The following is a 144,179-nucleotide window of genomic DNA, read 5'->3' on the forward strand; positions in this document are numbered from 1 at the left end:
TATACATACATGTATATACATACATGTATATACATACATGTATATACATACATGTATATACATACATGTATATACATACATGTATATACATACATGTATATACATACATGTATATACATACATGTATATACATACATGTATATACATACATGTATATACATACATGTATATACATACATGTATATACATACATGTATATACATACATGTATATACATACATGTATATACATACATGTATATACATACATGTATATACATACATGTATATACATACATGTATATACATACATGTATATACATACATGTATATACATACATGTATATACATACATGTATATACATACATGTATATACATACATGTATATACATACATGTATATACATACATGTATATACATACATGTATATACATACATGTATATACATACATGTATATACATACATGTATATACATACATGTATATACATACATGTATATACATACATGTATATACATACATGTATATACATACATGTATATACATACATGTATATACATACATGTATATACATACATGTATATACATACATGTATATACATACATGTATATACATACATGTATATACATACATGTATATACATACATGTATATACATACATGTATATACATACATGTATATACATACATGTATATACATACATGTATATACATACATGTATATACATACATGTATATACATACATGTATATACATACATGTATATACATACATGTATATACATACATGTATATACATACATGTATATACATACATGTATATACATACATGTATATACATACATGTATATACATACATGTATATACATACATGTATATACATACATGTATATACATACATGTATATACATACATGTATATACATACATGTATATACATACATGTATATACATACATGTATATACATACATGTATATACATACATGTATATACATACATGTATATACATACATGTATATACATACATGTATATACATACATGTATATACATACATGTATATACATACATGTATATACATACATGTATATACATACATGTATATACATACATGTATATACATACATGTATATACATACATGTATATACATACATGTATATACATACATGTATATACATACATGTATATACATACATGTATATACATACATGTATATACATACATGTATATACATACATGTATATACATACATGTATATACATACATGTATATACATACATGTATATACATACATGTATATACATACATGTATATACATACATGTATATACATACATGTATATACATACATGTATATACATACATGTATATACATACATGTTTTTCTCTCAACAATCATGGTTTGATCTCACCTGCTCTGATGCCACTTGCATCTGGTTCAGAGGAAACTGGTTCATGAAACTCTTCCCTTTCCTGAATTTCCCTCCACTTTCATATCTGCTCAAAAGCACTGTAATGCTGTTGTCTGCAAAGTCAAGCAGACTTTCATGAAAAGAAAGTATGGTGAATTGACATTATCTATCTACAAACCTGGTTCTTAACTAAAAGCATCTCCAATATCTTCCATCAATCACTTCTTCCTTCTCTCTTCTGATCTGATCAATTTACAGCTAACTCTACAGATGATAAAGCTCTCTTTTCAGTACTTTATTCTCATTTAATTCTACTTTGGAAGATTCTGCAAGTAGTCCTCCTCCCCATCTTCCACTGAACCTATACTATCTCCAAAATCTTCTAACACAGTTATATCAGAGTATTTTCCCAGCTTGAAAAGGACAAGGAGTAAGGCAAAGATGGGATACCTACTCAATTCCTAAGTGGAGTGTGCCCATGAGCTAACTCCAATCCTTGCTTGACTATGTCATCTGTTTCCAAACCTAAATTATTCCTTCTTTTGAGCATACTCTCTAACTCTTACAGCTACTACCCCATTCCTTTCACTTCTAGTGTCTAAATTCTTTGAAATTTTCCTTTACTCTCACTCTCTCACACAATTAGAAGCCTATTCCCCTCTTTTGTTACAACTTGGTTTTCACAGTGCAAATTCTATCACTGATCTTTCCCACATGACTCACCTCTGGTTCTCTTTCAAGAATATTTGGTGAATCTTTCACTATGATCCTCAACACTTTCAATGTATTGGACAGGCTGTGATGTATTTCTTTTTTAGTCTTCCTTTCTTTGACTTTTCTGCTTTTCTCTTACCTTTAATACATAGGTTCCTCTCTAATCATTTCATTGCAGTAGTACTGGTGGAGTGACTTTCCCCTAATTCTATTAACAGAGTTGTCTTCCTTCATTCATATCATTTATTCCCCCTCTCCCCACTCCAAACATGATCTCACTTCAAAATCTATCCCAATTCACTCATAAGCGGATGATTCCACTCAGCACACTTAAACTCATCTTTACCTTCCTTCTGACACTGATACACATTCTCTCTCTCATACTGAACACATCTCCTATCTTGATTCATAGTGTGCAACATCTCAGAATGGGGAAGAAAAAACCTGGGCAAATTCAATGGTGCTGAAATGAAATGAAGTGGATGATATTGCAGTTGAATTTAATAAGACAGGGAGTTACTGTTCAGTTGAATGGTTGGTAAAGATTTTCAATGTTTGTATGGATCATGGTGGGGTGCCTGAGGATTGGCATAATGCTTGTATAGTGCCAATGTATAAAGGCAAGGGGATAAAGGTGAGTTTTCAAACTACATAAGTGTAAGTTTGCCGAGTGTACCTGATAAGTTGTATGGACAGTGGCATATACAGAGCATTAGATTGAGGAGGAGCACTGTGGCTTCAGAAATGGTTAAGGATGTATAGATCAAGTGTTTAATTCAAAGAATGTGTGTGAGAAATACTTAGAAAAACAGACATTTATATGAGGCATTTATGAATCTTGAGAAAGCATATGATAGGGATGACAGAGATGCTTTGTGGAAGGTCTTCAGAACATACAATGTGGGAGGAAAACTGACAGAAGCAGTGAGAAGTTTTTATCAAGGGTGTAAAGCATATGTATGAGCAGAAAGAGAGGAGAGTGAATGGTTCCAAGTGAAAGTTGGTCTGTGGCAGGGGTGTGTGGCATCACCATGGTTGCTCAATTTGTTTATGAATGGGGTGGTAAGGAAGATAAATGTGAACTCTTGGAGATAGGGGCAAATATGCAGTCTGTGAGGGATGAGAAAACTGGGAAGTGTCAGTTGTTTGCTTTTGATACAGTACTGGTGCCAGATATGAGTGAGAAACTGCAGAAGTTGATGACTGCATTTGGAACTGTGTATGAAAGGAGGAAGTTGAGAGCAATTGTGAATAAAAGTAAGGGTTGAGGGACAGGTTAGTTGGGTTGTGAGTTTAAATGGAGAAAAATTGGAGGGAGTGAAGCATTTTAGATACCTGGGAGTGGACATGGCAGTGAATGGTACCATGGGAGTGGAAGCAAGCCATAGGGTGGTAAGGGGACAAAAGTTCTGGGAGCACTGAAGAATGTGTGGAAAGACAGAATATTATCTTGGAGGGTAACAATGGGTATGTTTGATGGAAAAGTATTCCTGACAATACTACATGGATGCGAAGCTGTGTGGAAGAGGGTGAGGGTGTTGGAAATGTGTAGGGTGAGGTGGTGTGATCAAGTAAGTATTGAAAGGGAAAGAGAAAGAGTGTGGTTAAGGATGTATGGATCAAGCGTGCTGAAATGGTGTGGACATATGGAGAGAATGAGTGAGATGATATATATCAGAAGTGGAAGGAACAAGGAGAATGAGGACACTAAACAGGAAATGGAAGGATGGAGTTAAAAAGATTCTGAGTGATCAGGACCTGAAAATGCAGGAGGGTGAAAATTCTGGATGGTATGATTCCCAACTTACACATCAAAATAGCTCCCTATTCACATGATAGGCATGGTAGAATAAAATATTATTACTGAAAGGGTGCAATAAATGAAATAAAACATTATAAACATTCAGTTTCCAGGACTGCTTTAACACTACTTGCTATCTTTAGAAACACTATGGGCCGTACAGCAGGGTAATTTACAAAGGTTGTGGATAAGTGTCTACATAGTACACTAGATCTACCAGGATGTGGCAGTCACATAAGCTTGCAGCCAGTAGCTTCCAACAGCCTGACTGGTAAACAAAACAACAAAGCAGCTTGGATCTAATCCAAGTTCTGTGGCAGTAAACATCCTTCGAAATTAACAAGGTATTCATTAGGTAAAGTAAAGCCTCTGGAATTTCTCTCTGGTGTCTGGTAGAGACTGTGTTAACCAGAGAAAGTGTTGAATGTGAGCTGAAAGGGATTAGATAAAGAAATAATCAGATATATATACTTTTGGTGCACTTTAATATATTTCTAAAAATATAACAAATAAGTTTAATACACACCACACAATTCTAGAAATGACTACACAACACTCAGTGATTCATGAAAACTCTGAAAAAATAATTATGACAAACTCCAAACACCATTCTTTTTAAAATACTCATTAGACAACAGAAAGAAGATACACCTTTGCTCAAAGCAGTGTCTGAATATACTGTAATTTAGAGACTGATTTCATTAGAAAAACAAATACAGAAGCAGTTTATTAAATGAAATTGAGTACAAATATTTTTTAATACAATAAAAATTCTTAATAAGAAATCAACTTGATAAAAATAGAATATCAGCAGTGGTAAAAATCTCGTAATATGCAAATTGCCTAAATATTTCAAATATATTCAATTACAACAAAGAACACTAGATAAAATATACAATAAATAGCATGTATATGACTTAGTTGAATTCTTAAAAAAACAACAATACTGTAACTTTCATAAAAAAAAAAATCAACATAAATAACTGGTCCAATGATTTCAAAACCATCCAATTTTCTTACCATTCAATTTTCCTAACTTTTTCTTGTCTATCTTATCAAAGATGAGGAGACCTGATGCTCTTTCTATAACTTCAGCTGGAACCTGGAATCATTAATAATCCTTATTCATAAACATACGTATACTGGTGGTACATGAAACTTATATCTAAAGTACCTACAAACAAACATTTACTGAAAGGAAAATATGATCACTAATTATAGAATTATTCCATATCAATCTATCTAAAAAAAATCAATTTCCTACATTTCCAAACTAATGGATGGTGTAAGAAAAATAATCCAGAAAAAATCTTAACATTTCATCTTCATTTCTTCCATTTCCCGCATTAGCGAGGTAGCGTTAAAAACAGAGGATTAAGCCTAAAAGGGAAAAGCCTTCTTTTGGAAATGTAAAAATTGGAGGGGTGGATTTCCAGCCACCCCGCTCTCTCTCCTTTTACTCGCCTTTTATGACATACAGGGAACATGTGGGAAGCATTCTTTCTCCCTTTTCCCCTAAGTTTATTAATCTATCTATTGTACTTGATCGCTGCTTCCAGCATCAGTGAGATAGCACCAGGAAACAGATGAAGAAAGACCCATCCACTCATACACACAAAAATTCATACACGCTCATATATGTACATATGTATACATATTCCTATGAGTCCACGGGGAAAATGAAACACGAAAAGTTCCCAAGTGCACTTTCGTGTAATAATCACATCATCAGGGGAGACACAAGAGAGGAATATAACAGTCAGTTGATATACATCGAAGAGACGAAGCTAGGACGCCATTTGGTAAACATGTGATTGTCCAAAACATACAACGAGCGTTCATAAACTTATCATTTTACAAATCTTATCAACAATAAAGTTATCTAATTTGTACAGACCAACTTTATAGTTGATAAGATTTGTAAAATGATAAGTTTATGAACGCTCGTCGTATGTTTTGGACAATCACGTTTACCAAATGGCGTCCTAGCTTCGTCTCTTCGATGTATATCAACTGACTGTTATATTCCTCTCTTGTGTCTCCCCTGATGATGTGATTATTACACGAAAGTGCACTTGGGAACTTTTCGTGTTTCATTTTCCCCGTGGACTCATAGGAATATCTTGATTATGCGCAAAATTGTGATCCTTTCCAATATGTATACATATACATATCAACATATACATACATATATATATACACATAAATAGCCACACATACATATATAGAGTACATATTTATACTCGCTTGCCTTCATCCACTTCCAGTGCCATCCTGTCCCAAAGGAAACAGCACTGCCACCCCTCCATCAGCAAAGTAGCAACAAGAAAGCCGATAAAAAAAATTGCCACATTTGCTCACACTCTCTCTAGCAGTCATGTGTAATGCACCCGAAACCACAACTCCCTATCCACATCCAGGCCCCGCAGGCCTTAACATGCTTTACCCAAGATGTTTCACATACCCTGGTTCAGTCCATTGACACAACATCGACCCTTTTATACAAATAATTCTAATTCACTCTATTTCTTGCATGCCTCTCACCCTCCTGTATGTTCAGGCCTCAATCGCTCAAAATCTTTTTCATTCTATCCTTCCACCTCCAATTTGGTCTCCTGCTTCTCCTTGTTCCCTCCACCTCTGACACATATATCCTCTTTGTCAATCTCTCCTCACTCATTCTCTCCATATGTCCACACCATTTCAACACACCCTTCTCTGCTCTCTCAACCACACTATTTACTTCCACACATCTCTCTTACCCTTTCATTACTTACTTGATCAAACCACCTTACACCACACATTGTCCTCAAACATTTCATTACCAAAACATCCACCCTCCTCCATACAACCCTAACTATAGCCCATGCCTTGAAACCATATAACATTGTTACAACTATTATTCCTTCAAACATACCCATATTTTGCTCTCCGAGATATTGTTCACTCCTTCCAGACATTCTACATTGCTTCCAGAACCTTCACCTCCTCCCCGGCAATGGGGACAGGGGAGAAAGAATGCTTCCCATGTATTCCCTGCATGTCATAGAAAGCAAATTCTAATGGGTGGAAGTGGGGGAATGGAAAGCCTCTCCTCCAGTTTTTACTTTTCCAAAAGAAGAAACAGAGGCCAAATGAGGATTTTTTCCTCTTAATGCTCAGTTCTCTGTTCTTGACGCTACCTCCCTTACATGGGAAATGGCAAATATGTATGATATATATATATATATATATATATATATATATATATATATATATTATTTTTTTTTTTTGCTTTGTCGCTGTCTCCCACGTTTGTGAGGTAGCGCAAGGAAACAGACGAAAGAAATGGCCCAACCCACCTCCAAACACATGTATATACATACGTCCACACACGCAAATATACATACCTACACAGCTTTCCATGGTTTACCCCAGACACTTCACATGCCCTGATTCAATCCACTGACAGCACGTCAACCCCGGTATACCACATCGATTCAATTCACTCTATTCCTTGCCCTCCTTTCACCCTCCTGCATGTTCAGGCCCCGATCACACAAAATCTTTTTCACTCCATCTTTCCACCTCCAATTTGGTCTCCCACTTCTCCTTGTTCCCTCCACCTCCGACACATATATCCTCTTGGTCAATCTTTCCTCACTCATTCTCTCCATGTGCCCAAACCATTTCAAAACACCCTCTTCTGCTCTCTCAACCACGCTCTTTTTATTTCCACACATCTCTCTTACCCTTACATTACTTACTCGATCAAACCACCTCACACCACACATTGTCCTCAAACATCTCATTTCCAGCACATCCATCCTCCTGCGCACAACCATACAACATTGTTGGAACCACTATTCCTTCAAACATACCCATTTTTGCTTTCCGAGATAATGTTCTCGACTTCCACACATTCTTCAAGACTCCCAGGATTTTCGCCCCCTCCCCCACCCTATGATCCACTTCCGCTTCCATGGTTCCATCCGCTGCCAGATCCACTCCCAGATATCTAAAACACTTTACTTCCTCCAGTTTTTCTCCATTCAAACTTACCTCCCAATTGACTTGACCCTCAACCCTACTGTACCTAATAACCTTGCTCTTATTCACATTTACTCTTAACTTTCTTCTTTCACACACTTTACCAAACTCAGTCACCAGCTTCTGCAGTTTCTCACATGAATCAGCCACCAGGGCTGTATCATCAGCGAACAACAACTGACTCACTTCCCAAGCTCTCTCATCCCCAACAGACTTCATACTTGCCCCTCTTTCCAAAACTCTTGCATTTACCTCCCTAACAACCCCATCCATAAACAAATTAAACAACCATGGAGACATCACACACCCCTGCCGCAAACCTACATTCACTGAGAACCAATCACTTTCCTCTCTTCCTACACGTACACATGCCTTACATCCTCGATAAAAACTTTTCACTGCTTCTAACAACTTGCCTCCCACACCATATACTCTTAATATCTTAATATATATATATACATATATATATATATATATATATATTTTTTTTTTTCATATTATTTGCCATTTCCCGCATTAGCAAGGTAGCGTTAACACAGAACTGGGCCTTAGAGGGAATATCCTCACCTGACCCCCTTCTCTGTTCCTTCTTTTGGAAAATTAAAAAAAACAAGAAAGGGGAGGATTTCCAGCCACCCGCTCCCTCCCCTTTTAGTTGCCTTCTACGACACGCAGGGAATACGTGGGAAGTATTCTTTCTCCCCTATCCCCAGGGATATATATATATATATATATATATATATATATATATATATATATATATATATATATATATATATCCCTGGGGATAGGGGAGAAAGGATACTTCCCACGCATTCCCAGTGTGTCGTAGAAGGCGACTAAAGGGGACGTGGGGAGCGCTCATCCTCCTCAAAAGGTCCAGATTGGGATGTTTAAATGTGTGTGGATGTAACAGAGAAAAAAGGAGAGATAGGTAGTATGTTTAAGGAAAGGAACCCAGATATTTTGGCTCGAGTGATACGTAGCTTAAGGGTAAAGGGGAAGAGTGGTTTGTGAATGCTTTGGAAGTAAAGTCAAGGGTTGGCAAGAGGACAAGAGCAAAGGAAGGTGTAGCACTACTCCTGAAACAGGAGTGGTGGGAGTATAAGATAGAGTGTAAGATAGTAAACTCTAGATTGATATGGGTATAACTGAAAGTGGATGGAGAGAGATGGGTGATTATTGGTGCCTATGCACCTGGGCATGAGAAGAAAGATCATGAGAGGCAAGTGTTTTGGGAGCAGCTGAGTGAGTGTGTTAGCAGTTTCAATGCACGAGACCAGGTTATAGTGATGGGTGATTTGAATGCAAAGGTGAGTAATGTGGCAACTGAGGGAATAATTGGTGTACAAGGGGTGTTCAGTGTTGTAAAAGGAAATGGTGAAGAGCTTGTAGATTTGTGTGTTGAAAAAGGACTGGTGATTGGGAATACCTGGTTTAAAAAGAGAGATATACATAAGTGTACTTATGTAAGTGGGAGAGATGGCCAGAAAGCGTTATTGGATTACATGTAAATTGATAGGTGCGTGAAAGAGAGACTTTTGGATGTTAATGTGCTGAGAGGTGCAACTGGAGGGATGTTTAACCATCATATTATGGAGGCGAAGGTGAAGATTTGTAGAGGTTTTCAGAAAAGAAGAGAAAATGTTGGGGTGAAGAGAGTGGTAAGAGTAAGTGATCTTGTGAAAGAGACTTGTGTGGGGAAGTACCAGGAGAGATTGAGTGCAGAATGGAAAAAGGTGAGAGCAAAAGACGAAAGGGGAATGGGGGAGGAATGGGAAGTATTTAGGGAAGCAGTGATGGCTTGCGCAAAAGATGCGGCATGAGAAGCGTGGGAGGTGGGCAGATAAGAAAGGGTAGAGTGGTGGAATGAAGAAGTAAGATTATTGGTCAAAGAGAGGAGAGAGGCATTTGAACGATTTTTGCAAGGAAATAGTGCACATGACTGGGAGATGTATAAAAGAAAGAGGCAAGAGGTCAAGAGAAAGGTGCAAGAGGTGAAACAGAGGGCAAATGAGAGTTGGGGTGAGAGAGTATTATTACATTTTAGGGAGAATAAAAAGATGTTTTGGAAGGGGGTAAATAAAGTGTGTAAGACAGGAAAACAAATGGGAACAATGATGAGGGGGGTAATGGGGAGGTAATAACAAGTAGTGGTGATGTGAGAAGGAGATGGAGTATTTTGATGGTTCATTGAATGTGTTAGATGAAAGAGTGGCAGATATAGGGTTTTTTGGTTGAGGTGGTGTGCGAAGTGAGAGCCTCAGGGAGAATGTTTGGTAAACAGAGAAGAGGTAGTGAAAGCTTTGCAGAAGATGACAGCTGACAGGGTGATGGGTTTGGATGGTATTGCAGTGGAATTTATAAAAAAAGGGGGTGATCGTGTTGTTGTCTGGTTGGTGAGGATATTCAATGTACGTATGGCTCATGGTGAAGTGCCTGAGGATTGGCAGAATGCATGCATAGTGCCACTGTATATAGGCAAAGGGGATAAAGGTAAGTGTTCAAATTACAGACGTATAAGTTTGTTGAGCATTCCTGGGAAATTATATGGGAGGGTATTGACTGAGAGGGTGAAGGCATATACAGAGCATCAGATTGGGGAAAAGCAGTGTGGTTTCAGAAGTGGTAGAGGATGTGTGGATCAGGTGTTTGCTTTAAAGAATGTATGTGAGAATTACTTAGAAAAACAAATGGATTTGTATGTAGCATTTATGGATCTAGAGAGGGCATATGACAGAGTTGATAGAGATACTCTGTGGAAGGTATTAAGAGTATATGGTGTGGGAGGTAAGTTGTTAGAAGCAATGAAAAGTTTTTATTGAGGATGTAAGGCATGTGTATGAGTAGGAAGAGAGGAAAGCGATTGGTTCTCAGTGAATGTCGGTTTGCGGCAGGGGTGCATGATGTTTCCATGGTTGTTTAATTTGTTTATGGATGGGGTTGTTAGGGAGGTGAATGCAAGAGTTTTGGAGAGAGGGGCAAGTATGCAGTCTGTTTTGGATAAGAGGGCTTGGGAAGTGAGCCAGTTGTTGTTCACTGATGATACAGCGCTGGTGGCTGATTCGGGTGAGAAACTGCAGAAGCTGGTGACTGAGTTTGGTAAAGTGTGTGAAAGAAGAAAGCTGAGAGTAAATGTGAATAAGAGCAAGGTTGTTAGGTACAGTAAGGCTGAAGGACAAGTCAACTGGGAGATAAGTGTGAATGGAGAAAAACTGGAGGAAGTGAAGTGTTTTAGATATCTGGGAGTGGATTTGGCAGCGGATGGATCCGGAAGTGAGTCACAGGGTGGGGGAGGGGGCGAAGGGTCTGGGAGCAGTGAAGAATGTGTGGAAGATGAGAGCATTATCTCAGAGAGCATAAATGGGTATGTTTGAAGGAATAGGGGTTTCAACAATTTTATATGGTTACGAGGCGTGGGCTATAGATAGAGTTGCACGGAGGAGGGTGGATGTGTTGGAAATGAGATGTTTGAGGACAATATATGGTGTGAGGTGGTTTGATCAAGTAAGTAATGAAGAGGTAAGAGAGATGTGTGGTAATAAAAAGAGTGTGGATGAGAGAGCAGAAGAGGGTGTACTGAAATGGTTTGGTCACATGGAGGGAATGAGTGAGGGAAGATTGACAAAGAGGATATATATGTCAGAGGTGGAGGGAACGAGGAGAAGTGGGAGACCAAATTGGAGGTGGAAGGATGGAATGAAAAAGATTTTGAGCGATCGGGGCCTGAACATGCAGGAGGGTGAAAGGCGTGCGAGGAATAGAGTGAATTGGAACGATGTGGTATACTGGGGCTGACGTGCTGTCAATGGATTGAACCAGGGCATGTGAAGCGTCTGGGGTAAACCATGGAAAGTTAGTGGGGCCTGGATGTGGAAAGGGAGCTGAGGTTTTGGTGCATTATACATGACAGCTAGAGACTGAGTGTGAACGAAAGTGGCCTTTGTTGTCTTTTCCTAGCACTACCTCGTGTGCGTGCAGGGGGGAAGGGGGGTGTAATTTCATGTGTGGTGGGGTGGCAACAGGAATGAATAAAGGCAGCAAGTATGAATTATGTACATGTGTATATATGTATATGTCTGTGTATCTATATATGTGTATATGTCCAAATGTATAGGTATGTATGTGTGTGTGTGGACGTGTATGTATATGCATGTGTATGTGGGTGGGTTGGGCCATTCTTTCATCTGTTTCCTTGCGCTACCTCGCTAACACGGGAGACAGCGACAAAGTATAATAAAATAAATACATATATACATACACACTCATACATGTACATATACATACATATCAACATATACATACACATACATACATACATATTCATACCTGCTCAACTTTATCCATTCCCTGGTGCCACCCCACCCCACAGGAAACAGCATCATCAACCAGGAAATGGACAAAAAAAAGGTTGCATCCGTTCACACTCATTCTCTAGCTGTCAGGTGTAATACACTGAAACCACCCAAACAATGTCATCCCATTGGTTAAACCTATCCCTGATTGCTTAAGGACAACTTATCAACCCACAGATAACCTCCAAAGACAAGAAGTATTGAAACAACCCCAAATTCTAGCTGCTGAACTCAAAAGAAGCCATCCAAATTTCTAGAAAGCTTCCTTAAAGAACCATTCAACATTGCCTGCAAATGGACCTTCACCTCCTCTCCTGCAGGCAAACTGCCAAACCCCTCTTTACAAAGGAAATGAAATGCAAATGACTCACATTTGCAAAGAAATCAAAGGAATGGAGAGAGCAACAGTTCTTAAGGTAATGTTTTCCGATGAAAGTTCCTTCAAATGTAAGCAGTTGAGGCAGGGGAGGATGAGGAGGTCAAAAGATCCCAGCAGGTATGACTCTTTTCACAGTGAAGACAGTGAAGTATCCAGATAGCATGATGGTTTGATGTTTCCTTAGTAGTGCTATGGTTAGGGTAGGATTGTACCTCTTACCTAAACACACTACAATGAATGAAGAGCAGTACATCAAGGTGCTCTAGGACCATCTGCTTCTATCTTATGAATTCACGGGTGTGATCACTTTAAGCAAGATATTGCCCCCTGCCATATAGTTAGGAAGGTGATGAATTGGTTATCAGAGAAAAATATTCAACTGATGGAGAGGCCTAGAAACTCCCCAGACTTTACACTGAACAGATATGAAGCATTCTTTGAATGTATGGAAAACTTTCCTCAAACTGATACATTGCATTGAAATGATGAATACTAATGTTCCATTAAAGTTAAAGCAACTGATCTACTCCACGTACACAGGGATGGACTAATACATCAAAAGAAATAGACAGACTATCAGTTTAAAGCAATGATATGCTATGAAGGTTTCTTAACTTTAATGTTTTACAGTAGTGCTAATAACTAGCAGCAAAGTTATCAAAAGTCAGAAGATTTCACAGATGTTACCTATAATAAGAACTACCAAACATGACTCACTTGGAATGTGGAGAGGGGTGTACTATCATCAATCTCCATGTTGGGCAACAAATAAGACTCTAACTCCAACTCCCCATTCTTGTTTTCACATACCACTACCTGAAAAAAAAATCCAGTTAGTCATAATAAAAGCTCAAATACAAATTCAACATCTATCATGAATGTGACCTCATACATTAAGCTTCAAGTTTTTACATATCAATTTTATCTCATATATGCAGGCAAAGGACATTAACATGATGGACATTTGATTACACTGTCTGATGATACCAAAACTAGTGTACAGTCCTTAACAGCAGGAAAGGTCAGTGCAAAAAGGTGCACTGAAGAATTTCATTTAATACTAACTCAAACTGAAATACATAAAATCATATAAAAACTGTCCTTGGCTCAATGTCAGCATCAGAAAATACTCTTACTTGGTGATTAGTTACTTACTCCAATACTTATATCAATTTGCAAACCAGCTTACTTGCAAGTAATTTCAATTATCAAATTGCACTCTGTTGAGTTTTTCAGTTCATTCTTATTTCATACTTTAATATTATCTGTATAATAAAATGAATTCACTTGAATTTAACATTTTTACAAACATCTCAACTTTTACTTGAAACTAGAACTCTCGAGCTAACTTTATTTGAATTATCCAAGTATGCATGAACAATACCTCACTATTAATCACTTCCTTCACATTTTGATTTAAATCCCTCATCCAGTCTTTCAAGAAAGGTTATCACACTTAACTAACTTTCTCAATCTGGTTATGATTGCTTCCTATACATATTTTCATGGTGACAAACAAATACAATGCTCATACCTTGAAAAAATGAGTAGGAACTGCAACATGATTCTGTCCAATCACTTGATATTTGATATACAGTTTTCCATCATCTTCTCGTCTGAAATATATAATTTGTTAAATGTTGAAATTACATCCTCTCCCATCTCAAACACTACACCTGACAGAACATAACACACCTCTTTATTCTCTACTTTCATTTTTGCTCCCTTTCATTGGTAAAAGTATGGCACTACATATGTTACAGGCTTCATCAGTCCCAAATTAGAATGGCACCACCAGTTGAAGAGGGTTATATGGTCCTCAGGGCCCCTTAAATAACATCAAGTGACTAAGACCTACCTCAATCCTTAAGACATATCTCCTATGTCCGATCTTTATCAATTTTGGCAATATCTGTAATCTCAAATCTAACTTTCCCGTTGTGTTACACCATCTCTCTACTTATCCCTATAATCTTTAACTCTCTGAAACCCAACTAGCCAAGGCTGCTGCTCTCCACTCACAGTTTTCAAACTTTACTATTTACCATTGCTTCTTCTCCAAAGGTGGTGATTATGCTCACTGTAATACAGAAAATCCCACTGCATGCCTCATGATCCTTGAATTTCCCAACTTTGAGGGGATCTGGCTCAATATTTCATATATTTTTTTTATCTTGCTTATATGTTTCATTCATTTCCCTCCATTTCCTCCAGCTACAATCAACTCTGATTATTCAGCCTCCTGCCACAAGGCATTGCTCTTTGTACAGCCCCGTAATGAATTACTGTATTCAGACAAGTTCAATGTACACAAGTATTAGTTAGGTTTAACCCAGGATGATTCAGTGGATACATGGCCTCTTCTTCTTCCCTCCTCAACAATCACGAACAAATAATCAAACACACAACCAGTGGATACTTGGCCCCTTCTTCTTCCCTCCTTAACAATCAAGAACAAATAATTAAACATCCAACATGAGTTCTAAACTGCCACAACTACTCTCATAATAAAAACAGTATCTGCCCCCCCATAAGGGACCCCTTATCACAACCTTATTTCTAATCACTTCTAACTGGATATGCTCACCTGCAATCACCCCATCTGAGATGCTGCCTTCGGCAATGTGGGAGTGCTTAATTGTAATCCCAGCATGACCTTCCCCAAAACTGGTACGAAATTCCAAGCCAGGATGTCTCATGCTGTGTTGAGCATGTACCAACAGCAGAGGGAATCCAGGCAGGGATGGAGTTCTACATCCCTTTTTCTTCTAGATCTTTGTGTTCCCAATCATGATATGATCACACCTGCTCTAATACCTTTTTCGCAACAGGGACAGAATGTATCTGGCCCTGAAATTCTTCCCTTCCCTTGAATACCACCCTCCTTTCATTTTTGCTTAAAATCCTTGTAAAGGTGTTCTTTGTAAAGTCAAGCATATCCTCATAGAAGGAGTCCTAAAATGACTTCTACTAACAAACCTTTGTTTGTCCTTAACAAAATGCATCCCCAGTTACTTCTGTAATTCACCTTTTCTTCTTTCTTCTGACCTTATCAGTTTTTATAGCTAACCAACTAACAAAACCACTATTTTTGGAAATCTGTATCCCTCATTCAATTTTGGGTGATTTTGCATCTAATCATCTCAATTATCTCATGTCATCTCTCTTTTCCTCACAAAAGTTCTGAGTACTTTCCCACATTCAAGTGAACAACGTATATGGCCCCGATGGCAAACATCCTTGAATCCTAAAAAAGCGTGCATCAGAGACAGGCTACAACCCTGCACAGCTATTTAGTCTGTCAAAAAACCTAGACTTTTCCTTCTTGGATGCATGCCTTAGTATATCCCTTCCTCAAGAAAGACCACTCAAATCCTTCCAACTATTGCCCAACTGTTCCTACTTCTGCTGTCTCCAGTCTTTGAGACTCCTTTAATCTCACTTTCTTGAACACTTAGAATCATATTACCTTTCTGATTTGCAATATGCTTTTGTAGTGCAAGATCCACAAGTGATCTCTCCTGTGTGACTCACCTGTGGTCCACCTTCCTCAAGGATTTCAGTGACACTTATCACAGCCTTCAACATCTCCAAAGCCTTCAAGAGAGCATGGCAATAAATCTTTGCTTTCTAAACTTCCTTCCTTTGGTTCTTTTGCTTCTCTCTGATCCCTTAAGCACAGATTACTATTTCATCATCCCACTGTAGTAGTCAATGATGGAGTAACTTTACTCTTGTGTCCTGCCAACAATGGTCTCCCTCATGATTCTATCCTCAAGCCAACTTTCTTTCTTCTCTCCATAAATGATCTACTTCTAATCTTATTCTTCCTTATGCTGATGGTTGCTTATCCCTTCCTCCTCCTAATATTCATTCTTTTTCTCTTACTGAACATCTTTCCTCTCTCACTTCAGATCTATACAACTTCTTGTAATGGGGAAACAGAAGGTTGGTTAAACTCAACAGTGTCATAAAACAGTATCTTCCAATGTCTCTTTCTAAGTATCACTCATTTCCCTCCATTCAATTCCAAAACACCTCAATTCAAACAAAAACATGTTTGGTATAACCATTATCTTCTACTCTATCCTTGAAACCCCACACATCACAAAGTCTGTTTCCCCAACGTTAAGGGTTCTGTGAAAGTGCTGTAATCATTTTTCTTTTGAGGAGCTATCTCATATATATGGAGCTTTAATCACCTAATATGAAGTGCCGCTCACATATGAGACAAAAAACTCTCCTAATGTTCACTGCTCATTCACCAGCATCTAAAATGTTAAAACATTTAATTTCACTTAATGTGCAATACATTCTTGATTTCTTACTAATTAAAGCTCACTCTTGTCAATTGCTGAGCATTTTTGACTTATGACTGGAGATTTACAGCTGTAAACATAACTTTCAACATCACAACATTACAAAATTAGTGAATTAAAAGTGGAACTTTGTGAGAGTAATCTGCTCCCTTATCAATAGTGTTAAAATGAAACATTGTTAGCACTTGTGTAATAAATGCCTCAATCTGCATCCTCCAAAAAACTTGCAAAGGTGAACTCCAAATGTTATAGAATACACTATAAACCTATTCTTGGTTCTTTAGATGTATTTCACTAATTGAAACAGATGCCAATCTTATGTATTATTTGGCCATATGCATCTGTAAAAATACTTTTGTTAACAGAGGTATGCACCTCAACAAACTTACTGTAATGGCAATGATGGTGTAAAATCTCTTATTAGGCATATGCAATAAAGTAAAAGAATTAACTAAAAAATTCAGGTAATAAAAAAATGTATAACAAGAACAGCAACAAAAGTCTTTAACCATCACAAACAGCTACACACTACCATGTCACAACCTCCCTGTTATGATGATGGATTTGCTATTTAGTACCATTTTATAGAGAAATCTTTGAAGAGGATATTCATATTAAACAAGAGATAGAAAAGACCAAAAGGTTTCAAAAACTGATAATCATCACCAACATGTACACCTGGCACATGGCTTGTAAATGCCTTGTATACCTTAGGGGTACAAGCATGGCTCATCCCCTTGTACAGTTACAATCCACAGTTTCTTTAACCCCTGTCTGTAAAGAAGTCAAAGCCAAGGATTAAGAAAGGCCAGATGAATGGACAGATATGCATTGTAGCATCATCAAAAATCATGATTATAAAAATATCATTTCCACAATAATATAGTATATCATGACAATGCAATGTACAAATACAATGTACAGAGCAACAAGCTGTCATTGGGCTGAAAAAAGGCATATGGACTGGTCAAGGTAAACTATGGAATTGTCTGTGGGACTTAGTTGTAGATGGTGAGCCCAGTTTTCAGTAAAACATAATTGATAGCTAGACTGGAAGTGTATAAAAGAAGCTATTGTTCTTTCATTTCTCAGGACATATAGCTGAGGCAATAGAAGGAAACATATGAAATATAATATAATAAACTGTAGGATTCAAATGCATACAAAAAATGCGGAAACAGACAAGTATTATAACTTGGCCTCCAAGTCAATTTTCTAAGTTCAAAAGTAATCCATGATACACCCTGGCATGTCTGTCAAAAGATTTTTTCAGGTAATCAGCTAAGGATCACATTACAATCTCAGTGATCCATGGAAGAGTAGGAAATATATTAATTCATCTATCTATTATATTTGATCACCATTTCCCATGTGAGCGAGGTAGCGCCAGGAAACAGATGAAGAATGGCCCATCCACTCACATACACATATATATACATAAATGCCCATACATGCATATATAAATATCAATATATACATACATATACATACACAGACACAGACACATATAAACATGTACAGATTCATACTTGCTTACCTTCATCCATTCCTGGCACTACCCCATCCCACAGGAAACAGCATCGCTACCCCCTGCTTCAGCGAGGAAAACAGGAAAACAGACAGGAAAACAGACAAGAAAAAGCCACATTCGTTCACACTCAGTCTCTAGCTGTCATGTGTAATGAATCAAAACTACAGCTCCCTATCCACATCCAAGCCCCACAGATCTTTCCATGGTTTACCTCAGACATTTCACATGCCCTGGTGCAGTCCATTGACAGCATGTCAACCCCAGTATACCACATCAATCCAATTCACTCAATTCCTTGCTTACCTCTCACCTACCTGTATGTTCAGGCCCTGATCACTCAAAATCTTTTTCACTCTATCCTTCCACCTCCAATTTGGTCTCCCATTTCCCTCCACCTCTGATACATACATCCTCTTTGTTAATCTTTCCTCACTCATTCTCTCCATATGTCCAAACCATTTCAACACACCCTCTTCTGCTCTCTCAACCACACTCTTCATTTCCACACATCTCTCTTACCCTTTTATTACTTACTTGATCAAACCCCCTCACATCACATATTGTTGTCAAACATTTCATTTCAAACACATCCACTTTCCTCCGTACAATCCTATCTGGACCCATGCCTCGCAACCATACAATATTGTTGGAACTACTATTCCTTCAAACATACCCATTCTTGCTCTCTGAGATAACATTCTCTCCTTCCACACAATCTTCATCGCTCCCAGATCCTTTGCCCCCTCCCCCACCCTGTGACTCACTTCTGCTTCCATGGTTCCATTCACTGCTAAATCCACTCCCAGATATCTAAAACACTTCATGTCCCCCAGTTTTTCTCCATTAAAACTTACTTCTCAAATGACTTGTCCCTCAACCCTACTGAACCTAATAACCTTGCTCTTATTCAAATTTACTCTCAACATTCTCCTTTCAAACACTTTTTCAAACTCGGCAACCAACTTCTGTAGTTTCTCACTCGAATCAGCCGCTAGACCTGTATCATCAGCAAAGAACAACCCACTCACTTTCCAGACCCTCCTATCCCCAACAGATTGCATACTCACCCCTCTCTGGAACTCTTGCATTTACCTCCCTAACTACCCCATCTATAAACAAATTAAACAACCATGTGGACATCACACACCCCTTCTGCAGACAGACCTTCACTGGGAACCAATTACTCTCCTCTCTTCCTACTCGTACACATGCCTTACATATTTTGTAAAAACTTTTCACGGCTTCTAGCAGCTTACGTCCCACACCATATATTCTTAAGACCTTCTACAAAGTATCTTAATGAACCCTATCACATGCATTCTCCAGATCCATAAATGCTACATACAAATCCATCTCTCTTTCTAAGTATTTCTCACACACATTCTTCCAAGAAAACACCTGATCCACACATGCTTTTCCACTTCTGAAACCACACTGCTCCTCCCTAATCTGATGCTCTGTACATGCCTTCACCCTCTCAATCAATACCCTCCCATATAATTTCCCAGAAATACTCAACAAACTTATGCCTCTGTAGTTTGAACACTCATCTTTATCTCCTATGCCTTTGTACAATGGCACTATGCAGGCATTCCGCCAATCCTCAGGCACTTCACCATGATCCATACTTACAATGAATATCCATACAAACCAATCAACAACACAGTCACCCCCTTTCCTAATAAATTCTACTGCAATACCATCTAAACATGCCACCTTGCCGCATATCATCACCTGCAAAACTTTCACAACCTTTTCTCTCTTAATCATACCATTCTCCCTGACGCTCTCACTTTGCACACCACCCCAACAAAAACACCCTACATCTGCCACTCTATCATCAAACACATTCAACAAACCTTCAAAATACTCACAACATCTCACTTCATCACTACCTGTTATTACTTCCCCCCTTGCTCCCTTAACTGATGTTCCCATTTGTTATAATTAATTACTGAATGGAAGCCAACTGGTAACAGATATTACTGAGCATATCTGAGCTCTCCGTCATGGTTTTGCTGCACTGACTGGACCAACAAACATGCATTCTTAAAACACTGTTGAACAGAAAAATATTAACCCTAAATGCAAATTTCAAAATGATGCAAAGGTTTTTCATAAAAAATTACATATGCATGATGGATGAAAAATGCATATGCACTTGACAGAACTGTATCTGCTGTAACCATGAGATGTTTCAAAATTCTATATTTTGCATCCTTGTCACAAAATCCATTTGAATTACCAAGGTACTTACATCAAGATGACTACTGGTTTTTGGCCTACTTTGTGAGATATGACCAGAAGAATGAAAATTTCATATGTACATCCACTGCTTGGTGCCTATTTAATACAGTTTAAACTGCATTAAATAATTTCTTCAAGAATTCTCTAAATTTTTCGATAATTTCCTATGTTATTAAAGATTTTTGTCAAAGAAGTAAAATAACTTAGAGAAAATTCATACCTAGGTATGTACAATGGGCCTGTACAGACATAGACATTAGCATTTTCCCTTGCCAATTTCCTGCAGTACTGTTCAAGGTCATTCCACTTGTCCCGATTAAATCCTTTTCCTACCTGAAAGTGAAGAATTGGAGATAAATATTAAAGATATATGTATCTATTTTATATTCATTATACTTAATCCCTGTCTTCCATGTTAGCAAAGTAGCGCAAGGAAACAGACAAGGAATGGCCCAACCCACCCACATACACATGTATATACATAAACACCCACACATACACATATACATACACATACATTTCAATGTATACATACATATACAAACACAGATAGATACATATACACATACACATGTACATATTCATACTTGCTACCTTCATCCATTCCCGTCGCCACCCTGACACACATGAAACAGCATCCCTCCTCCCCTCCAGTGATGCAGTACCAGGAAAAGACAAAAAAAGGCCACATTCATTCACACTCAGTCTCTAGCTGTCATGTGTAATGCACCAAAACCACAGCTCCTGTTCCACATCCAGGCCCTACAGAACTTTCCATGGTTTACCCAAGATGCTTCACAAGCCCTGGTTCAGTCCACTGACAGCATGTCAACCCCGGTATATCACATCGTTCCAATTCACTCTATTCCTTGCACGCCTTTCACCTACCAGAATGTTCAGGCACCGATCGCTCAAAATCTTTTTCACTCCATCCTTCCACCTCCAAATTGGTCTCCAGCTTCCCCTTCTTCCCTCCCCCTCTGACACATATATCCTCTTTGTCAATCTTTCCTCACTCATTCTCTCCATGTGACCAAACCATTTCAACGCACCCTCTTCTGCTCTCTCAACCACACTCTTTTTATTACCACACATCTCTCTTACCTTTTCATTGCTTACTCGATCAAACTACTTCATATCACATATTGTCCTTAACTATTTCATTTCCAACACATCCACCCTTCTTTGCACAACCCTATCTATAGCCCATGCCTCGCAACCATATAACATCGTTGGAACCACTATTCTTTCAAACATACCCATTTTCACTCTCCGAGATAATGTTCTCGCCTTCCACACATTCTTCAACGCTCCCAGAACCTTTGTCCCCTCCTCCACCCTATGACTCGCTTCCACTTCTATGGTTCCATCTGCTGCTTAGTCCACTCCCAGGTATCTAAAACACTTCACTTCCTCCAGTTTTTCTCCGTTCAAACTTACCTCCCAATTAACTTGTCCCTCAACCATACTAAACTTAATAACCTTGCTCTTAATCACATCTACTCTCGGCTTTCTTCTTTCACACACTTTACCAACTCAGTCACCAACCTTGGCAGTTTCTCGCCCAAATCAGCCACCAGCGCTGTATCATCAGCAAACAACGACTGACTCACTTCCCAAGTGCTCTCATCCACAACGCACTGCATACTTGCCCATCTCTCCAAAAATCTTGCATTCACCTCCCTAACTACCCCATTCATAAACAAATTAAACAACCATGGAGACAAATGCACCCTTGCCACAAACCGACATTCAATGGGAACCAATCACTTTCCTCTCTTCCTACTTGTACACATGCCTTACATACTTGGTACAAACTTTTCACTGCTTCTAGCAACTTACCTCCCTCACCATATACTCTTAAAATGTTCCACAAAGCATCTCTATCAACCCTATCATATGCCCTCTCCAGGTCCATAAATGTTACATACATATCCATCTGTTTTTCTAAGTATTTCTCACATACATTCTTCAAAGCAAACATCTGATCCACACATCCTCTAACACTCCTGAAACCATGCTGCTCTATTCAAATCTGATGCTGTGTACAAGTCCTTACCGTCTCAATACACTCCCATATAATTTCCCAGGAATACTCAACAAACTTATACCTCTGTAATTTGAACATTCACCTTTATCTCCTTTGCCTTTGTACAATGGCACTATGCATACATTTTGCCAATCCTCAGGCACTTCAACATGATCCATACTCTGAATATCCATACCAACCAATCAAGAGCAGTTACCCCCTTTGTTAATAAATTCCACTGCAATACCATCTAATCCTGCCGCCTTGCCGGCTTTCATCTTCTGCAAAGCTTTCACTACCTCTTCTCTGTTTACCAAACCATTCTCCCTTACCCTCTCACTCTGCACACCACCCCGACCAAAACACTCTATATCTGCCACTCTATCATCAAAAACATTGAACAAACCTTCAAAATACTCACTCCATCTTCTCACTTCATCCGTTCTTGTCATTACCTCCCCATTTGTCCCCTTCGCTGATGTTCCCATTTGTTCTCTTGTCTTACACACTTTATTTACCTCCTTCCAAAACATCTTTTTATCCTCCCTAAAATTTAATGATACTCTCTCACCCCAACTCTCATTTGCCCTTTTTTTCACTACTTGCACCTTTCTCTTGACCTCCTGCCACTTTCTTTTATACATTTCCCAATCATCTGCACTGCTTCCCTGCGAAAATTGTCCAAATGCCTCTCTCTTTTCTTTCGCTAAATATATTTTTTCATTTCCTGTGTGGTGGGGAAGCATGAATATACACATGTGTATATATGTATGTGTGTGTGTATGTTTTTTTACATTTTCATTTATCATACTTTGTTGCTGTCTCCCATGTTAGTGAGGTAGTGCAAGGAAGCAGACGAAAGAATGGCCCAACCCATCCACATACACATGTATATACATACACATCCACACATGCACATATACATACCTATACATTTCAATGTTTACATATATATACATACACAGACATATACATATATACACATGTACACAATCCATACCCGCTGCCTCCATTCACTCCCGCCGCCACCCCACCACATATGAAATGACACCCCCCCTCCACCCATACGTGCGCAAGGTAGCGCTAGGAAAAGACAACAAAGGCCACATTCATTCACACTCAGTCTCTAGCTGAAATGTATAATGCACTGAAACCACAGCTCCCTTTCCACATCCAGGCCCCACAAAACTTTCCATGGTATACCCAACGCTTCACATGCCCTGGTTCAATCCACTGACAGCACGTAAATGTGTGTGTATATGTATGTATATGTGCGTGTATGGGCACTTTTAGGTACATATATGTGTATACGAGTGATTGGGCCATTCTTCCTCTGTTTCCTTGCGCTACCTTGCTGATGTGGGAAACAGGGTTTAAGTATAATAAATAAAAATATTTCTCATTATACTTGATTGCCATTTTCCTGCGTCAGCAAGGTAATGTCAGGAAACAGACGAAGAAAGAATGGCTCATCCACTCATATACACATACATGCACATATACATACACATATGCAGACATATACATCAATACACATCTACATATCAATACTTGCTTGCTTTCATCCAGGAAACAGCATCAGTGCCCTCCTGCTTCAGCAAGGTACGGCTAGGAAAACATAAAAAAAAAAGGCCACAATTGTTCGCACTCAGTCTCTAGCAGTCATGTGTAATGCACTGAAACCACAACTCCGTATCCACATCCAAGCCCCACAGACCTTTCCATGGTTTACCCCAGATGCTTCACATGCCCTAACTCAGTCCATTGATAGGACATCGACCCCAGTATACTACACCATTCCAATTCACTCTATTCCTCGTACACCTCTCACCCTCCTGTATGATCAGGTCCAGATCACTCAAAATCTTTTTCACTCCATCCTTCAACCTCCAATTGGGCCTCCTGCTTCTCCTCGTTCCCTCCACCTCTGACACATATATGCTCTTTGTCAGTCTTTCTTCACTTATCCTCTCCATATGTCCAAAACATTTCAACATACCCTCTTCTACTCTCTAAACCACACTTTTTTATTTCCACACATCTCTCTTGCCCTTTCATTACTTACTCGATCATACTACCTCACACAACATATTGTCCTCAAACATTTCATTTCCAACACATCCATATCTTTTTTTCATACATATTTGCCATTTCCTGCGAGAGTGAGGTAGCGTTAACAGCAGAGGACTGAGCCTAAGAGGGAAAATCCTCACTTGGCCCCCTTCTCTGTTCCTTTTTTTGGAAAAGTATAATTCATTTATCTATCATATTTGATCACCATCTCCTGCATTAGTGAGGTAGTGACGAGAAACAGACGAAGAAAGACATACATGGGAACATCGGTGAAGGGGACAAGGAGGAAAGTGATAAAAGATAGTGATGAAATGAAAAGATGGAGCGAGTATTTTGAAGGTTTGTTAAATGTGTTTGATGATAGAGTGGCAGATGTAGGATGTCTTAGTTGGGTGGTGTGCGAAGTGAGAGGGTCAGGAAGAATGGTTTGGTTAAGAGAGAAGAGGTAGTGAAAGCCTTGTGGAAGAAGAAATCTGGCACGGCGATAGGTTTGGATGGTATTCCACACACTTGCTCATGCCTCATACCTATATCATATTGCTACAACTGCCACCGCCCCATTTGCCCCTTCAACAACGTTCCCATTTGCTCTCTTGTATTTCACACACTATTAACCCCCTTAAATATCTCCCTTAAGTTTCCCAACACTCACTCAACCCAAATCTTATTTGGCTTCTTTTTCAACCACTCTGCACCTTCACCTTTACCTCCTGTCATGTTCCCTTGTTTATCCCAAAATCATTTGCACTCATTTTCTGCGAGTACCATCTATATATATATCTCTTTTCTCTTTCACAAGCAGCTGTACTTCTTCATGCCATCATTAACTACTATTTCAAATCTACCCACCTCCCACGCTTTGCATGCCACATGTATGTCTCACATCTAACAGCACTGATACCCTAAATACCTTCCATTCCTGTTGCTTCATTTACTATCACCTTTTGCCATTCTACACACAATCTCGACTGGTAATTCTTCACACGAGGCTCTTTCACAAGCTCACTTACTCTCACCACTACTGTCTCAATGATATTGTCTCTTCTTTTCCAAAACTTCCAGAAATCTTTACCCTCTTCTCCCAAGACCTGCTACAAGCAGTGAAAAATTTCATTATGGGGGTAAGGGATGAGTATGAACTGGAAGAGAGAAAAGTGAATGATTCCAAGTGAAGTGCTGGTCTGCGGCAGGGTTGTGTGATGTCACCATGGTTGTTTAATTTGTTTATCGATAAGGTGTTGAGAGAGGTAAATGTAAGAGTCTTGGAGGGGCAAGTGTAGGGGATGAGAGGGCCTGGGAAGTGCTTCAGAAGTTGTTTGTTGATGATATTAAGACTAGAGGCAGATTTGATTAAGTAACTGTAGCAGCTGGTGACTGAGTTTGGGAGGGTGTGTGAAAAGAGGAAGTCGAGAGTAAATAAGAATTAAGGAAAGAATATCAGGTTTAGAAGAGTTGAGGGACAGGTTAGTAGGGGTATGAGTCTGAATCAAAAGGCAACTGGAGTGGATGGGATTATGACTGATATGCTGAAGCATGAAGGAGAAAGTGATAGAGTGGATGCAACTTATATGTAATTTAGCATGGAAACAGAAGGTTGTGCCCGAGGATTGGTTGAAAGCTATTATTGTTCATTTATTCAATGGAAAAGTTCCTCAGGATGTATGTAACAATTATATGGGAATAAGTCTGTTAAGTATACCAGGAAAAGCATATATAGGAATATCAATTGACTGAATGATATGAGTGGCTGAATGCAGAACAAGTGAAGAGCAAGGGGATTTTTAGGAATGGTGTGTGATGTGTGGATCAGATTTTTGTATTAAAGATAACCATGGAAAAGTATCTGGCAAAAGCTAAGAAGTTCTATACAGCTTTTATGGATCTTGAGAAAACTTATAACAGAGTGGATTGGAATGCCTTGTGGGATGTTTTAAGGATATCTGGGATAGGGGAATAACTGTTGGATGGTGTAAAAGCCTTTTATAGAGCAGCAAATGCATGTGTAAGAGTGGATGGAGAGCTGAACAAAAGTTTCAGGATACATGTTGGAGTTAGACAAGGCTGTGTGATGTCACCATGGCTTTTTAATATATATATATATATATGGTGGTATACCGAGGTCGACGTGCTTTCAATGGATTGAACCAGGGCATGTGAAGCATCTGGGGTAAAGCATGGAAAGTTTTGTGGGGCCTGGATGTGGGAAGGGAACTGTGGCTTTGGTGCATTATACATGACAGCTAGAGACTGAGTGTGAAAGAATGTGGCCTTTGTTGTCTTTTCCCAGTCCTATCTCGCACACATGCGGGGTGAGCGGGTTGTCATTTCATGTGTGGCGGGGTGGCGACAGGAATGAATAAGGGCAGACAGTATGAATTATGTACATGTGTATATATGTATATGTCTGTGTGTGTATATATATGTATACGTTGAGATGTATAGGTATGTATATGTGCGTGTGTTGACGTGTATGTATATACATGTGTATGTGGGTGGGTTGGGCCATTCTTTCGCCTGTTTCCTTGCGCTACCTCGCTAATGCAGAAGACAGCGACAAAGTATAATAAATAAATAAATAAATAAATATATATATATAAATATATATATGGACAGAGTGATAACAGAGATAACAAAACTAGGAAAAAGGGGAGCAGATGCTAAGTGTGGCTGTGAGATATGGTGGCTAGTGGCAAGCCTGTTGGCAGAGAGTGAAGAGGAGTTGCAGAAGGTAGCAAGTGTGTTTTAGGATGTGTGTAAAAGTACGAGATTAAAGACAAGTGCAAGTAAAAGTAAAGTAATGGCGTTTGAAAGGAAGCATAAGAGTGAAAGTATAGATTTTGTAAAACCACAGAGTGAAAGATGAAAGTGTACTAAATTGTGCTATGGATATGGGGGGGGGGGGAGACTGGAAGTGAGGGAATCTAAGTATCTGGGAGCTGTCTTGGGTAAGTGTGGTGATATGGAAGGAGAGATAAAGGAGAGAGCAGGTACAAGGTAGAAGAGTAACTGGGTCCCTAAACAGCATAATAAAGGGTAGAGGTGTAGGTATGGAAGTGAAGAGAAAAGTATGGCACAGAGATCAAGAAATGTGGAAATGAGCTATGCGAGAAGAGCATGTGGTGTGACTAGAATGAAGAAAGCAATGAAAGGTTGTACAAGAGATGTGGTATGGCAATGAATGCAAAGCGAGTGAATTGTGGAGTGGTAGAAAGAGTGAAACATAATACTTTGAGGGGGTGTGGGCATAAGGAAAGAATGCAAGACTGGAAGTTTACAGAGAGAGTGCATGATAGTGAAATTTAAGGGGTTGGCATGGATGGAAGACCACCTGTGACATGGGCAAATTGGGTGGAAGAATACTGGGGGAACAGAAACAAAGAATGCGTGGAAATTGGTGTATGCAAGGGAGGCATGTAAGGACATTTGTAAGTAGAGATTCTTGCTATGGTCACTCCTTGATAGGAGTTCCCAGAAAGAACAGGCATCTGAGATAAAGATAGATAGGTAGAGGGGTTTTTGGGTAAAAAAAAAAAAAAATCATTGAACTATTACCTGCAATTTTTTGTATTTTTGAAAGGGGAGTAGAATTGCTTGAAAACCTCAGTTTAAGGACTACAGATGCTTCTCCACTTATGACTTATGCGACTTATGACCATCCGTACGTACAAAGCTGGTTAATGGAAAATGAGATAATCATGATAGAAACTGAGTAGGATAATAGAATGCTGTACAGAAGCATCTGTATTTATTATGCTGAATTCGAATATGAAGCTGAAATACATGCCGTGGAACATTAAGGCCTGTAAACAAGTAATCAACTGTTACTTTATAGAAGATTCTCTGATCATTTGGTTTGTATTCAATACTTATGTGTTGCCTTTAGGAAGCATTATAAAATATTTTCCATGATTATCTTAGTATAAAAGTGTTTGATTTTTCTCATATTTCAGTTTAAAAGGAAGGGTTTTGGGCTAAAAATTTCCTGAGGTATTACCTGAAAATTTTCACATTTTTTGTAAAGGACTGAATATCTTGAAAACCTCCATATAAGGACTATTTTTCATGCTGCACTCGAATCTGGGGGACATCAAAGCAGGTAAATGAGTGATCAGAGGTTACATAGTGCCATTGTACAAAGACAAAGGGGATAAGGGTGAGTGCTCAAATTACAGAGGTATAAGTTTGTTGAGTATTCCTGGGAAATTGTATGGGAGGGTATTGATTGAGAGGGTGAAGGCATGTACAGAGCATCAGATTGGGGAAGAGCAGTGTGGTTTCAGAAGTGGTAGAGGATGTGTGGATCAGGTGTTTGCTTTGAAGAATGTATGTGAGAAATACTTAGAAAAGCAAATGGATTTGTATGTAGCATTTATGGATCTGGAGAAGGCATATGATAGAGTTGATAGAGATGCTCTGTGGAAGGAATTAAGAATATGTGGTGTGGGAGGCAAGTTGTTAGAAGCAGTGAAAAGTTTTTATCGAAGATGTAAGGCATGTGTACGTGTAGGAAGAGAGGAGAGTGATTGGTTCCCAGTGAATGTAGGTCTGTGGCAGGGGTGTGTGATGTCTCCATGGTTGTTTAATTTGTTTATGGATGGGGTTGTTAGGGAGGTGAATGCAAGAGTTTTGGAAAGAGGGGTAAGTATGCAGTCTGTTGTGGATGAGAGAGCTTGGGAAGTGAGTCAGTTGTTGTTCGCTGATGATACAGCGCTGGTGTCTGATTCATGTGAGAAACTGCAGAAGCTGGTGACTGAGTTTGGTAAAGTGTGTGAAAGAAGAAAGTTAAGAGTAAATGTGAATAAGAGCAAGGTTATTAGGTACAGTAGGGTTGAGGGACAAGTTCATTGGGAGGTAAGTTTGAATGGAGAAAAACTGGAGGAAGTACAGTATTTTAGATATCTAGGAGTGGATCTGGCAGTGGATGGAACCATGGAAGCGGAAGTGAATCACAGGGTGGGGGAGGGGGCAAAAATTCTGGGAGCCTTGAAGAATGTTTGGAAGTCGAGAACATTATCTCGGAAAGCAAAAATGGGTATGTTTGAAGGAATAGTGGTTCCAAAAATGTTGTATGGTTGCGAGGCGTGGGCTATGGATAGAGTTGTGTGCAGGAGGGGGGATGTGCTGGAAATGAGATGTTTGAGGACAATATGTGGTGTGAGGTGGTTTGATTGAGTAAGTAATGTAAGGGTAAGAGAGATGTGTGGAAATAAAAAGAGTGTGGTTGAGAGAGCAGAAGAGGGTGTTTTGAAATGGTTTGGTCACATGGAGAGAATGAGAGAGGAAAGATTGACAAAGAGGATATATGTGTCAGAGGTGGAGGGAACGAGAAGTGGGAGACCAAATTGGAGGTGGAAAGATGGAGTGGGAGTGAAAAAGATTTTGAGCGATCGGGGCCTGAACATGCAGGAGGGTGAAAGGCGTGCAAGGAATAGAGTGAATTGGAATGAGGTGGCATACAGGGGTCGACGTGCTGTCAATGGATTGAACCAGAGCATGTGAAGCGTCTGGGGTAAACCATGGAAAGTTCTGTGGGGCCTAGATGTGGAAAGGGAGCTGTGGTTTCGGTGCATTATTACATGACAGCTAGAGACTAAGTGTGAACAAATGGGGCCTTTGTTGTCTTTTCCTAGCACTACCTTGCATGCATGAGGGGGGAGGGGGTTGTTATTCCATGTGTGGTGGGGTGGCGATGGGAATAAATAAAGGCAGACAGTATGAATTATGTACATGTATATATATGTATATGTCTGTGTGTGTATATATATGTGTACATTGAGATGTATAGGTATGTATATTTGCATGTATGGACGTGTATGTATATACATGTGTATGTGGGTGGGTTGGGCCATTCTTTCATCTGTTTCCTTGTGCTACCTCGCTAACACGGGAGCCAGCGACAAAGCAAAATAAATAAATGAAATAAAAATAAATCTATTATCTTTTACTTCAGGGAAGCATTATGAGATATTTTCTGTGATTATTTCAAGTACACAAGTGTTTCACTGTCATATTCAATTTCAAAACAGAAAAGGTTTCTGGGCTAAAAAATTCCCTAAAGTATATTATCTGCAATTTTTGATATTTTTGAGAGGGTAATACATTTGCTTGAAAATCACAGTTTAAGGTCTAATTTTCATGCTGAATTTGAATCTGAGATTGAAATACATGTTGAAGACATTACGGCATGTAAATAATTATTATCTCTTCTTAGAATATGCTATAATTAATAACTTTGTAATCACTGGGTATCTGTCGCCTTGTGCTAAAAAATTCCCTGAAATACTACTTGCAATTTTTGGTATTTCTTGTGCAATAGATTTCCTTGAAAACAAATGTATAGGGACTGTTTTTCAAGCTGAATTCAAATCTGGTTCTAAAATTTATATTGGGGGACACTGAGGCCTGTGAATACGTAATCGACTGATACTCTGTTAAAAGATTCTGTGATTATTCAATTCATATCTATTTGGTATCTGTTGGCTTGGGGAAGCATTACAAAATATTTTCCATGATTAATTCAAGCAGAAAAACAATTCATTATATAATATCTCAATCTTATTCAAGTAGAAAAACACTTCATTATGTAATATTTCAATCTTAAAATGAAAGGTTTTGAGCTTAAAAATTCCCTAAATTATAGCCTACAATTTTTCATGTTTCCGAGGGTAATAGATTTGCTTGAAAACCTTAAGGATTATTTTTCATGCTTACTTTGAATCTGGGGTTTCAATATATGTTGAAGACATTAATGCCTGTAAGTAATTATTGATTACATATCTATAAGATTCTGATATCATTTGGTTCATATTCATTTGGCATCCGTTGCCTTGGGGATGAATTATAAGATATTTTCTGTGAATATTTCAAGTACAGAACTGTTTCATGATGTGATATTTCAATTTTAAAACAAAAAGGTTTTTGAGCTAAGAAATTCCCTGGTATTTTTGGTATTTTTATGGATATGCTTGAAAATTTCAGTAAAAGGAAAATCTTTTATACTTGAATCTGGGGTTGAATTACTTTTTTTACATATTTCATTTTACTTTGTCGCTGTCTCCTGCGTTAGCGAGGTAGGGCAAGGAAAGAGTCGAAAGAATGGTTCAACCCACCCACATACACATGTATATACATACACGTCCACACACTTAAATATACATACCTATACATCTCAATGTACACATATATATACTCACACAGACATATACATATATACACATGTACATAATTCATACTGTCCGCCTTTATTCATTTCCATCGCCACCCCGCCACACATGGAATAACAACACCCTCCCCTGGCATGTGCGCAAGGTAGCGCTAGGGAAAGACAACAAAGGCCACATTCGTTCACACTCAGTCTCCAGCTGTCATGTATACTGCATCGAAACCACAGCTCCCTTTCCACATCCAGGCCCCACAGAACTTTCCATGGTTTACCCCAGATGCTTCACATGCCCTGGTTCAATCCATTGACAGCATGTTGACCCCGGTATACCACATCGTTCCAATTCACTCTATTCCTCGCACGCCTTTTACCCTCCTGCATGTTCAGGCCCCGATCACTCAAAATCTTTTTCACTCCATCTTTCCACCTCCAATTTGGTCTCCCACTTCTCCTCATTCCCTCCACTTCTGACATATATATCCTTCTGGTCAATCTTTCCTCACTCATTCTCTCCATGTGACTAAACCATTTGAAAACACACTCTTCTGCTCTCTCAACCACACTCTTTTTATTTCCACACATCTCTCTTATCCTATTATTACTTACTCGATCAAACTACCTCGCACCACATATTGTCCTCAAACATCTCATTTCCAGCACATCTACTCTCCTCCGCACATCTCTATCTATAGCCCCCGCCTTGCAACCATATAACATTGTTGGAACCACTATTCCTTCAAACATACCCATTTTTGCTTTCCGAGATAATGTTCTCAACTTCCACACATTCTTCAACGCTCCCAGAACTTTCACCCCCTCCCCCACCCTATGATTCACTTCCGCTTCTATGGTTCCATCCACTAACAATTCCACTTCCAGATATCTAAAACACTTCACTTCCTCCAGTTTTTCTCCATTCAAACTTACCTCCCAATGAACTTGTCCCTCAACCCTACTGTACCGAATAACCTTGCTCTTATTCACATTTACTCTCAGCTTTCTTCTTTCACACACACTTTACCAAACTCAGTCACCAGCTTCTGCAGTTTCTCACATGAATCAGCCACCAGCGCTGTACATCAGCAAACAACAACTGACTCACTTCCTAAGCTCTCTCATCCACAACAGACTGCATACTTACCCCTCTCTCCAAAACTCTTCCATTCACCTCCCTAACAACCCCATCCATAAACATATCAAACAACATGGAGACATCACACACCCCTGCTGCAAACCAATATTCACTGAGAACCAATCACTTTCCTCTCTTCCTACACGTACACATGCCTTACATCCTCGATAAAAACTTTTCACTGCTTCTAACAACTTGCCTCCCACACCACATATTCTTAATACCTTCCACAGAGCATCTCTATCAACTCTATCATATGCCTTCTCCAGATCCATAAATGCTACATACAAATCCATTTGCTTTTCTAAGTATTTCTCACATACATTCTTCAAGGCAAACATTTGATCCATACATCCTCTACCACTTCTGAAACCACAATGCTCTTCCCCAATCTGATGCTCTGTACATGCCTTCACCCTCTCAATCAATACCCTCCCATATAATTTACCAGGAATACTCAACAAACTTCAACCTCTGTAATTTGAGCACTCACTTTTATCCCCTTTACCTTTGTACAATGGCACTATGCAAGCATTCTCCCAATCCTCAGGCACCTCACCATGAGTCATACATACATTAAATAACCTTACCAACCAGTCAACAATACAGTCACCCCCTTTTTTTAGCAAATTCCACTGCAATACCATCCAAACCTGCTGCCTTGCCGGCTTTCATCTTCCGCAAAGCTTTTACTACCTCTTCTCTGTTTACCAAATCATTCTCCCTAACCCTCTCACTTTGCACACCACCTCGACCAAAACATCCTATATCTGCCACTCTATCATCAAACACATTCAGCAAATGTTCAAAATACTCACTCCATCTACTTCTCACATCACCACTTCTTGTTATCACCTCTGCATTAGCCCCCTTCACTGAAGTTTCCATTTGTTCCCTTGTCTTATGCACTTTATTTACCTCCTTCCAAAACATCTTTTTATTCTCCCTAAAATTTAATGATACTCTCTCACCCCAACTCTCATTTGCCCTCTTTTTCACCTCTTGCACCTTTCTCTTGACCTCCTGCCTCTTTCTTTTATACATCTTCTAGTCATTTGCAATATTTCCCTGCAAAAATTGTCGAAATGCCTCTCTCTTCTCTTCCACTAATAATCTTACTTCTCCATCCCACCACTCACTACCCTTTCTAATCTGCCCACCTCCCATGCTTCTCATGCCACAAGCATCTTTTGCACAAGCCATCACTGCTTCCCTAAATACATCCCATTCCTCCCCCACTCTCCTTCCATCCTTTGTTCTCACCTTTTTCATTCTGTACTCAGTCTCTCCTGGTACTTCCTCAACAAGTCTCCTTCCCAAGCTCACTTACTCTCACCACTCTCTTTACCCCATCATTCTCTCTTCTTTTCTGAAAACCTCTACAAATCTTCACCTTCGCCTCCACAAGATATTGATCAGACATCCCTCCAGTTGCACCTCTCAGCACATTAACCAAAGATAATGATCAGACATCCCTCCAGTTGCACCTCTCAGCACATTAACCAAAGATAATGATCAGACATCCCTCCAGTTGCACCACTCAGCACATTAGCATCCAAACGTCTCTCTTTCGTGCGCCTATCAATTAACACGCGATGCAATAATGCTCTCTGGCCATCTCTCCTACTTACATACGTATACTTATGTATATCTCTCTTTTTAAACCAGGTATTCCCAATTACGAGTCCTTTTTCAGCACATAAATCTACAAGCTCTTCACCATTTCCATGTACAACACTGAACACACCATGTACACCAATTATTCCCTCAACTGCCACATTACTCCCCTTTGCATTCAAATCACCCATCACTATAACCCGGTCTCGTGCATCAAAACTATTAACACACTCAATCAGCTGCTCCCAAAACACTTGCCTCTCATGATCTTTCTTCTCATGCCCAGGTGCATATGCACCAATAATCACCCATCTCTCTCCATCCACTTTCAGTTTACCCATATCAATCTAGAGTTTACTTTCTTACACTCTATCACATACTCCCACCACTCCTGTTTCGGGAGTAGTTCTACTCCTTCCCTTGCTCTTGTCCTCTCACTAACCCTGACTTTACATCCAAAACATTCCCAGACCACTCTTCCCCTTTACCTTTGAGCTCCGTTTCACTCAGAGCCAAAACATCCAGGTTCCTTTCCTCAAACATACTACCTATCTCTCCTTTTTTCTCACCTTGGTTACATCCACACACATTTAGACACCCTAAACTGAGCCTTCGAGGAGGATGAGCACTCCCTGCGTGACTCTTCTTTTGTTTCCACTTTTAGAAAGTTAAAATACAAGGAGGGGAGGGTTTCCAGCCCCCCACGCTCCCGTCCCCTTTAGATACCTTCTACGACATGTGAGGAATGCGTGGGAAGTATTCTTTCTCCCCTATTACCAGGGTTGAATCATATGTTTGCAAAAAAAATTATGGCCTAAAAATACATAATCAATTGTTACTCTTTTAAAAGATTCTGTTATCATTTGGTTCATATTCATTGGGTATCTGTCACTTTAGGGAGCATTATGAGATAATTTCCATGATTATTTCAAGCAAAGAAATGTTTCACTATGTAATATTTCAATTATGAAACAATGTTTTTGGGCTAAAAATATAATCCTTCAGCTACAGCCTGCAATTTTCATATTTTTCTGAAAGTTATAGATTTGCTTGAAAACTTCAGTATAAGGATCACCTTTAATGCTTAATTCGAATATGGGGTTGAAAAATATCTTAAAAGATATATATGACACCATGAACTTTTGCAACAAGACAAAAAAAAGGATAAAAACATTTAACAATTATATAAAATGAACACTGCTATGTTGTATGGTCACCAGTTAATCAGAGAAACCCTCTATGAGTAGAATCAGTGGACTGAAACCCAACATTTATCATGAACAGCTAAAAGACCTTGAAGTCTGTAGTCTAGAAAGATGTAGACAGATATATGATAAATATCTCGCACCAAATAGAAAGCATGCACATCAATCTTTGAACCTGAAAACAATTAGCAAGGAAGAAACAGGAATCATTAAATCATCTGTAACACCTAGCAATACACTAAAAAGCCAACAACCAGCAAGGATGCAGGAAGGTTTATTCAACACAATAGTTGGGATCTACGAAACCCACACGGAATCACTAGAGAAGCATTCTACAAAATACATTTGTGGATAATGACAATACTGGATGAACTATGCCAAAAGAACAGCTACTAAGAAGAACAACTTTATACATCCGACAGCATACAATAAGAAAAGGAGTGGTCACATACAACAATCTGTGCCGTGCCTCCTAGTGTCCAGCATCCCAGTCTCAGATGAAGTTGAGCATACTGGACTGAGGTCAGAAACTAACAGTTTATTCTGCTATCTCCCAAACTCAGTCCATTTAGTTCTCACCTTATCAGACAAAATTTGTAATATAAAAGATTTTCACAGAATTTACCATTAGATCCCAAACTTAGTCTGACAGAGTAAAAGAGGTCCACTGAAATCTAAACCTAAATTCTGATATGTTCAAATCCATTAGAATGAGGTTTCAGTGTAACACTATAAGGTATATCTGTGCTATTGAAATGTAACTGATAAGGCAAACAAGTTTGAGGGGGATTCTGCCTAACATCACCCTGCTTTGTAAATGCACAACAGCATTCCAAGAAAAGATACGATATCACTTATTACCTGTGGAGCCATGTTTGAAAGCAAAAATGTCTGACGACAGTCTTCTAGGGATAAACGGTGGTTACCTGCTGCTGCCATATGACCTCTATCAAAGCCACTTCCTTTATAGTCTCTATTCTCGGACCTGTAAGAGAAACGAAGTTTGTGCAGTAAAAACGATCATAAAACAAAGGACAGACATGTACAATTATACAGCCCAATTTTCAAACAACCTAATACGTAGGTACTTGAAAACAGGAAGTTCAAATATGAAAATATTTCTTAACTGACTTGCACACCACACTTACCTTAAAGGAAAGAATTTAAGTGCATTGAGAGGATGCAAAATACAAGGAAGAGAAAGACAGTTGATTTTATATTGTTCTAAGAACTCCACATACTTTTCATTCATGGCAATATCTTGCACCTTATCAAATTCACCAGCAAATATCTCAGGGGGTTTCCTTAACCAAAATTTCTTAATCATGTTATCAGAAATAAGTCCTTTGCATTTTCCATGTAGTCACAGCTATCAACAATCACAATCTTAACCCTTACATTTACTTTGAAAATAATGATACAGGTTGTACCTCTCTAATCTAATGCTCCGTGGTCCAGCGACTCATGACGTCTGGCACATTTTGAATCTACTGTCATCAGTTTGTGGATCTGCCACCAAGACAGCACTGTTAGCAGTGCTAAGGCACCAAAATCTGTTTAAACTGCAGCAATGCTAATTAACAGCCCTTCAGAGTGTCATCCAAGAGACCAAGAGGTGCAGAGCATAGTGTTAATGCTAATAAGCATAAGTATAATTCATTATCTATGCTTGAAAAGGTCGAGTTACTGAAAAAATTACATAAAGGGACCAATGTACGCAAAGACTTTGAGCGAGTACTATGAGATCAGATTGTCAATTATGTATGACAAAGAAACAAAAGGAGCAGATTTTTAATTTTTTTGCTGAAAATGAAAGCCAGAAAAGTTTAAAGTTTTGGAAAACTTTGAAAGGTGCCAGTAGTACAGAATTAGACAGTGCACTTATAAAGTGGTTTAAGCAAACACCTGATGCACACATCCTCTACCACTTCTGAAACCACACAGCTCCTTCCCAATCTGATGCTCTGTACATGTCTTCACCCTCTCAATCAATACCCTCCCACACAATTTTCCAGTAATACGCAACAAACTTATACCTCTGTAATCTGAACACTCATCTTTATCCCTTTTGCCCTTGTACAATGGCACTACGCATGCATTCTGCCAATCCTCAGGCATCTCACCATGATCCATACATACACTGAATATACTTACCAACCAATCAACAACACAGTCACCCCCTTTCTAAATAAAATCAACTGCAATAGCACCCAAAATGCCGCCTTGCCGGATTTCATCTTCCGCAAGGCTTTCACCACCTCTTCTCTCTTAACTAAACCATTATCCCTGACCCTCTCATTTCGCACACCATCCTTACCAAAACACCCTACATCTGCCACTCTATCATCAAAAACATTCAAAAATCTTCAAAATACTCACTCCATCTCCTCACTTCATCACTACCTGTTATTTCATTCCCCCTTTGCCCCCTTCATCGATGTTCCCATTTGTTCTCTTATACACGTTATTTACCTCCTTCCAAAACATCTTTTTATTCTCCCTAAAATTTAATGATACTCTCACCCCAACTGTCATTTGTCATCTATTTCAACCCTTGCACTCGACCTCCTGGTGCTTTCATTTATACGTCTCCCTGTCATTTGCATTCCTTCCATGTATGTATCGTCCAAACGCCTCTCTTTTCTCTTTCACTAACATCATTACTTATTCATCCCACCACTTACTACCCTTTCTAATCTGCCCACCTCCCACCTTTCTCATGACACATACATCTTTTGCACATGTCATCACTACTTCCCTAAACACATCTCATTCCTCACCCACTCCCCTCATGTCATGTATTTCACCTTCTGCCATTCTACACTCAGTCTCTCCTGGTACTTCCTCATACAAGTTTCCTTTCCAAGGTCACTTACCCTCACCACTCTCTTCTCCCCAACATTTTCTCTTCTTTTTTAAAAACCTCTACAAATCTTTATGTTTGCCTCCACAAGATAGCAATCAGACATCCTTCCAGCTGCCCCTCTCAGTCCATTAAAATCCAAAAGTCTCTCTTTTACATTCCTATCACTTAAGATGCAATCTAATAATGCCCTTTGACCACATCTCCTACTCACATATGTAGATCTCTCATTTCAAACCAGGTATTCCCAATCACCAATCTTTTTTCAGCACACAAATCCACAACTTCTTCACCATTTCCATTCACAGCACTGAATACCCCATGTACACCAATTATACCCTCAACTGCCACATTACTCACCTTCATATTTAAATCACCCATCAATAATACCCTGTCTCATGCACCATGGCTGCTGACACACACAACAGCTGCTCCAAAACACTTGCCTCTCATGATCTTTCTTCTCAGGATCAGGTGCATAAGCACCAATAATCACACATCTCTCTCTATTCACTTTCAGTTTTACCCATATCAATTTAGAATTTACTTTCTTACACTCTATCACACTCCTACAATTCTTGTTTCAGGAGTAGTGCTACTCCTTCCTTAGCTCTTGTCCTCTCACCAACTCCTGACTTTATACCAAACACTTCTCCAAACCATTCTCCCTATTTACCCTTGAGCTTCATTTCACTCAGAGCCAAAACATCTAGGTTTCTTTCCTAAAACATAATACCAATCTCTCCTTTCTTGGTTGCACCCAAACACATTCAGACACCCCAGTCACAGCCTTCGAGGAGGGTGAGCACTTCCCGCTTGACTCCTCCTTCTGTCTTCCTTTTTAGAAATTGAAATAACAAGAAGGGGAGGGTTTCCAACCATCTGCTTCCACCCCCTTTAGTCACGTTCTACAACATTTGGGGAATACAAGGGAAGTATTCGTTCTCCCCTATCCCCAGTGATATTATATATATATATATATATATATATATATATATATATATATATATATATATACATAATTTTGCTTTGTCGCTGTCTCACGCGTTAGTGAGGTAGCGCAAGGAAACAGACGAAAGAATGGCCCAACCCAACCACATACACATGTATATACATACACGTCCACACACGCAAATATACATACCTATACATCTCAATGTACACATATATATACACACACAGATGTATACATATATACACATGAACATAATTCATACTGTCTGCCTTTATTTATTCCCATCACCACCCCGCCACACATGGAATAACAACCCCCTCCACCCTCATGTGTGCGAGGTAGCGCTAGGAAAAGACAACAAAGGCCCCATTCTTTCACACTCAGACTCTAGTTGTCATGTAATAATGCACCGAAACCACAGCTCCCTTTCCACATCCAGGCCCCACAGAACTTTCCATGGTTTACCCCAGACGCTTCACACGCCCTGGTTCAATCCATTGACAGCACGTCGACCCCGGTATACCACATCGTTCCAATTCACTCTATTCCTTGCACGCCCTTCACCCTCCTGCATGTTCAGGCCCCGATCACTCAAAATCTTTTTCACTCCCACTCCATCTTTCCACCTCCAATTTGGTCTCCCACTTCTCCTCGCTCCCTCCACCTCTGACACATATATCCTCTTGGTCAATCTTTCCTCACTCATTCTCTCCATGTGCCCAAACCATTTCAAAACACCCTCTTCTGCTCTCTCAACCACACTCTTTTTATTTCCACATATCTCTCTTACCCTTATATTACTTACTTGATCAAACCACCTCACACCACATATTGTCCTCAAACATCTCATTTCCAGAACATCTACCCTCCTGCGCACAACTCTATCCATAGCCCAGCCTCGCAGCCATACAACATTGCTGGAACGACTATTCCTTCAAACATACCCATTTTTGCTTTCCGAGATAATGTTCTCAACTTCCAAACATTCTTCAAGGCTCCCAGAATTTTCGCCCCCTTCCCCACCCTATGATTCACTTCCGCTTCCATGGTTCCATCCGCTGCCAGATCCACTCCCAGATATCTAAAACACTTTACTTCCTCCAGTTTTTCTCCATTCAAACTTACCTCCCAATTGACTTGACCCTCAACCCTACTGTACCTAATAATCTTGCTCTTATTCACATTTACTCCTATCTTCTTTCACACACTTTACCAAACTCAGTCACAAGCTTCTGCAGTTTCTCACATGAATCAGCCACCAGCGCTGCATCATCAGCGAACAACAACTGACTCACTTCCCAAGCTCTCTCATCCACAACAGACTGCATACTTGCCCCTCTCTCCAGAACTCTTCCATTCACCTCCCTAACAACCCCATCCATAAACAAATTAAACAACCATGGAGACATCACACACCCCTGCCGCAAACCTACATTCACTGAGAACCAATCACTTTCCTCTCTTCCTACACGTACACATGCCTTACACCCTCGATAAAAACTTTTCACTACTTCTAACAACTTGCCTCCTACACCATATATTCTTAATACCTTCCACAGAGCATCTCTATCAACTCTATCATATGCCTTCTCCAGATCCATAAATGCTACATACAAATCCATTTGCTTTTCTAAGTATTTCTCACATACATTCTTCAAAGCAAACACTTGATCCACACATCCTCTACCACTTCTGAAACCACACTGCTCTTCCCCAATCTGATGCTCTGTACATGCCTTCACCCTCTCAATCAATACCCTCCTATATAATTTACCAGGAATACTCAACAAACTTCAACCTCTGTAATTTGAGCACTCACTCTTATCCCCTTTGCCTTTGTACAATGGCACTATGCACGCATTCCGCCAATCCTCAGGCACCTCACCATGAATCAGACATACATCAAATAACCTTACCAACCAGTCAACAATACAGTCACCCCTTTTTTTAATAAATTCCACTGCAATACCATCCAAACCTGCTGCCTTGCCGGCTTTCATCTTCCGCAAAGCTTTCACTATCTCTTCTCTGTTTACCAAATCATTTTCCCTAACCCTCTCTCTCACTTTGCACACCACCTCGACCAAAAAATCCTATATCTGCCACTCTATCATCAAACACATTCAACAAACCTTCAAAATACTCACTCCATCTCCTTCTCACATCACCACTACTTGTTATCACCTCCCCATTAGCCCCCTTCACCGAAGTTCCCATTTGCTCCCTTGTCTTACGCACTTTATTTACCTCCTTCCAAAACATCTTTTTATTCTCCCTAAAATTTAATGATACTCTCTCACCCCAACTCTCATTTGCCCTCTTTTTCACCTCTTGCACTCTTCTCTTGACCTCCTGCCTCTTTCTTTTATACATCTCCCACTCATCTGCATTTTTTCCCAGCAAAAATCGTCCAAATGCCTCTCTCTTCTCTTTCACTAATAATCTTACTTCTTCATCCCACCACTTACTACCCTTTCTAATCAACCCACCTCCCATGCTTCTCATGCCACAAGCATCTTTTGCGCAAGCCATCACTGCTTCCTTAAACACATCCCATTCCTCACCCACTCCCCTTACCTCCTTCGTTCTCACATTTTTCCATTCTGTACCCAGTCTCTCCTGGTGCTTCCTCACACAAGTCTCTTCCCAAGCTCACTTACTCTCACCACTCTCTTCACCCCAACATTCTCTCTTCTTTTCTGAAAACCCCTACAAATCTTCACCTTCGCCTCCACAAGATATTGATCAGATATCCCTCCAGTTGCACCTCTCAGCACATTAACATCCAAAAGTCTCTCTTTCGCGCGCCTATCAATTAACACGTAATCCAATAATGCTCTCTGGCCATCTCTCCTACTTACATACGTATACTTATGTATATCTCGCTTTTTTAAACTAGGTATTCCCAATCACCAGTCCTTTTTCAGCACATAAATCTACAAGCTCTTCACCATTTCCATTTACAACACTGAACACCCCATGTATATCAATTATTCCCTCAACCGACACATTATTCACCTTTGCATTCAAATCACCCATCACTATAACCCGGTCTTGAGCATCAAAACCACTAACACACTCATTCAGCTGCTCCCAAAACACTCGCCTCTCATGATCTTTCTTCTCATGCCCAGGTGCATATGCACCAATAATCACCCATCTCTTTCCATCAACTTTCGGTTTTACCCATATCAATCTAGAGTTTACTTTCTTACACTCTATCACATACTCCCACTACTCCTGTTTCAGGAGTAGTGCTACTCCTTCCCTTGCTCTTGTCTTCTCACTAACCCCTGACTTTACTCCCAAGACATTCCCTAACCACTCTTCCCCTTTACCCTTGAGCTTCGTTTCACTCAGAGCCAAAACATCCAGGTTCCTGTACTCAAACATACTACCTATCTCTCCTTTTTTCTCATCTTGGTTACATCCACACACATTTAGACACCCCAATCTGAGCCTTCGAGGAGGATGAGAACTCCTCGCGAGACTCCTTCATCTGTTTCCCCTTTTAGAAAGTTAAAATACAAGGAGCGGAGGGTTTCTGGCCCCCCGCTCCCGTCCCCTTTAGACACCTTCTACGACACGTGAGGAATGCGTGGGAAGTATTCTTTCTCCTCTATCCCCAGGGATATATACATATTATATATATATATATATATATATATATATATATATATATATATATATATATATATATTTCTTTCTTTTTTTTCTTTCAAACTATTCGCCATTACCCGCATTAGCGAGGTAGCGTTAAGCAAGGTAGCGCCAAGAAACAGATGAAGAATGGCTCATCCACTCATGTACACATATTTATACATAAATGCCCATGTACACATATACATTAACATATACATACATGTTTTGGAAGGAGGTAAATAAAGTGCGTAAGACAAGAGAACAAATGGGAACATTGGTGAAAGGGGCTAATGGGGAGGTGATAACAAGTAGTGGTGATGTGAGATGGAGATGGAGCGAGTATTTTGAAGGTTTGTTGAATATGTTAGATGATAGCGCAGCAGATATAGGGCGTTTCGGTCGAGGAGGTGTGCAAAGTGAGAGGGTTAGGGAGAATAATTTGGTAAACAGAGAAGAGGTAGTAAAAGCTATGTGGAAGATGAAAGCTGGCAAAGCAGCAGGTTTGGATGGTATTGCAGCGGAATCTATTAAAAAAGGGGGCGATTCTGTAGTTGACTGGTTGGTAAGGATATTCAATGTGTGTATGACTCATGGTGAGGTGCCTGAGGATTGGCAGAATGCATGCATAGTGCCATTGTACAAAGGCAAAGGGGATAAAGGTGAGTGCTCAAATTACAGAGGTATAAGTTTGATGAGTATACCTGGGAAATTACATGGAAGGGTATTGATTGAGAGGGTGAAGGCATATACAGAGCATCAGATTGGGGAAGAGCAGTGTGGTTTCAGAAGTGGTAGAGGAGGTGTGGATCAGGTGTTTGCTTTGAAGAATGTTTGTGAGAAATACTTGGAAAAGCAAATGGATTTGTATGTAGCATTTATGGATCTGGAGAAGGTATATGATAGAGTTGATAGAGATGCTCTGTGGAAGGCATTAAGAATATATGGTGTGGGAAGCAAGTTGTTAGAAGCAGTGAAAAGATATTGAGGATGCAAGGCATGTGTACAAGCAGGAAGAGAGGAAAGTGACTGGTTCTCAGTGAATATCAGTTTGCGGCAGGGATGCATGATGTCTCCATGGTTGTTTAATTTGTTTATGGATGGGGTTGTTAGGGATGTGAATGCAAGAGTTTTGGAGAGAGGGGCAAGTATGCAGTCTGTTGTGGATGAGAGGGCTTGAGAAGCAAGTCAGTTGTTGTTCACTAATGATACAGCACTGGTGGCTGATTTGGGTGAGAAACTGCAGAAGCCTGTGACTGAGTTTGGTAAAGTATGTGAAAGAGGAAAGCTGAGAGTAAATGTGAATAAAAGCAAGGTTATTAGGTACAGTAGGGTTGAGGGAAAAGTCAACTGGGAGGTAAGTTTGAATGGAGAAAAACTGGAGAAAAATTCATTACCGACTGCTGATTTCTGCATTAGAGGAAGTGCCAGGAACAGACGTAGAAAGGGAACATCTACTTATCCAATCTCTCGATGTCATGTCTAATGCACTGAAACCACAGCTCCCTATCCATAACCAGCCCAAAAAACCTTTCCATGGCTTATTCCTGATGCTTTATATCCTGTGGTTCAGTCCACTGACAGCATGTTGACCTCAGTATACCACATCATTCCAATTCACTCTATCCCATGCACACCTTTTAACCTCCAGCATGTTCATGGCCCCAGTTGCTCAAAACCTTTTTCACTCCATTGTTTTCTCCAATCTGGTCTCCTTGTTCCCTCCACTTTCAACACATATTTCAACACATATCATGAGGGAAGGCTGACAATGAGGATATTGTCAACCTTCCCTCATGATTCTATTCATATGTCCAAACCACTTCAGCACACCATCTTCTGCTCTCTCAACCATACTCTTTTTATTACCACACATCTCTCTTGACCTTTTATTACTTAATGAAACCACCTCACACCACATATATCTGTTCTCTAGAATTTAATTTCCAGCCTCCTCAGCACAGCCTTATCTATAGCCTATGCCTCGCATCTTTATAGCATTGTTGGGACTACTATCTCCACAAGCATACCCATTTTTGCCCTCAGATATAATGTTCCCTCTTTCCACATTCTACAGTGCTCCCAGAAGCTTTACCCCTTCCCTAACCTATGACTCACTTCTGCTTCAGTGGTTCCATTTGCTGCCATGTCCACTCCTAGATGCCTAAAATACTTAACTTCCTCAAATTTTTTCTGTATTCAAACTCACACATCAACTAACTTGTCCCTTAACTATGCAAGTCATGTGAAGTCACATGAAATTCAGTTGATACCAGTGCTACTGTCATTCTAGATCTGACCCTCAAACATTAGGTAAAATTGTATAAGCCACAAAATACAGTATATAAATTAAAGAAGTTTTACACTGATGAAATGTTACAGATCTGTAGTAAATATGGCACTTACAGATAATTCTCCAATATGCTACTTTAAATACACAAGGTGCTATTTTGTAACATATGTTACACTCACTGAGCTTTACTTCTAAAGAGATCTTAAGCAAATTACCTGAAGAATTCATGGATAGATAAGTCTTCATGAAAGTCACACTTAGATCGATCAACATCTGACTTCTTTGCCAAATTATCAGCAGTTAGATGTTCACACACCCAGTTTGGCACACGGTTTCTTGTGTCATACGACAAAACATAGTCATCTAACGCTCGAATATTACTCAGCCCAGGAAAACCAAACCTCATTATCTGGGAAGAAGGGTTAAAAGATAATTCACAACTAGAACATTCAATTCACCAAAGAAGAAAATGCATTATGACCCATGACTTTTCTATGCCTAAATACAGTAGGAAATGCTAATGATGTACCCTACAGTTAATGTTCTTGTCCAAAACTCAGACAATATAAAAGTTTTGCATGTAGTGACATACACTGGTGTAAAAGCACCAACAAACAATCACATTCCAGCAATCTGCTGCTTAAAGAAAATATAAACAAATTCAGCCACACTACTTTAGTCTCACTTTCAATGCTTAACTCATTAACTCAAAAGTGTCCCTTCCAACTCTAACGTAAGTCTTTTAAAGTCGTCTATAAAAGTATCTAATCTTACAATTTCAAAAAATTACTCCAGAGGCATATTTCATCCATTACTTTCACTCTAGTAATGTGCATAAGTTTTGAAATGCTTCTGCACAACCTTTTAAAAATTGCAAAAGTGAGGCATATATATTGAGTTGCCAATGAGCATATTCTAAAATTCATCTTACACCAAAAATCTGACTGCCTATCATAATTAAGTTCTTATCTACATTTTATTATACTTTGTCGCTGTCTCCCGCGTTAGCGAGGTAACGCAAGGAAACAGGCGAAAGAATGGCCCAACCCATCCACATACACACGTATATACATACATGTCCACACATGCACATATGCATACCTATACATCTCAACGTATACACAGACATACACACATAGACACATGTACATAATTCATACTGTCTGCCCTTATTCATTCCCATCACCACCCCACCACACATGAAATGAAAACCCCCTCCCCCCACATGTGCGCATGGTAGCACTAGGAAAAGACAACAAAGGCCACATTCTTTCACACTCAGTCTCTAGCTCTCATGTATAATGCATTGAAACCACAGCTCCCTTTCCACATCCAGGCCCCACAAAACATTCCATGGTTTCCCCAGACGCTTCACATGCCCTGGTTCAATCCACTGACAGCACGTCAAACCCAGTATACCACATCGTTCCAATTCACTCTATTCCTTGCACGCCTTTCACCCTCCTGCATGTTCAGGCCCCGATCGCTCAAAATCTTATTCACTCCATCTTTCCACCTCCAATTTGCCAAAGTCTTCCACTTCTCCTCATTCCCTCCACCTCTGACATATATATCCTCTTTGTCAATCTTTCCTCACTCATTCTCTCCATGTGACCAAACCATTTCAAAACACCCTCTTCTGCTCTCTCAACCACACTCTTTTTATTACCACACATCTCTCTTACCCTTTCATTATTCACTCGATCAAACCATCTCACACCACATATTGTCCTCATACTTCTCATTTCCTGCACATCCACTCTCCTCCGCACAACTCTCTATAGCCCACGCCTCACAACCATATAACATTGTTGGAGCAACTATTCCTTCAAACGTACCCACTTTTGCTTTCTGAGATAACGTTCTCGACTTCAACACATTTTTCAATGCTCCCAGAACTTTCGCCCCCTCCCCACCCTATGATTTACTTCCGCTTCCATGGTTCCATCCACTGCCAATCCACTCCCAGATATCTAAAACACTTCACTTCCTCCAGCCTTTCTCCATTAAAATTTACCTCCCAATTGATTTGTCCCTCAACCTTACTGTACCTAATAACCTTGCTCTTATTCACATTTACTCTCAGCTTTCTTCTTTCATACAATTCACCAAACTCAATCACCAGCTTCTGCAGTTTCTCACCCGAATCAGCCACCAGCGCTGTATCATCAGCAAACAACAACTGACTCACTTCCCAAGCTCTCTCATCCACAACAGACTGCATACTTGCCCCTCTTTTCAAAACTCTTGCATTCACCTCCCTAACAACCCCATCCATAAACAAATTAAACAACCATGGAGACATCACGCACCCCTGCCGCAAACCAACATTCACTGAGGACCAATCACTTTCCTCTCTTCCTACACGTACATATGCCTTACATCCTCAATATAAACTTCACTGCTTCTAACAACTTACCTTCCACACCATATATTCTTAATACCTCCCACAGAGCATCTCTATCAACTCTATTATATGCCTTCTCCATTAAGTTCTATTTCATAAAATTCTTTTTTTGTTACAATCAATGTGATTCACTGATAATTCTTTATAACAAATTCATAAAAATTGGCAAAATTACCAGCCACATCTGTCAGATCCAATACTGACAACGTCAGGAAGAAAAACCTTTTGCTTTATCTTGGTCAACTTTCAATGGTGGAAGAGCCAATGACCATAAAAAGACTCTCCATATGACCCAAGCAGAGATCAGTGTGTCAATTAATTCTGGGTAACCATCAGCTTGGCCTCCTAAACCTAGCTGAAACCACTCAATTTCCCTCCAAGAAAACTCACAAATATGTGCTGTACTTGGGACGGCTGTAGGATAGAAATGACTGTGGGTAGAAATTACTGTGACTGCTATTTCAGTCAACACCCAAGCTCAGCAAACAGCCTTTGAAGAATAGGAGCAAATTTGTCTTTTTTTTTCTATGTTGAAGATGCCAGTCATGGACAAAAGTCTACATCAAGGCTGGGCCTTAACTGAAATATAGAAAGAATTATGAAAGGGAAAAAGAAATGACATGGGAAAGTATCTATGAATTTTGGAGGAAGTGAAAAATCTGTCTTTTAAAATGTGCCCAGGCATGGTTACTGGGAAAGACATGAGAAGGTAGAGTTCCAAAGCTTCGAGGTATAGGGAAAGAAATAGTTATCAAAACGGTCCACTCTTGAGTTTTCAATAGCCATACAGTAATCAGGTGATGCAGCAGCTTGCTGAGTATTGTGTGGTTTAGCTGGAGGTGGAGGAGCATAAGCAGCCAGCTTTCGCAAGCAAAAACAAAAGTAATACCTATAGGTGAAGGAAAGTGAACGAACATTGTGGTGTAGATCAAGAGGGTCAAGTTTGGAAGTTACCCTGAGACAGTTTATAAGTCCAACCTCTTTTAACTCAACTCTGTTAAGTAAGGTTACAGATCTAGAACCACCTGAGATGTGAGAGGAGTACTCCACACAATGACAAATCAATCTTTTGTAGAAACAGAGCAACTGCTCAGAATAAAAGAAGTTTTGACATCTAAAAAGGACATCCAGTTTCTTTCAGGCAGACTTAGCTACTCCTGCAATGTGAGGTTTCCAAGAATGAGTGGATGTTACAGTTATAACAAGTATGTTTACTGAGGTGAGGTGGAATTGGTATTACAGAACTGTCAAAGGAGAGACAAGAGTTGTGAGGAGTTTCCAGTACATAGATCAGTAGAAACCGAGTCTTGGAGGCATTAAACTTGACTATATTTTGTCTGCCCCCACTAAGATATCCTGTTCAAGTTTGAGTTTACTGAGGAAGCTGTGTCAAGATGAGATGCAGATCAAGTGAGAGTAAGAGCAGATTTGAAGGATATGGATGAATACAGTGTTGAGGGAGGAAAGCCAAAAGAGGGGAGCTTAAAGATGAGACCTCAATGCCACATCCGGTCAAAAGCTTTCAATATGTCAAGGGTAACTGTACAAGACTCCCCAAAGTCTTTCAGGGATGATGAACGGACATTAGTACAATAGGAAGGAATATCACTGGTGGATCTTGCTTTATGGAAACCATACTGGTGATCAGAGAGAAGACTGTGAATTTTGGGGGTGTCTAAGGATATTGGAGTAGAGAAGGGATTCAACAACTCTGGAAATGGTAGAAGTCAAAGCAATACGACAATAGTTAAATGGGGTCATAACGGTCACCCTTCTTAGGGATGGGATATATCAATGCATGCTTCCAAGAAGGAAAAGTTTTGGTTTTTCAACATAAATGGAACAGATGAGCAAGTACAGGTGCAAGTTCAAAGGCACACTCTTTCAGCACATGGGGATGGATGCCATCAGGACCTTGCTCGTGTCCAGAGAGAGAGAGAGGCAGTTTTTCGGACAGTTCAAGAAGAGATTACATTGAGGGGCATGGGATTTGTACAAGAAGTATCAGGGAGTAAAGGAATGTTAGAGTCATCCAAGATGGATGTAGAGGAGAAACGGGAATCAAAGAAGGTTGCTTTGTCTACAGGAGAGACAACTATAATACCATCAGAATGGAAAAGTGAAGGAAAGGTAGAACATATTTAGAGATGCCCTTAGCTAAAGACAGAAAAACCTATCAGTGGATGACTAGGCGAGGTTATTGCAATTCCTTGAATAAAGTAACGCTTCGTCTCGTGGAACATTTGCTTGTAATGATTATGGGGACTGATAAAGGCTGAAAGGGAGTCAGAGGAAAGAAAAGTTTTTCTTAGCCTAATGTGCCTGATCTCTTGCCTGAATGGCCTCAGAACAGGAAGTGCTGATCCATGGATTGGATGAAGAGGTCATCTTGGAGGAAGAAGGGATAAATGATTCCATTACTGGGAGAATAACCTCTACTATGCATTTGGTGGAGACAAAAGCATCACCACACAGGAGACAGTAATTTACCTAAAGAAAGTCAGAAAAGAAGTTATGCAAGTTATTCCAGAAAGCTTTGTTAAGGTGTCATTATCTATGCTTAGATGGGGCTGCTGGATGGGGTGGTGCCATTAAATCATATACATTTATGAGTGTGTGATCAGATGAACCAACTGTGGGTGAGAATGTGTACTTAAAGAGGGATGATTTTGAGGTAAAAAAACAAATCCAGAATATTAGGAAAAAGGTCACAGAGATCTGGAATATGGGTAGGATGGGAGGTAACATGCTCCAAATCATTGAAAATGAAGAATATGAGAGCTTCAATCTCTCCACCATCCAGATGGGAGGAATTCAACCATTCCCTGTGGTGAACACTGAAATCTGCAAGGTTAAGGATCTCAGCTTGCAGGTGAGAGGATGCTACAGTCTCACGGCAGGTGTTAGATAGTCACAGGAAGATATAAAATTCATAGAATTAGAAGAACAGGAGAAACAGGGCAAAAGTGGGGTAGTTGGGAAAGACAGACTCTGAGCCACATAACAACAAAGTTTGGGAACTCAAGGTCCTTGAGGAATGTAACAGGCTTGCTGATGTTGGAATAAGCACAAACACCACCTCTGAATAGGAATCATGAGTGGAGATTATAGATGGATATGAAAATGGGACAAGTGAGAACATCATTACACAACTATGTCTCTGAGAGAAGTAAGATATTAGGAGAGATACTGGACAGATGGTGTTCAACAGAAGAGGGGGCTAAGGCTCTGGGAGCGTTGAAGAATGTGTGGAAGGCAAGAACGTTATATCAGAGAGGAAAAATGGTTATGTTTGAAGGAATAGTGGTTCCAACAATGTTACATGATTGCGAGGCATGGGCTATAGATAGAGTTGTGCGGAAGAGGGTGGATGTGTTGGAAATGAGATGTTTGAGGACAATATGTGGTGTGAGGTGGTTTAATTGAGTAAGTAATGAAAGGGTAAGAGAGATGTGTAGTAATAAAAAGAGTGTGGTTGAGAGAGCAGAAGAGGGTGTATTGAAATGTTTGGTTACATGGGAGAGAATGAGTAAGGAAAGATTGACAAAAAGGATATATATGCATCAGAGGTGGAGGGAACAAGTGGGAGACCAAATTGAAGGTGGAAGGATGGAGTCAAAAAGATTTTGAGCAATCAGGGCCTGAACATACAAGAGGGTGAAAGGCGTGCAAGGAATAGAGTGAATTGGAACGATGTGGTATTCCGGGGTTGACATGCTGTCAATGGATTGAACCAGGGCATGTGAAGCGTCTGGGGTAAAGCATGGAAAGTTTTGTGGAGCCTGGATGTGGAAAGGGAGCTGTGGTTTAGGTGCATTACGCATGACAGCTAAAGACTGAGTGTGAACCAATGTGGCCTTTGTTGTCTTTTCCTAGCGCTACCTCGCGCACACGCGGGGGGAGAGGGGTGCCATTTCATGTGTGGTGGGGTGGCAGCGGGAATGGATGAAGGCAGCAAGTATGAATATGTACATGTGTATATATGTACATGTCTGTGTATGTATATGTATGTATACATCGAAATGTATAGGCATGTATATGTGCGTGTGTGGGTGTTTATGTACATACATGTGTATGTGAGAGGGTTGGGCCATTCTTTTGTCTGTTTACTTGCGCTACATTGCTAACACAGAAGACAGCGACAAAGTATAACAAAATAATAATAACTAGCAAGGATATTGAGAACAAACACTAAATGGAAGAAGTGATCATATAATACTTCAGTTTGACTATGTGAAAAACAATGAAATGAAAAGAGCAGAGGTGACACAGGACATAATGAGATATATTCAATGAAACTAAAACCTCAGCTCTTTGAGGCTGGGAGTTCTGTGAAATTTACATTAAAGCAGACATGGAAACCTCAAGCCTCAAATACAAAGGAATGGTATGATGAGGAAAGAAAGATTTAATAAAACATGTCAAAAAACTGAGGATCTTAGAGATGTGCAGTGGTGAGGATGTAGGTGGCACTCCAATCAACCAGTACTTCCAAGTGCTAAAACAGCATGGAATGAATATAGAAGCATAAGAAAGAAGGAATAATAAACTTAAAAAAAAAGTGCCAATGGAATGGAAAAGGGCAAATGTCGCACCTGTATATATGGAGGGTGACCCATCTCATTATGGAGTGTGGTGTTTAAGACTCTGGAAAAGATCTTTTTAAAGCATGTGAATGACTTTCTATGAAGGAAAAATTACCTCAGTTAAAGACAACAAGGTATTACGGAAAACAGGTCATGTACCTAATTTCTTTGAGTCCCACAAGACAGTGAGATCAGTTCTGGACAAAAGGGAAGGTTGAGTGGACTGTTTGCATCTGGAGCTGCCAGAAAGCATTCGTCACTGCAATGCTTGGAAGGCTGATTAAGAGGCTGGATCATTAAGGAGGAATAAGGAAAAAACTCCTATGATGGATATATCACCTCAGTGGGAGATAACAGAGGATGCAAGTTAGAGGAACCTTTTCCAAATCAAATGAAGCGACCAGGGGAAAGTGCTACAGGGTTTAGTTCTGAGACCTTTACTCTTCTTGATCTGTGCAAATGATTTGCCTACAGGTAAGGACTCCAACCTGATGGATGCAAAGGTCATGAACAGAGTGAAAAGTGATGAGGATTGCACCAGGTTTTGTGGACTAAACAGGAAAAATATAAATCTACATTCAGTCATCAAGCACATCACTTTTCCATGCTGCCATAATGTTTCCAAATAGAATTGACTGCAGCTTCCCTTCCACTCTTCCTTAATCAACTATAACCATCCACCTCCTCTTTTGTAAAATTTTTCCATCCTCCACATCACATCTCCTGACCTCTCATTCTACCTCTTCATTACCAGATCACTTATATCATCACTCCGAATTAATTATTTCAAATATTCTCTTCGGATTATTCTCACTAAATCAATTCAACAGCTACATCTTACAATTCAACTGATCAGTTGATATAATAATCAGCTTAAACATAAGTGTCTAGAAGAGGTACATGCAGCAAAAACTGGAGGTTTCAAATGCCCCATTGAAACATACATTTGACAAAAACTAAATCCTATGGACATGATTCTGGTTAAAATAAATTCACTTACTTGTATCAGTCAAAAGGGAATATGGAATATACCTGAACCTCCAGATATTCGAATTCATTTTCAGAATTCGAAAAGCATGCCTTTAAATCTAATGACAATCTAAGGACCTCAAGACACTGATGCTCTAATACTGCCTAGGTTAGTGAGCATAACCAAGACTAATAAACAGCTAATGAAAAATGGTCCACTTCACATAACAATATCCTTTATTTCAATTTGGTAACAGTTAGAATCAATTGTCTACTATATTTGCTTTGACATTCTCATGAAAATGTTCATTACTAGAAAACTCCTAGGAGCCACTGGCAAGAGGGAAGGGCTGTCACTTCAAAAGGTATTAGTAATCTGACTTCCATGCAATATTGTCAATCTGCTATATGTAACAGTTGGGAAAGATACTTAATATATTTCCATAGTGAAATGTCTAATGCAGAAAAAGTCAATAAGAAGGGATAAACATAAAGAATTACAAGTGAAATGATGTATGAAAGTTAATACAGTATGATGATATGATAAAGACAGGATTATTCAAAGATGCATTGCAAGTTCACACATACAAAGTGCATAGCAAGTATTCTGATTTTTATTTCAAAAAATCTTTGCTTTCAACATTTACTTTCTAATCTGCGGATGAATTCTGGTAGGATTCTTAATGCAAACCTGTGATATCCGTGAAGCATTTGGTGAAGGTGGTGGGACAATATCTGTGGCTTCAGTGCTGATAATACTTCCCTGAGGAGCAGCAGCAGATAAAGTGTCGAAAAATGGGAGAGACTGCAATAAACTTGACTTGTGTGAATGATTACTACCCAAAAGCCAGCCCACTCCAGCAGCACCTCCAAGAGCAGTCAGCTGTGATACTCTTCTCAGTAGTTTTGTCATTTTTTGTAAATATACCTTGGTTATCTGGTAAAGAATACAAAAGCAAATGTCAGAATATTATACAGTAAAATCCTAACCTCTCACTCAAAATTTTTCTTGAATTCATAAGATTTCTGAAAATCTAGTGACAGCCCAATTTTTTTACATACCAACAAGTTTTGAACTAAATGTTATGTCACACTGGACTGGTTGGCACCAAGCTGTATAATGTAAGTTTGATGGTGAAGACTAATAATTTCTTAACCATTGTGTCTGTGTTGGATTGTCAAATTAGGACTGATTGAGTTTAGTTGGGCTACTTTGCAGTAAGTAAAGCTGAAATCTCAGGAATAGTATGATGAGTTGGTTTTGGATAAAGCTGCTAGGAGCTGATATAGGCCCTGGAAAATGGTTGGCACTTGGCTCCCTAGAGCCCCTCCTCCCATGTGATATTTCCATCAATCAGATGCCACAGTACCAATGTTTTAGAATTCTTTACATTGATTGGTGGCAGCATCGCTCTCCCATCATGAGACTGCTGATTACATACATATATAGCTTCTGCTTCAAACAGCTCACATCTAACTCACTATTATAATGCTACATTTCACTACCTTTTATAAAGCCAGTTACATAATGCTAAAGAGCTACAATGGCACCTCCAATCTACAGTACTATCTCACAGCTATGCCACATCTGTGAACTACACAGTACTTCTGCCGTACAATACCAGCCCACAGCGCTGAGCTTACTTCTATCACCCCAGCTATGCCAGCATTTATAATCTACAGCACTAGCATCACCATCATCGCCGCAGGGTATAATTTGCATATAAATCTGCATGGCACCCATCTGATGAGCTCCTGTTTTGACAAAGCTATAGTCAACATATGGATTCATTGGGGCCAACACATCTACAATCTACTGTAAGTAACAAGAAACTCATGAACTGAATTTCATGAGGCCCATTTGCACAAAGTTCCCTGATAACAGCTTATGTGTGGCAAGCATTCAATGTCACTGATAACTGTGCAACTGGTCACGATTCCTGTCCATTACTTACTAAGTAATCTTATCAGTATACGTAACTGATTCCTTCATTAAAATTTCAAGAGTTTATTTCTTTATTGGTAAGTTACTTACTAAAATGTTTCTCCAGATAGAGACTGTGTATTTAGCTTGACAGTCAAGACTCATAATCAATCACACCTAAGTGGTTATCAGCTAGTGACCTTACTAACAGCTGTGTTACTCCAATGATTTGTGACTTCACTATATACATTCTTGTGCATTCCAAGCACTGAACTACAGTGACTATTGTGAAGTAATCTTGAACATAAACACAATTCATGTAAGGCTTCTAGTCACAAAAATGCCTGAGAGTAAAACACAGCTGCTTATTTTACTGGTTACTAGTCATCCACAGGTGGGCTGATTTTTTCTTGTCCATCCTCATAACATGCTGTTTCACTGGCACATGGTGAGAATAGTGAATATGTGTTTTATCTAGTTACGGGTACAGTTACCTTCATTCACTAAAGGAATTTTTGTTGTAAGCCTCATAACATGCTGTTTGACTGGCACATGGTGAGAATAGTGAATATGTATGTGTGTTATATCTAGTTAGAGGAACAGTTACCTTCATTCACTAAAAGAATTTTTGTTTTAATCCTTTTCTTTATTTGTGTATCATATTTGTACATCTAATTAAAACAATGTTAAATAAGGCAATAAATAAAGGTCAAGTATACCTGGTTTAAAAAGCGAGATATACATAAGTATACTTATGTAAGTAGGAGACATGGCCAGAGAGCGTTATTGGATTACGTGTTAATTGACAGGCGTGCGAAAGAGAGACTTTTGGATGTTAATGTGCTGAGAGGTGCAACTGGAGGGATGTCTGATCATTATCTTGTGGAGGCTAAGGTGAAGATTTGTATGGGTTTTCAGAAAAGAAGAGTGAATGTTGGGGTGAAGAGGGTGGTGAGAGTAAGTGAGCTTGAGAAGGAGACCTGTGTGAGGAAGTACCAGGAGAGACTGAGTACAGAATGGAAAAAGGTGAGAACAATGGAAGTAAGGGGAGTGGGGGAGGAATGGGATGTTTTTAGGGAATCAGTGATGGATTGCGCAAAAGATGCTTGTGGCATGAGAAGAGTGGGAGGTGGGTTGATTAGAAAGGGTAGTGAGTGGTGGGATGAAGAAGTAAGAGTATTAGTGAAAGAGAAGAGAGAGGCATTTGGACGATTTTTGCAGGGAAAAAATGCAATTGAGTGGGAGATGTATAAAAGAAAGACAGGAGGTCAAGAGAAAGGTGCAAGAGGTGAAAAAAAGGGCAAATGAGAGTTGGGGTGAGAGAATATCATTAAATTTTAGGGAGAATAAAAAGATGTTCTGGAAGGAGGTAAATAAAGTGCGTAAGACAAGGGAGCAAATGGGAACTTCAGTGAAGGGCGCAAATGGGGAGGTGATAACAAGTAGTGGTGATGTGAGAAGGAGATGGAGTGAGTATTTCGAAGGTTTGTTGAATGTGTTTGATGATAGAGTGGCAGATATAGGGTGTTTTCGTCGAGGTGGTGTGCAAAGTGAGAGGGTTAGGGAAAATGATTTGGTAAACAGAGAAGAGGTAGTGAAAGCTTTGCGGAAGATGAAAGCCGGCAAGGCAGCAGGTTTGGATGGTATTGCAGTGGAATTTATTAAAAAAGGGGGTGACTGTATTGTTGACTGGTTGGTAAGGTTATTTAATGTATGTATGACTCATGGTGAGGTGCCTGAGGATTGGCGGAATGCGTGCAGAGTGCCATTGTACAAAGGCAAAGGGGATAAGAGTGAGTGCTCAAATTACAGAGGTATAAGTTTGTTGAGTATTCCTGGTAAATTATATGGGAGGGTATTGATTGAGAGGGTGAAGGCATGTACAGAGCATCAGATTGGGGAAGAGCAGTGTGGTTTCAGAAGTGGTAGAGGATGTGTGGATCAGGTGTTTGCTTTGAAGAATGTATGTGAGAAATACCTAGAAAAGCAAATGGATTTGTATGTAGCATTTATGGATCTGGAGAAGGCATATGATAGAGTTGATAGAGATGCTCTGTGGAAGGTATTAAGAATATATGGTGTGGGAGGAAAGTTGTTAGAAGCAGTGAAAAGTTTTTATCGAGGATGTAAGGCATGTGTACGTGTAGGAAGAGAGGAAAGTGATTGGTTCTCAGTGAATGTAGGTTTGCGGCAGGGGTGTGTGATGTCTCCATGGTTGTTTAATTTGTTTATGGATGGGGTTGTTAGGGAGGTAAATGCAAGAGTTTTGGAAAGAGGGGCAAGTATGAAGTCTGTTGGGGATGAGAGAGCTTGGGAAGTGAGTCAGTTGTTGTTCGCTGATGACACAGCGCTGGTGGCTGATTCATGTGTGAAACTGCAGAAGCTGGTGACTGAGTTTGGTAAAGTGTGTGGAAGAAGAAAGTTAAGAGTAAATGTGAATAAGAGCAAGGTTATTAGGTACAGTAGGGTTGAGGGTCAAGTCAATTGGGAGGTGAGTTTGAATGGAGAAAAACTGGAGGAAGTGAAGTGTTTTAGATATCTGGGAGTGGATCTGGCAGCGGATGGAACCATGGAAGCGGAAGTGGATCATAGGGTGGGGGAGGGGGCGAAAATTCTGGGGGCCTTGAAGAATGTGTGGAAGTCGAGAACATTATCTCGGAAAGCAAAAATGGGTATGTTTGAAGGAATAGTGGTTCCAACAATGTTGTATGGTTGCGAGGCGTGGGCTATGGATAGAGTTGTGCGCAGGAGGATGGATGTGCTGGAAATGAGATGTTTGAGGACAATGTGTGGTGCGAGGTGGTTTGATCGAGTGAGTAACGTAAGGGTAAGAGAGATGTGTGGAAATAAAAAGAGCGTGGTTGAGAGAGCAGAAGAGGGTGTTTTGAAGTGGTTTGGGCACATGGAGAGGATGAGTGAGGAAAGATTGACCAAGAGGATATATGTGTCGGAGGTGGAGGGAACAAGGAGAAGAGGGAGACCTAGTTGGAGGTGGAAGGATGGAGTGAAAAAGATTTTGTGTGATCGGGGCCTGAACATGCAGGAGGGTGAAAGGAGGGCAAGGAATAGAGTGAATTGGAGCGATGTGGTATACCGGGGCTGACGTGCTGTCAGTGGATTGAATCAAGGCATGTGAAGCGTCTGGGGTAAACCATGGAAAGCTGTGTAGGTATGTATATTTGCGTGTGTGGACGTATGTATATACATGTGTATGGGGGGGGTTGGGCCATTTCTTTCGTCTGTTTCCTTGCGCTACCTCGCAAACGCGGGAGACAGCGACAAGGTATAAAAAAAAAAGAAAGAAAAAAAAAAATATTTGGAAAAATAAGGAGATAAAGCCAAAAACAGTAAAAGTAAGGTATCAACCCTTTGCAGGATAGGCTCACCAGCATATGAGTTGGAACCAGATCCCCAGATGTGTACAACTTTGGACCAACTAAAGACAAGCTATTAGCTGTGGGTTGGATCAGCCAGTCAGATCTGCAGTACTCTTCCTCAACCAAAGTTCATACCAATTTATCTATCAACCAGAGGATGGATAAATAGCTAAGTGAGCTATGAGCTGTAGGGCTAATCAATGTAAAAATAGATATTAGTAAAATATCAGTTTATTAATGCAATATATATATATATATATATATATATATATATATATATATATATATATATATATATATATATATATATTCACAGGTAAGCAAGGTACCCTAGCCTGAGCCAATTGCCCATTTTTCCAACCAGCCCCTAGGGATGGATGAACAGCTGAGTTGACTGTGGATTGACAGCTGTATTCAAATTCGATCATAGGCGCTCTATCCTGGGCGGCCCGTGAATGTATCACAGTCAAGAACGCTAACCACTACAACACAATGCCCATATGGGATTGTAGAAATATACCAACAATAATCATTCTTGTTTTCTGCTGAAAATTAAATGGCCACTCAGTGCGTCATCTGTATTTTCATGAGCATGACCGAATCATATCACTAAAATAGAGAAATGATATCATTAGCCATTTCCCAAAGCTATTACCAGCGAAGAGATACTTCATCTTTTACCATTAGCATCAGTTACTCAAAGGATATTCAAGATAGTCGGCAAAACAACATCTGAACCAATCTGTAGAGTCGGCAAAATAACGTTTGAGCTACCGAGAAAGATTACTCACCGAAGTGAATGATACAGATCTTGCCTATTAAGCATAATAACTACTTAGAAATATATTCACCATGCTTAATGACTGATACATAAATATTCTACCATAACTCAAGACTCAAGGTGAGGTTTTCAAAGGTTCTCAATATTTTACAAGGGTTTTAAGTAATCTTAGGTTAATCAAAGGCACATTTTCCACAATATACATAACCCTCATTTACTTTTAACATACATAAAATATAACCCTCTAATTCATGCTCCGCAGGTACTTCTATATCCATTACGAAGTATATATAAAACACTGGGGGTAAATATTTCCCAAAGCTAGCATCGATGTAGGCCTTAAATATATTTCTTCTGAAAACACAACTCTTCAAATCATACCAAAATTATAAAAAAATGTATTTTCTAAAAATTTTTAAATCATGCTCCATAATATATATTCATTTTCGAACCATTATTCAATAACAGCATAAGAAAATCACACATTATTCAAGCCTAATGATGCAGAGCTAAAATCAGAATTTTAATACAGAGTGAAGACTAACCTTTATATTATAAGAAAACAAAATAATCCGTTTAAAAGTTTATCGCACAAGGGATACTTTTATCTGGTCACCACAATGTTTACACGACTGTTGCGTCAGTGTTGCCAGGTCTAGTTACCAGAAATTCCCTAGATTTTCTCTAAAAATTTCCCCTTTTGCTATGGAATTTCCCTATGATTATCTATCTATCTATCTATATCATATAATTGTGTGTGTGTGTGTGTGTGTCTGTGTTGATGTATGACATGATACATAATCACGAATTACTACTTGTAGTAATCAAAGGCAGAAAGTACTCACTTTTTTTGTAGATATTCTGCTAAAGGTCTTTAGCTTTGTAAATCTGATCCATCATCTTGCGAGAAGGTATTAATTACCTCTAACTTGTCAAAGGGTGAAATTTCGAAGGTTCTTTTGGCGTGAAGTATCCCGTTCAATATGTTTGTGTTTAATGAATTTGTCACTAATATTTTACCGAAATAGATTCGGGAAAACACCCTTTCAACGTTGACATTGAAGTATACTTAATAGGTTTTTCATGAACTTTTTTGGTAGTGGAAATAATGGTATAACAACGCCTTTCTTCAAATTGTTGACACGTGGCCAAAACTTTCACACATGTCACTATCTACATTTATTTCCGTACATGTACCACTCCCCATCAAGAACATTTTTGTCTTCAGGTACCATGCTTGGAAAATGGGATGTTAAAAGTGCCGCAGATGGAGGCAGGTTTCCAAAAAATACTTGCGGATCAATGAATCTTTGAAATTAAACCTTTGCAAATCTGAAGTGATGCAGCAGATCAAGATCTGGTAGGCTTGTCTGGAGTGACAAATCTTACCTTACCTTCAAGGTACAAGTCTTGGAAGGATATTGGCTTGATCTCTCAAAGTCACCCTTGATAGTGGTGTGGACCCTGGGGCGCTTGGTTGGTTTCACGAATATAAATCTGTGCATCCACAGCCTGAATCTTACTTAAGTCACTGAAGTGGGGTAAGGCTGAATCGAGAAACTGCAAGTACAGACTACAGACTACTGGTTGGATAATCAGATTTTTGTATGATATATTCAACAGCCAGTGGTCGATCCTCCATAGATGCTCGTTAGAAAAAAAAAAAAACCATGTAGTTTTTCGAGAAGCCGTTTTACAAGACAATACAATGACGGCCATCTAGTGTGGCATAAATGTAGCTTCTTATGGGACTGCATAGAAGTAAATTTTTGGAACAGGGTTCATGGGCGGCTTGGGAGACAAAAATAGTAATATATATCACGAGTTATATCTTCAGCCTATCTTAGTAATGACGTGCACGCTTATGACCCTCACAAATAAAACTAATGGCTTATGTATTTCATCACACACAGAATGGACAAGTCTTGTTTTATCAGTGTTGAACTTGAGTGATGAAATCCCATCACAACACTCGCACTTTCTTCAAATTGCTGACATGTGGCCAAAACTTTCACACATGTCACTATTTACAGGGTATATTTACATCACTAAATACAAACTTAACTAGTTCATAAAAGCGAAGCTGTAGCACTTCCTAATGGAACTAGTGTTGATAATTCACTTATTCCTTCAGAAGTATCTACCCTGACTACGAGAGACATGTTTGGTGCAGCCTTGGCTATCATCAAAGACAATTGTTGCTTAGAAGAGTATGTCATTCATCTCATTTTCTATGATTAACGATTATCTTTTTTTTTTTACATAGTTTATTTTTGTCCAACTGCAATCTTCCTCTTTTTCTATTTCAGAGTCAGGACATAATACCTTTAACAATGCTGGAACAATGCGATTAGGTACAACAAATGAGAGAGCAAGTAAAGATTAGATAACACTAGTTAACATTATCTTACCTTCATTTTTTTTTTATTCATCTTGCCTGCTGTACCTACTAATAGCTGGCATATCAAGTACACTCATTGTATTCTTAACACGATCCTCATTCTTCACAGTCATCGCTCCAGCTGCATGTTTCTCTTGTCTCTGATTTACCTGCTTTCCCGTCAGATTTGCAGAGCTTAGGAAGGAAGTATTGCGGTCCCTATATACCTGAGGTTAGGCACTTTAAAAATGCGATAACTTTCCTATTTTTCTCCTTATATCAAGTGTAGGTCTGACGTTTTCATTTAGGAGGAAGGGGAGTATATGAAGAGGTCATAGCTATTAGTTCTCTGCAACAGGTAAATGTTCAGACTCCGAGAACGGCCTAGAGGCCAAATGAAATCGTCAAGTGTTGTAAACCAGCTAGAGTCCAAGAGTAAAGGGTACCAAGGGACACATCCGCCTGAACGCATATCTCTCTCTCTCTCTCTCTCTCTCTCTCTCTCTCTCTCTCTCTCTCTCTCTCTCTCTGTTAGTTAAGAATTTAATTATTAAACTAAAATATATTGATCAAACTAATTTTTTCATAAATAGGTCATTTTTTCCTAAATTTCGGCGTTTTCAAACTTCTTCCCTGTAAACATTAGAAATTCCCTAAATCAAAAAATTTCTCTGTGCCTAGCACATGTGTTGAGCAGAGTTGCCAAGTCATACTTATGAATACAGCTAGATTTACTTTTAAGTAGCCAAGAGCGCTAAATACAGATAAGGCTAAAAAAGTTATCAAAGACAGAAAAGAATAATTAAACACAGGCTAAATGATACATTTACATAAGAAATATGAAAGATTGGCCTGAAATGCTTAATTCTGTTCGTGTCCTGTGGGGGCACCGCCAGGAGGAATTGTTGTGGTTGATGTTGAAGTTAATGGTGAGGATCATGAAAAAGGTTGTGTGTGAGGTTATGGGTGTATTTAAATGTAATTTGAAGATGAATCGTAGTCTGAACTTCCCTCTCTACGCCTTTTCCCTCTGTGGTAATTTAGTAGAATTTGAAATGAGGTTTAAGGAGAGATTCATGTAATATCATATGAGCGAGATTCAGAACGAGTTTCTTCATGAATTTGATGGCTGGTTTAGGAGATTAGCATGAATTGCTTTTTTTTTTTATCATTGTTCTGTGGAAAGTGGTTGTCCTGTCTCTGGGGTTCTGTTAGAAAGTGTTGTGGATAAGGATGAAATTAAAGATGAGGTTAATGGAAAGATTTTGGGCGAGTTTAGATATGTAATGGTGGGTAGTTTGAATTTTCCTATCTACACGCTCTGCTTGCCGGCCGGCCAGTCACCCTCCACACACCAACACTAACTCTCCCTCGTCTACTCCTGCATGTATTCCACCTCTCCCTCGAGAAGGGGGCCAGATCCAAGTCCAAGAGGATATCGCCAGGAGAAACAGAGGGTCGGTGTGGGAGCGAAGCAGCATGGAGGACGGCCATGAAAACAGAGAACAGGGCTAGAACCCGACCTCCTCCCAGGAAGAGGGCCAGGAGAACCTGAGAAGTGGTGTGGGAGTTGAAGGGCTGGGATCTGGCCGGCTCTCATGCGCTATGTTCGCTGTGTCCAGTCTTGCAGTTCTCGCTACCATTTATGACGTCATAATTCTATACGTTTTCTGTGATTATCGGCGTTTAGAGAGAATACTAAAATGTAGGGGTGACGTTTTACTGTTTACTGACACGTGTGTGTGTGTGTGTGTGTATGTGTGTGTGTGTGAGAAATTCTTTATAATTTTTGTGAAAATCCATTAAATATTCCAGGAAGAGTTTATGTACAAAAAAGACACAGTCGACCTACCCAGGTAAAGGGATACCACCTGCTTCGCAAGGTTCATTAGGTAATGTCATACTGTACAGCTGAAGTACAAAGCTTTTCTGAAAAATTTTTCGGTTCGGATGCTAGTTTTCCGTGTTTATGATCTCTGTTCGCTCGTATGGATTCACTATTATTACTGTGAAAGAGTGACGAGTTTAATTCTCAGATTTCACTTTTACAACCGATCTTTCGACATTAGATAAGTATTTAGGGGTAGGGTAATGAGTTTAAATGATTGACATGTAATGTAAAATCCTTTTAACAATAAAACTTGTTTATTTCAACACTTCATATACCTTGTAAGTTCTATTATAATTATGATTCTGCTTACCCGGGCAATGATTCGTTTGATATGAAAGGTTAACAGTGATTTCATATGTCTATTGAGCAATAAGAATCTGCTGATCCTGTGTGGGACAGATCCCATAGACAATAATTCGACCGCTAAATCTACAGACACCTCAACTCACTCAAAATATTTGCAAAACTAGGATTCAGCCCGATTCAAACGTTATGACGCATGGCAGCTTTCGTAGGCTTCATAAGTTTTAAAAGAACTTAGGTATTTCTACACCTTAAAGGCACCTTTTCTTGTTCTCTAATAGATTAAGTTTGTATAACGACCAACGAGCCTAATAAAACTATTGAATTCGAATAAGCGTCAGGTGAATGTCTTGTCAGCTGCTTGAAGGACGGTTAACTATCTAATTAGAAATTGACGTCGATTACGCGTCCCTTTTGTTCGTTTATTATTGGCTTGAAGTAGATGAAACTTTTATGAATTCATTATCTACACTCAACTGTTCGTTTTTTGTGTATTTACATCAGAATGTCCCTCGACCTCAAAGCCCTGCCCACTTTACGAGAACTTTAAAGTGATGGAGTTACAAGTGCTGCACCTGAAATCCAACATTCATTATGAAATCTACATATTGTAAAAAAAATCAATGGCACCAATTTCGAGAAATCGTCATATAGATCACTTTCTTTGGTACTATAAGACTTAAGATTTTCCCTGACAAACAGAAACCGGCATGGAAACACACGAAACAAATTCATAAGCTCAGAACTGACTTCTCCCAAGATGAAGAATGAGATGATAGTTTGAAGAATTATTGTTGCAGATCGCAGCAAAAATCAGTGGTCAACAACACTAATAAGAAGATAAATGAGCACATGAAAAGATACATTATTTAGTAAGAATCAGTTTGGCTTTATTAGCGGTCGTTCTACAGTGCTACAACTTCTACAAGTTCTAAACAAATGGACAGAATATTGGACAGCGGGGGTTTTGTGGCTGTAATATGCGTATGACAAAGTCCCGCAACTACGCCTACTTCATAAACTAGAAAAATACCAAATCACTGGTCAGGACAGTGCGTAGATAAGATCCTTTATACTTGGACGGAAACAGCATGTAACAGCAAATGGGGGAAAATCGGAATGGAAAGAAGTCTCGAGTGGAATACTTCAAGGATCTGTGCTAGGTCCCATTCGGTTTATACTAAGAATTAACGACATGCCAGAAGTCACCAATTTAGGTACTGATACTTGCCTTTTGCGGATGATACCAAAGCATTTAGAGGTATATTTCAGCAAACCGATAGCGGCAACTTACAGAGACATATATACCCTATATGAATGGTTAGAAAAATAGCTTCTATGCTTCCACCCGATGAAATGTAAAGTTATGAGACTTGGAAAATCGAAAGTACAACGGAAAGCGTACACTTTGTTGGAGAGTTTGCCACCCATGGAGTATGAAGAAACAGAAGATTATTGGAGCGACTATCGACACTAAATTGTCATTTGAACAACACATGTCAGATAAGGTCAACAAGGCTAACTCCGTTATGGGTATGCTAAGGAAAACAATGGAATACACGGATTGTAAAACCTTTAAATCACTATACACAGCACTGGCGAAACCTCATCTTGAGTATGCCAACCAAGTATGATGGTGTCCACATCTAAAGAAACAAATCGAAGCTATAGAAAATGTCCGGAGAAGAACGACCAAATAAGTACTGGGGCTATCACCACTTTCATCACACGAAGAATGACCAAACAAGAAACTGAACCTTCCAACACTAGCACATAGGCAAGCTAGAGGTGATATGATCAAGATGTACAAGATACTAACCGGAAAATATCAGGAAAGTGTGTGTCCATTTTATACAACCCTGTGATGACTTCATCACTCGCGAGCATCAGCATAAACAATATAAATCAAGATCAAGATTAGATATTAGGAAATACTCGTTTACACAATGAACAGTAGAAACATGGAACAGCCTACCACAGAAAGTAATAACAGCACCATCAATACAATCCTTTGAAGCAAGACTAGATCGTTTCTGGGAAAGCCAAGCACAGAAATATAACAACGAGAAAATACACAAGACCGAACATGACTTAAAAAATATAAGTTTAGACGAGGAAGCCTACAGTCAGAAGAGGATGCGTGAGTATCTAACAAACTGAAACCCGCTTGGAAAAACACGAAAGAAATTCATAAGCTCGGAACTAACCTCTCCCAAGATGGATAATAAGATGGTTTGTAGAACTGCTGGTCCAGATCGCCGCAAAAATCGGTGGTCAACAACACAGATACCCTTAGCATATTGCATCTGGATCCCGTGTGTTGGTTGAAGTTCCACATTCGAATGAAAATAGATTGTTCTACACTTAGATATACCCTATTAACAACCTGATATACAACTAATCAAGGTGCTTTGTTTTGTTGGTCAACGTATCCTTTACTATTTACTAAAAGATGTACCACATGATAGAGTAGGCTGGAGCGAAATTGAGTATGTGGGTCAAAATAGTCACTCAACACTATCAAGAAGTTTTATATATATAGTTATCTATGAAATCTTTTTTAAACACACATTGCATCATGAGTAACGATAGCAGTTGTTCATTAAGGCATAACATTATCATCCTAGTGTAAAATAAACAGAAATAACGCTTTCTACATTTGTAATTTTCCCGCACACTTACCTAGTGATCAAGGAATGAAGACCACGCAATCCATATCTCGGATTTTGATTACTTTTTTTCTCCACGTTAGCAGGCGAATTTCCTCAAGACGGCGACACCGGCTGTGGCTTGGAGGAAAACACTCCCGTCTACACGAAGACTGAACTGACCCTCCCCGGAGCAAAATACATGCCACGAAGACAGCTGTCTCTCCACGTAGTCGTACATTTCCGCCAAGAGACTTAATATTGATAAAATCTAAATTTCAGAGTATTATAGAAAATAAGGTTTTAAGAATATCAGAATATTTTCAAGAGCAATATCATACTATTTCATTAAAAAAAAAAGGTTATATTTGAAGTTTTATATTTTTACCATTGATTCAGACGTCTCGAAGCGATTGACACAGTATCATACGAATGCATTTTCTTTTTTATGTTGGCGGCTCCAGTCACGGAGAGAAGTCCACGTCACGGCCGGGCCTTAACTGAAATATGGAGAGGTTAATGAAAGACAAAGGAAAGTATTTACAAATACTGGAGGAAGCGAAAAGCCTGTCTTTGAAAAGTGTCAGGTCAAAAAATATGTTGACACGTTATGCTTCGCTAAGTGAAGACTTAGGTGTAAAAGTTGATGTTAGGACAGTGTATCCGGGCAACAGACCTACCAACCATACCTCTATGGGAACTATGAATGAACGTTCGTTAACATAAGTAATTTCATCAATGCCCGTTAACATAAGTGATTTCATTAACGCTCGTTAACATAATTTCCTTAATCTACAAAAGTTCTATCAATGAAAACCTCGTTGACTTAAAAAGCACCGCAACAGCTATCGTTAAATAGTACTTCCAGGGAAATTGTCTTGCTCAATATCAGATGCTTTACCTTGATATAGAGAGAATTTGACAGGTATAAACTGAACGTGGTCTGGGGTGGATAATGAAATGTTTTTCATATGCATATGAATCTTTAATTATATTCATAGATATGTTATCTGAATTCCAGGAAAATCAGATAAGGTAGTATGTATGAAAGACATATGGCACAAGAATTACCAGCACTTTATATTAAAAAATCTTTTTTAGAACATATATTATTGTTATATAGTTATTATGGAAAGGTAAGATAACCTTTACATATTACAATAAATATGATGCATTGAATTTAATGATACTACATAAAGATGTGTACGTAGAATTCCTCCGTAGAATTTATATGTAGTTCCTTAACTAATATATGACAGAACTAGTATTTGTGAATACATAGAATGATTACCTTTCAGGAAATACAGTTAGGAACATAATAGGATATGATAAACGAAAAACTCAAGTGCTCGACAAACACTTCAAAACACTTACGTTTCTTGAGCTATGGTAATGAAACTTCGCCTCTTGTAGATTAAAGAACAACGTATTTATAAAAGAGGTCTTTGGCTTAATCAAATTCAGAACGTAAGGAGGAATAGATGATTAATACCAGTGCTCTTGCATAACTACCGAATGAACACTGATTCTAATAATATGCTGAAGGTAAACAAACATATTGGCACTAATACTAGCCTAGCCCAACTGCAAATGACATAATACAGAGAGTAGTCTTCGACTTAACATGCATAATTGTGATGGTTTCCTGAGTTCTCAGATCGATAACTTAGCTATAACTGCGTGTGGACAAATATCCAACTCTTGGTTTCTCAAACGAACGACAGACACTAGATATATGAAGAATGAGACGTTTGGTGAGGAGCGGAGAGAAAGTTTCTTCAGCAAACGTGAAGAGAAAGAGATGGAGGGATATGTACGTGAAGGATGGACCTCGTCACTTAGAGGCTCGGCGTCTGGTATAAACCGTTGGGGGACGAGGGTTCGTCGTAGCTGTAACCGTTGCCATTACCGTTACCGTTAAGCCCATTACCATTGCCGTTGGTCAAGCCATTCCCATTTCCATTAACGCCATTACCATTGACCCCATTTCCGTTAGTAACGCCATTACCATTGGCACCATAGCCATTGCTGTATCCGTTGCCATTAACTGCACTGTTTCCATTTCCATTGGTGAGACCATTACCGTTTCCATTTCCACTGACTCCATTACCATTGGTGTAGCCATTTCCATTGACTCCATTACCATTTGTGAAGCCATTCCCATTGATTCCATTACCATTGGAGTAGCCATTCCCATTGACTCCATTACCATTGGTGTAGCCATTTCCATTGACTCCATTACCATTGGTGTAGCCATTTCCATTCACCCCATTACCATTGGTGTAGCCATTTCCATTGACTCCATTACCATTGGTGTAGCCATTTCCATTGACCCCATTACCATTACCATTGGTATACCCATTTCCATTGACTCCATTGCCATTGGTGTAGCCATTTCCATTGACTCCATTACCATTAGTGTTTCCATTTCCATTGACACCGTTACCATTGGTGTAGCCATTTCCATTGACTCCATTACCATTGCTGTAGCCATTTCCATTCACCCCATTACCATTGGCGTAGCCATTTCCATTGATTCCATTGCCATTGGTGTAACCATTTCCATTGACTCCATTCCCATTTGTGTAGCCATTTCCATTGACTCCATTACCGTTGGTGTAGCCATTTCCATTGACTCCATTACCATTGGTGTAGCCATTTCCATTTACTCCATTACCGTTGGTGTAGCCATTTCCATTTACTCTATTGCCGTTGGTGTAGCCATTTCCATTGATTCCGTTACCATTGGTGTAGCCATTGCCGTTGCCATTCAGGATGCCATTTCCATTGTATACACCATTTATGATACCATTAACAATGTCGTTTGAATACCCGTTACCATTTCCATTGACCAGTCCGATCTGAGCGTTGAGACCATAGAACTGTTGGGCGGTGGAACAGTCGAAGTTGTACCACCAGTCACACACGAAGTACTGCTGGTTGAAGACGGTGCCGTTGGGACAGAGGAAAGAGTCGCTCCTGCCATCTGCCTGACAGATGTGGAACACCTGCCGAAGACAAGAGACATTAGGGAACCACCTGTGCGAGATATGTAGGTTGGGACTGTCGTTGAAGACAAGGGACCAAGGCTGCAATTATTACGTTACTGAATATTATTGTTGTTGTAGAAAAGGAAGTAAAGGAAGGTAGTAATGTTATGATATTCAATGATGTCATGTGCTGTAAACGTGTTCTTATTAAGTTAACAAATGGAATATCAATAGTGATTTGTTCTTAGATATTGTGACAGAGGCTTAGAAGACTCATCTGGGAGGCAGTGATATAAGACTCGCCTGCCCTCCAGCCTTAGGGGCACTACTCCTCTTTGGCCTCGGGGCATTATAAGACTCACCTGGCAGCCAGCCTCGGGGGCACTATAAGACTCACCTGGCAGCCAGCCTCGGGGGCACTATAAGACTCACCTGGCAGCCAGCCTCGGGGGCACCACTATAAGACTCACCTGGCAGCCAGCCTCGGGGGCACCACTATAAGACTCACCTGGCAGCCAGCCAGCCTCGGGGGCACCACTATAAGACTCACCTGGCAGCCAGCCTCAGTATCAGCGTAGTATCCGGGGATTTGTCCGGCGCAGGAGAATCCGGTGACGGGGACAGAGGCCAGGATGGGGTAGTCCACGCCGGGCACACCTCCGCCTCCAATAGCTTGACCAAGGGCAAGGATGGGGTCCACGTACCCGTTGTAGCCCCCGTTCCCGTTAATGAAACCGTTACCGTTGTAGCCTCCGTTCCCGTTAATGGCACCGTTACCGTTGTAGCCTCCGTTCCCGTTAATGGCACCGTTACCGTTGCTGTAAACCCCGTTGCCGTTTGCTCCGTTACCGTTGCTTAAAACACCATTTCCATTAACTCCGTTGCCATTTATTCCGTTGCCGTTTCCATTTGTTATACCATTAGAATATGCACTATATCCGTTACCATTTGCTCCATTGCCGTTTGTGTTTCCATTGTTGTATCCATTATTTCCATTAATACCATTACCATTTCCATTTATGATACCATTTCCATTGACTCCATTACCGTTGGTGTAGCCATTTCCATTGATTCCATTGCCATTGGTGTAGCCATTTCCATTCACCCCATTACCATTGGTGTAGCCATTTCCATTGACCCCATTACCATTGGTGTAGCCATTTCCATTGACCCCATTACCATTGGTGTAGCCATTTCCATTGACTCCATTACCATTGGTGTAGCCATTTCCATTGACTCCATTACCGTTGGTGTAGCCATTTCCATTGATTCCATTGCCATTGGTGTAGCCATTTCCATTGACTCCATTGCCATTGGTGTAGCCATTTCCATTGACTCCATTACCGTTGGTGTAGCCATTTCCATTGACTCCATTACCATTGGTGTAGCCATTTCCATTGACTCCATTACCGTTGGTGTAGCCATTTCCATTGACTCCATTACATTGGTGTAGCCATTTCCATTGACTCCATTGCCATTGGTGTAGCCATTTCCATTGACTCCATTACCATTAGTGTTTCCATTTCCATTGACACCGTTACCATTGGTGTAGCCATTTCCATTGACTCCATTACCGTTGGTGTAGCCATTTCCATTGATTCCATTGCCATTGGTGTAGCCATTTCCATTGACTCCATTACCATTAGTGTTTCCATTTCCATTGACACCGTTACCATTGGTGTAGCCATTTCCATTGACTCCATTACCGTTGGTGTAGCCATTTCCATTGTATACACCATTTATGATACCATTAACAATGTCGTTTGAATACCCGTTACCATTTCCATTTATGATACCATTAACAATGTCGTTTGAATACCCGTTACCATTTCCATTGACTCCATTACCATTGTGTAGCCATTTCCATTGACTCCATTACCATTTGTGAAGCCATTCCCATTGACTCCATTACCATTGTGTAGCCATTTCCATTGACTCCATTACATTGGTGTAGCCATTTCCATTGACTCCATTACCATTGGTGTAGCCATTTCCATTGACTCCATTACCATTAGTGTTTCCATTTCCATTGACACCGTTACCATTGGTGTAGCCATTTCCATTGACTCCATTACATTGGTGTAGCCATTTCCATTGACTCCATTACCATTGGAGTAGCCATTCCCATTGACTCCATTACCATTGTGTAGCCATTTCCATTGACCCCATTACCATTACCATTTCCATTTATGATACCATTAACAATGTCGTTTGAATACCCGTTACCATTTCCATTGACTCCATTACCATTGGTGTAGCCATTTCCATTGACTCCATTACCATTGTGTAGCCATTTCCATTGACTCCATTACCATTGTGTAGCCATTTCCATTGACTCCATTACCATTGTGTAGCCATTTCCATTGACTCCATTACCATTAGTGTTTCCATTTCCATTGACACCGTTACCATTGGTGTAGCCATTTCCATTGATTCCATTGCCATTGGTGTAGCCATTTCCATTGACTCCATTACATTGGTGTAGCCATTTCCATTGACTCCATTACCATTGTGTAGCCATTTCCATTGACTCCATTACCATTGTGTAGCCATTTCCATTGACTCCATTACCATTGCTGTAGCCATTTCCATTGACTCCATTACCATTGGTGTAGCCATTTCCATTGACTCCATTGCCATTGGTGTAGCCATTTCATTGACTCCATTACCGTTGGTGTAGCCATTTCCATTGACTCCATTACCATTAGTGTTTCCATTTCCATTGACACCGTTACCATTGGTGTAGCCATTTCCATTGACTCCATTACCGTTGGTGTAGCCATTTCCATTGACTCCATTGCCATTGGTGTAGCCATTTCATTGACTCCATTACCGTTGGTGTAGCCATTTCCATTGACACCGTTACCATTGGTGTAGCCATTTCCATTGACTCCATTACCATTTGTGAAGCCATTCCCATTGACTCCATTACCGTTGGTGTAGCCATTTCCATTGACTCCATTACCGTTGGTGTAGCCATTTCCATTGACTCCATTACCATTGGTATACCCATTTCCATTGACTCCATTACCATTGGTATACCCATTTCCATTGACTCCATTGCCATTGGTGTAGCCATTTCCATTGACTCCATTACCGTTGGTGTAGCCATTTCCATTGACTCCATTACCGTTGGTGTAGCCATTTCCATTGACTCCATTACCATTGTGTAGCCATTTCCATTGATTCCATTGCCATTGGTGTAGCCATTTCCATTGACTCCATTACCATTGGTGTACCATTTCTTTTAAAGTTTTCTATCCTCCTTTTCCTTTTCCCCTACATTACTGATACATACGAGTATATCTTCTTTGTTAGTATGCCTTCATTCATTTTCTCCATATGTGCAAACCATTTCAGTACACACTCTTCAGCTTTTCTCAGCTCTTGTTGTTGCTGTACGCCTCTCTAAATCATTATCATTTCTTGTTCAATCACACCATCTCGCACCACATTTCTTATTCGAACATTTGATTTCCAAAACATCCTCCACACACTGCATATCCTCGTGTATAGCTGATGCCTGGGATCCATTTGAGATTCTATTATGCCTTCAAACATACCCATTTTCACCCTCCTAGATAACTCCGTCCCTAAACAATCCTCAAATCTACCAGAACGTTCGTCACCTCACCTATCCTATGACACCTCCGCTTCCATGGTTCCATTTGCTGCTTTGTCCACTCTCAGATATCTAAATCGACTTAATTCCTGCAATTTTCCTGTATTTAGACATACACCCCAAGACTCATGTCATTTTGTTTTAGCTGAACCTTTCAATCTTATTCTTTTGCACATTTCCTCTCAACTTCCTCCCAGACTCAGTCACGAACTACTTCTGTTTCTCAGCTGAATCTGCCACCAGTGCTGTGTCATCTGCATAGAAGAACTGACTCATCTCCCAGGTCTACTCATCCCGTGCAGACTGCATACTCGCCCCTCTCTAAGACCTTTGCATTTTCCTCATTCCCACCCTTTCCAAAAATAAATCAAACAGTCATGGTGGCATTATACTCTCGTGCCGCAGGCCAACCCTTACCTGGAGTAACTCACTCTGCTTTCTCCCTACATATTATACACATGCCTTACAGTCTTGATTGAAACTCCTCGCTGGTCCTAGAAGGTTTTATCCCTCACAATAAACTGATGAGACAATCCCCAAGGTAAGTATGTGAACTTAATCCTATACTTTCTCCAATCCATAAATGCTACATACAAATCTTTCTTTTTCTCTAAGTATTGTCACAAAACATTTTCCAAAGTAAACACGAGTGATCAACATCCTCTATCATTTCTCTATCGATCCTCTATCTATTCTCCCTAGTTTGATGGTCAGTACATGCTTTCACTTTCTCTATCACCACTCTTCTATATAAAATATCAGGTACGCTCAACAAACTTACATATATCTCTGAAGTTCAAAGACTCACCTTTGTTCCAACTGCCTTTATGCAAGGGCAATAGACGCACATTCGCCAATCCTCAGGCACCTCACCATTATTCATAAATACACTGAAAATCTTAAGTAACCTATCAATAAAAGCAACCCATTTCTATTACGTTCAAGTGCAATACCATCCAATCCAGCTAATCGCCACATGTAATCTAATGCAAGGCTTTCATCGCTTGTTCTTTGTTCAAACCTATTTTCCACGAATCTTTCACTTCGCATACTTCCCTGTTCAAAAAACCTTATATCATCATGATCATGATCATGACGATCATCATCATCATCAAGCACACTGAACAATCCCTCAAAATACTCAACACTCTCCTCACCTCAAGATTACGTGCTACCTCTCCACCATTTGCTCCTTTCACTAATGTTCCCATGTGTTTTCTTGTTTTTTTTTTTTTTTACGATATCAACCTCGCTTGCAAAGTTTTTTTTTTTTTTTATTTTCCTTGAAGTCTACTATAAATGGTTTATCCTAACACTTATTTTTGGCTGTTTTTTTTTTTCTAATCTCTGCACCTTCCTTTTGGCTCCCTGTTGGTGTCTCTTGTCCATCTCCCAATCATTTACACTCCTTCCCTGTAAGTGCTACCCATACACCTATCTTTTTTCTTTCAATAGCAAGTTTACTTCGTCATCTCTCCACCCATCACTCTTTCTCACCTGTCAACTTTACAACTTCAGCATTCCTTACACTTATCATGTACATGCTAGCCCTGCTTTCCTAAATACTCCCATTCTTTGCCCACTTCTAATGATTCTTTTACTCTCAGCTGTCGGCATTGAATAGCTAATATTTCCTTGTTTATAGTCACACACTTCTTTTTTCAAAGCTCGCTTAGCTTCATCACCTTTTTGTTTCCTCTTTTCTAAAAATTTAGACTAATCTTTATCCTTGCCTTCACTAGACATCCCACTAGCTGTCCGCAACTCATTCATATTCAAGAGTTTGTTTTTTAGTGTGTGTGTGTGTGTGTGTGTGTGTGTGTGTGTGTGTGTGTGTGTGTGTGTGTGTGTGTGTGTGTGTGTGTTGTGTGTGTGTGTTTTGAGGAAACGGAAAACATTATTGTAATATTGTTTTGTGTTTCCTGAAATGTATGATTTCTATATTTGTTTCCATATATTTTGCATTTAGATTGTAACTGATTGTACCCTTCTTGAAATTCATAATTTGTATCGCTTTTAGTGTTTTCCCCTCATTTCTATGTCCTATGTATTATGCTTTTACCACTGTTTTCCACACACACACACACACATACACACACACACACATATATATATATATATATATATATATATATATATATATATATATATATATATATATTTAGTGCAGTTAGGCAGAATATTTTCTTTCAGACTTTTTCGTTGAAGACTAAGCCCCAATTATCATTGAGTTTTTTTGCTTTGTGTAATTTGCGAAATTATATTCGTTGTTCTTAAGAAAGCTTGGAAAGTTGATTACAAATTAGTATTTTCATTGTATTTTCAGATTTAGCTCTATTGAGGTTTTGCTTTTCGTAGGACACGATCAGACTAACACCGTTACATTTAGGTAAATTGAACACAGTTTTTATGGTGTACGTACACAGACAGGATGAGAGGGTCTGGGAAGTGAGTCAGTTGTTCGCCGATGATACAGCACTGGTGGCTGATTCGTGTGAGAAACTGCAGAAGTTAGCGACTAAGTGTAAAAGAGTGTGTGAATGGAGAAAGTTGAGAGTAAATAAGAACAAATGGCAATGTTATTTGCTTCAGCAGGGTTGAGGGACAAGACAGATGGGATGTAAGTTTGATTGGAGATAATCTGGAGTAAGTGAAGGGTTTGAGATATCTGGGATTGGACTTGACAGCGGATGAAACTATGGAAGCAGATGTGAGTCACAGAGTGGGAGAAGGGGCGAAGATCTGAGAGTGCTGAAGAATGTGTGAAAAGAACGTTATGAGCAAAAATGGGTATGTTTGAAGGGATGATATCTTTTTACATGTTGTTAGCTAAGATGGCAAGGGCAGCTGAGATATATACCCTTGAATGCATAACCACGGGAGTCCACGAGTAGTTGCAACAATATCATATCATTGCGAGGAATGGGTTAATAGATGCGGTTGTGCGGAGGAGGGTGGATGTGATGGAAAATACAAGTTTGAGGACAATATGTGGTGTAAGGTTTTCTGATGGAGTAAGTAATGAAAGGGTTAGAGAGATGTATGGTAATAAAGAGCGTGGTTAAGAGAGCAGAAGAGGATATGTTGAAATGGTTTGGTCACATGAAGAGAATGAGTGAGGAAAGGTTGACAAAGAGGATATATGTGACAAAGGTGGAGGGAACAAGTAGAAAAGGGAGACCAAAGTGCAGGTGGAAGGATGGAAAGAAAAAGATTTTGTGCGATCGGGGCCTGAACATGCAGTAGGGTGAAAGGCTTGCATGGAGTAGAGTGAATTGGAACGATGTGGTATACTGAGATCGACGTACCGTCAGTGGACTGAACCAGGGCATGTGGTACATCTAGGGTAAACCATGTAAAGGTCTGTAATGCCTGTATGTGGATTAGGAGCTTTGGTTTCAGTGCATTATACATGAAAGCTAGGGCATTGATGTGAGGGGATGTGGCCTTTGTCTTTTTCATCTATATATAGGTGAGAAAAAATATATACACTTATTTTTTGTGAAGTAACTAGGATGACTTCGAAAATCACTTGGTAACTTTAGACATAACGTCATCTGGGTGTATGGTTGCGACAGCGTCTGTTGAGACTCGCTCATTTTCCGTGGATAATGAAAGTATTCTTTATATGCATATATTAATATTTATTTATATCTTTATATGTATATTATTTGAACTTCAGGAAAATCAGAGAAGGTAGTGTGTATGAAAGACATATGGCACAAAATCATCAGTATTTGAAATTTAAAAAATCTGTTAAAGAACATATATGATTGTTATAAGAATTTTGCATTATTTAAAGAAAAGATTTGAAATTCAGTTAAGCATATTCTGAACACCTATGCACGTATCATGATAGATATAAAGTAGTAAGTATAACATAATTATCTTTGCATACCAAATATGGATATAAAAACTTCCTACGTAAAATTCATATGTATTCCCTTAATTTTGTGTATGATAGAAATGTTGGTGAATACATAAGAATGATTACCTTTCAGAAACATAAGGAACGTAGAAGGATATGATAAACGAGAAACTTAATTGATCGAAAACTTGTTGAAACACTAACGCTTCTTGACCTATTTGTATTAAATCTTCGTCTCTTCTGCAGATTAAAGAAACCGCATATCTATAAATGGAAAGACAATAACGCTAATTGAGGTCTTTGGTTATAATCAAATTCGAATGTAGGAACGAATTGATGATTAACACCGTTACTCTTACATAGCTACCGAATAAAAAAAATGGCTTTTGATAATTGCTTAGGGTAAACATAGTGATACCAATTCTAGCCTAGCCCAACTGCAAATGACATAATACAGAGAGTAGTCTTCGACTTAACATGTATAATTGTGAAGGTTTCCTGAGTTCTCAGCTCGATAACTTAGCTATAACTGCGAGTGGACAAAGATCCAACTCTTGGTTTCTCAAACGAACGACAGATACTAGATATATGAAGAATGAGACGTATGGTGAGGAGCGGAGAGAAAGTTTCTACAGCAAACGTGAAGAGAAAGAGATGGAGGGATATGTACGTGAAGGATGGACCTCGTCACTTAGAGGCTCGGCGTCTGGTATAAACCGTTGGGGGACGAGGGTTCGTCGTAGCTGTAACCGTTGCCATTACCGTTACCGTTAAGCCCATTACCATTGCCGTTGGTCAAGCCATTCCCATTTCCATTAACGCCATTACCATTGACCCCATTTCCGTTAGTAACGCCATTACCATTGGCACCATAGCCATTGCTGTATCCGTTGCCATTAACTGCACTGTTTCCATTTCCATTGGTGAGACCATTACCGTTTCCATTTCCATTGACTCCATTACCATTGGTGTAGCCATTTCCATTGACTCCATTACCATTGGTGTAGCCATTTCCATTCACCCCATTACCATTGGTGTAGCCATTTCCATTGACTCCATTACCATTGGTGTAGCCATTTCCATTGACCCCATTACCATTGGTGTTTCCATTTCCATTGACTCCGTTACCATTGGCGTAGCCATTTCCATTGACTCCATTACCATTGTTGTAGCCATTTCCATTCACCCCATTACCATTGGTGTAGCCATTTCCATTGATTCCATTGCCATTGGTGTAACCATTTCCATTGACTCCATTCCCATTGGTGTAGCCATTTCCATTGACTCCATTACCGTTGGTGTAACCATTTCCATTGACTCCATTACCATTGGTGTAGCCATTTCCATTTACTCCATTACCGTTGGTGTAGCCATTTCCATTTACTCCATTACCGTTGGTGTAGCCATTTCCGTTGATTCCATTGCCATTGGTGTGGCCATTTCCGTTGCCGTTACCGCTAACGCCATTACCATTGGCACCATAACCATTGCTGTACCCGTTGCCATTAACTGCACCGTTTCCATTTCCATTTGTAAGACCGTTACCGTTTCCATTTCCATTGATTCCGTTACCATTGGTGTAGCCATTACCGTTGCCATTCAGGATGCCATTTCCATTGTATACACCATTTATGATACCATTAACAATGTCGTTTGAATATCCGTTGCCATTTCCATTGACCAGTCCGATCTGAGCGTTGAGATCATAGAACTGTTGGGCGGTGGAACAGTCGAAGTTGTACCACCAGTCACACACGAAGTACTGCTGGTTGAAGACGGTGCCGTTGGGACAGAGGAAAGAGTCGCTCCTGCCATCTGCCTGACAGATGTGGAACACCTGCCGAAGACAAGAGACATTAGGGAACCACCTGTGCGAGATATGTAGGTTGGGACTGTCGTTGAAGACAAGGGACCAAGGCTGCAATTATTACTGACCAAAATGGCTGGGTTGGAGGGAAAAAGTAAAATCAGCCACCAATATTAGATGTGACTATTAGAAATAGCATGTGCTATAAAAGTTACCAAGGATAATATCAAAGAAAAAGTTTTTTATATGCGAGAGAAAGTTCTTAGAATCCCATAAAATGCAGCCAAATGGGCACAGTAAGACTCACTTGCCAGCAAACCTCCGAACTATAAGACTCACCTTGTAACGAGCTTTGAGGGCACAATTAATACACCTGGCAGACAGACTCGGCATCATTATAGAACTTACCTGACCACCAACCTTGATGACACTATAAGACTCACCTGGTACCCAACATTGAAGGCACTATAAGACTCTCCTGGCAGCCAGCCTCGGGGGCACCACTATAAGACTCACCTGGCAGCCAGCCTCGGGGGCACCACTATAAGACTCACCTGGCAGCCAGCCAGCCTCGGGGGCACCACTATAAGACTCACCTGGCAGCCAGCCAGCCTCGGGGGCACCACTATAAGACTCACCTGGCAGCCAGCCTCGGGGGCACCACTATAAGGCTCACCTGGCAGCCAGCCTCGGGGGCACCACTATAAGACTCACCTGGCAGGCAGCCAGCCTCGGGGGCACCACTATAAGACTCACCTGGCAGGCAGCCAGCCTCGGGGGCACCACTATAAGACTCACCTGGCAGCCAGCCAGCCTCGGGGGCACCACTATAAGACTCACCTGGCAGCCAGCCTCGGGGGCACCACTATAAGACTCACCTGGCAGCCAGCCTCGGGGGCACCACTATAAGACTCACCTGGCAGCCAGCCTCGGGAGCACTATAAGACTCACCTGGCAGCCAGCCAGCCTCGGGGGCACCACTATAAGACTCACCTGGCAGGTAGCCAGCCTCGGGGGCACCACTATAAGACTCACCTGGCAGCCAGCCAGCCTCGGGGGCACCACTATAAGACTCACCTGGCAGCCAGCCTCAGTATCAGCGTAGTATCCGGGGATTTGTCCGGCGCAGGAGAATCCGGTGACGGGGACAGAGGCCAGGATGGGGTAGTCCACGCCGGGCACACCTCCGCCTCCAATAGCTTGACCAAGGGCAAGGATGGGGTCCACGTACCCGTTGTAGACACCGTTCCCGTTAATGGAACCGTTACCGTTGTTGCCTCCGTTCCCGTTAATGGCACCGTTACCGTTGTAGCCTCCGTTCCCGTTAATGGCACCGTTACCGTTGTAGCCTCCGTTCCCGTTAATGACACCGTTACCGTTGCTGTAAACCCTGTTGCCGTTTGCTCCGTTACCGTTGCTTAAAACACCATTTCCATTAACTCCGTTGCCATTGTTATAACCACCGTTGCCATTTATTCCGTTGCCGTTTCCATTTGTTATACCATTAGAATATGCACTATATCCGTTACCATTTACTCCATTGCCATTTGTGTTTCCATTGTTGTATCCATTATTTCCATTAATACCATTACCATTTCCATTTATGATACCATTTCCATTACCGTTTCCGTTGACTCCATTAGAATATCCATTTGCAAGTGCGTTACCATTTCCCCCATTGCCATTGGTGTAAACTCCGTTGCCATTGCCACCATTACCGTTGACCCCATTACCGTTACCATTGCCATTACTTATTCCATTGGTATAAGCACCATTTCCATTTTCTCCGTTACCATTGCCTCCATTTCCGTTGAAGCCATTGGTAGGTGGAAGATAACTTTGCTGGGCCAAACATAAACCAGTTAAACCTGTTGATAAGATAATTTGTTGACATAAATTATATATGCATTAATTAAATCAGACATTAATGTTAGTGGAAAATGTAAAGTAACCATCTAATGTGGCTTTGTTTTACCGTTGGAAATGCAGAATATAATGCATGGGAACTCAAAGCTTTCTCTCCAGTAAATCACGTTAGTAAAAAAATGTTATCTAGAGAAGTGTATCACTTGCTAAAGATGGTACATTGTGATTTGGCTAAGGCAGAAAGAGAGGGGTTGTTTGTTTATTTGCAAAGATGAATATGGAGATAGATGAACACAAGTATTATGTAATGGCAGATGAGAATGAAATATGGAAACTGGATAACGTCAGTGGTAAAATTAACGAGCAAGAACAGTGTTGAATTTGAATATGAAATAAATAAAACAATATGTGTAACACTATGACGGTATCATCAGAGTAAGTGACTGCTAGAAGCTGTTAGGAAATCCTTACATGTTAGATTGATGTAGATTGATGTTACGATGGATTATATATTGTTTACTTCAAATGAATATCGTATATATGAATGTAAGGGAAGTTGCATAGCCTATAACATTGAAAATTCATTCTCGATACAACAAGGAAGTAAATTCATCTCATGATAAAGATCACAATGAACGTTTGTAAATGCTAGACTTAATTAAAAAGTGCGAATAATAGTTTAGTTCCTGTTGCATCAATACTTGCGACAGACACAGGTGCAAAACAATCCGTAGAATATATCAATGTATGCATGTAAATAAGTTCATGTAGATGTATTTATAGAAAATGTATGCACATCGATGACAAGTAATAGAAATATACTTGAAAATTGGCTTACCAAGGTATATAAGGAATCTTATAGACATCCTTAAATTTTCGGATAATGCACAGTGTATGAAGGAAATTCAGGTATTCCGATTTCTTTTGTAAGAGGAGAAACCTAAGCTGAAGACCCAGCAAGAAGCAGGGGTGAAGAAGCGAGCTGCTGTGGTGGTGTGTGTGTCGCGCGGCGCCTTATATACCCAGCTAGTGGCCAGGCAAGCAAGCGTCACGGGTCAAGGTCGCCAGAAAGAGAACGGAAGAGCAAGGCTGAGTTGCCTGCATGATTGGCTGGCTGCCTCCGTCCGGCCGATATGTTACTTAACTTACCCATGATGAATACCTATATATATATGAAGGACCTAGTAATTCTTAGTGTGGAGAGGGGTATTATCACTGGACTGAAATACAACATGAATGATCGTAGTTCACAGTGATGAAACATTCGGTCTTTTTGGATGAAATGTATTAAAGAGATGTATTGGGCGAATCATGTAAAGTGTCACATACAATATGTAGTTTTTGCTTCGTGAAATAGTCCAAAAATAGCCGAAGTAACTGGATCTGAATAGTTTACTTTGTACATTTGTCTCTTGAATAATTTTAGTAGGTAGAATATATTCGAAGGTGTAACATAAACGTGAACCTAAAAGAAGTCTATCAAGGTGTGTATATATATATATATATATATATATATATATATATATATATATATATATATATATATATATATATATATATATATATATATATATATATATGAAGGTGATGTCGCATTTCAGTAGGAGTTCATAAACTTTTATTGAACATGTAATTTTTCTATTCATGTGGCACGACGTGTTTTCTGGTGAAAATTCACCTCATCAGGTTCCCATGCTTAATAAAGCTGTTTAAGTCCCAACATGACACTTGAGTCTCGCCGTCTAATACCAATCAGAGTAGACCAAGCAATATTGGTCAGCTTTGTGTGGCAGTCACCGTGTGAGGGAGGGTGATTAAGGGGGGTCACGCGGCGGGGGTTCACTTGGGTAGCTGGATGTTATCCCTAACAACTTTTCATTTTCATGACAATGTTCAGCGATCGCATTTTTGTGGTCATCCCTGCGTACTGAATGACGGTGCCAATAACACTTCTCTGTTACAGTTTTTTTTCTGTCTGGTCTACATATATTTCTTTACATGCCTTACATTTGACGGCGTAAACATTTTCAGCTGTTGCATAATTTGGCATACTAATTATTAAGGTCTTACTGATGGTGTTATTACACTGGAAGGCAACATTACAAGCACTGGGCAACAGTAAACATTTAGTCTTATCTATATTTGTCACATTTTTGGTTAGAAGCATAAAATGTCTTCCTAGCTTTCCAGTAAGCTTTGGTCACAAACCAATTGGGATAATATAACTGCCTAAAGATACGTCTTATATGACTGCGTTCGTCAACCAGGCCTGTGGAATCACATATCCGTAGTGCTCTTAAAAACATAGACATAACCACAGACTTGATTTTGTTTACAGAAGTATCATGTACTGGGAATTAGTGAATGAAACTCAGAGTTGGTAAGCTTCCTGTAGATTTTAAAGGACAAACAGTCAGATTCTCTATCTATCAACACATTAAGAACGGGCAGTTTGCTTTCTTTTTCCAATTCCATCTTGAATTTCATTGTGGGGTGGATGTTACTTAATCATTAAAGGGGGCGAAGGTTCTGGGAGCACTGAAGAATATGTGGCTAGAACGTGATCTCTGTGAGCAAAAATGGTTATGTTTGAAGGAACAGTAATTCCAACAATACTATATGGTTGCGAAGGATGGGCTTGTAGATAGGGTCTTGCGGAGGTGGGTGGATGTGTTGGAAATGAAATGTTTAAGGACGATGTGTGGTGTAAGGTGATGTGATCGCGTAAGTAATGAAAGGGTAAGAGAGATGTGTGTTGACAAGAGTGTGGTTCAGAGAGCAGAAGAGGGTGTACTGAAGTGGTTTGGACACATAGAGAAAATGAGTAAGGAAAGAAAGGTTGACAAAGAAAATATATGTGGCGTAGCAGTTAGCATTTCTGACCATGACGTATTCACGGGCCGCGCAGGGTCGAGGGCATAGGTTCGAATCCTACTTGCGGCATTCGGTGCACCGTCAACCCAGCTGTTCATTCACCCAAAGGGGTTGATCGATAAAATGGGTACCTGGTGCAGGAGAGGGTGTATATATATATATCGCAAGGAACCAGACGAAAGAATGGCCCAACCCACCCACATACACATGTATATACACAAACGCCCACACGCACATATACATACCTATACATTTCAACGTATATATAGAGAGCTTGGGAAGTGAGTCAGTTGTTGTTCGCTGATGATACAGTGCTGGTGGCTGATTCATGTGAGAAACTGCAGAAGCTGGTGACTGAGTTTGGTAAAGTGTGTGAAAGAAGAAAGTTAAGAGTAAATGTGAATAAGAGCAAGGTTATTAGGTACAGTAGGGTTGAGGGTCAAGTCAATTGGGAGGTGAGTTTGAATGGAGAAAAACTGGAGGAAGTGAAGTGTTTTAGATATCTGGGAGTGGATCTGGCAGCGGATGGAAACATGGAAGCGGAAGTGGATCATAGGGTGGAGGAGGGGGCGAAAATTCTGGGAGCCTTGAAGAATGTGTGGAAGTCGAGAACATTATCTCGGAAAGCAAAAATGGGTATGTTTGAAGGAATAGTGGTTCCAACAATGTTGTATGGTTGCGAGGCGTGGACTATGGATAGAGTTGTGCGCAGGAGGATGGATGCGCTGGAAATGAGATGTTTGAGGACAATGTGTGGTGTGAGGTGGTTTGATCGAGTAAGTAACGTAAGGGTAAGAGAGATATGTGGAAATAAAAAGAGCGTGGTTGAGAGAGCAGAAGAGGGTGTTTTGAAATGGTTTGGTCACATGGAGAGAATGAGTGAGGAAAGATTGACCAAGAGGATATATGTGTCGGAGGTGGAGGGAACGAGGAGAAGAGGGAGACCAAATTGGAGGTGGAAAGATGGAGTGAAAAAGATTTTGTGTGATCGGGGCATGAACATGCAGGAGGGTGAAAGGAGGGCAAGGAATAGAGTGAATTGGAGCGATGTGGTATACCGGGGTTGACGTGCTGTCAGTGGATTGAATCAAGGCATGTGAAGCGTCTGGGGTTAAGCCATGGAAAGCTGTGTAGGTATGTATATTTGCGTGTGTGGACGTATGTATATACATGTGTATGGGGGGGGTTGGGCCATTTCTTTCGTCTGTTTCCTTGCGCTACCTCGCAAACGCGGGAGACAGCGACAAAGTATAATAAATAATAATAAATAAATATATATATATATATATATATATATATATATATATATATATATATATATATATATATATATACATATATACAGACATATACATGTATACACATGTACATATTCATACATGCTGCCTTCATCTATTTCCGCCGCCGCCCCGCTACACATGAAATGGCACCCCCTCCCCCCGCGTGCGCGCAAGGTAGCGCTAGAAAAAGACAAGGCCACATTCGTTCACACTCAATCTCTAGTTGTCATGTGTAATGCACCGAAACCACAGCTCCCTTTCCACATCTAGGCCCAAAAAAACTTTCCATGGTTTACCCTAGACGCTTCACATGCCCTGGTTCATCCATTGATAGCATGTCGACCCCGGTATACCACATCGTTCCAATTCACTCTAAACCTTGCACGCCTTTCACCCTCCTGTATGTTCAGGCTCCTGTATATTCAGATAGAGATTAAGAGTGAGCGAATGTAGCCTTTTTTTTTTTTGCCATCCTGGCGCTACCTTGCTGTGAGAAGAGAGAGAGAGAGAGAGAGAGAGAGAGAGAGAGAGAGAGAGAGAGAGAGAGAGAGAGAGAGAGAGAGAGAGAGAGAGAGTGGGGGCTATTTCCTGTGTGGGTGGCTAGCGACGGGAATGGGTGAGGGCAGCAATTATGAATATATACATGTGTATGTATGTATGTGTGTATGTGTATGTATACGTATATATGCGATGATACATATAAGTATGTATATGTGCGTGTATGTTCGCTTATCAGTCTATCTATATATCTATCTATCTATCTATCTATCTATCTATCTATCTATCTATCTATATATATATATATATATATATATATATATATATATATATATATATATATATACATGAATGACATCCAGATGAAAAATAATATTCTGTAATTCTGAACAAATTTAAGATTATGGAGGGACCATTGCTTCATCACTGACTACAAACACAGCAGTAGAGTAGTGATAAAGAATACTAATCAACAAATGTAATGAGGTGCTAAAACTGTTTTCACCATGAGAACAGACAAGATGAGTGCAGAGTGAGTAGGAGGAAGAGAAATGATAACAAAAAGGTAAGCTTTCTTTTCAGCTTTATATTCTTAATGATGAGAGACTCATAATAAATTATTGTTTTTTGTGATATCAACACTAATGTAAGCAGTTAGTGCAAAATAGGAGTGTTGCCTAAAGTGTGAATGGTTTGTATGGTATGCATTAGGTTCATGTGAATACAGTAGTTAATGGACAGCTAGCTGCTCAGTTGTGCTATATGTTATTATTTGTGTTCATTTTTTCTTTTCATTTCAAGCTAGAAGTTTCAGTTTTCTAAATTGTTTCTTACATTTTTCATATGTATATATATGTATGTGTGTGTGTGTGTATATATGTGCGTGTGTGTGTGTATGTGTGTGTATGTGTATATATATATATGTATATCATCCCTGGGGATAGGGGTGAAAGAATACCTCCCACGCATTCCTCGCGTGTCGTAGAAAGCGACTAGAGGGGACGGGAGCGGGGGGCCAGAAATCCTCCCCTCCTTGTATTTATATATATATATATATATATATATATATATATATATATATATATATATATATATATATATATATATATATACATATACATATATATATATATATATATATATATATATATATATATATATATATATATATATATATATATATTCCTATGAGCCCACGGGGAAAATGAAACACGAAAAGTTCCCAAGTGCACTTCCGTGTAATAATCACATCATCAGGGGAGACACAAGAGAGAAATATAACAATCAGTTGATAAACATCGAAGAGACGAAGCCAGGACGCCATTTAGTAAACATGTGACTGTCCACACACGAACACACACACACACACACACACACACACACACACACACATATATATATATATATATATATATATATATATATATATATATATATATATATATATAAATATAGTTGATGGGATTGCCTTGATTAGGGCCTCAGCCGTGCCGTCTCAGCTAACATGAAAAAGTGTGTCAGAAGTGGAGAGAGCAAGAAGTGGGTGACCATATTGGAAGTGGAAGAATGGAGCGGAAAATGATTTGGAGTGATCGAGGCCTGTACATGCAGGAGGGTGAAAGGCGTGCACGGAATAGAGTGAATTGGAACGATGTGGTATACAAGGGTCGACGTGCTGTCATTGGACTGAATCAGGGCATGTGAAGCGTCCGGGGTAAACTATGGAAAGGTTTGCGGGGCCTGGATATGGATAGGTAATTGTGGTTTTAATGCATTAAACATGGCAGCTAGAGAATAGATGTGAGCGGCTGTGGCCTTCGTCTTTTTTCCTGACGGTACCTTGCTGACGCAGAGGTTGGAGATATATGGAGACAATATATTTAACAATTATTCTCACTGAAGTAACTCTGGGAGAAATTCCTCTATTTTTCGCTCAGAACATGATTTTCTTTCTAGAGATGTGATCTATTGTAGACTTTAAAAAAAACTGTATAGTTACAGCGGGATGACTTAAATCTATAACAGCTTTCCAGTTAAGCATAACCTCGTCTGGGTTCATATGGTTGCAGCAGCGTCTCGTGAGACTCGTTCATTTTCCCGTTTTCTTGGGTCTTGCAGTTGATGGTATGGAGACTCTCAGAGGTGGAATTTCAGTGTTTTATTCAGGCTCTGAATGGAAGTCTGGCCGAACACAAGGAAAACTGGTGGAACGTTGGGAATCGTGTGGTTGGTTGGAGGGTGTTGGGTAACTCTTGTAAAATACTGGTCCTCTGCTGTCTTTCTGCCCCTCATATCGTCGGCAGATGTGCGTAGCTCTCTATCTACAGGACCTGGCTGTGGTTAAGGTTTGCATCATTGTGCCACCTGTATGGTTTATCGGATGTCACAGGCGATATCCTGCAGAGCTTATATGATGTAATTGATGATCTACATAACGCTTTTTACGGTAATGTCCGCTAGCTTGCTCTGGTATAATTCTTTCTAGCACCACATGCTTTGTTAGCACGTTTTTGCTTCAAGTGGAGAAGACTTGAGTCTACAGCGATAGCACAGGGTAATGTAGTTAAGCAAGAACAATATCTACAAGAGCTACCTCAGTTGAGTGTAAACAGTGACACTAGGACAGTGTATAAGCTGCCAGCAGACCTGCCATCGATGGGTGTGAGGGAAATTTGAATGAACGCTTGCTGTTGCAAACGTTCTAGCTAATTCACAAATTTGATATACACAAAAACTTCGTTAACTTACATAGTATGAAACCGATGACTGTTACGTTATGGGATATGGTATGTGATAGTATTTCCAAGGAAGTTGTCTTGGTATAAAATCAGATGTCTTCTCTCGATACACTTAGGTTTTGACATGCATGAACTTCATGCAATATGAGGTGGATAATGAGAGTGTTTTTCACATGCATATATATCTTTTATTACGAATATATATGTTATTTGAAACTCAGGAAAATCAGATATGGTAATATGTATGAAAGACATATGGCACAAGTATTACCAGTATTTGACATTAATAAATTTGTGTACGAACATATGTGATTGTTATAATATATTATATCATCATTGGGGAATAAGATAACATGAAATTCAGTTTAGCAAACTCTGAGCATATGTATATATGTACATACCACATTTAGTGTACTACATACATATCAATATTGCACATAGATACGGATGGATATAAAGACTTTGTAGAATTTACAAGCAGTTCCTTAATGTGGTATGTAATGTCAGAGTTTGCGTGGCTGGGCACAGAGAAAGATTGTCTTTGACGAAACATAACACAGAACATATCAGGACATGATGAACGAGAGAAACTGGCATGATCGACCAACATTGAAACACTGACGTTCCTGAGCTATTGCAATAAAAACATCGTCACTTTAATGGATCAAATAACTACGTATTTATAAATGGAAAGAGAATGACAACACTAAATGAGGTCTTTGGTCAAAAGAAAAAAGAACCTGAACATAAAGAGGATTAGGTAATTAACTCAGTTATTCTTATGTAATTACCAAACATGAAATACCTGCTATGAGTATGTTGAAGGAGAGTAAACCTGGTAGTACATAATCTAGCCTAGCCCAACTATATATATGACAAAATACAGAGAGTAGTCGACTTAATACCTATGGTTATGGTTGATTTCCTGAGTTCTCAGGTCGATAACTTAGCTATAACTGCGTGTGGACAAAGATCCAACTCTTGGTTTCTCATACGAACGACAGATACTAGATATATGAAGAATGAGACGTTTGGTGAGGAGCGGAGAGAAAGTTTCTTCAGCAAACGTGAAGAGAAAGAGATGGAGGGATATGTACGTGAAGGATGGACCTCGTCACTTAGAGGCTCGGCGTCTGGTATAAACCGTTGGGGGACGAGGGTTCGTCGTAGCTGTAACCGTTGCCATTACCGTTACCGTTAAGCCCATTACCATTGCCGTTGGTCAAGCCATTTCCGTTACCGTTGCTTCCATTACCATTAACGCCATTGCCGTTGGTGTAACCGTTACCATTAACCCCGTTCCCATTGGTGTAACCATTTCCGTTAACTCCGTTACCATTGGTGCTACCATTACCATTGACAAGGCCATTCCCAATACCATTACCGTTGCCTCCATTACCATTACCTCCATTGCCATTTGTGTAACCATTTCCATTAATGACACCATTGCCATTACCGTTGACTCCATTGCCATTACCGTTAACTCCATTGCCATTACCGTTAATTCCGTTGCCATTGGTATAGCCATTTCCATTAGTGACGCCATTTCCATTACCGTTAACTCCGTTGCCATTGGTATAGCCATTTCCATTAGTGACGCCATTTCCATTACCATTGCCGCCATATCCATTAGGGTAGCCATTTCCATTAGCTGCACCGTTTCCATTAACTCCATTACCATTGGTGTAGCCATTTCCAATGCCGTTACCATTAACGCCATTACCATTACCGTAGCCGTTGCCATTAATTACACCATTTCCATTTCCATTAATAAGACCGTTGCCATTTCCGTTTGAATATCCATTTCCATTTCCATTGACACCATTACCATTTGCGTACCCATTTCCATTGACACCATTACCATTGGTGTACCCATTTCCATTGCCGTTTCCATTAACACCATTACCATTGCTGTATCCATTGCCATTAACTCCACCGTTTCCATTTCCATTGATGATACCGTTTCCGTTTGAATAACCGTTTCCATTCCCATTCACGATGCCATTTCCATTGACACCTCCATTCCCGTTACCATTACCTGTACCATATGTGTAGCCATTCCCATTACCGTTGGTGTAACCATTACCGTTTCCATTTCCGTTACCGTTGCCATTTCCATTGCTATAACCATTACCGTTTCCATTTCCATTTCCGTATCCATTTCCATTACCGTTGCCATTTCCATTACCGTTACCGTTGCCATTTCCATTACCGTTGCCATTTCCATTGCCATTGCTATAACCATTACCGTTTCCGTTTCCATTTCCGTATCCATTCCCATTACCGTTGCCGTTACCATTTCCATTGACCAGTCCGATCTGAGCGTTGAGATCATAGAACTGTTGGGCGGTGGAACAGTCGAAGTTGTACCACCAGTCACACACGAAGTACTGCTGGTTGAAGACGGTGCCGTTGGGACAGAGGAAAGAGTCGCTCCTGCCATCTGCCTGACAGATGTGGAACACCTGCCGAAGACAAGAGACATTAGGGAACCACCTGTGCGAGATATCCAGGTTGGGACTGTCGTTGAAGACAAGGGACCAAGGCTGCAATTATTACGTTACTGAATATTATTATTGTTGTAGAAAAGGAAGTAAAGGAAGGTAGTAATGTTATGATATTCAATGATGTCATGTGCTGTAAACGTATTCTTATTAAGTTGACAAATGGAATATCAATAGTGATTTGTTCTTACATATTGTGACAGAGGCTTAGAAGACTCATCTGGGAGGCAGTGATATCTGCATTATGATAATCACTTGGCAAAGAGTCTGGACGTTACTGTAAGACTCACCTCATAACCATCCTCGGGGATAGTGGCTAGGGCTATCCGAGACTCACATGGCAGCCAACCTCATGGCATTATAAGGCTTACCTGGTATCCAGACCCGGGGCAATCTAGGACTCGCCTTGTAGCCAGCCTCTGTGGCACTATAAGACTCACCTGGCAGCCAGCCTCTGTGGCACTATAAGACTCACCTGGCAGCCAGCCTCAGGGGCACTATAAGATTCACCTCGCAACCAGCCTCAGGGGCACTATAAGACTCACCTGGCAGCCAGCTTCAGTGGCACTATAAGACTCACCTGGCAGCCAGCCTCGGGGGCACTATAAGATTCACCTGGCAGCCAGCCTCGGGGGCACCACTATAAGACTCACCTGGCAGCCAGCCTCGGGGGCACTATAAGACTCACCTGGCAGCCAGCCTCGGGGGCACTATAAGACTCACCTGGCAGCCAGCCTCGGGGGCACCACTATAAGACTCACCTGGCAGCCAGCCTCGGGGGCACCACTATAAGACTCACCTGGCAGCCAGCCTCGGGGGCACCACTATAAGACTCACCTGGCAGCCAGCCTCGGGGGCACCACTATAAGACTCACCTGGCAGCAGCCAGCCTCGGGGGCACCACTATAAGACTCACCTGGCAGCCAGCCTCGGGGGCACCACTATAAGACTCACCTGGCAGCCAGCCTCGGGGGCACCACTATAAGACTCACCTGGCAGCCAGCCTCGGGGGCACCACTATAAGACTCACCTGGCAGCCAGCCTCGGGGGCACCACTATAAGACTCACCTGGCAGCCAGCCTCGGGGGCACCACTATAAGACTCACCTGGCAGCCAGCCTCGGGGGCACCACTATAAGACTCACCTGGCAGCCAGCCAGCCTCGGGGGCACCACTATAAGACTCACCTGGCAGCCAGCCTCGGGGGCACCACTATAAGACTCACCTGGCAGCCAGCCAGCCTCGGGGGCACCACTATAAGACTCACCTGGCAGCCAGCCTCGGGGGCACCACTATAAGACTCACCTGGCAGCCAGCCTCGGGGGCACCACTATAAGACTCACCTGGCAGGCAGCCAGCCTCGGGGGCACCACTATAAGACTCACCTGGCAGGTAGCCAGCCTCGGGGGCACCACTATAAGACTCACCTGGCAGCCAGCCAGCCTCGGGGGCACCACTATAAGACTCACCTGGCAGCCAGCCTCGGGGGCACCACTATAAGACTCACCTGGCAGCCAGCCAGCCTCGGGGGCACCACTATAAGACTCACCTGGCAGCCAGCCAGCCTCGGGGGCACCACTATAAGACTCACCTGGCAGCCAGCCAGCCTCGGGGGCACCACTATAAGACTCACCTGGCAGCCAGCCTCAGTATCAGCGTAGTATCCGGGGATTTGTCCGGCGCAGGAGAATCCGGTGACGGGGACAGAGGCCAGGATGGGGTAGTCCACGCCGGGCACACCTCCGCCTCCAATAGCTTGACCAAGGGCAAGGATGGGGTCTAAGATACCATTACCATTGATGAAACCGCCGTTACCATTTCCATTAACTGGGTAGGGATATCCACCATTGCCGTTTCCATTTCCATTGCCATTACCATTTACTGCACCATTCCCATTGCCGTTTGAATATCCGCCATTTCCGTTGCCGTTTATTCCATTTCCATTTGCATAACCACCGTTACCGTTCCCATTAACGCCATTACCATTTCCGTTGCCATTTATTCCATTTCCATTTGTGTAACCACCGTTACCGTTCCCATTAACGCCATTTCCATTTCCGCTGCCGTTTATTCCATTTCCATTTACGTAACCACCGTTACCGTTACCATTAACGCCATTACCATTTCCGTTGCCGTTTATTCCATTTCCATTTGTGTAACCACCGTTACCGTTCCCATTAACGCCATTACCATTTCCGTTTACTCCATATGAATATCCTCCGTTTCCGTTAGTCGCAACTCCATTTCCGTTTCCGTTGCCATTACCGTTTCCATTACCACCATTACTGTAGCCGTTGCCTCCATTACCATTTCCATTGCTGTAGGCGCCATTACCATTTCCCCCATTGCCATTAGCTCCGTTACCGTTGAGGCCATTTGTCGGAGCCTGGTAACTCTGTTGCTGGGCCAGGCAAACGCCTATCAGAGCTGTTGAGAAAACGTTTAGGTGTGAATTGTGGGCAAAATATTAAGATTATGATAACAAGAGAATGTAATCGTGTCAGAATGTCCATCAAGTTATATAATTCAGGTTCTCCTGAGTATCATCTCTGCTCTGTCCAAAAGGCAGTCAAAAAATAATATAACGTCTTTTTTGAAAGGCTTTATCTTTTTTTCTGATGAGGAGTTAAGTTGATCCGGATCCAGGTGGCTGGATATAAAGCGAAGAATATCTTTCATGACTGTTAGTTGGAGAGACGTGGAGTTGTGAGCTGGAGACATTGTAAGGGATTCTATGGTGGGTTGCTTGAGGGCATAATGATCAAGAGAAGTTTTAGAAAAAACATAAGAAACGTAGTCAAGTTTATAGATCCTTGGGTTCAAGCGACGATCCTCGTGTTCAATCAGCTCCCTGGTACAGTTGTATTCAATCCCAGGTTACTTAAGATATATTCAAGAGTCTCTCTTGATTTACTAGATGAACAGACTCTGGAAGTTGAAGATTTTAAGAGTGATTCTTGGGAGCGAGGACATGAAAATAGGGAAGTGAATGCCCTTGACAGACTCTTAGCTTCAACTGCTACGTATATGTTGTTTGATCTAATGATAGTAGACTGTTTAATGAGTCATTAAGCCATAATCATTACATACAAGTTAAACTGACATATTTCGGATTATCCATTCATTCCGGGTTGGTTACAAGGTTATTTTTGCCAAGTCAGCGTCAAGATATAACCACTAGTCAAATAACCTTTACAATTCCTTCAATGTTCTACACAGCTCTAAGATCATTCAGGCTCTCGCTGTATATATGGCCCGCGGCTATCTATCATAAAGTACTGTAATTATCTAAAGTTCCAATTAACTTTAGAACTAATATTTAGTGAATATAACGATTGCTGAAATGGTCCTACTCTATGCTTATCCATCCTCGTATCGGAAGGAAATCTAAGTGGATGTACGTAAGTGGTGTTATTGTTTGATCTTGTGTCTTATAAAGCTATCATGTATTGTCTTAGGTCGCTATCTCGTTTTTCTCTAGTACCTCTCTATCATGAGCTGAGGGTGAGCTTTATGTCCAGGTTTCACACAAGTCAGTCAGAGAAGAAACGGGTGATGAAAAGGTAATCTTGTCACAGGCCAAGAAGAGGACTTTATATCACAATCTTGTTGCCGTGTGTCTGTATGTAACGGGAATGAACCTTGGAGTGACGTAAGATGATTGTCATGACTTCGAATAAAAAAAACGTCGCTCTGTGTGAAGATGTTTTAAACATTTTTTTTTCAGGTCACTAAGGTCAGTATGAATGAATAAAAGATCGGGAAACTAATTTCCAAGAAAAACGCATTCTCTCATCATCATCAGCGAAACAAAATGTTTTTCTCTAAAAGAATTGTGTAAAGTCGTTAATTTGTGATTTTCACAAGAAATGTCATATAATCTAAACAAACATTATTTTGTTTATGCGAGAAAGATGATAAATACGAAAGAAATAATCTTCGAAGAAAAGGTTTATATTTAGAACTGACTGTATCAAGTCTGTCATTATAAAGGCACATAGTTTTGATTTCCTTCAGAGTAGTGAGAAACATTCAGTGGTTATTTTTAAAGCCAGATATGGTACTTAAATAATAATAATAATAATAATAATAATAATAATTATATCACTACGACTACTGCTACTACTTCTAGCATTACTACTAATGACAACAACAACAATAATGATAATAATAATAATAATAATAATAATAATAATAATAATAATAATAATAATAATGATAATACTAGTGATAATGATAATAATAATAATAACCTGCATCAATGAATTAACTGTATATCGCAGCCACTGATTTATGTGCATCGCGGGAGAAAATGCTTTGCAGAAGGAAAGCCTACCGGGAAGAGATGGTAAGATCGAGCACAATAGAACGCGGGGAAACACAAGCCTAAAAAGGAGTTCAATCTTGCAGAGCAGAAGTATATTTTGAGGGTAACAACTAACGATAAACTGAAGTGATGCGACGAGTAAACGAAGGGAACGTTATGTAGTTGGAGGGGAGTGTAAAGATGAGAGATTATGGGTACTCTTCACAGATAGACCAACATAGAGAGAGAGAGAGAGAGAGAGAGAGAGAGAGAGAGAGAGAGAGAGAGAGAGAGAGAGAGAGAGAGAGAGAGAGAGAGAGGAGAGGAGAGGAGAGAGAGAGAGAGAGAGAGAATGTGACAATACTGATGTCATGAAGGTTTATGAAAAGCTGAAATAGCGATGTGGTTGAGAGATGAGTCAGTCAGTGTTGGTGTCCTTCTGTTGATGGCGTAATTGTATGGTGAAAAATCTAAGACGAAAAAAGTAAATAATCAAACCCAATGAATATGTATATGAGGCTATATCCTTCTTTGAGATCTAATGTGCACAGAAAACTATCTTATAAGTTATCAAGATATAACTGATAAAGATAATAGGAAGTTAGAAACGCCAACGGAATCTGTACGTTCTCTCACCATCATGCTCACGACGGAGAGACACACACCAATAAACTCATTGAATTCACTATACCTTCGACATTACCGTCCTTTGACCTGACTCTCATAGGTCATGTCAAAGGCTCTGGGTTGAGTAACGTTCTAGCTTTGGCAAGAAAGCTAAAAAAAATGACATAAACAAAGAATAACCAAAAAAAGTTTCCCTCATACGCAGGCAGTCATAATTAGGAGAAAGTTCTGGTTTGAATATCATGTTTATTCCTGAAGGAAAGTGTGTTTGTCAGCGATTTCGTAACGTGGACTGTGGTCAGCTATAATATACCGGAAATGAAGTCAGTTATAGCGGCTTGAAAATGAGATCACTTATAACCGAGCGGACTGGAGGTTAGTGGCTTAGAATTGTGGTCATTTATAGTGGTATGTGATGTGTTCGGCTATAGTGGTCTGTGTGCGTGTGTGTGGTCAGCTATATTGGCCTGGGTGTGTGGTCAGTTATAGTGGTCTACAAGTGTGGTCAGCCGCAGAGGCCTTGGGTGTATGGTCAGCTATAGTAAATTGTCAACGCTGAAGGTAGAGAGTGATGAAGGTCCAATACTACATACCCGACTCTTTAACCTTTAAAGCTGTTTGAACTGAAAGAGGAACAAGACAAGCGGGGGAGATTATGTAGGAAACTATTTGTTCTATTTGGTAGAAAGGAACTGAGAAAGCTCCTTTGGAAACTTGCCTCTAATGGAAGGTTAGCAAACTGGTTGATAAAAGTCGTAACTTATTTTCTACATGGAAAGGAGTGACATGAATGTATTCAGGATCATATATGAGATCTTGCAATGATGGTCACTGAAAAAAAAAGATGTATCGCATGTTTTAGAGATTTCTTTAAGTGATATGTTTGTGACGTCCAAGTCTTCAAGACGAATTGTTCTCGAGACAATGACCGTGTGCATGAAGCCGTGCATTACATAACTACAATTGCTCAAAATCGGAAATTGGATAACTTTTTATCTCACGAGCTTTCGTGTGAAAACTGAAACAATTGCATAAACATAAGAAACAAAGAGAAAAACACGATTGATCTATAGGATTTGTATATTAGCTGACTTGTTTCATAAAATAGCAGAGACTATTGAGAAAAGACATGTTTTGTATACCACTGACAATCATCAATTAATGTAGGACAGATGATGGAAATTACATATTTTCTGTGATTATTGCTCTTGATCTTTGTATTGCAAAGGTCAAGACTTATGTCTAAAACCTGCTTACTTCGTAACGGTCATGACTTTAAACACGTTTAATATATATCCTCTTTTTACACACCACTAAACTCACAACCTCAGCCTGGCGGCCATGACCGGCATACTTGAGAAATATTCGGCTGTTGTGCGAGAGCCGCAGAACACAACCCATCCAACCCAAGCTTGACCAGCTCACTGGCGTCTCCTGGCCTACTGCTGCACTCTCACTCTCGTACCTCTATGGTAGCCTAGTTGCCAGGGCCGCATTTATGGGATCTGATAACACAGTAACAACCAGCCGGGTTTCTATGTAGCTTGCTCTACTGTACTGAGTTCTATTTAAGATCACTGCAATGATGATACTCGAATGAAAGAACCACAAGAACGTGTTATTTGATATTTCTTGAGTGTGGGGGACTCGGGTGTATAAGGCGCTTGTTAGATAAGATGTTAGAAATTGCTTGAAACTCGAAGAACTGTATAGGTATAACTAGCTAGTACGAAACTAGTGCTGAAGAATAACTTACCCGCGAATAAGAGCTTGCTCGTGATCCTTGCCATTGTGAGTGGACAGATCCTTATGATCCAAGAAAGAAGTGATTTCCAGCCGAGGGTTCTTCCTTCACGCTGGAGCAATCGACGTAGTGGAAACGCAAGTCCTGAGAAGAAGGAGGGAAGGCGACGACAAGCTGAAAGCGAGAGTAGTGGCTGCTGGTGGAACCCTCTCGCCCTTATATACGTCGTCGTTAGTTTTGCAATCGTTTCGCGGCTACAGCGGAAGAAGAGAGGTAGAGAGACGGAGGCAGAAGCGCTCGGTCAGGGTCACAGCGAAGACCTTTGCTCCACATCCTGACGCTGCTAGGCTCGCGGGCCGGCCGGCGGTGCTACCTCGGCCAGGAATCCTGTGTGTGGGTTACCACTCGTCCTCCTCAGGACCCTTCATCCGCCAGCCCATCATCCTGGCTCATCGGCTCTTCCTTCAACTTCGAGTTCCTCAGTTCTTAGATTCTAGCTTCTTTTTTCCCCTTTTCGCTCTGTTTGGCACTAACTGCTGTTATCAGTATTGGCAATGAAAGTAGAAATAGCTGAAATGATCATAGCAGAAAGAGATATATAAGCAGCAGGAACAACAGCGACAGCAGTAATAGCAATAGTAAAGTAAGAAGTAGTTACAATCATGGTTGTTGTCTTGAGTAGCAGGTGTAATTGTTGTGGTATTTGTAATATATCTCACACTGACAGTAATCACGAAGTTGTTATGTAATCTTTATTCTAACAATTGTAAAAGTGGTAGGTAAAGTACTAGGAAGTAGATAGTAGTAGCAGTAGTAGTAACAGCAGCAGCGGATACAGCACTTGTACTACAACTACTAATATTACTACTACCATGTTTCCATGACGCACGCTTGGGTTATGGTCAGTGTCGAGCGGCCGATGTATAATAGTAGAACACTCACATACACACAGGCGTACACCCTCACCCACAATCTCCACACTACAAAATGTAAGTCCCGTACGTATATCAACATGAACAGAAAAAGAATGGGTAAACACGAACGCACGGATACACACACACACTCCCGTATGCCCCACGCAAATACAAGCGTTCACTCATACACACACGAACACAAACCCATTATGCCAACTGAAAATAGATGATAGAGTTTTCCTGATCTCATCATCTCAGCGATTTAAGGTTAAAGAATAACTTAAAAGTAATAGATGCAAACGTAACTGAAGCAGTAACGTATGTTACTGCTTCGTCCGTTCAATCACAGATTTCCCACCATAACGAAGAGATTTGAGGGAATAGGGTTTACGCTACATTTGCGCCCTGTCTCGATACACGAGGCTATACACCTTTCTTCCGTCAGACCAAATGCCCGACGAAAGTTTAGCGTTTAGCGTGACCTCCCCAAGATCATCAGGTATGCTTATGGTGCCACCTCATCTGCATTCAAGATCGTAAGACTTCCTACCTTCATGAGTGGTTTATGAGCGATAGTGAGGCTGATGATGGCTGAGTACTCGAACCCGAGCGTGATGGCTGGGTCATCACACTCCTCATTACCTGCGTGAGGATTCATGTGCTGGTAGTCGTCATAAGGTGTAGTTTGGCAGGTTACCACGTAGAGGCAAGATCTGCCAGTGATACCTGTTGTGCTGCGAGCGTATGAGGTGAGTGAATGTCAGTATGTGTGTTCACGATTTTTTTTTTTTCTATCCGAGAATTCGTAAGTGCGCGCATGTGTGTGAGTAATTACCTATTTGTACTGTACGGGGAGGGAGTAATACACTCGTGGAGCTCCATCTCTTGAACATTCTCTGCTATCGTATGACTTTATGTATGCCGTCCACCACCATCTTACACTATATTTGTTTACATCTTTTGTAACAGGTGCCTTAATTTCGTGTTATGTCCTCTGGTTGCTCAGTTCCTACATCTCTCGAAGAACTGTTCACTGTCCACGTCATCCATCAGCTTTAGAAAATCAAAGGTTTTTATCAGGTTACCCCTTACTCCTCTCTCTTCCAAGGTGGGCAAATTTATAACGTTTATGCTTTCCCTGTAACTTAGTTCTCGCAATCCTGATACCATCTTTGTTGCCCTCCTCTGGACCTTCTCGATTAGCTCTTTGTGCTTCTCTGGGTATGATAATCAAACTTCAGAAGCACATTCTAGTTTTGTCCTTATCTGGAATATGAAAATCATGCATAATATTTCCTTATCTGTATTTTGGAAAACCATTCTGATATTTGCCAGAAGGCAGTTTGTCTTCTTAATTACTCTCCTGAAGTGAGGCTTTGGTGACACGCCAGGGCTGGTCTCGACTCCTGCTCACACACGGAACCCTTAAGCTTATTACCAGCCAGATGATAATGATATTGAGGCCTTCTTATGATTTTACATTTTCCCAGGTTGAATTTCATCAGCCATTATCAGACTAACTTTGAAGTCCATTTAGGTCCCCTTGCTTTTCACTTCTCTTATTATCTCTGCATCATCTGCAAACATATCAAGGTAAGAGTCCATACCTTCAAGCAAGCCATTTGCATGGATCAAGAAAAGCAATGGTCCTAAAATAGAATGAACCCTGTGGCACTCCTTTGATTACCTCAACCCATTTAGAGGAGACTCGTTTGACACGCGCCCCTAGTTCCCCGCCACTAAAGCAATCTCTTCATCGCAAGACTTTCTCCCTTATTCCTGCATGGTAATTCAGCTAATTGATCAGCCTCTCCTGCGGGATGGGGTCAAATGCTTTCTGGCAGTCCACATACAAACAATAAACCCAGGTTTCCATTTTGTTCGAAACAGAGCTCGCTCTCTCATAGAATTCTAAGAGGCTTGTTACGCCTGCTTCCATATAAAAAAAAAAAAAAAAAAAAAAAAAAAAAAAAAAAAATATATATATATATATATATATATATATATATATATATATATATATATATATATATATATATATATATATATATATATATACATGACGTTTGCCCTTTTCCATTCTCTAGGCACTCTGCCTCTTTCAAAAGGTTTATAACTTTCTGACATTTTTCATTGAACCATTTTCCTCTATCTTACAGTCTTTCTGTATTCAGGGTTAGAGGTAACCATTTTCCTACTCTTCTGTAAATTTCACAGAGCCAGTCACCACAAAGCCCTGGTTCTTGGCTACTGATCTCCATTTCCCAACCTGTGCTACCATAGTAATTGTTGAGGTTTGTGTAGTTTCCACGACTGTATTTCTTCTTTCGGTCTTGTCCCACCATTGTGTGTGTGTGTGTGTGTGTGTGTGTGTGTGTGTGTGTGTGTGTGTGTGTTGTGCGTGTTTCATTTATTGACTTACGGTTTGTCTCTGTTCTTAAGTGTCTAACAAGCTTGTAGGAGATGTGGCACAAGCACATTGCCGTCCAATAGAACTCGAGAATGAACTACTCATTCCAGTCATAAGATTACCGAACAGCAGCATCGGTTTGATTTGTAGAACGGAAACTTAGCAGGTAACAACCTGGGTTTAGTCAATGACGAGGTGTTAGGGAAAGTTAACTCTCTCCACGTCAAATAGAGCAGAGGAACTTCCATGCAATCCTAGTCAGGTACCAGGCGAAGTATGAAGGCAAGAAAGGTAACGTCTGGGGTTCAGCTACTTTATATTCAATGTTATTCTAACCTTGGACTCCTTTTATGGGGATCTCGTAGCTTCCAGGCTTCGCTCCAGGTGGGAGGAGGATCATGTGTGCTCCTTGGGGCGAGAAGATCCTCGACCAGGCTTTAATGTGTGACATCGGCTGACGGGGGACATCATCGTTGTGTTGACCTTTCGTTCGTGGCGTTACCACTTGCAGGCGAAGTCCGGTAGCACCTCTGTCTGTCTGACTCTCTGTTTGTCTGTCTGTCTGTCTGACTCTCTGTTTGTCTGTCTGTCTGTCTGTCTCTGTCTGTCTGTCTGTCTGTCTGTCTCTCTCTCTCTCTCTCTCTCGCTCTCTCTCCCCCCCCTCTCTCTCTCTCTCTCTCTCTCTCTCTCTCTCTCTCTCTCTCTCTCTATATATATATATATATATATATATATATATATATTTTTTTTTTTTTTTTAATTTTCCAAAAGAAGAAACAGAGAATTGGGCCAGGTGAGGGTATTCCCTCAAAGGCCCAGTCCTCTGTTCTTAATGCTACCTCGCTAACGCGGGAAATGGCGAATAGTTTAAAAGAAAGAAATATATATATATATATATATATATATATATCCCTGGGGATAGGGGAGAAAGAATACTTCCCACGTATTCCCTGCGTGTCGTAGAAGGCGACTAAAAGGGGAGGGAGCGGGTGGCTGGAAATCCTCCCCTCTCATTTTTTTTTGATTTTCCAAAACAAGGAACAGAGAAGGGGGCCAGGTGAGGATTTTCCCTCTAAGGTCCAGTCCTCTGTTCTTAACGCTACCTCGCAAACGCGGGAAATGGCGAATAGTATGAAAAAAAAAAAAAAAAAATATATATATATATATATATATATATATATATATATATATAAACACAAGAACAAAGAATGTTTGCGAGATCTTTCGTACTTTTAATTTTCAGATCAGTGTAACACGAGCCAGGTGTACACAAACGACAGTAGGTATACAAGGGAACACATACAGACAGACAGGTCATGGTGAGGTGATCTGAGGTAACCCGAGGGTAGGGTAGAGTCCTTCCTGACCTGATCTGTCAACTTGAGGTCGACAGAAAACTTTCACAGATCAGATCCGTTATCAAATTATCACAAGTATTTCACCCCAAGTTTAAATAATTTTTTTTTTTCAGGGAACTTACTGTTAAACAGGATCCCACGGTATATCTTATCCGGAGCACAGTTTGTACCTTTAATGTTGGTAGCTCTACAAGGTAACCAATGGAGGCTTTATGTTGGATTATGGCGTTGTTATATTGGCCGCTTCTGAAGCCATATTCATATTGGTTTATGCTTGTTCTATACTCTTTCCACGTATGACCAAAATAAAGCCTATCACAACCTTCATAAAGGATTTATATACACATTACCAGTAGCAATCCTAGGGTTATGTTGGATAAGGTTGTTTATGACTATTGTTGTATATGAAAGCCACCATGATGGGCATCAGACTCCAAAGGTTAAGACAATATCGGGGAAATTTTCATCGAATCATAGGACAAATGACGTGTCTATTGTTTCCCCTGGGCTGTGTATCATTAGATAATACCTTTCTGGCTATGTCATGACGATGACTGTCATCGTTAATTGACTTTTAGAGCTCATTGCCTGTCTCGTATATGATATCGAATTCATATAGTCCCCTCTCCCCACCCTCTCCCACTGAGCATATACTGTCTCCTATATTGATCTCACTCACGTCAGATCTTTCGAGTAATGTCCCAGATACAAGTGAGTGTCTGGTGTATAGTCCGGATATCATACTTACTTGTGTCGAAAGCGAGTGTGCCTTTGAGGTAACTAGATATCCAACCTTTTCTTTCTTCTTACATGCATACCTTGGTGCAGGCTATTTCTTGAAAAGGAAACTGTTCTAAACGAGCCTCTCCAAGCGATTGCCCCATAGCTCTCATTCCTGCTGTCTCGAAAGTCTTTGAAACTCTCCTTAACTCTCACTTTCTCTTACACCGAAAATCTCATTGACTTCTTTAGATCACCGATACAGCTCGCGCCTCTGGTCCTCCTCATCTCCAAAGCATTGGTCAGGCCGCATGTGGCATAAGTCTTTGCTCTCTACATCTTGTTCCTCTGGCTTTCCGTTTCTCTCTCTCCTTTGACACGCAGCTTCCTTTCTCTTCGTTCTGTCGCAGTTGCCGTTGATGTAAAGACTTCTCCTTCTTACTCTGTCATCACTAGTGCTCCTCAGGACTCTGCCTTATCGCCCGTCATTTTTCTTCTTTCTATAAGTGATCGTTTCTCTTCGACCATTAGCTCAGTTCATTCTTATGCAGAAGACTACACTTTACAGATAGTACTTTGGTTCGCTTACCACTTCCCATCTCACCCCAATACTCGTTTCTTTTTTTTTTTTTTTTGGTACTGAAAAAGTCCCATCAATATGGACTTGTCCCAGCAACACGGAAAAGGTAAACAACAACCTAAGTATCATTAGATATGCAAAAATGCAATATCTGCCTCTATCTTTTTCTAAATCTCGCTAGTTTCCTACTATCACATATCAAGGCCCAAAAAATTCAACACCGCAGCGCCATAAACATGGGCATAACCCTACTCTCCAGGCTACCCTGGGAACCCCACCTGGTGAACGTGGCAAAACAACGATTATCAGAAGCTGGGCTGCTGTATAAGTGCCCCAATTGTTTTTTTCTTGTGGGCAACTATTCCACATGGTCTCATTTGCATATCCGGATGGTTCTTCTTCCACGTCTCTCTTAGCCAGAGTAGAATGCAAAGCCATTTGCCTCGTCAAATCTCCTGCTATCACCTCTCTACACTCATCCATTCGTTTCTGTACTACTTGACGTTGCTGCCATCTCTCTGTTCTACAGGTATTACTTCGGCCGCTGCATCTGTAGGCTGTTTGCGTGGGTCCAAGCCACTAAGGCGTGGACTCTTGGTTCCAGTGGATACCGCTTCTCATAGTTATTGTGTGGAGATCAGCCACACTAAAATTGACCATTATGATGCCACCACCATTCCTAGAACAGCGAAGCAGAGGAATTCTTTACCTCCTTTTGTCTTCCCCTTCCTGTAACATATCCATCTTCAAGACGCATCTCTAGGTACACCTAGAGAGCTCATATCAATTTCTTCAGTATTTTTTTTTTTTCATGCTGGTAACTTTTCACCTCAACCCATTTTTATCTCATATATCATATCTGCATTTACTGAAACATCTTAGTGATTTTGATACATATTTCGCATACATAAAGTTTCTGTAAATGCAGATATAATCTGCTAGAAAAAAGTAGCGATAACGAAAGAAAAAGGAGAAATTCTGCTTGCAACAGTGGAAGCAGCTAGACAAGCACAGTACATACACGTACAAGCAAGGCTTCAGGACAAATTACAAGTGGAATAAATGGAACAGCAAGAAAGCGAAAGCGTGAGAAGTCACACTGATGAATGACAGCAATTTGCTATCAATAAGTGAGGATGATAGAGAAGCACTAACAGGCCATCATCAGCTGTCGTGGAGCTGCGAGGTTGCACCATACACTTATGAAATGATAGAAAACATGGGAGAGAGAGAGAGAGAGAACGGAAGTATAGTCATCTGTAATACCACTAGAGTCGGTTGCTTACAGCGGTGTACGAGGCGACAGATGCTGCAGAAAAATAACTGAAAGGATATCATCCAAACCGTAGAGGAAACAGGAAATGACTGGGGGCTAAAAAAAACCATTTGGTAATCCTGGAACATTTTCAGCGCACGAGTAACAAGTTCCTGGCGTTCTCCGTCCCCCTAGAGGTGGCCAGGGTTGCCCAAGAGCCAAGGAGGAGGAGTGCCGCTCTCACCTTGGGCCATCACCGCAGAATCACAAGCAAGCCACCAGGAACAATCATATGGGTGATTACGCCTTACATCACGGCTTCCCCGCACAACAAGGCGGCGGCGGGCAGAACCAAAGGGTGGCTGAGGGAGAAAGGGGAGGTTATCGTTGGTGTCTGTCTGCCTCGGCTGTGTGAGACGCTCTCCTGCTTTACATACCCCACGAGCAGGGTCGAAATCAGAGGCACGTAGATAACCAAGAGCTCTTCTGTCTGCATCTATTTTCTTACTCTAGCTTATGCAGACGCTTGCGTCGGTAATGAGTACACCATACGCATTTTCTACGATGACACATGACAGTTTTCCCACATTTTGGTGAGGTAGCGTAAGATATTTACCAACTTTCTACCTGGGCGTCGGGAGAGAGACGTGTTGCCTGTCTCATAAGCGTAATGGTCGGCTTAATCAACTTCCAGCAAGTGAGAGGAATTCATCTGTTCATCACTACATAAACCTTGTACAGGATTAGTTCTGGGTTTGTTGAAGATGTATTGTTTTTCATTTTTCTTACACGCTCTTTTGAAATCGTTTGCTGTATACTGCAGTTCTTACGTCCGTTACCCCATTACAAGTGTTTAACAACAGCATCCCCTGGCTTTGTACTCTCTTCAGGATCATTTGGTCTCCCTCCTCCTCCTCCTCCTCCTCCGTGTCTCGCCAAACTCTCCCTCGCTACACCGTCCAGGAGTAAATGGTGAGGAGACACGGGGAGATAACGTAACTTTGCACCGCTCACGCTCAACCGTGAGCCACTCACTTGGTCCATTGTCTCTTTTGACACATCGTCCTGTCTTTCTTGAATATTACTGCAGCCATCAACAGCGTCCTCCTCCTCTCTCTGTACATCCGTGACTCATTTCACGGTCCTTATCTGTACAAAGACCAAGATCTACCCAGATCTATGAGAGATACAGACGTACATATATATATTTGCATTCCCAAAGTATGTCAGAAGTGGCCATGGTTTGACTCCACATAACCAAACTCATCTATAAATCCTTCTTACTCTTCTTCACAATCGTCTGAAAGTTGTAATTCCTCTTCGCCACCAAGTCCACTTCCTTTGTTTTTTAAAAAATGATATTTTTTCTCGTGAGTTAGAGGCAGTGGACGAGGTACTTTAATGTTTCTTGCAGACGACGTTTACTGGTGCGGTTGGTCGTGTGGTGTAACTAAGGGGAATAAGTGATGGCTGCGGACGTTTCAGCGACGAAAATAGTGTAGATTGTGACAACGTTTTTATTGCAAAATGAGGAATTGGGGGGGAATCTTTACGAGCCTCCAGCTAGGAACTGGGGTTGATGATTTAGATACTGCGTAAAACTTGTTGCATTAGTGATGGTACGGTGTCGTTCTCAGACCTTTGGTAAAACCATACTTGCCATCATGGCTGAGGTCGCCTCTAGCGCTCGTACACTTACGAAGACCAAATCTTCAGGAAATCATCACGAATGGAGTGATTCGTTGGTAGATCAGACGCTCTTGTACCCAGAGGGAGAGAGGGCAAGTCCTCATCTAGTCTGGCAGGTACAATCCGTCTAGAAATGAGGTAATGTTGCCCCTTCTCATCTATCTTTTGTAGAACTCATTCAGCGAGGACGTGAGGCTGTAATTTGATCGTCACACTATCTTTGCGACCCAGAGAACGCAGACTTGGTCATCCTGTAGAAAACGGGCGTAGTAATTCCATAGAAAACGGATGCAATGATTTTGTTTAAGACATCGTGAGTCTCCCTCGAGGTCGGCGGTGGCAGCAGCGTCCAGTACACAGCACCTGGATGAGAGGCCAGTCCTTGCCGCCCCTCGGGGCCACCGTGCTTGGAGTGTTGCTTCCAGTGCTCGCTCATGGTCACGGGTGAGTGCGTTAACGCTGCTCTCCGTGTTGCGTTAACATACACGAAACATGTGTGGACATCTACTCACGTACAGCCATAAACAAACGCAATCTTTTTAACTTGACGAAGATTTGCCTCAACCTACATCACGCGCACGCACACACACACACACACACACACACACACACACATACACACACACACACACACACACACACACACACATACACGCACGCACACACACACGTAAAAGCTTATGACACGGATGTGGCAGAAGAATCTATTTAAGAGGGAGGGAGAACCTAGCTATTTACGACGAGGATTTGACGAAAGGGAGGACTAACACAAATGGCTGCTGACCCACTGTACAGAACTAGAGTTAGGAATAACTTGTGTGAGTTATGTGCCGTCAAGCGTTATGTATGAGATCGTGTGTTCGTGGCCTTAAAGCCCGCCCTCTGCCCAGCGTGTGGGTGAAGCAGGGAGGAAAGACGGTCATCACCTGGGCTGAAGGAATGCAGGCCTCACAGCCAACTGAAGTGCTGGCTCACTGGCGCGGAAGACCATTAACTCTCCTGACACCCGGGCCAGGATAGAGAGAGAGAGAGAGAGAGAGAGAGAGAGAGAGAGAGAGAGAGAGAGAGAGAGAGAGAGAGAGAGAGAGAGAGAGAGAGAGAGAGGAGAGAGAGAGAGAGAGGGAAAGAGAGAGAGAGAGAGAGAGAGAGAGAGAGAGAGAGAGAGAGAGAGAGAGAGAGAGAGAGAGAGAGAGAGAGAGAGAGAGAGAGAGAGAGAGAGAGAGAGAGAATATTAATCAGGTGCTGCTCATCACTGCATATGGCTGTCGCTGTGACGTCAAACTATGCATTTCTTCTGACCAGACCTGACCTGACCTTATACACACAGACGTATCACCTTTCGACATCTAACGCAGATCATTGAGATGCGGTACATCCCTCTCTCTCTCTCTCTCTCTCTCTCTCTCTCTCTCTCTCTCTCTCTCTCTCTCTCTCTCTCTCTCTCTCACGTCTCCCTTTATCAGGTGGACGAAAACAGCTTTTAGTGGACAGACAGATGGATGAAGGAATAGACACGTAGCCTCACATTCCCTCGACCAGAACCAGGTGATAAACGCTTCGTTATAGAACAAAACTGCGCTTTGTTTCATCCAATTATATCAAATTTCCACTTCCTCCATCACAGCTGAGTTGGCATCAGTGGATAATCATGGTGTTTGTTCTTCTTCAGCACGGCATGATAGCATGGCATGATAGCATAGCATGATAGCACGGCATGATAGCACGGCATAATAGCATGGCATGATGGGACTCAGACAACGTAGGTAATGACAGGAAGTGAGGAGGTTACGAGACGTGAATCGTGATATATCTCATCCGAATCCGTCGTTGTGTGTACTTTGTTAAGAGAATAATGTCGTCTAATGTGACGTGGTCTATAATCTAGTGATGCCTGTACTGTATGACTATACGTACTGTGTGTGTGGATGGTGAGAGGTAGAGCAAGCAAGCAAGAGAGCAAAGTTTCAGTAGGTTTCGGAGGGCTAGTTGTGTTCATGTTCTCACGAACTGTGACATTGATTCTGTTTGGCTCTGGCTCAGTGATGAAGATGACTGACACACATGCAGAAGGTCTGATCTCTCTATCATCATCAGCGCTCACTTCGTAATTCGATGGGGAGGGTGGGTGGGTTAGGTACATGCCTGCAGCCTGTACGGAATAATACGAAGAGGAAAATGTACTGAGGGTCAGACATTAGCGTCGGGAGAGGCGAGGTGATAAAGATGACGTTATTACAGAGGAGACTGGCTGAGACCCGTCATTCTCTCAAGTTGGTCAGGCATAATCTCTGATTCTGTAGCTAGGACGACTTGAAGGATAATCCTACTGATTGACTTCTTCTCCTAATGACAACCCTGAGTTATGACTGCCTAGTAGCACACTTGCGACTCTCTTCTCTTAACCCTTTCTTAACTGCCTTTCAACTCTGGGAAATTTTCTTTTTTTTAGATAGGGTCAAGCAAGCTGTACCACGAAGATAGAACGTGTGAAACCTACTGTGAATAATATTGTTACTCTCGTGCAAAAGAAAAAAAAATGAATAAAAGTTTATAAAGACTTAAGAAAGATTTCCATCAAAGAATTCAGATTACGCGGTCCGTGGGAGAGAGAGAGAGAGAGAGAGAGAGAGAGAGAGAGAGAGAGAGAGAGAGAGAGAGAGAGAGAGAGAGAGAGAGAAGGGGGGGGGGTTCATGTATTATGATGCATTCGTCGAAGACGATCAGGTGAGGTGACGTATGGATACATGTGTATGTCTATTGACATGCGTGTCTGTTGATGTGGTTCTGCTTGTCTCTCTGTCCGTCTGTGTATCCTTTTCTACTGCAACTCGTGTACCTTAAGCCTTCTGCAACTACAACAGAATAGCTAAAATCCAATGCTCTAAAAATGCATGGTTCCCAGGAGAGATGTAGGAGCAGAGTGGATCTGTCTTCCCCTCCTGGGGCCGGTCGGGCTCCTGGCCATCCTCAAACAGTTCAGTCTTGTTGATATTCTTGTTCATTCTTTCTTCTCTTTCATTGCAATGTTTTTCTTTCATGCCTCTCCATTCCCATGTCTCCCTTTCTGTTTCATCGATTGTCTGTCTCTGTTTTTCTCTGTCTATCTGCTTTATTTCTTTTCGTCTCTTATATGTGTGTTTCTTCCCTTCACTCACTCTTAGAAAACCCCTATGAAGAAAATGATCCTCATTTTGTGGTACATGGACAGAACTTAGAGTATGACTGGAAAGTAATAGATTAACATTTTTTTACAGGTAAATGACGTGACCTGTCATGAGGAAAACTCCCATCTGTAAATGCTGCTGGACGAGTCACCCTCAGACTTGCCCTCTGCATTCAGTAAGTGACATTATCATTTTCATAATTAAGAAGGCGAGGTAACTAGGATGGAAGATTGTGATTTTGGTAATTATTTTCAAAATCAATCGGCTCGTAACCACCCTGAAGTGATGTGGTTTGGTCGTCTGTGATTCAATGCTGAATATATGAACCCAGTGGACGACGTATCTACTTACCATTTTCTGAACATATCCAACAGCTTTTTTTTCTCCATAACACGCGCGCACGCACGCACATTATACCTATTCGCCATTTCCCGCGTTAGCGAGGTAGAGTTTAGAACAGAGGACTGAGCTTTAGAGGGAATATCCTCACTTGGTCCCCTTCTCTGTTCCTTCTTTTGGAAAATCAAAAACCGGAGGGGGAGGATTTCCAGCCCTCCGCTCCCTCCCCTTTTAGTCACCTCCCATGAAACGAATGGAATACGTGGGAAGTTTCTTTCTCCCCTATCCCCAGGGATTATATATATATATATATATATATATATATATATATATATATATATATATATATATATATATATATATATATATATATATATATAAAGGCAGCAGGTTTGGATGGTATTGCAGTGGAATTTATTAAAAAAGGGGGTGACTGTATTGTTGACTGGTTGGTAAGGTTATTTAATGTATGTATGACTCATGGTGAGGTGCCTGAGGATTGGCGGAATGCGAGCATAGTGCCATTGTACAAAGGCAAAGGGGATAAGAGTGAGTGCTCAAATTACAGAGGTATAAGTTTGTTGAGTATTCCTGGTAAATTATATGGGAGGGTATTGATTGAGAGGGTGAAGGCATGTACAGAGCATCAGATTGGGGAAGAGCAGTGTAGTTTCAGAAGTGGTAGAGGATGTGTGGATCAGGTGTTTGCTTTGAAGAATGTATGTGAGAAATACTTAGAAAAGCAAATGGATTTGTATGTAGCATTTATGGATCTGGAGAGGGCATATGATAGAGTTGATAGAGATGCTCTGTGGAAGGTATTAAGAATATATGGTGTGGGAGGAAAGTTGTTAGAAGCAGTGAAAAGTTTTTATCGAGGATGTAAGGCATGTGTACGTGTAGGAAGAGAGGAAAGTGATTGGTTCTCAGTGAATGTAGGTTTGCGGCAGGGGTGTGTGATGTCTCCATGGTTGTTTAATTTGTTTATGGATGGGGTTGTTAGGGAGGTAAATGCAAGAGTTTTGGAAAGAGGGGCAAGTATGAAGTCTGTTGGGGATGAGAGAGCTTGGGAAGTGAGTCAGTTGTTGTTCGCTGATGATACAGCGCTGGTGGCTGATTCATGTGAGAAACTGCAGAAGCTGGTGACTGAGTTTGGTAAAGTGTGTGGAAGAAGAAATTAAGAGTAAATGTGAATAAGAGCAAGGTTATTAGGTACAGTAGGGTTGAGGGTCAAGTCAATTGGGAGGTGAGTTTGAATGGAGAAAAACTGGAGGAAGTGAAGTGTTTTAGATATCTGGGAGTGGATCTGGCAGCGGATGGAACCATGGAAGCGGAAGTGGATCATAGGGTGGGGGAGGGGGCGAAAATTCTGGGGGCCTTGAAGAATGTGTGGAAGTCGAGAACATTATCTCGGAAAGCAAAAATGGGTATGTTTGAAGGAATAGTGGTTCCAACAATGTTGTATGGTTGCGAGGCGTGGGCTATGGATAGAGTTGTGCGCAGGAGGATGGATGTGCTGGAAATGAGATGTTTGAGGACAATGTGTGGTGTGAGGTGGTTTGATCGAGTGAGTAACGTAAGGGTAAGAGAGATGTGTGGAAATAAAAAGAGCGTGGTTGAGAGAGCAGAAGAGGGTGTTTTGAAGTGGTTTGGGCACATGGAGAGAATGAGTGAGGAAAGATTGACCAAGAGGATATATGTGTCGGAGGTGGAGGGAACGAGGAGAAGAGGGAGACCAAATTGGAGGTGGAAAGATGGAGTGAAAAAGATTTTGTGTGATCGGGGCCTGAACATGCAGGAGGGCGAAAGGAGGGCAAGGAATAGAGTGAATTGGAGCGATGTGGTATACCGGGGTTGACGTGCTGTCAGTGGATTGAATCAAGGCATGTGAAGCGTCTGGGGTAAACCATGGAAAGCTGTGTAGGTATGTATATTTGCGTGTGTGGACGTATGTATATACATGTGTATGGGGGGGGGGTTGGGCCATTTTCTTTCGTCTGTTTCCTTGCGCTACCTCGCAAACGCGGGAGACAGCGACAAAGTATAATAATAAAATATATATATATATATATATATATATATATATATATATATATATATATATATGCCAAGAGACGGAAGGTGAACTGTACATATACCCTTCTTTACATCTTGTATAAATCGTTGGTTACGGTTAAGTTCGGTCTTTGAGCAAGTAAATGGGATGCCTTATGTGTTGTGGTCATGGTAAGTTGCTCGAACCAGCAGTCAGTTGACTCTTGCTTCAGTGAACGTTCCTACAACATTCATGTGTGTGTGTGTGTGTGTGTGTGTGTGTGTGTGTGTGTGTTTGTGCTCTTACAGGCTTCCAGGTCACATGTGCACTGAATCCTCTCCAATAACAAAAGAGGAATGGCGGACTGATCTTAATGCTCAAGGTGTTCTTTATATTGTTATGAGCTTAAGTGGTTGCTTGGCCTGGCAATGACTCACTGGATGGAATGTAATATGATGTCTCCCTCTTACCTGACTCTGGCCAGGCCATCACTCAGGTGTAAGAGTTTCGTCTTGAGGGGATGCGAGTTCCCGCTCTGGTGTGACTGGATGTCCGTCTTACACTTGAGGTTCAACGGTGTTGGTGCAACCTTCAGTTTCTCTTCAGAGATTTGACGATTTTCTGTAATCATCTGCTGATTTTCATGTATTCAAAGACTCAAATATAAACTGTGTCACGAAAACGTCAACTGTTTTATATATATATATATATATATATATATATATATATATATATATATATATATATATATATATATATATATATATATATATATATCCCTGGGGATAGGGGAGAAAGAATACTTCCCACGTATTCCCTGCGTGTCGTAGAAGGCGACTAAAAGGGGAGGGAGCGGGGGGCTGGAAATCCTCCCCTCTCGTTTTTTTTTTTTTTTTAATTTTCCAAAAGAGGGAACAGAGAATTGGGCCAGGTGAGGGTATTCCCTCAAGGCCCAGTCCTCTGTTCTTAACGCTACCTCGCTAATGCGGGAAATGGCGAATAGTTTGAAAGAAAAAAAAAGATATATATATATATATATATATATATATATATATATATATATATATTGCAATAGTTCACAGTGGTGCGAGTGATCTAGTATTTACTATGAACCATTAGAAAAATGAAGCACGATCAAATCCCAAGTAGACATAGCTAAGACATCAATGGTAAACATATATATTCAGTTTGAGCAGCGAACCCAGGGATGTGTTGCTGTATCACACTAGTAAGTCTCCGGTGGAGGATACTTTTTCATAACGAATATATCCTTACAAAACACTGATGGAGTGAGGAAGACCAGAGAGCAAAAGAAAGTACTTTATCTGGAAGGTATTTAGCTTACCGTCTGTTGTCTTCGGCACAATATTTACGCCCCTCGTAAACTTGTGAAAATAAAAATACAAGTTTAATTCAGAGTTGATTTTTGTCTCCTTGTTGCTCGCCTGATCCCTGCTGTGTCATGGTGATGGGCGAGGGGGGGTGTTTGGGTGGGAAAGGGAGGGAGGGTGAGGGATTGTGGTGGGAGAGGCTGCCGTGTGAAGGGAAGAGGCAGGCTCGTGTGTTAAGAGAAGGGGAGAGATGTGGTGTAGCAAGGAGGGGGAGGCTGGGGGTGTAAAGGGAATGGGAAGGGGGGAAGCTGGGATGGAAAGGGAGAGAGAGAGAGGCTGGGGTCTAAAAGTGGAGGGAGTTTGGGGTGTAAAGGGAAAGGGGATGACTAGGATGTAGATTCATAAGTTTGTATATTATATCATAAACTGTCCTTAACATTCCATTTTCATCTCCGTTCTGATAAGAAAAAAGGTGTTTACCCATTTTCCCAGCCAAGGAATATCTCTCCCCTGTTCTCTCTCTGGCGACTACCTCAGCTTCCAATCAGTGCGGTTACATCACCACCTCTCACTTCCCTAAAGGGGAAAAAAAAACCAGATATACCTTGTGTACTTGTGTGAGTTTAACTGTGCATGCATGAGCGTATATCCGTGCATGGTCGTATGAGCGGGCATGCGCACGTGTTTCTCTTGTATCGCACTGCATGTGACAACGTATATATATATATATATATATATATATATATATATATATATATATTCTTTTTTTTGTGTGGTGGTTTAACGAATGTCTTTCAACAACGTCAACCTGAATGCGTGCGTCCATGTGAGGAAACTCGAGCGAGAGAATTGATGGGGGATGTGCTTGCGATGAGAGAGAGAGAGAGAGAGAGAGAGAGAGAGAGAGAGAGAGAGTTACCTCCCCGGCTTATCTTGACTGTTCGATGGTGAAGTGTTCCTGTGTGGCCTCGCGTCGCGAGTTCCGGGAGGCACAGCTGAGGGCGACCACCGTGCCGGCACGCCCTGCTCGTGCTCCAGGTGTCTTCAACATTCCCTGAGCACGACGAAGCCATCCCTGAGCACAAGGCATAACCCTTGAAATGCCAGGGTATAACCCTTGAGCACGACGGTACAACCCTTGAGCACGACGGTAGAACCCTTTAGCACGACGGTACAACCCTTGGTTACGACGGTACACAACACTTGAGCACGATGGTAGAACCCTTTAGCAGATGGTATAACCCTTCAGCACGACGGTACAACCCTTGAGCACGACGGTAGAACCCTTCAGCACGACGGTACAACCCTTGAGCACGACGGTAGAACCCTTGAGCACGACGGTAGAACCCTTGAGCACGACGGTACAACCCTTGGTTACGACGGGACACAACCCTTGAGCACGATGGTAGAACCCTTTAGCAGATGGTACAACCCTTGAACACGACGGTAGAACCCTGTAGCACGACGGTACAACCTTTGGGCACGACGGTACACAACCCTTGAGCACGATGGAACAACCCTTGAACACGACGGTACAACCTTCAAGGACGAAGTTATGATCCTTAGGCACTATTGCCTGGCCTTTGACCTTATCCCTCACGGTCAGGCAAACGGCCAGCCTAGTTATCCCGCCGTGCTCAAGGGTCGTAAAGCTGCGCTCTAGGACCGTACCGTCGTGCTATTAGGGTCACTGTCGGTTCTTTGCTTGTTGTCCATCGTCATACAGCGCAGACATCTGTCATCTGACATATGACGCTTGACACTGACACAGATAGCGTGACACTGTCATATTGGCACTCGACAACAGAATTATAGTTTCTCATTTTCTTTTACTTGAAAATTCGTTTGCCTTTTTTTTTTTTCGTTTTTAGTTCTGCTTCATCATTATACACTATCGTTATAATAATGTCGACAGAAAGAATCGCCAAAAGAAATCGGGATGATTTACCACACTCGCGTGGTGTTGACTGGCAATGATGAACGTGTGTTCATTTCTTCGTAATATGTTCGTACTTCAGGAGGTGCCTCGCTCGTCTACAGGTTGAGGAGTTAGGATTTTCTACTCAAGTGATGAATTAGTCTTTTTCTTTTTTACTGATTCTCTTGTGTAGGAACTTTATAGGCTGTAGCTGTCTACTTAACTCTGTGTATATATATATATATATATATATATATATATATATATATATATATATATATATATATATATATATATATATATATATATATATATAATCTTGCATATACAAACAGACATAAAGGAGAAAGCACACTCAGACAGACAGACAAGTGACAGCCAAACGATCACACATTGGCAATGAGTCTCCAGGAAACTGAATTATCACTTTCTTTGACCCGAACAGAATTATTTTCCCTGTACTGCGTTTCTCCCTGTAATCATTTCCAATACTGCGAAGACGACCTGGTCAACCACACACACACACACACACACACCACTGCTGACACCGCTGGGCCAGACAATAACTCTGTCTCACCAAGACCTTAAAAGAGTTTTACACTTATGTCAGAAGTAAGAGAGACATTATCCAATTAATTGCGCCATTTATTACAGAAGGTTACTTGATTCAAGACAACGAAGTCATGGCTAAGATTCTAAACGAAATTTTTTTTTTGCATCTGTGTTTATGAATGAGGATACAGTTCAAGTCCTGGACCCAAGGAGTAAACATTTGGCAAAAAACTGATATAAAAGGTAAGGTATGCTATCAGCGCTGAATGGAATGAGAGTAAATGAACCAGCAGATCCAGATGAATTCTAATGGTGATCCTCCACCTGATACCCTCCCTACACTGATGATCTGGAACCTTATGGTGATCACAGATCAGCATACATGAACCTCACCCTCCTCAGTCATTGCCATTAATAGACTGTAAAGATGGTCACTAATATCGCAAATTAGCGGTAAATGGGGACCTGATGTTTGACTGAAAATGAGAGGAAAATAAGACACTATGGAACACATCGGGCGATATAACCTCTTAATTCCCCTTCTGGGTCGACGAAAACTTAATATTCATTCAGTCATTAAAGCCAAGGTGATTAGAAAAAATGACACAGGTTGTCAGTATCACTAACCAGAATGGAATCTAAGGCAAAGAGGGTAATTATCACTAAGAATTCCACAATATTTCCTTTAGGGGGAAATTTGCAGTTATGATATTCCTTCATCAGGGGGTTGGTCAGGTAAAGGGGTGTTTAACCTCCTCATTTTTGCTGTCGTCTTTTGATCTCTGTAGAGCTGATCTTGAACCTGGTGTTGTCCCAGTTCTGATACCAGATCTTCTCTTGAGCTTTTACCGTCTTCTGACCTTCTGGGAGTTGAGTCTCATCTCTGGTACTGTAGCAGCGTCAATGACTGGTGGCTTAGCTCTTCTCTTCAAAGCACTGTTCCTGTTCACTGTCACTACCACACAGACACCATACCTTACTCACATATGGAGCCATACCTCCTACTACCGCCACCATCACCACATCTACCACACTTACCTCTTCTACTTTTCATTCATCTTAAAGGCAGCTCAAAGACAAACCTTGCCACACTAATCAATTATGAGGCAAATAAATTCCTTCATCTTAAGCCCTAGCCCTAGCCCTAGATACAAGCCCTACACGTATCATCCATCGTTAAAACGGCGTAGATACGCATCCTGCAGATGATACCCAGGCTCTTGCTGCCACCACGCAGCCGACCCACATCCCTGGGAGAGCTGACCACGAGAACCCCACACATACTTGGGTCTCGAGCCTGACACACACACACACACACACACACACCACACGTACACTGGAGAGTACCCGTATCCTGCTGGACCCCCTTACCACCATCACCGCCTCCTACGGCGTGCTGTTGCTGGCCTGGTTGGTGGTTCGTGAAGTAGCTTCGTCCACAGTAATGACCGGCCGCTGTTAACAGGACCTGAATTCTATCCCGGCCCTTGTGTCTGGGTCGTTCCCTCAGGCGTGGGTAGAACGTAACATCGTTGGAAACAAAACGATATACACACACACCAGTTAAGTGAAAACATCGACCAAAACTTCACTACAGAAATCGTCCCACATGACGGAAACTGTGTTGTAATATTCCTGTGACCGCAGGGAATATACTCTTTTGCCTTCAAAGATATCGGTAATACAAGAAGTGAAAAAAAAAAAAAATTTTTTTCCTTGGTACATTTTATTTGTGAATATGTCCTAGACTTGGCTCGGGTGCCTGACCTGGCTGTTCTCTACACCATCGAACGGGGGATAACAGGGTCCACAATAACACTAGCGCGTCTAGTGGACTTCCTTAATGTTTTCAGTTCAAGCATGAGCCCTGTGTAAGCCAATGCCACCGAGGTCATATGCGAATGTTACATGCATTTCAATAGATCGTGTGACGTGTTTTTGAAATTATATATAAAAAAATAGCACCATTGTTGAGGTATGTTATATAATTTTTGATGATGTATAAGTACTCATTTACAAACAGATAAATGAAATATTCATATGTATGGAACAAGTATTTACCGTAAACAAGCTGTATACGAACTATCTATTTGAAATTTACGGCTCATTACTACGTACAACGTAAACCTTCTCAAAATATTCAAAGATAAATAATTAGATTCTGTCATCATCTTGTATCAGTATTTCCGTGGGTTTGATATGATGGTCACCCAGCGGCGCCTGAGACATCATCAAACGGGACCCAGGCCTCACAGTTCTCCCAGCACCACCTGGGACGTCACTACGTGCACTCAGGCCTAACGGTTCCCTAGCACCAGCTGTGACATCACTACGTAACCCAGGCCTCACAGTTCTCCCAGCACCAGCTGGGTCATTACTAGGTTACCTAAGGCCTCACAGACACAGACCGTGAACGCAAAAGGGAGATGGCTTTCTAAATCTGTGAAGAGACAAGAAATGTCAAATATATTTGGCTTACAAATGTTAAGTTCTCTTCCGCTTTCCTTTCAGTTCACCATCACTCACGAGCCATGAAGGCACATCACGACTTCATTTCAATAACTTCGGGTAAAGCAGGTTGAAAGTCGTCTAGACTCATTTGGTGTATTCGATCATATTCATTAAACTTAAATCTTGACCTTCCAATGTTTTTTTTTCTCTTTTTTTTTTTTTTTGGTCGTGTTTATCCCTGCTTGTCTCCAGTTCTTCCATCGGTCAACAGATACCCCCCCAGGCGAACATGAGTAAGTCTTGTGATAAACGAAAATGAGCGCTAATAGATTTCCTGGTGTTGTTGTTATGCAAGTAGTTCTCCTCTGTGTTTCACGATATGTCGTCCGTCCCATTTAGCAACATCTGTCATAACGTCCATCGCACTTTGAATAATATGTTCATCACTTCACAATATATATTTGGGGGGGGGGGGGGGGGGGATATGGACATGGGGAAGGACACGGCTTTCGGGGAGGCCAGCATTACCACTCATGATCTAGATTCTCGTTCACAGATCACTCGAAAGACTTTTGGCAACTTCCTTCTTGAAGTTTTAAGTGGGATATAGAGTGGGATATATAGTACCTTTCGTTTGTGTGTTCTTCATCAACAAGAAGACAAAAAAAATTGTATTAGGAGGGAAGGTCACTGGAGAGCAAATATATCAAGAGATTCATGACCGCACCTCGTAAAGACAAGTCAAACGAGTGACTAACTTGGATAATCGCCCTTACGTACACCAAAAAGATAGTAATACTAATGATATACCATTGAAAAATATAAAATGACAAAATATTTATCTCCCCATTTATCAAGGGAAGGGAGACGGGAACCACTGCTACCTGGGCCTCAAGTGATGTGCTCAGCGGGTAAGACGCGCCAAAGCAGACACGAGGACGATGAACATCAGGCAGGGGGGAGGAGATGTGTGGCGGCAGTGATGCCAGGGAAGGGGATGGCGGCAATGGTGGAGAGGATGGTGGCAACAGTGACAGGGACGGAAGTAGTTGCAGTGTTGCCTGGAGGGGGGAAGTGGCAGAAATGGCAATTCCCTGGTATCTGCTGCCCGAACGCTCACTTCAGGTGTATCCTGTGGAGTGTCTTCGACAATTTCAGAAGCATCATCTGAAGTGTCTTCGACAACTTCAGAAGCATCATCTTCTGGAGTGTCTTCGACAATTCCAGGGTCTGCTGCCGCGATCGCGTTGGAGGTACCGTGTGTTGTGCCAGGGGCCTCTGGGCATAGTTCAATCATTAAAAAGATGACCATCAAATAGAATTCGTCACTCCTGATGACAGTCATCGTATTGTGCGGCATGACCAGGAAAAGCAGGAACTGCAAGGTACACCGTGCGAGTATGTATCTTATGATCTCGGACGGTCTCGAAAGGCCCCTCAGGAGTCCCTGAGGTCTGAGGCCCGTCAGGAAATTCGTGCAACGGTACAGGATGCACAGTCCCCAGATTAAGAGCACCACTACAGGCAACACCAAGAGTGAACGATTGCAGTGGTACAGGAAGACCTTCAAGTGGTCGACGTAAGTGAGGGGCTCGGGTGGGTACACCATCTTCCGAAGGGCGAGCACGTCCCTCAATGTATGAGGGAGGAGGAACAGACCGTTCACGTCTGGGTCTGGCACCCTCGGAAGCTCCAAGGGCTTGGGTGTGAATGTGCCCAAAAGAGGTATTGTTATTTTATAGGAATTCTGGTGTCGCGCCTGCAGGAGGGACGAGAGCCTCTTCTGCTCCGCCAGCAGCAACATGTTCGCAGTAAAGATCACGGCGAGGACAGCAATCCCCAGGAGAAGTGTGATGATAGTGATACGTACTAATTTATTCATTTTCAATTCAATTAAAAAAACTGGAGTATCTTATGGGAAGAGAGAGGCACATAATATCAAAGTAAAAGTACGTTCTTTGTATGAGAGTGTGTCCGGAAGTGCTATAGTGAGGATGTAGGACAGTGAGGCTGTGGAAAAGTGAGGATGTGCTATAGCGAGGATGTAGGACAGTGAGGATGTGGTAAAGTGACGTTGTGACGATTTGGTATAGTGAGGGTGCGGTATAGTGAGGATGTGCTACAGTGAGGATGACTTGCTACAAGCGAGCTTAACTAAAGGACATATAAAGTAAACTGTACAAATAGGGATGAGTATGGACATTATAAGGCGACGGGGTGATGTATAGATGCAGCTGGGCATTTTACATGTCGAGGCAAAGTGCCATCATTAGTGTCGATAAGCAAATATATACATATGAAATTAAGATTTAGTTTACGATTATTTACATTCTAGGTGCTTATATGTAGTGCAGTATGAAGAGAAAAAGACTGACCGTGCTCTGTGAGCCAAAACCTAAGTATATAATGGGGAGAGGAAGGCAAATTACATCAAAGTAAAAGCACGCCCTTTGTGGGAGAGTGTGTCCGGAAGTGGTATAGTGACGATATGGTATAGTGACGATGTGGTATAGTGACGATGTGGTGTAGTGATGATGTGGTATAGTAAGGATGTGGTATATTGACGATATGGTATAGTGACGATGTGGTATAGTGACGATGTGGTGTAGTGATGATGTGGTATAGTGACGATATGGTATAGTGACGATGTGGTATAGTGACGATGTGGTGTAGTGATGATGTGGTATAGTAAGGATGTGGTATATTGACGATATGGTATAGTGACGATATTGTATAGTGAAGATTTGGTATAGTGACGATCTTATATAGTAAGGATATGGTATAGTGAGGGCATGGTGTAGTGAGGATGTGTTATAGTGAGGATGACTTCTACAAGCGAGCTGAACTAGAGGGCTTATATAAAGCGAACTGTACAAACAGGGATGAGTATGGACTTAATAAGGCGATGGGGTGGCGTATAGATGTAGCCGGGGTTACTACATGTCGAGGCAAGGTGCCATCATTAGCGTCGACAAGCAAATGTATATATATATGAAATAGAGATTTAGTTTACGATCATTTACATTCCAGATGCTTATATGTACTACTTCATGAAGGGGAAAAGATGGACCGTGCTGTGAGGCAACACGGTGGTCAGGGCTCCTGTGGAGGCATCCTGATACTGCCCTTTGATATTAGAGTCACGATCATTGCGGAGTTTCTAGATATGGCATGGGTTTATCTAGTCCTCAGTGAGGAGTGGGAAGCTTCTCGATTAACTTCAGACGTCCGTGGCGTAATGTTAGATGAGGCCCTCCACTCCGTCTTGGCTGAGGGATTTAAAAAGTAATGGTAAGACTGGAGTAAAATCTGTCTCTTGGATTTAATTTTCGGTTTTACGTCTTCACAGAGACGGAACGTTGGATGATCTCACGTCTGAGTACAAGGGCTACCACTTGTGTCTCCATTGTGTCACCTCACGGATGCGTAACATGAGGCGTCGTATATGTAGATCAACATATGAGCGTTATTACTGTAAGGGAATCGATGCAATATCAAGGATATGAAATACAAAATCCATGGCTGTGGAAACTCAACACTTTCATAGAGAGACAATGATGTTATAGGTGGTGTGTGCCTGTATAGGTATGTATGAGTAGTATGTTTTTCTAAATTTTTCTCATACACATTCAATAAAGCAAACACCTGATCCACACATCCTCTACCAGCGAGGTAACGCTGACGGGGGAAACGGCTCACACGACATTGCTCTATGTGTGTGTGTGTGTGTGTATGTGTGTGTGTAAATAGGTGTACGGATAAGGAGTTTTGCAGTTATGGGGCCTTATCTCTTGAACATTCTCTACTATCATACAACTTCTGAAATCTGTATTCTCTCTACATTAACCATACCTTAAATCATTCATTTCATTCATCCATCATTCACACTATGAAAAGTACCTCATTTTACATCTTTTTGAACAAGTTTTTTAATTACTTCCATTCGAACTGTTTCCTTTTCATATCATCGACTGGTTTTATAAAATTAAAAGGTTGTGTCTGGTCACTTTCCACGCTTCTCTCTTCCAGGGATGTGTGTGTGTTTGTTTACAGATGTAATTCAAGCTGGTAACATTTATGCTGAACAAATACATTTCTATCCATTAGAAATATAGAAGTTTGAATTAGTATGTAAAAGTTTTAATTTTTTTCCTATGAAATCATGTGGATGGCCTTTGCCAGATGATCATCTTGATCGTGTATGGCCATGTGCCAGATGATCATCTTGGTAGTGTATGGCCATGTGCCAGATGATCATCTTGGTAGTGTATGGCCATGTGCCAGATGATCATCTTGGTAGTGTATGGCCATGTGCCAGATAATCATCTTAACTAGTGTATGGCCATGTGCCAGATGATCATCTTGGTTTGGTTGTGTATGGCCGTGTGCCAGATGATCATCTTGGTAGTGTATGGCCGTGTGCCAGATGATCATCTTGGTAGTGTATGGCCGTGTGCCAGATGATCATCTTGGTAGTGTATGGCCTTTGCTCTTAATGGTGGCCATAGTGGTATTACTAGGGTCTGGGTGACGGGGTTGATGATAAAGGCAGCGCTTTTGTTGGTACTGGTGGTGAGCCTCTCTCTCTCTCTCTCTCTCTCTCTCCCTCGCTAATAGTGGTGTTGTGCCTTATGTTTTAACAGGCAGTATCGTCGTGGCTCTGTCACGGCCGTGGTGATCCTAACGGTGTTGGTGGTGGTTGGGGTTGAGTTCGCTGGCGACGGACCAGCCACGGCGTCTCTCCTCTCTCTCTCTCTCTCTCGCTGTCCCAATCAGTGCAGTTGGTTAAGATCTCGTCATGAAGGGATGGGAACCAATGAGATTACGGGCTTGAAGAGGGGCTTTGCCTCTCTCCCTTGCCCCTCCATCCACATGCCAGTGCGACTAAAAGGGGAGGGAGCGGGGAGCTGGAAATCCTCCCCTCTCCTTTTCTTTTTTTTTTTAATTTTCCAAAAGAAGGAACAGAGAGGGGGGTCAGGTGAGGATATCCTGTCAAAGGCCCAGTCCTCTGTTCTTAACGCTACCTGGCTAACGCGGGAAATGGCGAATAGTTTGAAAAAAAAAATAAAATCATGTTTTCTCAAGATGGGAACGTAAGTAGCGTTTGGTATTTTTTCTTACGACAGTAAATGATTAAAGAATTCATCAGACAAAAATGCTTAGTGATCTGGGGGATGTGGGATATATAGTACCTTTCGTTTGTGTGTTCTTCTTCAACAAGAAGACAAAAAAAATTGTATTAGGAGGGAAGGTCACTGGAGGGCAAATATATCAAGAGATTCATGACCGCACCTCGTAAAGACAAGTCAAACGAGTGACTAACTTGGATAATCGCCCTTACGTACACCAAAAAGATAGTAATACTAATGATATACCATTGAAAAATATAAAATGACAAAATATTTATCTCCCCATTTATCAAGGGAAGGGAGACGGGAACCACTGCTACCTGGGCCTCAAGTGATGTGCTCAGCGGGTAAGACGCGCCAAAGCAGACACGAGGACGATGAACATCAGGCAGGGGGGAGGAGATGTGTGGCGGCAGTGATGCCAGGGAAGGGGATGGCGGCAATGGTGGAGGGGATGGTGGCAACAGTGACAGGGACGGAAGTAGTTGCAGTGTTGCCTGGAGGGGGGAAGTGGCAGAAATGGCAATTCCCTGGTATCTGCTGCCCGAACGCTCACTTCAGGTGTATCCTGTGGAGTGTCTTCGACAATTTCAGAAGCATCATCTGAAGTGTCTTCGACAACTTCAGAAGCATCATCTTCTGGAGTGTCTTCGACAATTCCAGGGTCTGCTGCCGCGATCGCGTTGGAGGTACCGTGTGTTGTGCCAGGGGCCTCTGGGCATAGTTCAATCATTAAAAAGATGACCATCAAATAGAATTCGTCACTCCTGATGACAGTCATCGTATTGTGCGGCATGACCAGGAAAAGCAGGAACTGCAAGGTACACCGTGCGAGTATGTATCTTATGATCTCGGACGGTCTGGAAAGGCCCCTCAGGAGTCCCTGAGGTCTGAGGCCCGTCAGGAAATTCGTGCGACGGTACAGGATGCACAGTCCCCAGATTAAGAGCCCCACCACTACCAGCACCACTACAGGCAACACCAAGAGTGAACGATTGCAGTGGTACAGGAAGACCTTCAAGTGGTCGACGTAAGTGAGGGGCTCGGGTGGGTACACCATCTTCCGAAGGGCGAGCACGTCCCTCAATGTATGAGGGAGGAGGAACAGACCGTTCACGTCTGGGTCTGGCACCCTCGGAAGCTCCAAGGGCTTGGGTGTGAATGTGCCCAAAAGAGGTATTGTTATTTTATAGGAATTCTGGTGTCGCGCCTGCAGGAGGGACGAGAGCCTCTTCTGCTCCGCCAGCAGCAACATGTTCGCAGTAAAGATCACGGCGAGGACAGCAATCCCCAGGAGAAGTGTGATGATAGTGATACGTACTAATTTATTCATTTTCAATTCAATTAAAAAAACTGGAGTATCTTATGGGAAGAGAGAGGCACATAATATCAAAGTAAAAGTACGTTCTTTGTATGAGAGTGTGTCCGGAAGTGCTATAGTGAGGATGTGCTATAGGGAGAATGTAGGACAGTGAGGCTGTGGAAAAGTGAGGATGTGCTATAGTGAGGATGTAGGACAGTGAGGCTGTGGAAAAGTGAGGATGTGCTATAGTGAGGATGTAGGACAGTGAGGATGTGGAAAAGTGAGGATGTGCTAAAGTGAGGATGTAGGGCAGTGAGGATGTGGAAAAGTGAGGATGTAGGGCAGTGAGGATGTGGAAAAGTGAGGATGTGCTATAGTGAGGATGTACGACAGTGAGGATGTGGAAAAGTGAGGATGTGGTAAAGTGACGTTGTGACGATTTGGTATAGTGAGGGTGCGGTATAGTGAGGATGTGCTACAGTGAGGATGACTTGCTACAAGCGAGCTTAACTAAAGGACATATAAAGTAAACTGTACAAATAGGGATGAGTATGGACATTATAAGGCGACGGGGTGATGTATAGATGCAGCTGGGGTTACTACATGTCGAGGCAAAGTGCCATCATTAGTGTCGATAAGCAAATATATACATATGAAATAAAGATTTAGTTTACGATTATTTACATTTTAGGTGCTTATATGTAGTGCTGTATGAAGAGAAAAAGACTGACCGTGCTCTGTGAGCCAAAACCTAAGTATATAATGGGGAGAGGAAGGCAAATTACATCAAAGTAAAAGCACGTCATTTGTGGGAGAGTGTGTCCGGAAGTGGTATAGTGACGATATGGTATAGTGACGATGTGGTGTAGTGACGATGTGGTGTAGTGATGATGTGGTATAGTAAGGATGTAGTGTAGTGACGATATGGTATAGTGACGATGTGGTATAGTGACGATGTGGTGTAGTGATGATGTGGTATAGTAAGGATGTGGTATATTGACGATATGGTATAGTGACGATATTGTATAGTGAAGATTTGGTATAGTGACGATCTTATATAGTAAGGATATGGTATAGTGAGGGCATGGTGTAGTGAGGATGTGTTATAGTGAGGATGACTTCTACAAGCGAGCTGAACTAGAGGGCTTATATAAAGCGAACTGTACAAACAGGGATGAGTATGGACTTAATAAGGCGATGGGGTGGCGTATAGATGTAGCCGGGGTTACTACATGTCGAGGCAAGGTGCCATCATTAGCGTCGACAAGCAAATGTATATATATATGAAATAGAGATTTAGTTTACGATCATTTACATTCCAGATGCTTATATGTACTACTTCATGAAGGGGAAAAGATTGACCGTGCTGTGAGGCAACACGGTGGTCAGGGCTCCTGTGGAGGCATCCTGATACTGCCCTTTGATATTAGAGTCACGATCATTGCGGAGTTTCTAGATATGGCATGGGTTTATCTAGTCCTCAGTGAGGAGTGGGAAGCTTCTCGATTAACTTCAGACGTCCGTGGCGTAATGTTAGATGAGGCCCTCCACTCCGTCTTGGCTGAGGGATTTAAAAAGTAATGGTAAGACTGGAGTAAAATCTGTCTCTTGGATTTAATTTTCGGTTTTACGTCTTCACAGAGACGGAACGTTGGATGATCTCACGTCTGAGTACAAGGGCTACCACTTGTGTCTCCATTGTGTCACCTCACGGATGCGTAACATGAGGCGTCGTATATGCAGATCTATATATGAGCGTTATTACTATAAGGGAATCAATGCAATATCAAGGATATGAAATACAAAATCCATGGCTGTGGAAACTCAACACTTTCATAGAGAGACAATGATGTTATAGGTGGCGTGTGCCTGTATAGGTATGTATGAGTAGTATGTTTTTCTAAATTTTTCCCATACACATTCAATAAAGCAAACACCTGATCCACACATCCTCTACCAGCGAGGTAGCGCTGACGGGGGAAACGGCTCACACGACATTGCTCTATGTGTGTGTGTGTGTGTGTGTGTGTGTAAATAGGTGTACGGATAAGGAGTTTTGCAGTCATGGGGCCCTATCTCTTGAACATTCTCTACTATCATACAACTTCTGAAATCTGTATTCTCTCTACATCAACCATACCTTCAATCATTCATTTCATTCATCCATCATTCACACTATGAAAAGTACCTCATTTTACATCTTTTTGAACAAGTTTTTTAATTACTTCCATTCGAACTGTTTCCTTTTCATATCATCGACTGGATTTAGAAAATTAAAAGGTTGTGTCTGGTCACTTTCCACTCCTCTCTCTTTCAGGGCTGTGTGTGTGTTTACAGATGTAATTCAAGCTGGTAACATTTATGTTGAACAAATACATTTCTATCCAACAGAAATATAGAAGTTTGAAATAGTATGTAAAAGTTTTAATTTTTTTTCCTATAAAATCATGTGGATGGCCTTTGCCAGATTATCATCATGATGGTGTATGGCCATGTGCCAGATGATCATCTTGATGGTGTATGGCCATGTGCCAGATGATCATCTTGGTAGTGTATGGCCATGTCCCAGATGATCATCTTGGTAGTGTATGGCCATGTGCCAGATGATCATCTTGGTAGTGTATGGCCATGTGCCAGATGATCATCTTGGTAGTGTATGGCCATGTGCCAGATGATCATCTTGGTAGTGTATGGCCATGTGCCAGATGATCATCTTGGTAGTGTATGGCCTTTGCTCTTAATGGTGGCCATAGTGGTATTACTAGGGTCTGGGTGACGGGGTTGATGATAAGGGCAGCGCTTTTGTTGGTACTGGTGGTGAGCCTCTCTCTCTCTCTCTCTCTCTCTCTCTCTCTCTCTCTCTCTCTCTCTCTCTCTCTCTCTCTCTCCCTCGCTAATAGTGGTGTTGTGCCTTATGTTTTCACAGGCAGTGTCGTCGTGGCTCTGTCACGGCCGTGGTGATCCTAATGGTGTTGGTGGTGGTTGGGGTTGAGTTCGCAGGCGACGGACCAGCCACGGCGTCTCTCCTCTCTCTCTCTCTCTCTCTCTCTCTCTCTCTCTCTCTCTCTCTCTCTCTATCTCTCTCTCTCTCTCTCTCTCTCGCTGTCCCAATCAGTGCAGTTGGTTAAGATCTCGTCATGAAGGGATGGGAACCAATGAGATTACGGGCTTGAAGAGGGGCTTTGCCTTCTCCCTTGCCCCTCCATCCACATGCCAGTGCGACTAAAAGGGGAGGGAGCGGGGAGCTGGAAATCCTCCCCTCTCCTTTTCTTTTTTTTTTAATTTTCCAAAAGAAGGAACAGAGAGGGGGGTCAGGTGAGGATATCCTGTCAAAGGCCCAGTCCTCTGTTCTTAACGCTACCTGGCTAACGCGGGAAATGGCGAATAGTTTGAAAAAAAAAATAAAATCATGTTTTCTCAAGATGGGAACGTAAGTAGCGTTTGGTATTTTTTCTTACGACAGTAAATGATTAAAGAATTCATCAGACAAAAATGCTTAGTGATCTGGGGGATGTGGGATATATAGTACCTTTCGTTTGTGTGTTCTTCTTCAACAAGAAGACAAAAAAAATTGTATTAGGAGGGAAGGTCATTGGAGGGCAAATATATCAAGAGATTCATGAGCGCACCTCGTAAAGACAAGTCAAACGAGTGACTACCTCGGATAATCCCCCTTACGTAAATATATATATATATATATATATATATATATATATATATATATATATATATATATATATATATATATTTACTCAGACAGACAGACAACTGACAGCCAAACGATCACACATTGCCAATGAATCTCCAGGAAACTGAATTATCACTTTGTTCGACCCGAATAGAATTATTTTCCCTGTACTGCGTTTCTCCCTGTAATCATTTCCATCTGACGCTTCTCTTTATCCTCTCGCGACGACGTAAACAAACTGCTATTTTTTCCCCTGCAAGTCAGCAGTAGTGGAGGCATGTGGCCTCTCTGACGCTCTCGATCGATCACAGTCTACCAATGTCGCCTTCGCGTTGATTCCAAGCGTCTCATTCTGTCACAAGCAGGTCAAGAGTGCTTCTAGGCAAAGTGTATTGCTGCCTGGAAGCAGTGTTTTCGACACCTTGAGAACCAACAGGGTCGAGGTGGGGCTTATTGCACCAGCCTTTTAAAAGGGAACGATTACACATTCGCTGGTAATCCCATGTGTCAACCTTTGAGGTCTGCAGACACTGTGAGTCTGTTGACCTATAAGGAGACTTTAGGTTCTATAATGCTCAAGGAAAAGGTTCAGCCTGACCAGCTATGGTCACACACACACACACACACACACACACACACACACACACACAACAATACTGCGAAGACGACCTGGTCAACCACACATACATACACACACACACACACACCACTGCTGACACCGCTGCGCAGACTATAACTCTGTCTCACCAAGACCTTAAAAGAGTTTTACACTTATGTCAGAAGTAAGAGAGACATTATCCAACTAACTGCGCCATTTATTACAGAAGGTTACTTGATTCAAGACAACGAAGTCATGGCTAAGATTCTAAACGATTTTCTTTTTTTTTTTTTTTTTTTTGCATCTGTATTTATAACTGAGGATACAGTTCAAAAACTGAAATAAAAGGTAAGGTATGCTATCAGCGCTGAATGGAATGAGAATAAATAAACCAACAGATCCAGATAAATTCTATCAGAGAACACTGAAAGAGGCATAAAATGAGATAGTTAGGCCCTTGGCTGCTCTTTTCAGGAAGTCGCTCGTTACGGGCAATGTTACGTAGGAATGAAAATTTGCCAGTGTAACACCATTAAAAAGTATCAAATCATTGCCCTGCCTTTATCGTCCAATTGGCATAACATCTGTAATTAGTAAACTAATGGAAACCATTATTCGAGGTAAGAGTGTAAACCATTTAGAGGACCACTACTTAATAAACGATTCTCAACATGGTTTTCGACGAAATCGCTCATGTTTGACAAATCTGCTTAATCTGTTTTATGATTCAATTAACATGTAACGAATGAGCACAAACAGCAATCACCATGTAACGAATGAGCACAGACAGCAATCACCATGTAACGAATGAGCACAGACAGCAATAACCATGTAACGAATGAGCACAAACAGCAATCACCATGTAACGAATGAGCACAGACAGCAATCACCATGTAACGAATGAGCACAGACAGCAATAACCATGTAACGAATGAGCACAGACAGCAATCAACATATAACGAATGAGCACAGACAGCAATCACCATGTAACGAATGAGCACAGACAGCAATCACCATGTAACGAATGAGCACAGACAGCAATCACCATGTAACGAATGAGCACAGACAGCAATAACCATGTAACGAATGAGCACAGACAGCAATCAACATATAACGAATGAGCACAGACAGCAATCACCATGTAACGAATGAGCACAGACAGCAATAACCATGTAACGAATGAGCACAGACAGCAATCACCATGTAACGAATGAGCACAGACAGCAATAACCATGTAACGAATGAGCACAGACAGCAATCAACATATAACGAATGAGCACAAACAGCAATCAACATATAACGAATGAGCACAGACAGCAATCACCATGTAACGAATGAGCACAGACAGCAATAACCATGTAACGAATGAGCACAGACAGCAATCAACATATAACGAATGAGCACAGACAGCAATCACCATGTAACGAATGAGCACAGACAGCAATAACCATGTAACGAATGAGCACAGACAGCAATCACCATGTAACGAATGAGCACAGACAGCAATAACCATGTAACGAATGAGCACAGACAGCAATCAACATATAACGAATGAGCACAGACAGCAATCACCATGTAACGAATGAGCACAGACAGCAATAACCATGTAACGAATGAGCACAGACAGCAATAACCATGTAACGAATGAGCACAGACAGCAATCAACATATAACGAATGAGCACAGACAGCAATCACCATGTAACGAATGAGCACAGACAGCAATAACCATGTAACGAATGAGCACAGACAGCAATAACCATGTAACGAATGAGCACAGACAGCAATCAACATATAACGAATGAGCACAGACAGCAATCACCATGTAACGAATGAGCACAGACAGCAATAACCATGTAACGAATGAGCACAGACAGCAATAACCATGTAACGAATGAGCACAGACAGCAATAACCATGTAACGAATGAGCACAGACAGCAATCACCATGTAACGAATGAGCACAGACAGCAATCAACATGTAACGAATGAGCACAGACAGCAATCAACATGTAACGAATGAGCACAGACAGCAATCAACATATAACGAATGAGCACAGACAGCAATCAACATGTAACGAATGAGCACAGACAGATGGGGGAGAATTTCAGCAGGTGAAGGACGCCCCGACTAGTGTCATGGTACTTGATGTTCTGGACTCCAGCTTTCTTTACATCATCTACACAGTTGTGGGGAGAGTGAAGTTACAAAAGCAGGATGGCCAGGTGTAGATCGCCATCAACGTCAGCCGGAGTGTGAGCTGGCGAGAGCGGTACCGGTGTGTAGCTATAGGAGGCTGCTGGCCTTCGTTGCAGAGGATGCCTCAACACTGCATTCCTCCACGTCCTTTAATTCTGCTCCTTCCTCTCTCACTCGATCTGAATCTCGTCTTGGCACAACTTCCTCAATAAACTCAGGCTTGGACAGGATATCATAGTGGGATAGACGAAATTTGGTTAAGTTTAATGTCTCCAAGACCCATTTTCTGTGGTGGTTCTATCTCTTCATCCTTGCTTTACAGAGTTGAATCAAAAGGAGTCCAAGCTTTTAAACTCACTCTTGCCTTCTTCAAAACTTGATCCGCTTTCCCTATGCTGCAATGTTGGTTCACTTTCCCTCTTCTACAGGCATTACTTTGGTTTTTGACCCCGAGAACGGGTTTCTTTTGTGTCCCCACCACTAGTTATACCACGCAATACTCGGCAAGCTGCTGCGTCATATGAATTACTGGGCAACAGTTGGCAACGCAAGTGTGGGCCGTTTTGATAACTGTTTCTTTGCCTACACCTCGAGGCTTTGGAACTCTCTACCTTCTCACGTCTTTCCCAGTAACTATGACCTGGCGCTTTTTAAAATATAGTTTTTCTCTTCCTCCAAAATTCGTAAATACTTTCCCTTTTACCATCCTTTTCCCTCTCATTAACCTCTCTATATTTCAATTAAGTCTGGCCTTGATGTGGACTTTCGTCCGTGACTTGGGCCTCCAACAAAAAAATAAGCATGATGAAAGTAAAGCGGTTGATGTCATTTATCTAAATTTTTAGAATGCATTTGATAAAGTTCCACATCAAAGGTTACTAACTAAAGCTAAGTGACCTTATATGATGGGGTTGTATTTCGACGGCTAGGAATTGGCTGAATGGCTGTAAACAAAGAGTTGCGATTAATGGCCAAGCCTCTGAATTGGTTAGAGGTAACAAGTGGTGTGCCACAGGGATCAGTCTTGGGACCAATTCACTGTCTCATGTACATTAACGATACTGACCATGGGCTGCATCGTCAAGTATCTAAATTTTCGGGTGATACTAAGCTGAAAAATTAGTCTACAACAAAATTTGAAAGTCGACAACTTCAAACTGGCGTAGAGAAACTACTGTACTGGGCTAATGGGAGGCTAATGAATTCTAATATTCATAAGTACAATGTTTTACAAATCGGTAGTAGGAGTGAGAAGGCAAGTTTTGATATGAATTCTCTTGAGCTACAAACGGAAAGTACGGAAAAGGACTTACGTTTGATAATTTCTGGTGATCTAAAGCCAGTAAACAGTGCACAGAACCAGTTAAAAAGGATTTATGGGTATAGCTTTCGAATCTAAGTCTCAGGAAATTACTTTCACTCTATACAACTCAGTGGTGCGTTCTCATCTGGAATATTGTGTTCAGTTTTGGTCATCCAGCCAGAGGAAAGACACAGACAGAGGCGAGCTACCAGGATGATTCCAGCTTTGAAACAAATCCTAAGAAGGTCGAAAAAAAATAACTGAAATTACTTAGCTTAAAAAAAGAGATGGTTAAAAGGTGATCTGCTACCAGTATTCAAAATCATCAAAGATTTCAATATAATCTCGACCTTACCTGTTACTTAAGGATAGATTCGTCTGATATCATCCGTTGCGAAACGTTTTACCTCATTCTCTTCAACAGCATTGTTAACATATGGGATCATTTACCAATTAGAGTAGTTCAAAGCATTATCATAAATACACTTAAGCAGAGATGAATAATATTTCGCTTCAAATCCACGACTAACATTATTTAACACCTCCTTCGCTGTACGATAAGTTTACAGGTCACCCGCTTTGAAAAACCTGTTAAGTCTTTCTACTCCTACCCCGTTAATGAATGCCATTCTGAGCTCCTCCGTTATCACAAACGGCCTCGTTAGGACCCATTGGTCTGTTGATGTTTGAATTCAGTTGTATAACACTCTAGCGCTCCGTTCCCCTCGCCTGCTCGCCTCTTGGTACGTTCGCTAGCACCCTCTACCTCAGCATCTCTGCCACGTACATTCACTGCCCTCAGCTGCAGCCTCGCTACGTAAGCCATGGCACCTCGTCACACTCAGTCGGCCAACCATGTCACTCTCAATTCATCATTTGCTTTAATGTTATTTTTTTTCTTTTTCTTTTTCTTTTTTTTTTTACTCTGGCAACTCACTTGTCATCTCACGAACGAGCGGTCCTTTTTATGAAACCCTCTTCACAGACTGCAGCCTTATTGGCTCACTGCATCTTTTTATGTCACACACACACACACACACACACACACACACACACACACACACACACACACACACACATGCAGCAGATTGTTCACAGGGTATGTCAGGCCAAAATTAGAATATGCTAATAAGGTTTGGTCAGCACACGTAAAGAAGAACGAGGAATGAATAGAGAAGGTCCAGAGGAATAGAAAAAGAATAGTACAAGAATTAAGAGCTGAGTTACAATTAGAGCTTAGAGGCCATGGATTTCTCCACCTTGGAAGAGAGAAGAATAAGGGATGACTTGCTCACAACCTCGAAATTTCTAAAACAGTTTGATGATATCAAGAGAAAATGATGTTTAAAAGGATCGAAAGATAGAACAACCAGAGACCATAACGTGAAACTAAGAGGGGAAAACTTGATACAGTATTAGAGGACGAATGGAATAAGATAAGTGATGCTAACGTGAATACCGACAGCAAACAAATGTTTAAAACGCTATATGATAATAGAAAGACTTCAAGAAATGAGATTCCTTGAGCGTAGAACCTCCCCTTTTTCCCTTACCGTGCAATTACGTAATTACATGGAGGTAATCACACACGACATGTGCCGTAGGCAGTGGTATAACAGAGTTCAAAAGGACATGAAAAGGGTCCGTGCCAACTTGGACCTAGCGAGTCTCTACACACACACACACACACACACACGCTTCCTCTTCAGGTTCACACGTCATTCCTACAAACAAGATAAAAGATCCATATCTCGAACCTTAACCAAGACGTACATATAACCTCGGGATTTTCACCTCGACACACTTGAAGCTCTCAGGCTCTTCTTCACATCTTGGCATTTTGCAGATTTCAGTTTACCGCTAAACACAGCGTGTTTACCGTGCCCTCCGTGCTCACCATGCGAGGACTAGTAAAGCAAATGGATTACCGAGGTCACAAAATGTCTTTGTCAAACCCCATTTGGCTTATGATTGTAGCATCAAATACTGTATAAGAGATTCAGTGCATTTATACAAATTCATTAATATTTTTCACTTATACATACTTTTTTCCCCTTGTCTTACTACCTATACTTTACAGACACTGATAATCCTATGTCATGTCAGTCTTCTGCCCTCATTTGTTTTCAAAGTTGGGTTCCTTCATCTTCAGCTCAGCGATCTAACCATTACTATTTTGCTTCACTAGTGAATCTTTTTACTTCACTGTCCACCATTCAGAACTTTCAGAAAGGTTTGAGGTTGGCTTTCAACCATTTGGAACTTTCTAAAAAAGTTTGAGGTTAGCTTTCATGTCTGTCAAACACCTTTGATCGTCTGTGGAGGCTGGTCATTCCAGTACCTGGTGTCCAATAGCTCTGTGCGTTAATCCTCTTCACTTCAGAGCATTTGACACGTATTCCATTCGTCGTGGTGACTGTTTTTGGGGAGATGTCGGTATTCTGTGTTCTCGGATGTCGTAAGGGCACTTCTTGTCATCTTCCGGTCGTAGAGGCGTCTTAACAGTACACTCTCATCCTCAGGTCGTAACAGTGTCTTAACTTGGGCTCGCGCAGCACTCACTCATCCATAGACCGTAGTAACATCTTAACATCGGTGCGTAGTACAGTCTCATCGCAGTAGCGTCTTTAACCTCGGTTCACCATAGAGCCATCTTAACTCCGGCTCATACACGAGCCATAGTCTTCATGAAGCTTTTACCTGGTGAGCCAGTAATGTTGAACACCAGTATCCAGCGCATCGCTCGAACACTCAAATACCCAAATTAAAAACAGGCTCCTCATTTTCGCAGATCATTCATAGAATGTAATTAGACACATATTTCAACTTGGAGTTTATGAATAATGCAATCATGCAAACATGGTGATATATATATTTTTTCTGTGATATCAAATTTGAGCATGCAAAGGTATTTCATTGTTCGGTGACCCTTGAAGACACGATAAATAGGTCTGTGTGACTTTTATATGAACTGAAATGTTCGATGTGCCAGCGATAACTGAGACTTCAGTAAGCTTATGATAGATACACATCCAAACGGTAACATACACTCATGACAAGCAGCAGATATAAAAGGATTACATTAGCTTCATTCAAAAAGGAAAATATTCAACGTCAGAATGAGAGAATGAAGTGTTGTGTATGTGTGGCCTCGATGACGGACCAGTGCTGCCAGTCAGGAACATGAGGCTCATCACAAAACGCACAAATTATCTCATTAAATGTGTAATTTTGTCATTTTGGCTGACGAGCTCCAGGCACGTTGGTTTACGGTACCAATATATATATATGTATATATATATATATATATATATATATATATATATATATATATATATATATATATATATATATATATATATATATGTATTGTAGTAAAGCCCATACACACGTGAAGCACTGATACAAGCAAACGTTCTACCATTACAGTGAGTCCAGGCAGAAGTGATTGCCAGTTATGATCATCGTCAGGTTACGTAGTGTGTAGGTCGTCTGAGACAATTGGTAGTACATCTTGATGGTCTCCACTTTTCTTGGCTACATTTTCATAAATATTTACAAACATTTATCATTGTCAGTTCCCCTCCCTCCCCTGGTGCTCTCATGATAATGATACCAGAATGTTAATAATAATGAGAACGATGGTAATAATAACAACAACAACAACAACAGCGATGAAAAATTATGTCAGTAATAATAGTAACTATCACTACTACTACTACTACCACTACTGCTAGTGCTACTGCTACTATTGCTACTACTACCACTACTACTACTACTACTGTTACTACTACTACTGTTACTACTGCTACTACTACCACTAATACTACTATTACCACTACTGTTACTACTACTACTGCTACTACTGCTACTAGTACTACTATTACTACTACTGTTACTAGTACTGTTACTACTACTACTACTACTACCACCACTACTACCATTACTACTACTACTACTACTACTACTACTACTACTACTATTACTACCATTACTACCACTACTGATATAATTAACGATAATAACAGGCATTTGGCAAGTGGGTCGGTCGCCTCGATTTGTATGCTCCTTGTCCGGTGCGTGATGAGGATGGTCGACGGGAGGTGTTAGTCACGCCCGGACGCCTCACGGTAGCCAAGCAGCCCTCCCTCCTCCTCCTCCCTCACTCCAGGGGCGCCCCGGGCCGGCCGCAGCCGCCGTCGGGGCTGGCTAGCTGGCTGGCCTGGCCGGCCCCGACGGGGACGCGGCGGGCAATCATCTTCACTCAGATCACGCGACCAAAAGTATCGTGACTGAGTTATATTAGTGGGTCAAGGAACGCGCGCTCTACCCCCGGGGGCTAACACAGACGTTCTATTTGCTTCCCCCCGCTAGACGTGACTGCAAGCAAAACGTATCATGCCTCAATACTATTGGTAAACATTTCGTGTTTTTTCTTCTTTTTTTGTGATCGTGGCTCGAGGATCAGCTAGCGATACGTCACTGATAGCAAGGGATTATGCTCCACCATGAGTGACGGTTGTAATAATATGTTCCACACACACACACACACACACACACACACACACACTTTCCTTCTTTTTTTCCTGTACGACAATTAAGGTTAAGAAAACAAAGCGATATCGTCGAAAGGAGGCTGGAGAAGTTGGCTCCCCGTGTATATACAGTACGGAGTCGCTGGTAAAGGCCTTGGCTCGCGTTGGGGGAGTAGAGAGGAGAGGTGGCATGTGGCCTGTATTATGTAGTGCAGAGATTTAGGTGTATGTGAAGAAGCGTCTGTCTAACCTCATGTGAGGCAAACGGACTATCTTGGTATACATATTAGCTTCTCTATATACACCTTCCGGTCACGTTGTATGGAGCTGAGGGAACTCCTCAGTCTCTTCTTGCCTCACACTCCCCTACTTTGGGTTGCTTGCCGCATTGCGCTCATTTGCCGAATCATTTGGTAATGTGTGTGTCGCAACTGTGACATGACTGAGCACACACAACGATCTGTTGGCAAGGAAGTGGCTATGATGGCGTAGTCTCCTCAGTCGTATTAATAAAACATGATCTGCGACGGGTGACCGACAGCTAAGGTGGAAGTCAACAGATGAAAATGAAGAATATAAAATGTTGAGAGAGAGAGAGAGAGAGAGAGAGAGAGAGAGAGAGAGAGAGAGAGAGAGAGAGAGAGAGAGAGAGAGAGAGAGAGAGAGAGAGAGAGAGATGAACTATTTACATTACTGTGCTTAATGGTCCCAGACTGCTTTATGGACCGACATGTTCTCCTAACAGCACTCCGTGACGTCACTTCCGTGGACCGTTCTCTTCGGAACTAGAGTACGTCGGTTCGAGAACCTCCATCATCATCGTCGTCACCCCAGGGGAAGGTGAGGGGTGAGGGGATGTGAGGGGGAGGGTCAGTGTGCAATGAGTTATTAAGTCTTGAGTCACCACGGTAGACGGTGGGCGACTTACCCTCAGGGAAGGTTCATCAGGTGATGGTCCTGTAACCTCATAAGGTTCATCAGGTGCTGGTCCTGTAACCTCATAAGGTTCATCAGGTGCTGGTCCTGTAACCTCATAAGGTTCATCAGGTGAGGGTCCTGTAACCTCATAAGGTTCATCAGGTGCTGGTCCTGTAACCTCATAAGGTTCATCAGGTGATGGTCCTGTAACCTCATATGCTCCATCTTGACCTTCATATTTCTGTCGTGAAGGGGTACTGTAATATCTTTGTACGTGTATCTGTTTGTGGATGTGTTTGTCTGGTTCTTTTTTTGTGTTTTGTTAACAGTGTCTACGTCTGTCTGTTTGTCTGCATCTGTATGTCTATGTGACGAGTTCTGTTTCTGTTAGAACACGCGCTTGTAAAACAAATCTTCACATGCATGTGATTAGCGAGTTCATCATCATTCATTATTTTCTTTTCAAGTCATGGCGTCTTCTGGGACACTTCATGAACTGCGAAATCGTTAGAACAGACGCAGACACACAGAGTAAATGTGAAATATTTAGAATCAAGCACTGAGGAAAGATTTCGATACGATTGTTATTTAGAATATCATATGCCACGGGAATCTGTGCTGGAGGAGGCCTTAAAGATCGGTATTGTACTTAACCTGTCGCTACACTCCCACCTTAAGAGAACCGTCAAGGAGACATACTGTACACTGACAAATACTCAAATTATATTTGATTACAAGGATAAGGGAACACGCGGTAAACTATTCACGACCTTATATAGGGCCTAAATTAGATTATGCTTCAGGTTTGGTCACTGCATTTACAGAGGCACAGGAAACTAATGGAGAAGGTCCAGAGGAAGGCTACAAAGATGAGACCAGAATTAACATAGCTGAGTTACAGTGAGAAGTTGGAGACCAAAGATATATGAACGAAGGAAGAGAGAAGAGTAAGAGCTGACTTGAAGACAACGTTCGTGTTTCAAAACCAGATTCATGGTGTCGATAGTGAAGTGATATTAGAAAGATGCAAGGCTGGAGCAACCAGAGGCCAAAACAAGATATTTAGCGTGAAACGTATTAGAAATATTGTAATGAATTACTGTCAGGGATGAATGGTATAACCTGAGTGGTGAAACTGTAAATGTGGACAGTATGGAAGGATGTCAAAAGCTATGTGATTGTAAAGAAAGTTTACGAGATGCGGCCCCATGACTGTACTGCACAAATAGGTTAATAACACAAGTGGTGGGATGAGGGAACCAGCGCGTTTGGAAAAATCACCCTCATGATCGTGTGTACTGTGATTTAGTAATGAATTTCCCTCCGGTGTTACTTCCCAGCGATGATGAAAATCTATTGCCGACATTTTCCTGAGGGGTTGGCTGTAGGTATGAGTTGTTTATTGGGAACGAACGTGAGGATGGATGATGTCAGAGACCCATCGTGCCTCTCTCTCTCTAGAGGATAGAGCCACACTGTTCCTCCCCAGCGAGATGCTCTGACGCACCACATTCCCACTCACCACTCCATCATACACCTTGCCAGGTTTACTCAACCATATGCCAGGTTTACTCAAATGAACATTCAGATTTTTCCTCCTTGCCTCATACATGGGCAAGGGGCTGGTCCTCTGGCACCTTGCCTTCGGCTATACAAACGTCGAACAACCTGAAAAACCAGTCAAGAATATATATATATATATATATATATATATATATATATATATATATATATATATATATATATATATATATATATATATATATAATCTCGGAAACCAAAAATGAGTATGTTTGAAGGAATAGTGGTTCCAACAATGTTGTATGGTTGCGAGGCGTGGGCTATGGATAGAGTTGTGCGCAGGAGGATGGATGTGCTGGAAATGAGATGTTTGAGGACAATGTGTGGTGTGAGGTGGTTTGATCGAGTAAGTAACGTAAGGGTGAGAGAGATGTGTGGAAATAAAAAGAGCGTGGTTGAGAGAGCAGAAGAGGGTGTTTTGAAATGGTTTGGGCACATGGAGAGAATGAGTGAGGAAAGATTGACCAAGAGGATATATGTGTCAGAGGTGGAGGGAACGAGGAGAAGTGGGAGACCAAATTGGAGGTGGAAAGATGGAGTGAAAAAGATTTTGTGTGATCGGGGCCTGAACATGCAGGAGGGTGAAAGGAGGGCAAGGAATAGAGTGAATTGGATCGATGTGGTATACCAGGGTTGACGTGCTGTCAGTGGGTTGAATCAGGGCATGTGAAGCGTCTGGGGTAAACCATGGAAAGCTGTGTAGGTATGTATATTTGCGTGTGTGGACGCATGTATATACATGTGTATGGGGGTGGGTTGGGCCATTTCTTTCGTCTGTTTCCTTGCGCTACCTCGCAAACTCGGGAGACACCGACAAAGCAAAAAAAAAAAAAAAAAAAAAAAAAAAAAAATATATATATATATATATATATATATATATATATATATATATATATATATATATATATATATATATATAATCATTACCTTGATATCATTTAAGTGTATGGTTTACCTACAGTGGTATATCTAAAATAGATTCAATATCGAGAAAGTTTTGTGTTTTGTACTTCCGTCATTTTCGCGATGCTGATTAGAGAGAAGTTGATTCATTGGCAGATGGACCCGGGAATGGTTGTTCAGTAGAGTGTTGGATGCATGATGGTTATCCAGGAGAAGGCTGATTTGTGGATAGTTTGCCAGATGAAGTTTGGAGATTAAAAGACTGATCATGGGAGGGAAGGTCACTGGAACATTTGTCAGTAGAAGAATGATATTTCGTATGTCTGTAAATGTAGAGTTGATTCATAGAAGGATGATGCAAAAAAGAAAAATAGTCACTGGAAAGTCAATCATGGAAGGTTAATCGATTGATTAATGAGTCATGGCGAGCTTTTAGAGGGAACAGTCCGTGTGGAGCTGCTCAAGAGGAGGTTGATCACTGAAGTTTGAACATCCTCGTCTCTCGGGGCTTCACAGGCTCAAGCTCTCATCTCTCTTTACAGTAACACCACAGAGGACATCGATGCTAATGACAGGTCGAGAGAACGGTTCCCCTCTGGCTTAAAACACTCTCTAGTACGACTTTACGACCCCTTCAGCACGAATGGTACGACCCTGGAGTAAGAAAGAGGTCGTTGTGACGGTCAGGATCGAAGGATGGATCGTCGTACCCAAGGATCGCAGCGCCGAGCTCAAGGAATTAAACAGAGTCTTTAAACTGCTTGTATGTCATGCATGCCAGATCATTTCTTTTGAAGATATTGATCGTAAGGGAAGCAGGACCCTGAAGCTCTTCGCGATGCTACGAACTCACGTTGGCAACAGACAAACTCACCACTAGCGTCGATCTCCCTAGGAGAGCCTGCCGGTAACCTGCTTCGTGAGGTGCTGGATACATAACTCGGACCATGCCAGGCGAAGCTCTCATGCAACGAGGGGAAAGTGAGGCGCCTTATTCCCTAATATAACCAACCCCCTTGCGACACCCAGCCTTCGGAACAAACTTCTGCCCGAGGACCTGTGAAGGATATATTTTGTTCCGACGAAAGGGTCAAATTTATGGCCTCTCGAAGGAAGCATCTGTCGTGGTGGTGAGACAATCTGGTGATAACAGAGGGTCTGACTGTGTGGTATTAGGCTCTCGATAAATGTCGCGGGACAGTGAGGGATCCACTTGAAGCAAAATCGAAGGTTAAAGGGCATGAGAGAGGAAATTTGGGTTTTCCGGTTGGGTTGCCAGTGTCGTGGCCATGATAGATGAGAGGAGGTTGGCTGAGTATGTGTGTGTACTTGGTGACAGGTCGGCTTCAGGGCTTTTAGGGATACGAAGACAAACTGTTTCAAAAATGTTCTGGATGTCAGAAGGTGAGATTGGGGCCTAAGGGCAAGCAGCTGAGCGAGAAGGACGGGGCTTGAAGGCAAGGCAAGAGGGCAGGACCTGCTCCAACATTCGTAAACAAAAAAAAAAAAAAAGCTGTAGGTTCACGAATCATCATCACAAATTCAAACCGCAATAGAATTAGCGGTGAGATACAGTGAGGCTGGCAGCTGCGTGTGAAAGTCCACCTGACAAAGTTTTGTGAACATCTTTCTTTTTCAGGTAACTGCCGTAACGTGTGACATCACACGCAGTGAAAATGGTGTCCCCATAGCAGAAAAAAGGTTATGAAATCCTCCCCTCTCGTTTTTAGTTTTCCAAAAGAAGGAACAGAGGAGGGGGGGGGGCCCAAGTGAGGATATTCCCTCTAAAGCTCAGTCCTCTGTTCTTAACGCTACCTCGCTAACGCGGGAAATGGCGAATAGTATGAATATATACACACACACACACACACACACACACACACACACATATATATATATATATATATATATATATATATATATATATATATATATATATATATATATATATATATATATAAAAGGGCCTCCCGTGGCTTATTCCTGTGTCATCATCCTGCCCACAGACCACACCACACTTAATGACCCGCGGATCTTGTCTGTGGTTTCTTCAGCTTAGTTCTTTTTTTTCAAATTGACTTTACATGATTGGACAGGGATTCTGGAGTCACTTGAGCAAATATCCTTAAAGAAGGAGAACTTGTGTAAAGAAGTAACTGGCGAGATGAGGGGAAAACACACTCGCTTGGGACAAGGTTTGTAGTGCGTTACACCACTGGTACCAACATTGTAACTCAGGTGAAATACGATGATAAAAAAGTTAGTACTAATTTTGATAATAGTTTTGTGCTACCGCCTCCGAGTTAATGGTCCACAGAGTAAAGAAAATAGGTCAGACACTCGGTGGAAAAAGGTGAAAGTTGGTGACATATAACGTGTTGGTATGAGAGGAGAGTGGCAAGTTAAGACAGGAAAGTAAACACACACACACCTGAGTGGAACATCACACTCAATGTCTGTCAAAAGGTTCTTCATCCAAACAGAATATTCACAATATGTTTTTCGTAGGTGATGATACCCTCTCTTGTCGAAGGTTATCCCGAACCTAAATGTCTTGCTTAGCTCCTTCCAATAGTGATAACAGAGCCGAAAGCTTAGCACTCCAAACCATCAGGTGGCCTAACTCTCCAAGCCATCGGATGGCCCGGCACTGCAAACCATCGGATGGCCCGGCACTGCAAACCATCAGGTGGCACGGAAGTGCAAACCATCGGATGATCCGGCACTGTAAACCATAAGGTGGTCCACTGCTGCAAAACAGCAAGTGGCCCCGCATCCTAAACAACCGGATGGCCAGGAACCCCAAACCATCGGGTGGTCCAACGCTCCAAACCATTAGGATGGCCCAGCGCTGCAATGCATCTGGTGACCCAGCACTCTAAATCACTGGGATCGCCTGGTCCCGCTAACCACCATCCGGACAGCCCGACGCTCCAAACCACTGGGTAGCCGAGGGCTCCAGACCACCAGATGGCCGGACCAGCGCCTCAAACCACCTAGCGGCCCATCTAGCGCCTCGGGGTAGGCGAGAGGTTAGCGCAATGCGGTTGTAAAATTTTGCAATTTTTCACAATTTCGAAAACCTCAAACGTGTAGATCAGAAACCCTCGATGAATGTGAATTTTCCGGTAAAAGATGAGAGACTAACTTACTGAACATAACATATATATATATATAAGAAAGGCCTTACATACAGCTGAGTATATCATACTAGGTATAGCGACGCATATTGTTTTTATCAGATATTGCGACAACGACGTAACTTCAGCTGTTGCAAGTGACGTGTCTCCAGGCCTTCCCCGATGACCGAGAGAGTCATGTCAAGCCAGTTCGATTGCAGGTCAGGGATGGTTGCCACACGCTGCCATGCACCTCGTCTCAAGGTACGGAGGAGGATCAAAACTGAATACCTATGTCTCCTCAGTAATATTTGCTCTGTTTACTCAAGTGTTGCAGACTGACAACGATAATCTCTCTGAAATAATTAACGTATGACATTCACCGATCAAATTTTGATTTAATTTTCACTAATCCTACCTCACTTGTCATGTAACTGTCAATGCAAGAGTCAGTTATCAAGACTTTTAC

General features: G+C 41.2%; 4 protein-coding genes across 9 annotated transcripts; all 4 read right to left on the reverse strand.

Moving 5' to 3' along the window:
- Positions 1–4,004: 4,004 nt before the first annotated feature.
- Positions 4,005–67,194, reverse strand: EndoG (Endonuclease G). 6 transcript variants are annotated; one of them, XM_071664829.1, is made up of 10 exons: positions 67,032–67,194; positions 66,557–66,655; positions 54,385–54,630; positions 45,947–46,140; positions 36,843–36,966; positions 20,984–21,096; positions 14,201–14,282; positions 13,384–13,482; positions 4,924–5,005; positions 4,005–4,334 (listed from the first exon to the last, which is right to left on the reverse strand). In XM_071664829.1, the coding sequence occupies exons 2-10, from the start codon at positions 66,653–66,655 to the stop codon at positions 4,255–4,257; spliced, it is 1,119 nt and encodes a 372-aa protein (XP_071520930.1). In that variant the 5' UTR covers positions 67,032–67,194; the 3' UTR covers positions 4,005–4,254. The 6 variants fall into 6 exon arrangements, with proteins under 6 accessions (XP_071520930.1, XP_071520935.1, XP_071520934.1 ...); XM_071664834.1 differs by lacking the exon at positions 66,557–66,655 and having other exon boundaries at positions 67,032–67,192; XM_071664833.1 differs by lacking the exons at positions 66,557–66,655; positions 67,032–67,194 and adding an exon at positions 60,321–60,428.
- Positions 67,195–67,976: 782 nt separating this feature from the next.
- Positions 67,977–75,152, reverse strand: LOC139750038 (uncharacterized). The gene is made up of 3 exons (XM_071664375.1): positions 75,107–75,152; positions 70,538–71,421; positions 67,977–70,005 (listed from the first exon to the last, which is right to left on the reverse strand). The coding sequence occupies exons 1-3, from the start codon at positions 75,150–75,152 to the stop codon at positions 68,836–68,838; spliced, it is 2,100 nt and encodes a 699-aa protein (XP_071520476.1). The 3' UTR covers positions 67,977–68,835.
- Positions 75,153–77,257: 2,105 nt separating this feature from the next.
- Positions 77,258–82,148, reverse strand: LOC139750263 (uncharacterized). The gene is made up of 3 exons (XM_071664836.1): positions 81,989–82,148; positions 80,362–81,152; positions 77,258–79,314 (listed from the first exon to the last, which is right to left on the reverse strand). The coding sequence occupies exons 1-3, from the start codon at positions 82,014–82,016 to the stop codon at positions 78,169–78,171; spliced, it is 1,965 nt and encodes a 654-aa protein (XP_071520937.1). The 5' UTR covers positions 82,017–82,148; the 3' UTR covers positions 77,258–78,168.
- Positions 82,149–88,705: 6,557 nt separating this feature from the next.
- On the reverse strand, positions 88,706–97,922 carry LOC139750264 (uncharacterized). Its single transcript, XM_071664838.1, has 3 exons — positions 97,733–97,922; positions 92,677–93,470; positions 88,706–91,005 (listed from the first exon to the last, which is right to left on the reverse strand). The coding sequence occupies exons 1-3, from the start codon at positions 97,764–97,766 to the stop codon at positions 89,659–89,661; spliced, it is 2,175 nt and encodes a 724-aa protein (XP_071520939.1). The 5' UTR covers positions 97,767–97,922; the 3' UTR covers positions 88,706–89,658.
- Between the last annotated feature and the right edge of the window lie 46,257 nt (positions 97,923–144,179).

The sequence above is a fragment of the Panulirus ornatus genome, chromosome 9 (assembly GCF_036320965.1).
Source record: "Panulirus ornatus isolate Po-2019 chromosome 9, ASM3632096v1, whole genome shotgun sequence".
In the NCBI taxonomy this organism is placed as follows: Eukaryota; Metazoa; Arthropoda; class Malacostraca; order Decapoda; family Palinuridae; genus Panulirus; species Panulirus ornatus.

What these genes read in the sequence shown, in the direction of transcription:
- EndoG (XM_071664829.1), bottom strand. Translation starts at nt 66,655, where the DNA reads ATGCAATATGCTAAGGGTATCTGTGTTGTTGACCACCGATTTTTGCGG. An exon ending in TATTATCCATCTTGGGAGAG is followed by an intron (nt 54,631 to 66,556) that starts GTTAGTTCCGAG and finishes ATTCTTTACCAG; the next exon opens with ATAACCAAGGTATATTTACA. An exon ending in TTCCTACTCATTTTTTCAAG is followed by an intron (nt 13,483 to 14,200) that starts GTATGAGCATTG and finishes TTTTTTTTTCAG; the next exon opens with GTAGTGGTATGTGAAAACAA.
- LOC139750038 (XM_071664375.1), bottom strand. Translation starts at nt 75,152, where the DNA reads ATGTACATGATAAGTGTAAGGAATGCTGAAGTTGTAAAGTTGACAG. An exon ending in TGAAGTTGTAAAGTTGACAG is followed by an intron (nt 71,422 to 75,106) that starts GTGAGAAAGAGT and finishes AATGTAATGGAG; the next exon opens with TCAATGGAAATGGCTACACC. An exon ending in ATACTGAGGCTGGCTGCCAG is followed by an intron (nt 70,006 to 70,537) that starts GTGAGTCTTATA and finishes TGTCTTCGGCAG; the next exon opens with GTGTTCCACATCTGTCAGGC.
- LOC139750263 (XM_071664836.1), bottom strand. Translation starts at nt 82,016, where the DNA reads ATGTCTATAAGATTCCTTATATACCTTG. An exon ending in AAGATTCCTTATATACCTTG is followed by an intron (nt 81,153 to 81,988) that starts GTAAGCCAATTT and finishes TCTTATCAACAG; the next exon opens with GTTTAACTGGTTTATGTTTG. An exon ending in ATACTGAGGCTGGCTGCCAG is followed by an intron (nt 79,315 to 80,361) that starts GTGAGTCTTATA and finishes TGTCTTCGGCAG; the next exon opens with GTGTTCCACATCTGTCAGGC.
- LOC139750264 (XM_071664838.1), bottom strand. Translation starts at nt 97,766, where the DNA reads ATGGCAAGGATCACGAGCAAGCTCTTATTCGCGG. An exon ending in GAGCAAGCTCTTATTCGCGG is followed by an intron (nt 93,471 to 97,732) that starts GTAAGTTATTCT and finishes TTTTCTCAACAG; the next exon opens with CTCTGATAGGCGTTTGCCTG. An exon ending in ATACTGAGGCTGGCTGCCAG is followed by an intron (nt 91,006 to 92,676) that starts GTGAGTCTTATA and finishes TGTCTTCGGCAG; the next exon opens with GTGTTCCACATCTGTCAGGC.